Source organism: Saccostrea echinata, unplaced genomic scaffold, assembly GCF_033153115.1.
Source record: "Saccostrea echinata isolate AGI-Se365-2 ecotype Australia unplaced genomic scaffold, CSIRO_AGI_Sech_v1 ptg000040l, whole genome shotgun sequence".
NCBI lineage: Eukaryota > Metazoa > Mollusca > Bivalvia > Ostreida > Ostreidae > Saccostrea > Saccostrea echinata.
This window is the reverse complement of record NW_026889789.1, coordinates 3,844,651-3,988,829: the sequence shown is the minus strand read 5'-3', so window position 1 is coordinate 3,988,829 and position 144,179 is coordinate 3,844,651. Positions and strand designations below refer to the sequence as shown.

General features: G+C 32.2%; 9 protein-coding genes and 2 long non-coding RNA genes across 13 annotated transcripts; 4 read left to right on the top strand and 7 right to left on the bottom strand.

Moving 5' to 3' along the window:
- Positions 1 to 28,427: 28,427 nt before the first annotated feature.
- LOC133200638 (uncharacterized) lies at positions 28,428 to 37,459 on the bottom strand. Its single transcript, XR_009722977.1, has 3 exons — positions 37,248 to 37,459; positions 36,415 to 36,529; positions 28,428 to 28,807 (listed from the first exon to the last, which is right to left on the bottom strand). It is a non-coding gene; the product is annotated as an uncharacterized LOC133200638 (long non-coding RNA).
- Positions 37,460 to 38,852: 1,393 nt separating this feature from the next.
- Positions 38,853 to 42,735, top strand: LOC133200637 (uncharacterized). 2 transcript variants are annotated; one of them, XM_061336419.1, is made up of 6 exons: positions 38,853 to 38,915; positions 40,402 to 40,443; positions 41,263 to 41,356; positions 41,512 to 41,572; positions 41,965 to 42,044; positions 42,535 to 42,735. In XM_061336419.1, the coding sequence occupies exons 2-6, from the start codon at positions 40,431 to 40,433 to the stop codon at positions 42,632 to 42,634; spliced, it is 348 nt and encodes a 115-aa protein (XP_061192403.1). In that variant the 5' UTR covers positions 38,853 to 38,915; positions 40,402 to 40,430; the 3' UTR covers positions 42,635 to 42,735. The 2 variants fall into 2 exon arrangements, with proteins under 2 accessions (XP_061192403.1, XP_061192402.1); XM_061336418.1 differs by having other exon boundaries at positions 41,479 to 41,572; positions 42,535 to 42,728.
- A 14,838-nt stretch (positions 42,736 to 57,573) lies between these two features.
- Positions 57,574 to 61,017, bottom strand: LOC133200478 (uncharacterized). Its single transcript, XM_061336270.1, has 7 exons — positions 61,009 to 61,017; positions 60,654 to 60,692; positions 60,456 to 60,488; positions 60,297 to 60,326; positions 59,269 to 59,385; positions 58,379 to 58,558; positions 57,574 to 57,718 (listed from the first exon to the last, which is right to left on the bottom strand). Exons 1-7 carry the CDS (start codon positions 61,015 to 61,017, stop codon positions 57,659 to 57,661), a joined length of 468 nt encoding a protein of 155 aa, XP_061192254.1. The 3' UTR covers positions 57,574 to 57,658.
- A 2,957-nt stretch (positions 61,018 to 63,974) lies between these two features.
- Positions 63,975 to 69,646, bottom strand: LOC133200636 (uncharacterized). Its single transcript, XM_061336417.1, has 6 exons — positions 69,594 to 69,646; positions 68,847 to 68,941; positions 68,282 to 68,582; positions 65,119 to 65,160; positions 64,139 to 64,189; positions 63,975 to 64,052 (listed from the first exon to the last, which is right to left on the bottom strand). Exons 1-4 carry the CDS (start codon positions 69,631 to 69,633, stop codon positions 65,153 to 65,155), a joined length of 444 nt encoding a protein of 147 aa, XP_061192401.1. The 5' UTR covers positions 69,634 to 69,646; the 3' UTR covers positions 63,975 to 64,052; positions 64,139 to 64,189; positions 65,119 to 65,152.
- Positions 69,647 to 73,857: 4,211 nt separating this feature from the next.
- LOC133200635 (uncharacterized) lies at positions 73,858 to 77,738 on the top strand. Of its 2 annotated transcripts, none has more exons than XM_061336416.1 (6): positions 73,858 to 73,920; positions 75,406 to 75,447; positions 76,267 to 76,360; positions 76,515 to 76,575; positions 76,968 to 77,047; positions 77,538 to 77,738. In XM_061336416.1, the coding sequence occupies exons 2-6, from the start codon at positions 75,435 to 75,437 to the stop codon at positions 77,635 to 77,637; spliced, it is 348 nt and encodes a 115-aa protein (XP_061192400.1). In that variant the 5' UTR covers positions 73,858 to 73,920; positions 75,406 to 75,434; the 3' UTR covers positions 77,638 to 77,738. The 2 variants fall into 2 exon arrangements, with proteins under 2 accessions (XP_061192400.1, XP_061192399.1); XM_061336415.1 differs by having other exon boundaries at positions 76,482 to 76,575; positions 77,538 to 77,731.
- A 4,613-nt stretch (positions 77,739 to 82,351) lies between these two features.
- LOC133200633 (uncharacterized) lies at positions 82,352 to 83,947 on the top strand. Its single transcript, XR_009722976.1, has 3 exons — positions 82,352 to 82,410; positions 83,283 to 83,434; positions 83,800 to 83,947. It is a non-coding gene; the product is annotated as an uncharacterized LOC133200633 (long non-coding RNA).
- Positions 83,948 to 90,074: 6,127 nt separating this feature from the next.
- Positions 90,075 to 93,518, bottom strand: LOC133200477 (uncharacterized). The gene is made up of 7 exons (XM_061336269.1): positions 93,510 to 93,518; positions 93,155 to 93,193; positions 92,957 to 92,989; positions 92,798 to 92,827; positions 91,770 to 91,886; positions 90,880 to 91,059; positions 90,075 to 90,219 (listed from the first exon to the last, which is right to left on the bottom strand). Exons 1-7 carry the CDS (start codon positions 93,516 to 93,518, stop codon positions 90,160 to 90,162), a joined length of 468 nt encoding a protein of 155 aa, XP_061192253.1. The 3' UTR covers positions 90,075 to 90,159.
- A 3,146-nt stretch (positions 93,519 to 96,664) lies between these two features.
- On the bottom strand, positions 96,665 to 102,139 carry LOC133200639 (uncharacterized). Its single transcript, XM_061336420.1, has 5 exons — positions 102,087 to 102,139; positions 101,340 to 101,434; positions 100,775 to 101,075; positions 97,613 to 97,654; positions 96,665 to 96,683 (listed from the first exon to the last, which is right to left on the bottom strand). Exons 1-4 carry the CDS (start codon positions 102,124 to 102,126, stop codon positions 97,647 to 97,649), a joined length of 444 nt encoding a protein of 147 aa, XP_061192404.1. The 5' UTR covers positions 102,127 to 102,139; the 3' UTR covers positions 96,665 to 96,683; positions 97,613 to 97,646.
- Positions 102,140 to 110,067: 7,928 nt separating this feature from the next.
- On the top strand, positions 110,068 to 116,493 carry LOC133200476 (uncharacterized). The gene is made up of 9 exons (XM_061336268.1): positions 110,068 to 110,145; positions 110,824 to 110,920; positions 111,084 to 111,108; positions 113,584 to 113,681; positions 113,851 to 113,969; positions 114,090 to 114,155; positions 114,805 to 114,851; positions 115,723 to 115,874; positions 116,240 to 116,493. Exons 1-9 carry the CDS (start codon positions 110,068 to 110,070, stop codon positions 116,458 to 116,460), a joined length of 903 nt encoding a protein of 300 aa, XP_061192252.1. The 3' UTR covers positions 116,461 to 116,493.
- A 6,080-nt stretch (positions 116,494 to 122,573) lies between these two features.
- LOC133200475 (uncharacterized) lies at positions 122,574 to 125,961 on the bottom strand. Its single transcript, XM_061336267.1, has 7 exons — positions 125,953 to 125,961; positions 125,598 to 125,636; positions 125,400 to 125,432; positions 125,241 to 125,270; positions 124,213 to 124,329; positions 123,323 to 123,502; positions 122,574 to 122,662 (listed from the first exon to the last, which is right to left on the bottom strand). The coding sequence occupies exons 1-7, from the start codon at positions 125,959 to 125,961 to the stop codon at positions 122,603 to 122,605; spliced, it is 468 nt and encodes a 155-aa protein (XP_061192251.1). The 3' UTR covers positions 122,574 to 122,602.
- A 2,948-nt stretch (positions 125,962 to 128,909) lies between these two features.
- Positions 128,910 to 134,612, bottom strand: LOC133200632 (uncharacterized). Its single transcript, XM_061336414.1, has 6 exons — positions 134,560 to 134,612; positions 133,813 to 133,907; positions 133,248 to 133,548; positions 130,087 to 130,128; positions 129,108 to 129,158; positions 128,910 to 129,021 (listed from the first exon to the last, which is right to left on the bottom strand). The coding sequence occupies exons 1-4, from the start codon at positions 134,597 to 134,599 to the stop codon at positions 130,121 to 130,123; spliced, it is 444 nt and encodes a 147-aa protein (XP_061192398.1). The 5' UTR covers positions 134,600 to 134,612; the 3' UTR covers positions 128,910 to 129,021; positions 129,108 to 129,158; positions 130,087 to 130,120.
- Positions 134,613 to 144,179: the final 9,567 nt, after the last annotated feature.

Here is a 144,179-nt window from a genome sequence, read left to right as displayed (position 1 = left end):
TTTGTTCAAATCATGGGGACACAAAAGAGGGTCAATAAAGTTTTTGAAAAAAAAACAAAAGATAGGAATCATCTTGAAAAAATCTTCTGCTCAAGAACAGCAAAGCCATGATTAGTCATATTATCATACAAGCATCCTCAGGTAGTGTACATTCAAATTTGTTCATATTTAGCGTGGGTAGGGTCGGGCCATGATGATATATCAGAGTTTGACAAAGGAAAACATAGGATTAATTGATTGTATGTTGTTTTATGTCCCCTTCCCCTCTAACCCACAACCTTCCTTTCACGGAGCGAGAGCTCTACAGAATGAGCTACCATGACGATGGAAAACAGATTTTTTTTTTAAATTCTGTTGTTTAAGAAAAGCAAAGCTTTGATCAGTAATAATGATAGGGAAGCATCCTTAGGTAGTGTAATTAAAGTACCCCCTTCCCCGTTCAATGCAGAAGTGATTTCTGCTTCTTCCTAACCAATGTGTTTAGATGAGCGATGTGGCCCATGAGCCTCTTGTTTAGCTACCTAGAAAAAGAATTAAAATAATCAGTTTCATGCTTTGTATGTTCACTCAAACTGGGTGCTATTTTCAAAAAGGTGCAATTGCAGCAATGTGTCGCCCCCTCCCGCCTCATACATACGCATAACCATGATATTTTATTGGGGGTGGATTTGGAGGAAATCGCACTCTATAACTATTACAAAGAGTAGGAACCCCCTCCCCTTGCAAAATAAATCTGATGTGGGATTTTTGTATCAGAAATCCCACTCTAGAGTCATTTTTTTCTGTGGTGGAAATCCTGCTCTAGAGCCAATTTTCAGGAGGAAATCCTGCTATAGAGAGAGTTTCCGGGTGAAAAAAAAAAATTGGGAAAAAATCCTACTCTAGTTTCCGGACGATAGATTTTAGAGGGGAAAGCCTATTCATAAGACAGTTCCGGGTGAGATATTTTAGAGGGGAAAGCATAGTCTACAAAACCATACTCGTCATCTGTTTTACATGATTTTTAAGATTTTCAAAAGTCAAAACTCCATGTTTACAGAAAACAATGGTACTGACTCATAGAATTTTGAGTTAAGTATTTCCCACGGTACCGACCAGACACAACCTAACACCAGAGCTAACCCAAAGCGCACCCCGGGTTCGCTTTCTGGGTTCGCTCGGGGTCCGCTATGGGTCCGCTTTCAGAAATTTTGGTTGCGCTCTGGGTTCGTTTCGGGTTCGCTCTGCGTTTGCTCGGGGTGAGCTCTGGGTCCGCTAGAGCGAACCCGTCGTTCGCTTTCTGGGTTCGCTTTATGCACTCATGCGCGAAGCGGACCCCGCTTTAATCTTGCCGCCAGTAAGCTCCGCCCCTTGATTATTCCAAATACAGCAGTGAAATCGATCATTGTTGTTTTTGTGGCGATTGATACATGTGCATGTGCAGTGGTATGTTGACAACATACAAGAACGATCACGTTTTAAACAAAATAGTTAAAAATATTTAGGAGTGGATATTTAAAAAAAAAAAAAACAAAAAACAAAAAACTTATTAATAGATATTTAAGATTAAAAATATTTACTGCTGCAATTAATCGACTTTGGAAATCTGAAAAAAAAAATTATAGAAAAAAAATATTTTTGAAACGTAAATAAGATTTAATAGGTATTTTAGATTACAAATAATTATTAATGTAATTCTCCGATTTAGAATTTTTTTTTATCTTTTTGGTACGTAAAAATGTAATTTATGATCGAATGCAGCATGTTCTATCATATGATATAGGTTGACTGTGAGTTTTGATTCTATTGGATTTTATAATATGCAGTATGGGGGTAAAAAAAATTTAAAAGTGGCCTTAATGATGAATGAATACTTATATTCATCTTTCCATTTATGAATTCAAAAATCAGCATCTTTTTTTTTAAATTCATTCATCTGCAGATATTAAAATAATAATAAGTGTCAGGGATAAAAAGTAACCCCGACAATCATGTCGTGTACATTTGTCGACTAATTATTTAAGTAAGTATTGGGAATTAATATATATATATATATTTTTTGTAAAAATGTACATTTCTGATGTGTTGATATAAAAATGTCATGACCACAATAAGCAGTTAACGGGAACAATCATCAGAGAGAAAAAAAATCGTTAAACATCTTAAATATGCTTTATCATTTAAAGTTACTCTATTTAAAAGAATACAATACTGTACGACTTATTATATTGCTTATTTACTACCGATAATTAGTTCGTTCAATAATGTACATGTAAATCGCGCGTTGTTGTTTTTTTTTTTTTTCTTCTCTTTTTATTTCAGTTAATAATAATAAAAAAAAAAAACAACAACAAGGTAAATCAAGCTTTACATTATTTTTTTGTAAAAGATAAATCAAAATAATACCATAGTAGTTTACGATTGGACATACTGTACATGTACATTTATGCTGTTCTTTCTTTCTTTCTTTCTTTCTTTATTTATTTTTTTTTACTTTTTTTCAATTAAGAAGATTAATAATTTTGATGTTGATCTGGATTTAAACAAAAATGTAAATTAGAATTATAAAAATAAAATAATTGAATGAAAGCACGTACATATACTTAATCTTGTACAGTATCTTGAGATAATGAAATGGTTTAATATGTCAAAATACTTTTTTTTTTTCTTTTTTTTTTTTTTAGTAACAATTGTGATAACCATTATTTTCTTTTATACATCAAAGAACTCTTAGTCTGATAAATTTAGGCAATATAAATAAATGGATTTTAAAAATAAAAAATAAAGAAAATAAATGTGTAAATATAACATGCTACCTAGATATTAATTTATAAATATTTCTTTAATCGTGTTAATAATAATTTCAAACTGAACATATACACGCTTTGCATGTAGAATGTTTTATTTACATCGAATGACATACTGGCATGCTGATCGGTCGACGTGCTGATTGGTGAACACGTCTTATCGCTAATCCTGATTGACAGATCAGTTACGCAACACCGAACGCGCGTTCGCTTGCTGGGTTCGCTACTGAATTTGGGGTTCGCTTTCGGTGTCCGCTCTGGGTCCGCTGCGGGTTCGCTCGGGGTGCGCTCCGGGTTCGCTCGGGGTCCGCTATAGCGAACCCAAAGCGAACCCAGGCAGCGAACCCGGGGTGCGCTTTGGGTTCGCTTTCTGTTAGGTTGTGTCTGGTCGGTACTGTATTTCTCTTTCATATGTAGATCCTGAATGCTACTATTTAGTTTACACATCACCACGACAAACAAGCAGAACAGAAGTTATCGCTACTCCATCCACTGAGAAGAGAACAATGACAACATACAACATAGAACTTATCAAACCCTTCGACCAAGAAGGTGCATCAAACTACCAAGAATCGAAATCAGTGTCGAGTTCTACTAAAGGTTGTAAGTTGAAATATTGACGTGACCGTAGACAATACCTTACATAGATTTTAGCCTTTTACATATTTTAAATACCATATATAACGTATAATAAATTGCAAATAATTTGGTGTAGACTTACATGAACATCTACGGCTGCTCTACAGCATACATGTATGTAGAAACGCAGGTAAAGGAATGGAAATAACGATTCAATCCGGTACACACTGCTATCCGTTTCTGTGTGTCGTTGTGCGTCGTACTTTAACATTTGAACATTTTCAACTTCTTCTGTAGAACCGCTAATCCATTTCCAACCATTCTGTCATATAGATCCATGGTTGAAGGGGTAGAAACTGGTGAATTTGATGGTCTTTGCCCCCCCGGGTCTTGAGAGTTGGGCTAAAACCACCAAAATTAATGCAATGTTTGAAAATCTTCTTTACTCCTGGACATCAAACAGTCAAACTGTTGGCATGACTTTATTAAGCATTGAACCCTCTACCAAAATTGTGGTCCCGGGGTCAGGGGTTCTGGTGGTAGGGTGGGGCTACATGTATATAGATCATATATTGAAAGAGAATTATTTTTTTAAAAAACTTTCCTTTCTCCTGGGTATTAAATAAACAAGGTACATAGTTCATGAGGAAGAGCGCCTCTTCCAAAACTGTGAATTTTATGGCTCCTGGATCAGAGGTTCTGGTGTAAAGGCGGGGCTCTATTGATTATATAGTGAAAATACATTAATTCTTTGAAAAACTTCTCTGCTCCTGGCTATTATGTAAAGGTCTTAGTCATGGTTATCAAAAGCAATGGTTTCTCTTCTTTTTCTGCTCCTGGTTATAAAGCAAAAATATATAGTTATGCTGAGCAAGAGTGCTTTTTCCAGAATTATGAGTTTTGTGGGCCCTCGATCAGATATTGCTGTGTTAGGGTGGGGGTCTATTGATTATATAGTGACAATGCATTTCTTTTATTAGATAACTCTGTCTGCTCTATAATGTTGAGAAGTTGAACAAAGTGCAAGGTTATGTTGAACAAGGGAGCATCTTACATTTTTTTTTAAAACTTGTGGTTCAAGGATTAAGGGTTCTGGTGTTTCTCGACGGGGGTGGAGGGTGCTCTTTTGATAATATGTGGAAAATGTGTTAATTCTTTGAAAATTTTCAACTAAGTGCATAGCTATGATGATAAGGGTACCCCGTCCAAATTTGTGAATTTCATGACCCTAGTTCATGGGTCCTTGTAATAGGGTAGGTCTGTGTTGAATCTGTGGTGAAAATACATTACATATGTTCTTTGAAAATCTCCTCTGCAACTGGGCATATCGGAGGCAAACAGAGTACACGTTTTAATAAGTAAGGATATTTTTACTAGACTTGAACATCTGGGCCATTTGGTCAAGTGTTCTGGTCATGGCCAGGTCTCTTTTAATTTCTATTCTACCGGGAGAAGTTACTCCACTTTGCCATTCACGTTTGATAATTATTCACTGTAAATAATGTAATTGGAAGGTAAATAGAATAGGAGAATGATGCTAGTATTGTTTTTTTCATTTTACAAAATGCACTTTCATAGTTTTAATGATGAGGTAGACTTGTAAATAAGAGATAAATAAAAAAGAGAGAAAAAAATAACTCATCTTATTAAATGTTCGTCAAAGATTAAGAAAGATCAATGTGAGAGGTTATAATATTGGGATTAAAATATTATACAATTATGGATTCTTTCGGTGGTGAATGTGGTTTGTTATTCACCAGAAAGATATCAATATTGATATTTTTCTGGTGAATAACAAACCATATTCACCACCGAAAGAGTCCATAATTGTTTTATTATATAGTCCGTATTTGAATTAAGACATTGAAGGCCGCATGATGATACCACTTTTATTTACGAACTTCTGTCGTGGAAAAATAAAAAAAAAATGTCCAGATTACAAGTTATAGCTTCCGTGTTTTCCTTTTGCTGTTTGTAAGACATCGCAATGTTTAGAAAATAATCCTGCGATAGGCTTGGCTAATGTTTTTCCTGCTCAGATACACAGCTGGCTCCGGCCGTTGCAGCCATGTTTACAATGTTGTTTGAGGTGTTGATTGTGACGTCACAATGCCTCTGCACGCGCACCGACCCTCCGGTGAATACGGCTTCAAAACCAGTGAATATGTAGTGTTATGAACTGTTTGCGTTTGTATAGATTATATAGGAACTATAAATAGACTATATAATAATACAAAATCTTTAAGAGTTTTTTTATAGTCTGTATGGTATTGTGATAAATATGGGACAGATTGGAACTTAATTTATAAGTTGTAATACAATACTATACTAATGATTTCCTTAATCCTGATCATCATATTTCTTTCGCTTTTTGGAAACAAAGCTTCATCTATCAGTTTATTTTATACTTTGTGGATCCTCTAAGTTGTTGTATTATACTCAGGCGCCATTAACGACATTGGGCCTCCTCTTCTTTCTGAGATGCGCATCTCAGTAAAACCGTTTTTGTTTTCGCGACATGAGATAAACACTTGATTCTTTATATCATACCAACGTTATATCTCGGTATCGATTTTGAAGGAAAATCTCGTAGATTTATCGATGTGATGGATTTGCAATTCCTTCGATCTACTAAACAGAGATTAATACATTATCAAAATCTATGAATTTAAATCCATTTTAGTAATAACTTTTGAACAAAAAGTCAAATTCTGAGTCAACCAAAACTCCACAGTCTGACAATTGTCTGAACCGGGATTAATCTGCTTAACAAACAATTATTGCAATGTTTAAAAATTGTGTTCGTATACAATAAGCTGTTTGGAGCTTGATGGCAACAGGGAATTCTAAACAAGCAGTGGAGGGGCCATTACGATCCATATTTCAATCAGAAGTAAGTTGTACATGTATATTGTTCTTATAATCTGCTCATTTCTCATATTGAAATAATCATATAGAAGGATCTGTAAATTAAAGTAATATATCTACATACACTGGGTAGTTTCTCCTTTATTTGTTGGGAAAACCATTGTCGTTTATCTGTCAGTAAAAACCGCTAAGCTTATCCCCTTTACAGCTTTCGTAAGCAGATGCTCTTCAGTCAGTGAAACATACAATGATATATATATATATATATATATATATATATATATATATATATATATATATATATATATATATATATATATATATATATATATATATATATATATATATATATATATATATATATATATATATATAAAATACACTATTTAATCTTTTTAGTCCTATTTTAGATATTCATTTATGCAGATATAAATAAAAACAATGATAGTTACGAAGCATCGTTTTTGAAAGTGGAGGGGGGGGGGGCAGAGATTAAAAAAGAAAAAAAGTACTTTCCTGAAAAAAGAAATTGATCAGCAAAAAAGTTGTCAATTGACATTTCAAAAGTTGTCAATTAACATTTCAAACATGTCCCCCTCGTTGCGACGTATTTGAATTAATTGTCTTTCATTGTTTGTTACCATGGGAGTTAACGTTGCAGCCATTGAAGAAAGTACATGATTAAAAACAGAAGCATTGTATGAACATATAATATACATGCTTAATTATTTATTCATAATCTTTTTTTTCATGAGAATAGATAGAAGGTGCTGTTTGTTAGAGAGAGAGAGAGAGAGAGAGAGAGAGAGAGAGAGAGAGAGAGAAAGTTTTAAACTCTTGAAAAAAAATTTAAAAAGGACAAAATTTCTAGTACAGAACCTGAACTATCAAAGTCAAGGTAGAAGACAAATTTGGAAATCTGAGTATGTTTGTAATGTCAGAATATTCCATGTAATCAGGTTTCTAACAAGTGCTATAGAAGATTTATGAACAAGCGGGTGCAATGTTTTTAGGTAGCATTGCACTAATTCTTATTGTTTCTAGAAAAAAAAGAAAAAAAAAAACATTCTACAGTACTATCATGACTATAATACGGTAGTGTGGTCTGATCGTTTTTTTTTTTAATTTTGATTATAAATTCGGTGAAATAGCATATGACGAGAAATTAAAATTAACGAAGCTTTTCAATGACTTGTGAAATATACATGGGATAAAAATCGGGCAGACGTCAACAAGTGTTGCAATGAACGAATGAAAGCGGTTTTTTTATGGTAAGGATGTTGAGTTTTTGTCATCTCAATGTGTTGTAAACAACAATCTTAAGTTATTAGTGTTATTAATTTCTTTACCAATGAGAATCTAGGTCACTATTAAAGAGACACTTATTAAGTAGTGCTGAGAATGTCACGCCTTACCGAAAGGCCAAGCAGAAAAGAAAATTGTTATAGTGCAAACTTATCAACTCATTATAAAATACATTAATTAACAGAGATCAGTGATTGGATGACAAACATTATGATACAGAATTTTTTCCTTTTTTTTTTATTATACTTCAAAGGGTGACCACTCCAAAGTAGCGGCACGTGTGGAGGAGTAAGAGCATCGGTGATGTCCTAATATGAGTGAAAAATTATTCAAGGGATATAAAGGAAACAAACAACCAGCCAACCGTCCTTTGGCAAGTATAACTGGCAATACTTCAAACCGAAATCTTTGTAATAATAATTATAATAATTATTTAAAAAAACCTTACGGAAATTGGATTTAAAATTATCGCATTTTTATAAATTTAAAATGTGTTGAAACTTAATTTGAGCTGCTCTCAGATATAAGGCATAAAAGTTTAAATCAATACTACAACCATATGCTTAGATTTGTAATCTTCAGGCATTTACCATCGCTTTTGAAAATATGGGGTCCAGAAGAGAAGAGTTACTGACAATTTACCTGAAATATCTTTGAGAACCATTTTTTTAAGTCCGAACTCGTAAATATTCATTCTAGTTGTTTGGATTGATAGGTGGGGGTGGGGTGGGAGGCTTAAATTGCAAGCGCTTTAGACAAAAACTGATTGAATAAACATGGGAGGGAATATATTTTATCAATTCCATTTTAAAGACAGACTTAAAAATGACACCGGAAAATGTAGACTTGTTTTGAACATATTTTATTGACTAAATCAAAAGGATTGGAAACAAGTTCTTACAACTTACTAGTTCCTCTCCTTAAATATATAACTACATGTCATGCAATTGAAATAGTACAGAAATATAAATTTAAAAAGTGATACAAGTGAAATATCTGTTCAATAACATAGCAAATTTAAAATCTACAGGTTTCATCAATAAATTTATGCACAGCAGCAAAAATATTTGTATTGGTTTGTAAAGGCAAATTTACATCACCCCATAATAACAAATTTGTGTCAATAGTGACCAATTCGTCAAGTAAAAATAGGCGGTTAAAAAGATTATTCCTAGCGTTTGGGTAATTTCTACAGGCAAAAAAGAAATGATAAACATCTTCATACTTTCCACATGAACATAAAGGACTATTAATAATATTTCGTTTGTGTAGATCATAGTTAAGTATACAATTATGTCTAAGTTTAGTATGGATTATATTTGTATAACGATTGCCAAATGAAAAATAGATTGGGGGATTTTTTACTTCTGTAGTTAAGTTTTTACGAAATGCATTGAGTGAGATGGCTTCTCTTGTTTCTATCTTTAATAAATTCCACTGTTTCACAGCATCGGGTATAAAAGACCTTTTGTATAATTCTAATCTGCATCTTGGAACAGTGAATTGTTCTTTATTACGGGTATTATATTTTGATATTTTTTCACGCTTGTGTGGAACAATATCATTCAAGTATTCAGGTACACAACCATTATGAATTTTGTACATAGTCGTCATTTTTGCGACATAGCGCCTAAATTTCAACGTTTCCCAGCCAGTTTCAGAGTAAAGTATTTCTCTTGACACAAAAATTGGAAGTCCTGTAACAATCCTAGCTGCAGATAGTTGAACTCTTTCAAGCTTTTCGGCATCAAGATTAGAGCAGCCATCCCAAACAATAGAAGCGTATTCGAGCGAGGGTCTGATAAATGTGACATATAATTTTGAAAGGTGTGTCCTACCAATTTTAAACTTAAGTTTTTTTTAAAAGCCCAAGTTTTTTATAAGCATTGTTTACAGTGCTATCAATGTATTCTGACCAGCTAAGGTTTTGTGACAACAATAGACCTAAGTGACGATGAACTGGGACACACTCCAGTCTGTCGCCTTTAAAAAATAATTTAGGCATAACAGAAATATTTTTCTTGTTGAAAAAAATAACTTTTGTTTTGGAAGGGTTGAATTTTAGAAGCCACTGATTTGACCAAAGTTCCAGAATATGTAAATCGTGATTTAAATTATATTCAATATCAAGTGTATTGTATGAAGATTTTTGAAGCGAATTATCATCAGCAAAAAGTCTACACATTGATAACATATTTACAGCAACATCATTTACATATATCAAAAATAGAAGTGGACCTAAAACAGAACCTTGGGGTACACCTGCAAAAATATCTAGTTTTGATGATAACAGATCCTTATACATTACTTTTTGTGACCTTTTATACAAATAACTAGAAAACCACTGAAGAAGATCACCTGATATACCGTAAGTTTGTAATTTGAAAAGAAGCCCCTTGTGCCATACTCTGTCAAAAGCTTTTGAAAGATCGCAGAAAACCATACAACATGATTTACCTTCATCAATATTTTGAACAATACTATGATATGTTTCTAGTAATTGATACACAGTGGAATGACCTGGTAAAAATCCTGCCTGATATCGATAAAACAAATTATTACAATGAAAATAATTGTACATATGTTTGAAAATAATTCTCTCCATAATTTTGCTAACACAAGATAGTAACGATACAGGTCTATAATTAGAAACTAAAGAGGGATCATCTTTTTTAAACAGGGGAATAACATGAGCGATTTTCCAAAAAGCTGGAAACGTTTTTTCTGATAAAGACCTGTTAAACAACAATGTAAGTGGTTTAGCAACTGTATAAAGAGTAGATTTTAACATTTTGTGACTAATACAGTCAGGACCTATGGCTTTGTTCACGGGAAGAATTGATATAATATCTATTACTTCTTGTTCCTCAATGACAATATTACACAGTGTGTCACTACACAAATTGTACATGTTTGGCAATGTTTCATCTGAATCGTCAATTGTCGAAATGGAAGAGAAATACGAATTTATCGCTTCAATCTTATCGATATCTGAATAAGCAAAATGTTTTATACCGTTATCATTATTTATTTCTACTGGTGGGATTTCGTTGGACAATTTCACGTTGAATGCGTCTTTCATCAACTTCCAATATAGTTTGTTATTATTTTTGCTTGAATCCTCTAAGAATGTATCTATATTGTCGTAGTAATTTGTTATCGCATAGTTTTTCATATTATTTACTGAATTTCGAACCGTTCTGTATGCGACAAAATCAGAATCTTTTTTAGTTTTGTGTGCTTTCTTACGAAGTCGGTTTCTAGTTCTCATTGTTTTCCTTAGAAGTGAGTCAAACCATGGTTTGTCGCGAGGACGTATGGTTACCGTTTGTTCAGGTATACATTCACGAACATACGAAAGATATTCAGAAGTAAAGTTTTCTGATGCTATATCTACTGTATGAGCCTCGTTTATGTTCTTATTCCAATCACAGTTTTCAATTAAAGAATTTAGTTTTTCAAAGTCAGCTCTTTTATAAGCCCACACTTTTCTTTTGTAAGATCGATTATAATTTATGTTTGAAGAAAGCGATATATATGTAGCTCTGTGGTCACTTATGGAAGAGTCCATTACTAATGTACCCGATTCACGAACTTGAATGTCAACAGAAGTGAGAACTGGGTCAAGGAGCGTGCTCGACGTGTGCGTAATTCTTGTCGGTTCGATAATATTATTAACAAGGTTGTGTGTTGAAATAATTTCATGGATGATATGTGTTTGTGGAGTATTAAGGAGATCAACATTAATATCACCGACTAAAACTATTTTATCCGATTTTTCACTCATTTTGTCAATACACCATGAAAATTTGGTCCAAAAACCACTATCAGAATTCGGAGGACGATATACACAGCATAAAAAGATTTTAGAGGTATGGTTATCAATTTCGATACATATACATTCAATGTTAGAGGGTTCAAAATCATGGCGTCTAATAACACGTATTTGGTTAGAGAAATAAATCATGACACCTCCCCCGAAACAGTTCCTATCTTTTCTTATTATATTACAAAATCCATCCAAATATAAGTCTTCATTATTTACGGTATTGTCAAGATGGGTTTCTGTAAAACATAAAAGATCGAAGTCGTGAACGAAAGAGTTTAAATGACCTAGTTTGTGTCGAATACTTCGGATATTAAGGTGACTTAAAAATGACACCGGAAAATGTAGACTTAAAAAGTACTGACAACGAACGTTTTGCTTATAAATTGCAATTTCTCATAGATGACTTATGTAAAAGGTTGTTACATGTCTGATGAAATAACACTAGATCTACTTTTCATTCGAGGGTTGTCCAAAAAGTTCTTGGACAAATGCTTAATTTTCTCAATAAAGTTCGCAATTGCAAACGTGTACGATAATATCGTAATATAGACCAAGATTTAGCAAATATATAAAAAATTAAAACAATGCACACTTTTTTTTATGAATATTATAGATGTAAACACTTTGAATACGCAAACCGCGCACCCCAGTTTGACGTAACGCTTATTTTATGATAACGTCAAAAATATGGATTTTGAATTTTTATCACATGTTCATGGACACACGCTAATTTTCTTTATTATGCCACACTGCCAAGTGTGTGCAATAATATTTATGTATAGACCATAATTGATTCCATTTTTAAAATTCAAAACAATACCCGATAATTTACGAGCGTCATCAATATAAACACTTCGTATACAGAGGCTGCACAGCCCAGTCCGATGGCGCTAGATTTATAACAGCGTCATGAATAGGGATATCCTATTTTCATCAAATAACAGTGGTTTTCCACTTCTTATAGTATGTTCGAAATTTTTACACACTGTTATAAAATTGTAAACACCACTTAAAAATCAATGAACTAAATATATTTAAATAATTTCAAGTTGTTTGAATAAATATTTTGTGTCTGATGTCGTTTCAACCATATTAAAACATAATTGTATGATTGGACGCTGTTTCTTTCGCATGGCCAACGTCGCCTTTTCTGTCCATTTTTGAAACATACTTCTTGCGGGTTTCGCTTAAGGACATACACAACGTACCTTACCTGCTGATAATTTTTCCAGATATTCTTAATTTAAGATTATAATGCCATCAAATGTTCGTAGACAAAAATTCAGCATGCATTACCAGGGGTTTTTAAAAGATATCAATTGATGAAAATTCTCGTATAATTCAAAGAAAAATCTACAAAAATTACTAAGCATATATTCTAGATGTTTTGTTGATCCAAACTTGTTCTAGAGGAAGTGTACAGCACCATATTAGATATTAGAATGTAGCACACAGTTCGTTTAAGTATTGGAACTCTTCAACTCCAGGGAAAAAGGCAATGCAGTTCAAACTATGTTGCACATGTCCTTGATATTCTCACTGTCTATTTAGTAAGCGATACTAGAGATATCAGAAAATGACGATAGCCGCTTTATTTGCGACACATGTAATCTTTATTAAGCTTTGGCTCGTTTTATAAAGAAAATAATCATTTTAATCAAAACGCTTTATTTAAAGTTTATGGCATTTTAACCCTGGTCCGTGCGCACTATCGGCAACCTTTAATGAACGCGATTTTTTACAAAAATATTAAGTTCAAACAATAAAAACCAAACTATTTTATTTTCATAACTAATATTTTGGTATACAATAAGTATATCTTGAACCATTCATTTTGACAAAAACGCCATTGTCCACGAACTTTTTGGACAACCATCGTATAGTGCAATTAAAGAGCATTTTAATTTTTAAATAAATTGACGAGAAATAATTTTTCAGCGCACAATCATGCTTTTACACCATAAAATGTTATCAAGAATGGTATATATCAGATAATAACAAAGGCTTTATTTTCCTTGTGAATGCTAAATGTTTTTTCTGTCCCCCATTTTTTTTTTTTTTTTTTTTTTGAAAGTCACATCTTCAATTAGTCAGAAGTTATGAGCAATCCCAATATTTTTTTTTTTTTTTTAAAGTAGGTAAAAGTTCAATGTCAGAAGGTTACATTTCATGTTGCATTGAAAAATGTTTTGTCTTAGATACAGTGCTACAGTCATTAAAGTTGACAATCCAATCTATTCTATTGCGAATCTTGATCCACATTCCTATCCCGTGAGGTCAGTTTATAATCCTTCAGTATCTTTTCATGCTACTTACAGTTTTTCAACATTAATTTAGAATTTGAGATGATAAAATGAAAAAAAGAAACCACGTATATATAAAATAAAAATTAAGTGTGTTTTGAACTTTATTAATGTTTTGATAGAGAGAGAAAAAAATGATAATTTAAGATCAAACTTCCATTAATTCTGTCAACTCCGTGTCAAAGGGATTGACAAATCATAGGAAAGCATTGCTCTAATGTAATGGTGAAGTAGGAAAGTATTCATATATTTTAAGCATAAAATTATTGAACGAGACTTTATTGTTTACCTTTCAAATTCGCAATTGGAATACCAGCTGGAAGCGTACGTATGGTACTGTTTTATAATAAAGTTTTCTGCTTTAATAAATGATAGGTTTCTAATGGTATAGTAAGGCAAAATAAACGACATTAAAATTTTAGTTCATTATATAAGAATCCAGATTATGATTGTCAAAACCTTTATTTTGGGCAGGTCACCATAACAGAACACCTTTAAAACTTAGCGTGTTCCTAGGGACTCATATGTCAACTGTCAACTAAGTGTAATTTCACTTATCTGCCGCAGGATCAGCCTGTATGTATGCGGATGTGTCAGATAAAATGTGCACATGAGGAAATGAGGCATTTGTTTTTTGTTTGTTTGTTTTTTAATTCTTTTTTTAAGTTCGTAAATAATTTGTTTATGATAACATGTATAAACAATATTGGTAACATAATTTAAAAACTTTTTCAGACTAAGTCTTAATTTCTGTTATATTTGTCACTTTTATTTTCATTTTCTCATCAGATAATTATTAATTTATAATTTGAAAAAGAGCTTACAATAGATGATCCCAAGCATAGGAGTGTGCAAGATATGAACGGATGTCGTTAGATTTTCCGGATACTAATATTACATTGGCGCAATTGAAAAGTTGGCAGAACTAGTATAATTTGTTTTGAATATGCTATAGTTGAGAATGAAATAACGATATTTTTCTTTACTTTGCATTATATTTATTCATAATTGTGTTTTCCATTATCTCATAATTCAGCATATTCTGCAGAATTCATCGGCAACATCAGGTAGCACTGTAATATAGCATGCATTCTTATTATCAATGCACTGAAAACCCATGCCTTTTCTATTTATCTTGCAATGTATGCATTGGGAAGGGGAGGGGGTGTTGAAGACAGTCTGAAACATCTTAAAATGCTCAGTTTTGTTTGCGGCCGATTTGATGCTTTGCATCAGTTTTTTTTTTTCAAGATTTAAATAAATCTGGGATTTGTCAGCTATTTATTTGTTACTGGAATCATAGTTCATGCATTTGCCTGCACAGGGAAAAAAACACAGATAGTATAGGATGCGATAGAATCTGAAAACCAAACAGAAATATGTCTCCCAACTCTCAAATAAATAATGAATTCTGAATTTTTAGAAATAATAACTCATTTATTTAATACGTTTTTCCAACAATACTTTGATAGAAATTTCAATCTTTCTTTACTGCACATGTCAGCTTAAGACTACACAATCCATTATGGAATACTTTAATAGTATTTAATTATCAATTAATGTGGTTAATGTATATTGTACAGGTTCAAGGCAAAGTTTCATGAGTTCATAATTATGTATAAATACTAATTACTAAACCATGCCCCTCAAATTTTAAAAGATATAAGTTAAATCAATCGTCCAGAGAATTTTTTGCATAGGTCAAGGTCAAGTTTACTGAAATCTTGTACTTTTCATAGGACCTAATGTTTTATGACAAAAAGTGTACTTGCTAAATGGCATAGACGTTCCTCTGAGATGTCAAAACTGCTGGATACCGGCACTATAAACTATTTTGAAAAGTAGGATATGGGTCAACTTCAAGGATCACATGTAATCATGGTATTCAGTAAAAGCCAAAGTAACAAGCAATATATGTGCAAAATATCAAATCTATATCTTTTATAGTTCACAAGATATAGCATGTGACAGACGGAAGGACGAACGGGCAGACGGATTGACGAACAAACAAACAGTCGCCGGGTAAAGTGATCTCTAAGTGACGCTCTGCAGAATTTCTGGTCATCTTGTTCATTAGGTACATTGTAGGTTCAGGAAACACTTTAATTCTAAAAGACTATTTCCCATTTTTTTCTTCGTGAATGAGACTTTCTCTATTTTTTTTTTTCTTCAGAAAGTTGAGTTTGTTCCTAAAGGACCGTAGTAATTTCAAGCATTCCATTTACTGTTGTTTTGCATCCGGTAGACGGATTGTTAGGACCAAATCGAGTATATTTGAGAAAGCTTCTTGGTTAAACGGTATTTCAAAATAATCATCCATTATGTTATTTTCTGCTATATTTTCTAGATAAAGTCGTGTGAGTCTTTGTAGCATTACGGGTCGAGTCTGATAGTTTTACAAACTTTAAATAAATATCGTTGAGAAGTAATTTTATGTCTCCCTTCTTCGTTTTCTGTGGAGTTTAAGACGTCTCTATTCATGAGCGGATGAAAAAAAAACTTTGAAGCGATAACAATAACACAATGTGTTATCGTCCTCTTGGTGTCGACGGTAGCTAGACGGAGAAGCCCCTATAAATTAAGAACAATTCGATAACGTTCAAACAAGGCGATTTAGAGAATGATGCCTGTTGGACATTGTCTTTAGATACAATGTGTTTAAAATAGACATCGATCAGTCAAAGCTATTAGGACCCGAAACTCTAAACCGGACTTTGCGACATTTTTACCCTTTTGATACATAATTCATAATATAATAATACAGTAAAGAGTGTTTCGGCGGTTTTATAATGTGTACACGTTCTAAGGCCCGCCTAATCAGGGGCCACTCTTAACAGTGTAATCTTGTAGTAAACGAGATCTAAGAATCATATCGCCATAATCATATAATCGTATCTAATAACCATATCGAACCTAATTGGTTCCGATGTAAACGTTTCTTTAAGTATTAATCTTGTGTCTGTTTTCAATCTTATCTTGTATTTGCATTCTCTTTTCGATTTTAAAAATCCCAAACAAAAGACACGAAGTCCAAGTACACCACCAAGATAGTATGTTTGGATTATCAGTATTGTTTCATTTTTGAAATTTGAAAAATAATAATCGTTAAATCAAACGATTTTTCAATGGCTGCAATTAAAATCCAACAAAACGCCTCTATCTGATATCATTAAATAATTGGATATTGTTCACATCCTCCTTAGTTATGAAAAGCAAAATTCAGAGATGTAGACTCAGAGTTGGTAGTGATTTATGGACTCTCAGGTCACGAATATTTATGTTTTGCACGTAAAGAAATCGAAAAATTTCAGTCTTATACAATTATTTATGAATAATAATAGTTTATTCCCCAGCACTCAACCTCTCTCTAAACATTTATATTTCTTACCCATATGGTAAAAGAGGATCTCGAGAGATCAAGAAATTGCGAATTAATACAATTGTTTGTGGTTATTGTAATCCCGCGCCTATCAGACTATAACTGCGATCGACTTGGACTTCAAAAAATGTAAATAAAGATTTCATGGTTTCCTAAAAGAGTTTAATATATAGATTTTAGAATCAAATAATAAATGCAATAATTGTTGAGTTTTTTAAACAATACAATGATTGAGCAGCCTTTAAGGCTCGGTGAATAATGTACTCTTCAGAAATGTAAATTTTTGTATTGATCTCAAAACAGTAATAATTGTATAATGTCATACATTTTTTTTTACATTAAGAGCATGGTGACACAGGCATTTTGTATAGATTTTTGGTAAATGTCGTCAAAAGCTCCGAGAACCCGTACCTACGGAAGCGTATTAGTGCCACTTGGACACTTTTTTTTTTATTTTTTTCATTTTCCACACCTTAATCTGCAAATTTTACACTTTAATCTGTAAATTTTACACATTAATCTGTAAAAATTACACTTTAATATGTAAATTTTGCACATTAATCTGTAAAAATTACACTTTAATATGTAAATTTTGCACATTAATCTGTAAAATTTACACAATAATCTGTAAAATGTACACATTAATCTGTAAAATTTACACTTTTATGTGTAAAATTTACACTTTAATCTGTACATTTTACACATTAATCTGTAAATTTTACACATTAATCTGTAAATTTTACACTTTAATCTTTGAAATTTATTCATTAATGTGTAAATTTTACACTTTAATCTGTAAATTTTGCACCTTAATCTGTAAATTTTAAACATTAATCTGTACATTTTACATATTTAAGTGTAAATTTTACACTTTAATCGGTAAAATTTACACTTTAATCTGTAAATTTTACACATTAAATTTTACTCTTTAATCAGTAAATTTTACACATTAAAGTGTAAAATTTACACTTTAATCTCTATTATTTATACTTTCATCTGTTTAATTCACATAATCAATTTGGCAACACCATACATCTTAAGTAACACGCTTTAAAGCCAACAGACCATGAATCCTGCATGATAAAATTTAATTTTGATTTCTTATTAACGATAAATGTGGAAAATAATCACTTATCAGATATTATATGTATGGATATAATACAAATGATAAGCAATTTAGTATGACTGATATAAGGGAGACTTTCATAGAATATTTGAAAGAATTATGAATTCAGTGGAATTAAAGAGCAAATCAAACACACATACATATATCTTCTCATAGATCAATGACCATGCTATTGATATCATTATAAGCAAAATAAATTCATTAGATGCGCTCAGAAGTTCAATTTTTGATAGCATTAATTGAATTACATTCTACATGTATTACGGGCAACAATTGATTTACTTATTGAATTGAAAATTTTTAGATAACCAATTAATATTTTGATTATTAAAGTATATTCATGTATAAAAAATTAAATTATTTGAGTTTATATTAATTTTGGAACAGCACAAAAGTTAATATCCTTTGATTCAATGACGTTTCTTTATTGTTATTTTCTAAAATTACGTAGTTTTAACTGTTATATTTTACATCATGATCATAGACCAATAAACTTGCAATATCAATCTGAACTTCAAATGAGAAGACAAAAGTAGTTGAGATATATATTTGCTAGGGAAAATTACGAGGCCCAAGAGAAATTGCCCATCCTTACTTATCATATATACATTTATAAACTTTTATGCAAACACTTGTGAACATCTCAGTTTCATAATATTTTTCTAATGTCATAGGTATAACACCATGAAACGACCGTTCGATTATTACAGATTACAGTACAATTTTTCATATTATAGTGTAAAATTTACAGACTAATGTGAAAAATTTACACTTAAATGTGTAAATCTTACACATTAATCTGTGAAATTTACAGATTAAAGTGTACATTTTACATTTTACACATTTCATTGAAAATTTTACACATTTAATTGTAAATTTTACAGATTAAAGTGTAAATTTTACACATTAAAGTGAAAATTTTACAGATTAAAGTGTAGAAATTAAAATGTGAAAAGTGTCCAAATGGCACTAATACGCTTCCGTACGCACCATCATTTAATAGAAAAAAAATAAAATATTAATTTTCTAAAATAGTCATTGTTCTCTTATATTGTTGGTGTTTGTTAAATGTATATACCAATTTTCATTTATTGCAAAAAAAAAAAAAAAAAAAAAAAAAAAAAGCAAAACACACACACACACACACACACACACACAAAACTAAACAAAACAAAACGCAGATTAGAAAAGAAAGTAATCAGTAAGACTAAATAATTTCATTTCCGAACAGCCCTCATATACATGCAAAATTGACAAAATTTGATTACTGTGACTGTAAATTTACATGAAATTATAATTTAGCTGCATGCATGATACCCCTGATATGAGTTATTTGAAAGACCTTTTGAGATGTATATTTTAGATATCTATTCACACAGGCTGACTCAAAATTGCAAAGAAAATTGTGGTCAATATGCATCTTAATGAAAAACGGTACAATAAACTCCATTTTTAATTTTTTTTTTTTTAAATTATTATTATTTGTTTTTACATTTAAATTGTAACTGTTAGATTAATCACTTTAATTTTTATTATATTTAATCAGGTACAATTTTTACGATACATATAATTCAATTTTTGTAACAAAATAGCCTGATTTATGGAAAGCCGTAGGGTACCCCCACATTATTATTATTTTTTCCTATATAATTATACCAAAAATAATTATCTCATACAAAAATAAAAATCTTGCTTTTTTACAACATTATTATTTTTCTGCAACAATAATAATTTGGGTACCTCCACATTATTATTATTCCTATATATTTATAATTGTACCACAAATTAATAAAAAAAAAAAATAAAATATTATGGAAAGCCGTAGGGTACCCCCACATTATTATTATTTTTTCCTATATAATTATACCAAAAATAATTATCTCATCCCAAAATAAAAATCTTTTTTTTTTTTTTTTTTTTTTTTACATTATTATTTTCCTACAACAATTATAATCTTGTCCGTCCATGTGTACTCATTATTTTTATTTTGCCCCTACATTATAATAATTATTCTCACTTTACAATTATAATCTTTTCAGTTAGTACGGGGACATTATTTTTATACACCTCCAAATTATAATCTTGTCAGTCGATTCGTACACATAATTTTTATTTTGCACCAAGATTATAATTATTCTTGCTTCAACAATTTATAAGACTTCACCTCCTGTAACAATAATGTACTGACTGAAAATAAATAAAAATGTACACGCTTAAAAATTACAATGTACCAAGTCGACGTTATAATCTTTGCAACAATAATAATGATGTGCGCCCTTGTTCGCAATTATTTTTATTTTTCAACAGGAAAGATAACTTCTTTTCTAGTGACAGGAACGAAAACTCTGTCCTCCTGTTGAAACAATAATTATGTTGAGACGCGATTATAATTGTGACTGCACACATTATTTGAAGCGTGAAGGAAATATTATCTTGAGCGTGGAGAAATATTATTTGAAGCGTGGAGAAATATTATTTGAAGCGTGACGGAAAACAAGCGTCGATGCGAGGGAGATCGTCACGTGAAAAGGCCATGTGCGCTGTTCGATCATGTAAACAAAGTGGAAGACAGAAAGTTCAACGTTAGCTAGGCTATAAGCGGTAAGTAAAGACTAATCATTAATGTACATGTAAATGACTGGCATCATTCAGATAATGTCTCTTGAATCAGCTGTCAGTTTATTGTAATTAAGCTAGAGCTACCGAACAAACAGGTAGTTCGAATTGCCTCAGACAGCTGTCAGAAATAGACCATGTGCATAAATGTGAGATTAAGCACATACTAGTACTTTATTAAAACCACCTGCCTGATTAAGAGCATATAGGGACGATCATTTGATTGGGGGGACTGATAGATTAAGGAAATAAATATTTTAACCTTGATTTTTAAGTGAATTAACTTCATCCACTGGCATTGCTAGAAATAAAGGAAAACAATGACCCTGTCAGACCATGACTGTCACTGTGATATCCCCCCCCCCTCCACACACACACACCCTTCTTGCATGTGGTTAAGTGGTTTTCTGATTTTGGACAAGAAAAGAAAGTAAATAATCATTCTTAGATCAACTGGAAATAAATATTCTGTCCTGTGAATGCTAAAAATAAATAATCTGACTTGACAAAATTTGCCACCTCTACCCCCACCCCTTTATAAAAAGGTAGTGACCTTAACATGGTGAAAAATGTTTTTCCTAACCAAAATTATTTCTCATCTACCATGTCTACTCCTTTGTACATGCCATAATCATACTCGTACATGTACCCATTGATATTTTTAGGTCACCTGAGTCACTCAGGTGACCTATTGCTATCAAACTGTTGGCATGATTGTAATAAGCATTGAGCCCTCTACCAAAATTGTGAAATTCATGGCCCCAGGGTCAGGGGTTCTGGTGCTAGGGCGGGGCTATATAGATCATATAGTGAAAGTGCATTATTTCTTTGAAAATCTTCTTCTCTACTCCTGGGTATTATTGAAACAAATTGAATACATAATTATGTTGAGCAAGGGTGACTCTACCAAAATTGTGAAATTCATGGCCCCAGGGTCAGGGGTTCTGGTGTTAGGGCGGGGCTATATAGATCATATAGTGAAAGTGCATTATTTCTTTGAAAATCTTCTTCTCTACTCCTGGGTATTATTGAAACAAATTGAATACATAGTTATGATAAGCAAGGGTGACTCTACCAAAATTGTGAAATTCATAGCCCAAGGGTCAGGGGTTCTGGTGTTAGGGCGGGGCTATATAGATCATATAGTGAAAGTGCATTATTTCTTTGAAAATCTTCTTCTCTACCCCTGGGTATTATTGAAACAAATTGAATACATAGTTATGATAAGCAAGGGTGACTCTACCAAAATTGTGAAATTCATAGCCCAAGGGTCAGGGGTTCTGGTGTTAGGGCGGGGCTATATAGATCATATAGTGAAAGTGCATTATTTCTTTGAAAATCTTCTTCTCTACTCCTGGGTATTATTGAAACAAATTGAATACATAGTTATGATAAGCAAGAGTAACTCTACCAAAATTGTTAAAATTCATGGCCCCTGGGTCAGGGGTTCTGGTGTTAGGGCGGGGCTATATAGATCATATAGTGAAAGTGCAATATTTCTTTGAAAATCTTCTTCTCTTCTCCTGGGTATTATGTAAACAAATACATGGTTATGATAAGCAAGGATGTCTTTTCCAAATTTGTGAATTTCATGACCCCTGGATCAGAGGTTCTGATGTTAGGGCGGGGCTCTATTTATGATATAGTGAAAATGCATTAATGCTTTAAAAATCTTCTCTGCACCTGGGCATATCAGAGGCAAAGAGTAAAAGTTTTAACAAGGAAGGGTATTTTTATCAGATTTTTGAACATCAAGACCATTTGGTCAAGTGTTCAAGTCCAGGCCAGGGCTCTATTAATTTGTATTCTACTGAGAGGAGTTATTCCCCTATGCCATTTACTTGTGATAATTAATCACTGTAAATAATGTACTTGAAAGGTTAATAGAATAAGAGAATTATGCAAGAATTTTTATTGTATAATACAAAAAGAAAGTACTTTCATAGTTTTAATGATCAGGTAGACTTAAGACTTGTCTTATTAAGGTTTTCCATCCCTAATAGGAACTAATTCTCTATCCTTAAATATCAATCACGTATATAATACTCTGATATTAATTCAAAGAACTTTACAGTAGAAAAGGATTCACCAAGTGAAAGTTTCAAAAATGTTATTAACTAAGCAGTATTTAATTATTAGAAATTGCATTAAAGTCTATGGAGACAAGCGATTTTTTTAAGATAAAAATTCAAATAATAAGAATATCAATAAATACTGTGGTGGAAAGATGCATTAAATCATTAGAAATAGAATGACAATTGAAAACAATTTTTTTACTGTATCTTTTTTTTAAATTGATTTTTATTACTTAAAAAAAGAGGGAGATAACTCTTCAACAAAGGTCAAATCATAAATTAGGACACGTTCCATTCTCACATGCTAATAGTAATAAATGGAGATTATGTCTAAATATACTGAGTATTCCACCCATACACATCTGTTATGTATTCAAATTCATTGAATCTGAGGCTATTAGGGATGGAATACCAGTACCTTAAATGTTCATCAAAGACCAAGAGTCTTACTCAGGCCAATGTAAGAGATTTCCACAAGGAATTAAAAGAGTACAGAAGCACTGATAGTTTGTTAATATACTGTCTGGTGAGAGTGATAAATGGGGAACAGATTAGAACCTAATTTATGAACTGTTAATGAATACTAGACTAATTATTTTGTTGATCCTGATCACCCTATTTTTCTTGCTTTTGGGCAACAAAGCTTCACCTTTCAGTTCATTTTATACTCTATGGATCCTCTAAATTGTTGTATTATACTCAGGTGACTGTTAAGGCCCTTGGGCCTCTTGTTTAGATTTTGCATACAGTTTGTTTTTCTGCCACAGATTCAAAGAGAATTCAGATAGGAAATGGAACTATTGAACAATAAATTCTACCTGGAAGCAGGAATTGCGGAATACAGTGCAAGGGATCCCCGATACTCTATTTGAAAAGGTATTGGTAAGGTGACTAAGTCCTTGATAAATATCATTAAAAAATACATGTATAGCCTTTGTTAACAATAGACAACTTTAGCATATTTCAAAATAGTATTTCTCTTTGTGGGGTCAATCTGGGATCAGCTGGCATGAGGGACTGTTCTCCCTTTAAGCCAATAAAAAAATTATAATGTGTTTGTTTCTGGTAACATGCCAAAAATATTAGGGAAGGTATAGGTAGGCGATAACTTTTTTTTATTACTTTACTTTTTATTAGCTCACCTGAGCCAAAGGCTGAAGTGAGTTTTTCTGATCACATTTTGTCTGGTGTCCATATCTCTTTAAACTTTTCACATTTTTGACTTCTTCTCAAGAACTGCTTGACCTTTTTCGACCAAACTTAACAACAATCCTGAGGTAAAGGGGGTTAAAGTTTGTTCAAATAAAAGCCACACTTCCTTCCAACTGGAGATAATTACAAATTAATTTAGTGAAAAATTAATATCATCTTTTAAAAATCTTCTTCTCAAAAATCTGTGGGCCAGGAAAGATGAAACTTTTGTGGAAAAATCCTCAGGTAGTGTAGATTCAAGTTTGTTTAAATCATGACCCCCAGGGGTAGGGTGGGGCTATAATGGATTATCAAAGTTTTACATAGGAATACATAGAGAAAATTTAAAAAATCTTCTCAAAAACAGCAAAGCCATGATTAGTCATATTTATATGGAAGCATTCTCTTAAAGTATAGATTCAAGTTTGTTTAAATCAGGACTCATGGGGGTAGGGAGGGGCCCAATAGATGATAAAACTTATGACAAAATAATCTTTAAAAATCTTCTTAAGCCATGATGAGTCAAATAAATATGGAAGCATACTCATTTACTGTAGATTCAAGTATGTTCAAATCATGCCCCCATAGGTTGTGACCACTCATATATTTAAAACTTTTCAATACTGAACTGATTTCCAATTTTTCCTAGCCAAAGTGCTCGGGTGAGTGATGTGGGACATGGGCCTCTTGTTTAAAGAATAATTTGCACATTTTATTTTAGGAGCTACAAAGAATCTTGATTTATAGAAGTATACAGGTTAAAAAAAAAACAGTGTTGTAAAGAAAGAAAAGGATTTTACATTCAAAGAATTATGGATGGCACAGAGGTAAAAAGGACATTCAGTGTTCAAAATAATTAGAAATTGATTTATTTATCACAGTGGCAGATTTAGCCAGGGAGGGGGGGGGGGGGCATTAAGAAAATCTAAAGAGTAATTGCACATTTTTACATTAATCAGATCTGAATTTTTGAAAATTATGTTCATCCTAGAATTGATATATTCTGCAGTACAATTTAAAAAAAAACATGCTGCAGAATATATAAATTTTAGGATGTGGATAATATAGTAGGTGCTATATTTATATTTACATTCTTAATATATTGAAAACAGACATCTACTTTATAATTATTATTAAATACTGTACATCTAAGCTCACTGAGCCCAAGGTTAAAGTGAACATTTCTGATTAAAGAGTGTCTGGCATCTGTCTATCATTCATAAATGTTGAGTCATCTGTAAACTTTTCACATTTTCAACTTTTTTTTCCAGAATTCAACCAAATTTGTCACTAGACAATATTTGGTGGAAAGGATTTAATTTTTTTCAAATGAAGAGCCAAGGGGAGGTCATAAAGAGAAAATTAATGTTTGACGGTGTCATTTGAAAATCTTCTTAAGAACCACTAGGCAGAAAAATTAAAACTTATGTGAAAACTTCCTGGCATAGCGTAGTTTCATTTTCAGTCAAATAAGACCCCTTTGAGCACTCTACCATCGGCTCATACATTCACCTCTGTCATCTGCTCGCATATATCACAGTGATAAACATGAATAATAGTGTGTTTGTTTAAATTCATTTTAATTAAATGCCTGCACTAATTTTGTTCATAAAGGTAGCTACTTTCCAAGTAGATCTAGAACTATTAATTTAATTTAAAATAATTCTTGGAATGTTATGTTTTTTACATTATAATGTCAAAATCTTGATGCGAGCGCATTGCAGAGGTGTCTGAGAGAGGAACGAATGACAACTCTGCATAGGAGATTGCCCTTTGAGAGGATGGAGCCACAGTATGGGATTAAAAATTTGCATGGGAATATACTACAAACTAGAAATTTGACCATAGGACATGAAATTGCCCCTACTAGGGCTTATCATGCATCATGAAAATTTGCATTTTTGCATTTGTGTATGAAGTTTGATGATAATATCTTGAAAAAAAAGGTCATTGGAAAGGTCCAGGTAAAAAAGGTTGAACAAAGTTGATAAATTCTTAACAAATTTTGCATCAGTGCATAAGCTTACATAAAAGCATATGGAATTGTTTTGTTGAAACTGTATTACATGCATATAGTTATTTAAGAAAAAAGTGATCTCAAGGTCCAAGGAAAAGTCCTGGTCAAAATTTTATGTTGCAGTTCAATAACACTCTTCAAAATGTATCGGCATATGAAGTTTGAATAAAAAATCACAATTTTTTCTTTAAAATTGAGCTTAGCAATTAACACAAAATTGAGAGAAATTGAGAGAAGTCAAGATCAACAAAATTTATGCAACTGAATAGCTCTTATCGATATGTATAAGCATATGAAGATTGATCCAAATCTCTTGAATAGAGCTACTTACTAATCTAAGAAAAATGAGGTCAAGGTCAGGGGAAAGGTCAAATCAAAAATATGTTGATGAAGTTGAATGGGTCCCATCAATATGTATCAGCATATAAGATTGGATAAAAATATCTTAAATAGCTCTTGAAACTGAGCTAAACACTCTAATTTAAGAAAATTGAGGTCAGGTTCAAAGGAAAGGTCAAGGTCAAAAAATGTTGAGTAGCTCTCATCAATATGTATCAGCATATAAAAGTTCAAAGTGTGATGGAAGGACACAAGAACATGTTATGGGGTTCAAGTAAATTTTTAATTACAATCCTTTAGGCTAAGGTGAGGCCACAATATTAGGTAATTTTTCATTGGAATAAAGGACTTTTTTTTTTTAAAAATTCTTCAGCCAGGAACAAGGTGACTAAGGTGAGCATTATTAGGTGTCTAAGGTGAGCATTATGGCCCATGGGCCTCTTGTTAAGTGTCCTTTTCATTGATCAACAATCAGGTGATGTAATAGTATTGTTATATTTCAGAAATGCCTATGGATGACGTCAACCAATTTTGAAAAATGTTTTGTTTGAAAGAAAAGGATCTGAAGAAGGAGACAGATCTATTTAAATTCGGATGGATTTATAGACTGCCAGACTTATTGCTATCACTTAATTCTGTACTACTAGATCTTTTACACTGAGCCTATAAATTTTAGACTAGATGATTTATCTAATTTGAGAATCCATGACATCAATCTTTAAGCATTTCAAGATTACCAATACAGAATATGTACAGATGCAATAGCAGATGAAATCCCACATGTACATGCACAAACAGGACACTGATATGTTACTGAAATTTAGAGATATTTCATTTCTCTCTTGTGTGGATTGAAATTGATCTAAGAAAAAAAAAGGTTTATGTCAGACTGAAACAATATAATAAACAATTTTCTTTAGTTTTGTTATGTGCTTATATTTTTAGGAAATATGTACCAATGTATCAGACAGTATATAGGGAACTTGTACTGAGTCGCTAGTGAGCTAGCTTTTCTAGTGATGCGGTAAAATCTCCCTCTATATTAGACAAGTTAAGCAATGTCGAGCCTGTTTAACCCTTGAATGGGTGACTGCTTCACATTACATTTACATGTAATTTTTATTTTTTAAATACTAAATTTGAGTGTGAATTTCTTCTCATGGTCAAGCATGAGGTACTGCATAATTGTCATTTTTACATTAAAATGTGTGCATGTATTTATGGATTATCAGACACATATACACTATACAAAAAAATGCATAATTTTCCTAATTTTTACCTTTTTTCAGTTTTGACCCCATATTATGGCCATCATTTGGTTCCTGTACAGTGCGAACAAATCTGTATAATACATCAGTGTTGTTTATGCCCCCCTAATCAAAGATGATTCAGGGGTTTATAGTTTTTGCCCTGTCTATCTGTATGTATGTCCCCAAAACTTAACTTTTCCCATAACTTTTGTTTTGTTGGAGCTATGCATTTCATTTTTCACATGTGTATTCTTTGTGACAAAACCTTTCTTTGGGTACCAACATATTTGACCTTTTAGTTTGACCCATTTTTGTAAAATTTTACCAAACTTTTACCTTGGCAATAATTTCTGAACAGTTGGGGCTAGGGCTTCATATTTCTTATGACAAGACCTTCCCATGACCACCATTAATTTTACCTTGAACTTGTTGTTCAACTTTTGAAAAACTTTAATCTTCACCATAACTTTTCAAAGGTAAGTGCTAGGGCTTTCGTATTTTACTGGCACATTTCTTGAGACAAGACCTGTCTTTGGACAATAACATTTGTGATCTCTTGACCTTGACCTTGGAGTTTGACATGAATTTGAAAAACTTCGACCTTCACCATAAGCTGTCATATACATACATAAAAATGTCATTATCGCATGTACATACATGTATGGCAGAGCTCAAAGAAGTCAATCCAGCTTTTCCAACATGCATTCCTTTATATGTTTGACATTCAGATCCAAGAAAATACCATAAAAAATCATCACAAATCATCCATTTTCATACAATTTTAATACATTCTATCTTTGGTACTTTGGTAAATATAAATACAAATTTCATAAATGCAATCAATATAAATGCAGAAATTCAAGTTTGTTCACTCATGCAGATCCCACTTTATCAGCAGTAACCTGAGACACAGATGTGACACTTTAAATGGAGTATTTCATATACATGTACAAATTTATCAAAAATGCATCACTTCAAATTAGTGTCAAATGATGTCAAAAGGACAAATTTCATGTACAAAATGTTCAGGAACAACACATATTCTTCCATCAAAAATTCTCTGAAATTTGCCAAGACTTCTTTCTTCAAAGTTATTCACATTGAATTTTTGTCCAGATCTGCACAATCTTCTATCACAAATTCCCTGAAATATAAAGTTTGAAACACAGTTAGAGTTTTTATAATTACCATGCATAATCAAGGGAAACCTGAGATGGAGAATTTTTTTCCTGCCAATTTTTTTCATGATAACTAGTATGAAAGGAAGCATCCTATTAGTGAAACCAATGGTCTTCATGCCAAAATGAATTGATTTATTGTTTACTTAAATTTTATTACTTTTTAGTTTTCTCCTCATTGAAAATAAATTTCTCCTTCATTTGTGCCAGGTTTAGTTAAAACTGGTCCAGTAGTTCTGTTGAGAAAGTCTGATACATGTATTAAGGTATTCAGTGTATACTGAATGGATTTTGAACTGTTTTGAATCATTTTAAACTAGTTAAAAATGTATTGCTAGATAATGATGAAAGGGAAATGAACCAAATTCACATGACTGATAACATGAAAGAAGCTGGTCATTTTGCACTTTAACATTTTTTGAAGAGTTATCTGCCCTTGATGAAAAACCCAAAAATTTAATTTTATCAAAGTATCTGTGGCAAATGATTCATTTTATTTCATATTTTAATAAAGAGAGAGTTTATGCATATTTTCACCAAGAGCTCTACATGAAATTCAAATTACTTCTGACAATATCTTAATAAAACCTGCACTCCCCATAGACTTCATTGTAAAATTCAAGGTGCAATTTATTTGACAATTCCTTTGGTGGAGTATTTTTATTTAATAATACCAGGGGTTTTGAAAAGACACCAATTGATGCAAAATTCTTGTATAATATTCAAAGAAAAATATACGAAAATTACTAAACATAATTATTCTAGATGTTTATCCAAACTTGTTTAAGAAGAAGTGTACAACAGAATATATAGACATTAAAATGTAGCACACAGTTCCTTTAAGTATTGAAACTCTACAACTCCAAGGAAAACGACAATAAAGTTCAAACTACGTTGCGTATGTCCTTAAGGGATCAGAAAAGCTCTCTTGAACCATTGGATCAGATGAACTTCCAGGTCAAAACAGAAAAAGAGACCCAAGTTCAAGAAAATCAAGCCAGGCTGATGGATTTGAGAAATAATGCATCTATGATCTACATTTCATTTCATTTGTCACAAGTCCTTTTTTTTGTGGTCAACAGAGTTTGGCTTTAAATTTTTTGTTCTATCTATTATTCATGTACACAATATGATGAATAATATAAGGCAAACTGCCAAAAGACATTCTGTTATATGAGTGATGAATACAAAACCAATAACACTATTAATAATTATGCCCTGAACATTTTACATTAAATAGTACATAATTATATTAATGCTATGCTATGCATACAGTAAGCATAAATCTACAGGAGACCCACAAGGAATTTACAAAAATATTAAATGCCTAAGAAAATAAGCAAAAAAAAGGTCTTTGACCCCCTAGGAAAAACAGACCCTTGTAAAATGGTTAGGAGTGTCATGCATCTGAAGTGACTTGTCCTGGCTACATCCCCCCCCCCATCCTTGCAATGCCAAGGGGCCCTGATTCAATACATTGCATGGGACCCCTGGTCAATTTCATTCATTAATATCATGGGCTGACTGTAGCATTATCTTTAGGGAATTTTCAAATCCATTGTTTTTCTCATCTCTCAACCAATCACATTAAGCCATATTCTATGATAAACAACTTGTAACAGGTGATTCTTCCTGTTTACATTATCATATCTAAATATTTCTGAAAGCTTCAATTTGATTGGTGCTTCTCAATGAGAAGCAAGACTTAAAATATCACATGAAATTAGCCAGGACCCAGGACCCCTGGCATTGCAAGGATGTCCCCCATGATACTTTTAAAACATGTCTATCCAAGTGTTTTAATGAGTACAATTGTTTTGTTGTGTACATTTTATTCATATGTGTATTTAACTATTTATATATGACTATGGCCCAAAAAAACAAAAAACAAAAAAAAAAAAAAAAAAAAAAAAAAAAAAAACAGCGGCATACTGAATATTTGACTGATGCTTACAAAATAAGAGCCCTAAGGGCCATATATCTCACCCGAGCACTGTGACTAGGAGAAAAAAAAAGCAGAAATCAGTTCAGTATTGAAAAGTTTAAATACATATTAGTGGTCCCAACCTACCCCTAAAGTGGTGGGGCATGATTTGAAGAAACTGGAATTTACACTTACTGAGGAAACTTCCATATTTATTTGACTAATTGTGGCTTTCAAAGATTTTTTTAAAGATTATTTTCCTATAAGTTTTAACTTTCATTGTGGCCCCAACCTTCCCCGAGGGATCTTGATTTAAACAAACTTGAATCTACACTATCTGAAGAAACTTCCATATAAATATGACTAATCATGGCTTTGCTGTTCTTGAGAAGATTTTTTAAAATTTTCCCTATATATTTAGGGTCTTCCGTCTTCAGCGGAAGACCCTTCTATTATTCTTCGGTTTCTTTTTTACCTTTATTAGGGTCTTCCGTCTTCAGCGGAAGACCCTTCTATTATTCTTCGGTTTCTTTTTCACTTTTATTATTATTATTTTTATTCTTTTTTCTTCTTACAAATTTTGTGCAGACGATTTCTCGGAGATGGCTTTTTCAATTTCATTCAAATTTTCATGGTAGATGCGTTGACATCTGAAGTTAATTCCGGCAATTCCGTTAAGGGATATTAACTTCCGATCGGAAGTTATCGCCCTTTTATCAAAATTTAGAGGACCTCCTTGTCTGCGATGGAACTCAAAAACGACTTAAGCTAGAGCGCTGAAATTTTCAATGATGATAGAGGACATGTTGCCATTTTGCACCTGGGTTTGGATATTTTCCGGAAGTGCCTAGTATGGAAGCTCGGTAGGGGTCAAAATTTAGGACACGAAACATGAGTGAATTTTTGAGACATTTTGTATCATATCTTTTAAAGTATAATTATTTTGTTAAAACATACTGAACAATATTTGTGCAGAATGACAAGATCTTTAATATGATATCAAGAAAAAAGAGCTGACTTGTCATATTAGGGGCCGAGAGGGGCCAAAAGTATTAAATCAATAACTCTTTAACGATCAATATTTTGGTATACATTACTGAAGCAAAAATGTTTATCTTAACAATTTACAACTATTTATTATAATATTTATGTCATATGTTACATAATTAGGGGCCATAAGGGGCCAGAATGCCAAATCTTTGACGCTTTATATCTTAAAACTATGAAATATTTTGATAAGCAATATTGAACAAAAGATGTTCAAAATAATGTTCTAAACAATATGCAACCTTTCATTTTTTGCTAAACGTCCCCATTAAGGAGTTGAAGGATCGGCCCCTAAATACTTCTTTTGCAAATATCTCAGAAACGAAAAAGAATTTCTGACTAATTGTTGAACAAAGTGTTCAAAATCATGAGAGCTTTAAAATGATGTGAAGAAAAAGGGGCTGGACCCTCAAAAAAGGGGCTGAGAGGGGCCGAAAGTCTTTGATCAATAACTCTTTAACGATCAATATTTTGTAATGCATTACTGAAGCAAAAATGTTTATCTCAACACTTTACAACTATATATTATGATATTTACATCAAATGTTACATAATTAGGGGCCATAAGGGGCCAGAATGCCAAATCTTTGACGCTTTATATCTTAAAACTATGAAATATTTTGATAAGCAATATTGAACAAAAGATGTTCAAAATAATGTTCTAAACAATATGCAACCTTTCATTTTTTGCTAAACGTCCCCATTAAGGAGTTGAAGGACCGGCCCCTAAATTCTTCTTTTGCAAATATCTCAGAAACGAAAAAGAATTTCTGACTAGTTGTTGAACAAAAAGTGTTCAAAATTATGAGAGCTTTAAAGTTATATGAAGAAAAAGGGGCTGGACCCTCAAAATAGGGGCTGAGAGGGACCGAAAGTCTTTGAACAATAACTCTTTAACGATCAATATTTTGTAATGCATTACTGAAGCAAAAATGTTTATCTCAACAATTTACAACTATATATTATGATATTCACATCATATGATACATAATTAGGTGGCAAAAGGGGCCAGAATGCTAAATCTTTGACGCTTTATATCTCAAAAGGGGAAATATTTTGATAAGCAATATTGAACAAAAGATGTTCAAAATAATGTTCTAAACAATATACACCCTTTCAATTTTTGCTAAAAGTCACCATTAAGGAGTTGAAGGACCGGCCCCTAAATATATCCTTTGCATATATTTTGGAAACGAAAGAGAATTTTTGAATAGTTGTTGAACAAAAATTGTTCAAAATCATGAGAGCTTTAAGGTGATATCAATGAAAAGGGTCTGACCCCTTAAATAAAGGGCCGAGAGGGGCCAAAAGTATACAATCAATAACTCTTTAATGATCAATATTTTGTAATATATTACTGAAGCGAAATAGTTCATCTTCACACACTTTTTCTAAATAACATGATGTTGATATCATATGTTACGCAATGAGGGGTCTTTATTTATTAGGGGGCAAGATTACATAATCTTTGGCGCAATATATCTCGAAAAGGAAGAATATTTTGATAAACAGTATTGAACAAAAGACGTTCAAAATAATATTCTGAACAATATGCATTCTTTCAATTTTTGCTAGACGTCTCCATTTAGGACTTGAAGGGCCGGCCCTTAATATTTCTTTTGCATATATCCCGATACAAAAAAAAATTTCTGAATAGTTGTTGAACAAAAAGTGTTCAAAATCATGAGAGCTCTAAGATGATATCAAGAAAAAGGGGCTGACCTCTCACATTAGGGGCCAAGAAGGGCCTAAGGTCTTAAATCTATATTCCTTTAATGATCAATATTTTGTTAAACATTACGGTATAAAAGCAAAATTGTTCGTCTTAACAATTTATTTATATCATTATATTTGATCGAAAATCTCGGTCAAATTCTTATCTCATCAAAAATCGGACGGAAGACCCACTCGTTGCTCGCAACGAGATCTCATCTAGTTATTATTCTTTTTTCTTCTTACAAAATTTGTGCAGACGATTTCTCGGAGATGGCTCGTTCGATTTTATTCAAATTTTCATGGTAGATGCGTTGACATCTGAAGTTAATTCCGGCAATATCGTTTTTTGAAAATCACTTCCGGTCGGAAGTTATCGCCCTTTTGTTAAAATTCAGAGGACCTCCTTGTCTGCGATGGAACTCAAAAACGGCTTGAGCTAGAGAGCTGAAATTTTCAGAGATGATAGAGGACATGTTGCCATATTGCACCTGGGTTTAGATATTTTCCGGAAGTGCCTAGTATGGAAGCTCGGTAGGGGTCAAAATTTAGGACACGAATCATGAGTGAATTTTTGAGACATTTTGTATCATATCTTTTAAAGTATAATTATTTTGTTAAAACATACTGAACAATATTTGTGCAGAATAAAAAGATCTGTAACATGATATCAAGAAAAAAGGGCTGAGTCATCACAACAAGGGCCGATAGGGGCCGAAAGTCTTTAATCGATAACTCTTAAACAAGCAATATTTTTGTATACATTACTGAAGCAAAATTATTTATCTTAACAAACTACAACTATATATTATGATTTTTACGTCATATGTTACATAAATAAGGGCCACAAGGGGCCAGAATGCTTAATTTTTGACGCTTTATATCTCGAAAAGGGGAAACATTTTGAAAAGCAATATTGAACAAAAGTTGTTTAGAATGATGATCTGAACAATGTACATCCTTTGAATTTTTCCTAAACAGCCCCTATAAGGACTTAAAGGGACGGCCCCTAAATATTTCAAGTCTACATATCTCGAAAAGGAAACGAAACTTCTGAATAGTTGTTGAACAGAAAGTCTTCAAAATTACAAGACCTTTCATGTGATATCAAGAAAAAGGGGCTGACCCCTGAAATTAGGGGCTCAGAGGGGCCAAAAGCCTTTCATCTATAACTCCTTAACGTTAAATATTTTGATATTAATTATTGAAGCAAAAATATTCATCTTCACAATCTGCAACTATATATCTTAAAACTTTCTTCAATTATTACGTAATTAGGGGCCAGAAGGGACCAGAATGCTTAATCTTTGACGCTTTATATCTCGAAAAGGGGAAACATTTTGAAAAGCAATATTGAACAAAAGTTGTTTAGAATGATGATCTGAACAATGTGCATCCTTTGAATTTTTCCTAAATAACCCCTATAAGGACTTAAAGGGACGGCCCTTAAATCTTTCAAGTCTACATATCTCGAAAACGAAACGAAACTTCTGAATACTTGTTGAACAAAAAGTCTTCAAAATCACAAGACCTTTCATGTGATATCAAGAAAAAGGGGCTGACCCCTCAAATTAGGGGCTCAGAGGGGCCAAAAGTGTTTCACCTATAACTCCTTAACGTTAAATATTTTTATGTTAATTATTGAAGCAAAAATTTTCATCTTCACAATCTGCAACTATATATCTTAAAACTTTCATCAAATATTACGTAATTAGGGGCCATAAGGGGCCAGAATGCTTAATCTTTGACCCTTTGTATCTCGAAAAGCGGAAACATTTTGAAAACCAATATTGAAAAAAAGTTGTTAAGAATGATGATCTGAACAATGTGCATCCTTTGAATTTTTCCTGAACAGCCCCTATAAGGACTTAAAGGGACGGCCCCTAAATATTTCAAGTCTGCATATCTCGAAAACTGAATAGTTGATGAACGAAAAGTCTTCAGAATTACAAGACCTTTCATGTGATATCAAGACCCCTCGAATTGGGGGCTCAAAGGGGCTAAAAGTCTTTCATCTATAACCCTTTTACAGTAATGTTCATCTTCACGATCTGCTACTATAAATATTTTAAAATCTTCATCAAATATTGCGTTTTTTGGTGCCATAATGATCAAAATTTTGTTAAACATAACTGAAGCAAATTGTACGTTTTCACTATTTATATATTTATGAACGAAAATCTCAGTCAAATTCGTATCTCATCTTATCAAAAATTGGACGGAAGACCCATTCGTTGCTCGCAACGAGATCGCATCTAGTCCTATGTAAAACTTTGATAATCCATTATAGCCCCACCCTACCCCTGATTTAAATAAACTTGAATCTACACTACCTGAGGATTTTTCCACAAAAGTTTCATCTTTCCTGGCCCACTGGTTTTTGAGAAAAAGATTTTTAAAAGATGATATTAATTTTTCACTAAATTAATTTGTAATTATCTCCCTTTGGAAGGCAGTGTGACTTTTATTTGAACAAACTTGAACCCCTTTTACCCATGGATACTTTGTTGTTAAGTTTGGTTGAAATACATGTAGGTCAAGTGGTTCTTGAGAAGAAGTAAAAAATGTGAAAAGTTTACAGACAGATGGACACTAGACAAAATGTGATTAGAAAAGCTCACTTCAGCCTTTGGCTCAGGTGAGCTAATAAAAAGCAAAGTAAAAAAAAAAAGTTATCGCCTACCTACCTTCCCTAATATTTTTGGCATGTTACCAAAAACAAACACATTATAATTTTATAATAGGCTTAAAGGGAGAACAGTCCCTCATTCCAGCTGAACCCAGATCCTCCCCACAAAGAGAAATACTTTTTGGAAAATGCTAAAGTTGTCTATTGTTAACAAAGGCTATATTTTTTAATGATATTTATCAAGGACTTAATCACCTTACCAATAACTTTTGAAATAGAGCAGCGGGTATCCCTTGCACTGTATTCCCCAATTCTTGCTTCCAGGCAAAATTTATTGTTCAATAGTTCCATTTCCTATCTGAATTCTCTTTGAATCTGTGGCAGAAAGACAAACTGTATGCAAAATCTAAAAAATATCAACGGGTACATGTACGAGTATGATTATGGCATGTACAAAGGAGTAGACATGGTAGATGAGAAATAATTTTGGTTAGGAAAAACATTTTTCACCATGTTAAGGTCACCACCTTTTCATAAAGGGGTGGGGGTAGAGGTGGCAAATTTTGTCAAGTCAGATTATTTATTTATTTTTAGCATTCACAGGACAGAATATTTATTTCCAGTTGATCTAAGAATGATTATTTACTTTCTTTTCTTGTCCAAAATCAGAAAACCACTTAACCACATGCAAGAAGGGTGTGGGAGGGGGAGGGGGATGAGGTCACAGTGATAGTCATGGTCTGACAGGGTCATTGTTTTCCTTTATTTCTAGCAATGCCAGTGGATGAAGTTAATTTACATAAAAATCAAGGTTAAAATATTTATTTCCTTAATCTGTCAGCCCCCCCCCCCCAATCAAATGATCGTCCCTAAATGATTTTAATCAGACAGGTGGTTTTAATAAAGTACTAGTATGTGCTTAATCTCACATTTATGCACATGGTCTATTTCTGACAGCTGTCTGAGGCAATTCGAACTACCTGTTTGTTCGGTAGCTCTAGCTTAATTACAATAAACTGACAGCTGATTCAAGAGACATTATCTGAATGATGCCAGTCATTTACATGTACATTAATGATTAGTCTTTACTTACCGCTTATAGCCTAGCTAACGTTGGACTTTCTGTCTTCCACTTTGTTTACATGATCGAACAGCGCACATGGCCTTTTCACGTGACGATCTCCCTCGCATCGACGCTTGTTTTCCGTCACGCTTCAAATAATATTTCTCCACGCTTCAAATAATATTTCTCCACGCTCAAGATAATATTTCCTTCACGCTTCAAATAATGTGTGCAGTCACAATTATAATCGCGTCTCAACATAATTATTGTTTCAACAGGAGGACAGGAGTTTTCGTTCCTGTCACTAGAAAAGAAGTTATCTTTCCTGTTGAAAAATAAAAATAATTGCGAACAAGGGCGCACATCATTATTATTGTTGCAAAGATTATAACGTCGACTTGGTACATTATAATTTTTAAGCGTATACATTTTTATTTATTTTCAGTCAGTACATTATTGTTACAGGAGGTGAAGTCTTATAAATTGTTGAGGCAAGAATAATTATAATCTTGGTGCAAAATAAAAATTATGTGTACGAATCGACTGACAAGATTATAATTTGGAGGTGTATAAAAATAATGTCTCCGTACTAACTGAAAAGATTATAATTGTAAAGTGAGAATAATTATTATAATGTAGGGGCAAAATAAAAATAATGAGTACACATGGACGGACAAGATTATAATTGTTGTAGGAAAATAATAATGTTAAAAAAAAAAAAAAAAAAAAAAAAAAAGAAGCAAGATTTTTTATTTTGGGATGAGATAATTATTTTTGGTATAATTATATAGGAAAAAATAATAATAATGTGGGGGTACCCTACGGCTTTCCATAAAATATATATATATTTTTTTTACAACATATTATTATATTTCCCCGCAAAAATTACAATTATCACGTTTCCATACTATACTACCATAATATGTGTACGAATTATCTTTATTTAGCCCAATAATAATAATAATTTTATCCTCTGATGTCTTACAACTATAATCTTGCCAACAGCAATAATTATAATCTTGTCGGTCGATGTGTACATTATTTTTATTTAGCACCAAGATTATAGATTCATATTACAGCTGTATTATGTTTACTTCAACGATTTATAAGAATGCATACTTGTAACAACTACTGTTTGAAAATTATTTAAAAAAAAAAAAAAAAAAAAAAAAAAAAAAAAAAAAAAAAGCCATTTTCATGGAAATAAAAATGTATGCACGTTAAAAAAAAACCACACCATATTTGCAACAATAATAATGTGCGCCTTAATATGTTCGTAGAAACTTTATTTTTTATTTCTCATCAGGAAAGATAACTTCTTTTCTAGTGACAGGAAGGAAAACTCCCCCTTGTTGAAACAATAAGTATGTTGAAACGCTGGGAGACACGATTATTATTGTGACAGACTACACATTATTTGAAGCGTGAAGGAAATATTATCTTGAGCGTGGAGAAATATTATTTCTAGCGTGACGGATACAAGCGTTAATGTGAGAGAGATTTGCACACATTATTTGAAGCGTGAAGGAAATATTATCTTGAGCGTGAAGAAATATTATTTCTAGCGTGACGGATACAAAGCGTCTATTTGAGAGAGATCCTTACATTTACATGTGGGTTCAGTTGATTTTACTGTTGAAGTGACAGTCTCATGATCTCAGACTTCGACAACAAAAGTTACAAGCAAGGACAAACACGGTAAGAAGTAAATACCACACCAGCAATGTTTTAAGCTTAAATGTTAAAGTACAGAACTTTCAAACTTAAATGTTAAGGTATACTGGTATAGAACTTTCAAACCTAGCTTTCTTCTGCAACGGCCCCTAGTTCGAATTTTCTCGTCAGGGAATGAAACCCTAGCCTAGTTTAGCATGTTAGGTAGTTAGTTATTTAGTACAAGTTCATTATTTAAAGACTAGGTTTTGTATGTATTCGGAATATAACAAAATGAGCTCTGTGTAACTCTTAAGCTGACTATGCAAGAGGGAATATGATTTGATAAATTTTTTATCACACATTATGCAACCTTTTTGTCAAAATCCTGGTGAGTTCCAAATAAGTTGCATGTGTATATTTATTCTTTTTCGCGAATTTTTTCCTTCGCATTTGAAATTCAGACATGTGCGCGTGAATTTCATTCATGCGGGTGATTTAATTCTCTTACGGTTGCTCCTCACAAAGGTGTCATTGCCCACAAGGTATGACTTTTTACACTTGTCTTTTAAGACTGATATTGCTTGTCTGAAAGTATAGAAGTCATGTAGGATCCTAACTTCACAAGTTTTACTGGCCTGTATTGTTGCTTTGGGGCCCACATTAATGTAACTAAAAGGTTGAAAACAATTAGAAAGAAAAGATAAACAAACTCCTTATGCATACTGCTTTACTTCAAATCAAATTCCATTTTTAATTAATTTCCACAATTTCGATTAGAAAAAGTTTTGGATCCTCTTTTATCATAATCCAAAAAGCTATGCCCTATTGTTTTTCTGTGGTGTTAGATACCTCTTGTTTGAAATTTCCACTTGGTTTTTGTAATCTAAGATATTTGTAATGATGACACGATTCAGTATGTTTTGAAGTTCCAATAAGATTTTTACTTGCTATGTGGGCAATAACATCCTGAAGAGTTTGAAGCCTTCAGCAGGGGTTGAAATTGGTAGCCAAAGTCTGGGGCTAATTGTTTTAAGACTTCAAGGGCTAGCTAATTTAAATGTAAATATAGTCTGCCAGACTAGCAGACCAGAAAATATTCTTGTGACTTTATTTCTGTTTTCTATGTATGTAAACTGGTTTCTTTTGACTGAAAACTAGTTTAATTTGTTTCTGTTACCAAAGCATTTGAAACTTTTACTTTTGTTGTGTTTTAATTTATTTTGCATTAAAAAATTGTTGGGCTAGTTAGTTTGAGGTTTGGGCTAGTTAGTTTGAGGTTTGGGCTAGAAATTTTTAATGATCAGTAACCCTTGTGCTAGTGAATTTTCTAGGAAAATATCAACCCTTACCTTCAGACAAAACACTTAAATTTTGAAAGTGGGCTAATAATTATTTGCAACCCTGAATGACCCTGAGAGTAAAGCATATGGTATAAGGAGTTTCTTATCATTAACATTGTAAACGTATATTTAGTTGTATACTGTTGAAGTGAACTGGGTGTTATATGTATTGCATTCCTTATTTGTAGTTTTACAAAGATTATAAGCTGAAGTGAAGATGATTGGGCAAGGTAAGTGATATTTAAAATCAAAGTACTCAGAAGTATAGAGAGCAGAGCTCATTTACAGAATAGTGAACATTGAATTTATCACATGGATCGTTCTGGGGTCTTACACCATGTACAAAAATAAACATTGATGCAGCAAGGACAAACGTTTATGCTCAGATGAGTCCTCAGTGGGAAGTTCTGCATCAAAGTGTACCACAGGTCACGTGCTCCCTGCATTAGTGTTATCCTGGTTATGCTACCTTTATTTTTAGTATGTGCTACAGACACTGAGGGGGATCGGATGAAAACCTTTTGCATACATGCAACCATATTAATAAATCGTAGTACATCATGGCACATGGGAGAAACCAAAGTACATTACCATTAATTTTGTTTGTTAAGAAAATTTATCAGTTTACTTTACTTTGTTTAATTTTAGTGTTGTATTGTCTCAAAAGCGTCTGAGCATAAACATACTTTTTTTTAACTTGTAAATTTGATTTGGCAGTGAGAAAGCAGCATATCCAGTTGAACACCCTGACAAAAAGGCAATTATTGCTCTAAGAGTAGAGCAATGAGCCTGGCTCAAAATTACTTTTCTGCTATTGCTTTATCAGAATAAGCTGTTCCTTTTCAGCATTGTCTTTAGTCTGATCAGCAGTGTATATCTTATGAATAATGGACATTTGCAATGTTTTGTTTTGATATACAGTTAAACTTCATTATTCTGGGGGAAAATCGGGAAAATCCTCTAGATCATGTTCTTGTATAAGCTGAACTGTAGATTATATAATAAAATGATCAGTACTTTATGCTAAAAGGTTTCTTTTTCTCTTTTAGATATACTTGAAAAGATAAAAGAATTGTTTTATAAGGGTTTTAACTACCGTTTAATCCATTATTTGATCCAGAGAAACCATAACTGTGACATAAGGTATTATAATACAAAATTTAAAAAAATACTTTTGGAAGTCTAGTTATGTATCATGACTTTTAATCAAATACATAAATTGTCATTCAATGATGATGCTTCTATGTGATTAAAATATTTTGCAGTTATAATTGCCTAACAAGGAAAGTTCTACCTAGACTTGGTTTGAAAAGGAGGCTTGCAGACATTGCTTTTGATGAAATATTTGATATTGCACAGGTAATAATTTTATTTCTTAGAAAATTCATAAATATAAAGGTGCACGTGCAGGTTAAATATTTCTGTTCTTTTAACTGTCATTAAGTACCCGGTAATTCTTCAATGAAAGTTTAGAACACAATGATTAACTTATTTGTTGGATGTATATGTATGAAAGATGTGTGGAATTTGACATATTTTAGTGGAATTCATATCCCTGATGTCTTTTCAGCTCTAAATCATCACTGTTGCCAAAATTTAAAATTACATACATTACACATGTACATGTATTTAAGGAGAAAAAGTGTACTATTAAATTCAGAAAATTATGCTAAAACTTGCATATATTAATTAGAATACATATAAAGTTGTATAGAGCAAACCTTATACATGCAATTTACAATATTCTGTAGAGAGAAATACTGAATGGATGTTCAGGTGCTGAAAGTCTAAGAAGAATTATAAAAATGAAACACCAGCTGAATATTACCAGGTAAGTATATAATCAAAGTCAGTCCATTCCTCCATCCATGATTAAATACATCCAAACATGCAAATATTTTGATGTTATACTTTCATGTAAATTAGTTGAATCTGATTCATTGAGAAACATTTGATAAAAAACACTATATTCCAATGACTGATTAAACCATGCCCAGCTAATGCAACAGAATGTAGCAACAGTTAGCATTAAAAATGATGAGTCATATTCCCAAAAATTGCTGACTGCATGGAATCTATAAGCATGTATAATTATATTTCATGAACCATTCAGTAAAATACCCAGGTATAACAAATATTTTGGTCTCTCAGTTGAGAGTTGTATTGAAAAATTTCACCCTTCAAAAACCATTGTTAAGACTGGCTGAGCATTGGTTGGTAGTGGTTCTCTTGGGCTCAAAAGTCATAATGTTTGCCCTCAAAAATAGACAATAATTGTAAAATTTTAATACATTAAACGAAATAAATGTTTAATGATACAGGTCCATAGCAAGAGATATAGTTCGTCTTTTGGATGAAGATGGGATAAAGAGAAGGAAGCAGAGAAGACTGAGAAGAAGGCAATACTTTAGCAAGGTATAGACCGAAGACTGAAAGAAAAATTATGAAACATTGATCATCTCAGTATTTATTAATGTATTAATTTCATAAATGTGACAAAATTCAACACTTCAAAGCTTGAAAAATAATTATGCAAGAAAAAAAGTGAAATATACCTTGTACATGTACTGTACAGCAGGTTAAAATCGCAATTTTTTAAATTTGTAGTAAATTGGGGTTGTTTGAATTTGCAGAAAGGAAATATTATTAATTCAGCACTGCAAGTATTTTCCTTGCTTATTATGTCATGTCGTTTCTGAACCCGATTAAATATAACGAAATGTCAGATTAATACCAATTTGAAGTCAAAGCGTTGTCACGCATCCTGATGATTTTAATTTTTTCCCTTGTTTTTTTTTTCCTTTCCCTTCTATTAGTAGTTATGTTGAACTGTTAGTATAACTAAATAAATGTGTAACCTTCGTTTTTACTACGTAAGTGCCTCAATTAAAGGTAATAAGAATAAGTAATAAGTACATGTAAAGGTTAACTCTGTGTGTTTCGTGGATAATTACCTTGCACGTCTTTTGGGTGGCACTATTAAATATAAGTTATAGAATTATATTTATTAATTAATCATTAATTAAATTAAGCTTCAAAATCACGAACAACTACATGTAAGTGATTAAACTGATCCATAAACCTTCATTATTAGCAAGACGGTCTACATCCGTTTCTCCGCTATATTAATTACTGCTTTTATGTTTGCAATGAAACACAGAGAGAATTAAAGAATCTAACCACAGATAATGGTAATATTTCAATTTATCATTTTTTTTAAGAATTATTCACTATATGAAATTGAGGGGTTCTTATTTCTGCAAATATTATTTCTGCGAGCTAATTTCCTGCTGTACAGAATATGAAAGTCAGGGACAATTATTTATACCATATTTGTACAATGTGTATTTATAGGGTCCAAATTTTGTTTGGCATTTGGGTAAGTGTAATATTGCCTTCTTCTGGCTCATGAATGAAGAGTCAAAATCAATCCTGTTATTTATTTATTTATGTAACTTTTACAATTTGATAAGATGAAAAGTAGGTTGTGTAATTTATTTTTAGCTCACCCCGATGATGTCGAGATGAGCTTATGCTATACTGTTGGTGTGGGTGTTAGCGTCACATCCCTGTAAAAGTGTTAGGAGCAAGTCCATTTGGAAACTATAAGCCCTACCTGGACCAAACTTGCAGGAATGATGCATCTAGGGATGGACACTACCACACTTGCTTCAGATGCTGGATTTTACTTACATTTTTCAGATGATTGACCAGGTTAATGTTTTTGAAGCAGCTTCATTCCTATACATGTCCATGTTACTATAAGCCCTACTTGGATCAAACTTGCATGGATGATGCTGGGATGTACACTACCCTTTCTGCTTCAAATGCTGGATTTGCCCTATATTTTCCAGATGAGTGAATTTTAGCCATACTTTAACTAAATTAGCATGGATGATGCTTCTAAGGATGGAGATGGACACTCCAAGGCTTGGTTGAGATTGGGGCATCAGTGTTTCACAAACATATCATTTATTTTATAGTAGATATCTGTCCTAAATGTCAGTCATTTCAAGAAAAGATATTTGAAATAGGTTTGAAATGCTTTAAAATTAAACAAATATATCAAATGTCTAAACTTCTTATGAGACACCTGCAAGCTGAAATTAAACTGTAATTCCAAACATGAAACTGCATTTATAGATGGATATGACAAACTAAAGCCATATGGTATAAGCATTCATGGTTGCATTGATGGGTATGATTTGTTGTTTTGTTTGATTAATTTAAACATTCCACACTAATGATCAATGTATTCAAATACAATATGTTAAGTTATTTTTTTTTTTTTTAAACTTTTAATATTCTTTTGGACTGTATAATTGTGGACATATTGTTTTTGAAGCATTTTCTTTTCAATTAAAAAGATTTTTTGGCGTGGTTTGATTTTATGTTAGTTCTACATGGATTTCTCATAAAAATATAATAATTTCTGAAATCAAATATTTTACTTAGATACAAAAGGAAACCATCAAAATTTTAAATATTTTTTTAAAAGCTCAAATGTGGTTTTCTAATTGAATTCTGTCCATCTGTCTGCTTGTCTGTCAGTATGCATTTAGCATTTCATCTTTCTCAGAACCCTGGACCAATTTTAACCAGACTTGCCACAAAGCATCCTTGGGTGAGGTTTTTTTTTCTTCCAAATGAACCATGCTCTTGTACAAGGATCAGTTGAAAATATAGTGAATTAAAAAAAAAAACTTCCTCTCAAGAACCACTGGACCAGATGTAAAAGTTTCCTGACATAGTGTATATTCATTTTTTTTTTCAATTATTATACCCCCACTCCAAAGGAGAGGGGTATACTGTCTTACCCTTGTGTGTCTGTCCGTCTGTCTGTCTGTCCGTAACAAATTTTGGTCGCAGTTTTCTCAGCAACTACTCATTGCGGATGCTTGAAAATTTAGCACACTCTTTGTTTAGGCATGCCATGTGGTGGGATTCATTTTTATACGAATCTGATGTCAACTTCTTGTTTATCCGTGCATCTGTCCGTGCCATACATAAGAAATTTTGGTCGCAGTTTTCTCAGCAACTACTCATCGCAGATGCTTGAAATTTTAACTCGCTCATTGTTTAGGCATGCTTTATGTTGCGAATCATTTTTGTACAAATCGATGTCAATTTCCTGATTATTACTGTGTCTGTCCATAACTGAACTTGTGTATTCACAACAGAGCGGGGGTATTATTAGTGAGCACTGGCTCACAGACTTCTTGTTATCTCTAGTTGTCTCTAGGGTTATGGTGGGACAACAATAGGAGATCATTCAAAGTTTTACATAGGAAAATATATTACCGTAGGTAAATATATATAAAAAAAATCTTTCGAAGGAAAGCAGCAGAGCCAATCAGTGGCGGATCCAGGTATTATGGAAAAGGAGGGGGGTGCTGACCAGTTTGGGGTTGGGGTAGAGGCCCACAGCCACACCCCAAAAAAATATGATTTCTTAAATCTTATGGATATTTTGACACAAAAGAGGGGCCCAGGCCCCCTCTAAATCTGCCACCGCCGATGATTAGTCATGTTCAAATAGAAGCATTTCATATCTGACATTTTTATGCCCCACCATGAATATGGCCAAAACATATAATTATCATTTGCCGTGTCTGTCTTCTGTACTTTGCTCTTTCCAACTTCTGTCTTTCCATCCTTCCATCATGTTCTTCCATCACACTTTTTAATAGGTTAAGGGTTTTAAAAATCTGGTATATTTACTTTCATGAGAAAGACTTGAATTTATTTGTTTAATCTGCTGTATTGCAGATGTTGTTTTAAATTATTTATGGGATCAACAACATTCACATAAATGGAAAACTTTCAACTACAAAATCTAATTTCTTATTTTGCATATATATAAGAGAAAAATATAGTGTCTTTCTAAGATTGTACCACTTCTGTATTTTCAATTTATTTTGAAAGATTTTCCAGACAGTTGATATGACTGGAAGCAGATGTGACTAATAAAAGACCGGAGGTTGTAGCAGAATACTTCCTGAATGCAGTTCATACTATGAAAGGTATAGTGACAGAATCACCGGGTACTATGTTTAATGACAAGTTACAATTGCAAGTGTGCTTCAAGAAATGTCAATTGATTTCTGAAATTAAGCCACCAAAATTTCAAAATACTTGTTATGAATTAGAAGGGAAGGCATATATTGATAACATCATAGTTTGTCTTTTAAGGTTGTCCTCAAAAGATAAGAGCTGATCCTGGCACAGAAAATGGGATCATCGCAATATTCCAAACATTTCTTAAGACAGATCCAAGTGCAGTGTCTTTTGGAACTTCGACTGCAAATCAGGTTAGCATTGTACATGTTTTAAATAGCTCCACACCCCCAAAACACACACAGATAACATTTTCTGGAAAGAAAATCATATGTCCAAGTTTTAATAACGTTTTTTACAAACATTAATTGTAGAGAATTGAAAGATTTTCGGGCATTTTAAGGCTAATGAAAGCAGATTTCTGGATGGATCATTTCAAAGTAAGTTATTGCCACATCTGAAATATTACAAAAATGTTTCTCTTAATTTATTTTGGAAAACAAGTATTTTACTGACAAAAGTTACATTTTACAGTGTGTTAAAGCTGAACACGACTCGTAAATAGGCATACGCCATTTTCGATATTACTATCTTAGATATCAGCACCAGGGTATACTCTTCGGATTCGTTACACGTGACTGCTTTATTGTCATGGGTATTGGTGTGGAATGGCGACCCATGTTTGTGCTGGTTATCATGCGTTCCCTTTGTTTACATTTTATTGCAGTTACGTATATTTGTGTTTGTTTGTATACTGCGCTGACCTGTGTAACTGTTGTAAATCTCTTTGGTATCTTACTCTCCTGCATTATTTAGAAGAAGCACACAGTTATTTTGTCGCTACCAAGTGCTGTATAGCATACGTCCGTCTACACCGATGACGATTGATTACATTGAACAGTGACCAAGTGAGCGGCTCTATATATAGGGGCCCTCAGATACAGCCCGAGTCCAATCGAATATGTCGGACGCATTCTTTTTACGAAGCATGTTCAGCTTTAACTATGCATGTACTTCGTTTATGGTAATATGCATGGCCATAGTAAATATAAAAAAATACGAAAATATATCTTGGGAATTTATTATTAGGGACTGGTGTATGAAGAACTGCTGGAAATAGGAAATCCTCTACATAAGTATGTATAGATGAAAAAGGAGTTCAGATGAACCTCCTTGAAAAGAAATATTAGATGTACATGTCTATTTATTTTGTCTTGGATAAGAATGATACCCTGTCATTGATAATAAAGTGTCGTCTATATCTCTGTAAATGGTAACAAAATATAGACTGTAACATGGAGGATAAAAATATTATGTCATTTGTACTTACAAAAGAAATTATGGTAGTCTTTTTTATGCTTTGAAAAGAAAGTGCTATATTAAAGCATTCACTTATTATTTCTTGAAAGATGTAGTCTCCTAACTGCAATAGTGTGTTTAAACATGGTAAACAAATAGAGTAACTTGTAATTGTGGTAGCACATTATGAAAATTTGTTTGCACACACTGTTGGACTTACGAGACTTCATTTTTTAAAAAAATAATGATTCAATTAATTCTTATATTTACATTTTATAACTCCCAGTCTTGCCTGCAAACATGACTCATATTTCAAAACTATTATTCTTTGGGTATTAAGTAACAATTAATGGAAGAGCCATTGCAACAGCTACATTCAATGGGAACATGAAATTTTGATTTTCGCTTATTACATTGTGGGAATGTTAGAAGAACAACACTATAGTTTCTAAAATAACACTCTGACTTAGTGCACCTACATGTACGTTAGCATGTACATGTACCTTGGTATATAGCCTTATAACTGAAATTGATCAAGTGTGGGAGGGAGTCTTTTTGAATATTCATGTGACAGCATGACTCAGATGAGAGGATTTGTCCAGGGCCACTTGCATACCTTATTATTTCAAACAAATGAATTGCAAATAAAGTTGTTGCTACTAACAGTCTAAATACCGGTATATTTACATATAACAACTGCATTTTTTAGATCCTGTATACAATTTGTTTATCTTCCACTGATAAAGAGAGATCTAAAAGGTATAATGGACCAATGGAATACTCATTCCATACGAAGACAGAAGCTGGGAGATACCCTGCATGGAATTCCAGAAGTATTGTTTCAAAATCCTGAAGTTGTTGGTATGAGTAAATTATTAGCTAAACCAGTAAAATTATCTGTGGCATCAGTGTTTCACAAACACTTCTAATTTATTATGTAAGTGTAGAATTAATTTAGCACATTCCAGGAAATGCTTATTTTACATGTAAATATATACATGAAAACATTTAGCTATATACATGATTTAGCAGATGCTACTCTCTGCTAAATGTTATAGAAAAGGAAGCACATACATGACAGGTATTCATTGTATATTCATTGGTTTCTCGTCTTTATGTACCAAAAGCACACAAAAATGATTGAAAATGTATCATATGCATGTGTTATAAAATATTTCACAACTCTTTTAGCTCCAACAATCTTAATTATTTTACTCATTTTTCAGGTGCTTCAAACTACTTACAGTCCCTGAAACGTTCTACTTTCCCACTTGAACGGTGAGCGAACGCTGAACGAACGGTGAACGAACGCTGAACGAACGCAGAGCGAACGGTGAGTGAACGATGTGTGAACGCTGAACGCAACTTGGTGAACGATGTGTGAACGGTGAACGGTGAGCGAACGCAGAACGCGAACGGAGCGCAAACGCGAGCGCAAAGTGAACGGTGAACGAACGCTGAACGCAAGATGAACGATTTATTCGGAATGCCTCTGATCTTTTCCTTGCATTTAAACTATTCTATTGTATTCGAATGCCTGGTGCTAAAAAATAAATGAATAATAAATAAATAAACAAATCAATGAAAATTGTCCTAAGAAAGACGATACATGCACATTAAGTAAAATTATTAATTTAAGTTTCTTACAATATTTTCTGCACATATGTACGATGTTTAAATTCAACTTTTTAATAACACGATTTTTATCGCTGTAAATCATTGTAATTGTTACCGAACGCTATAGTATAACAGATGAAATTAATCTATAGTTGTAGAATAAATATGTTTATTCTTATTTGATATATAAAACCATTACAAATAATTAGGATTTTAGAAGAGAAAACTACGGACATATAGAATGAATTACAACGGTTGTAACAACCATAAAATGCGATTCCGTGTAAAATAATGAGAAAATTTTTTCTTTACAAAGGTATGTGGACGTATTGCATAAATACACTCGTAGTTTAAAATTTTAATGCAATAATATATTCATGTGTCAGTTTTATTTTTTTATAATGATTTATTGAGCAGACTTCTACATGTATCTGTAGACATTTTCCGGCCGTGATTATACTCGGACAAGATGATACAAATAATCAATCATATTATTTGTTATATATTAAATTTTCACAACTTGATATTTAAGTAATCTGCTGTTATAGTTTTTATTTAACAGACAAATGAGAGAGAAAGAGAGAGAGATTCGGTTTTAGCCCCCCCCCCTTTCCTCAAATGTTTGTACCTATATCAAACAAAAATTCTAATTTTTTTTTCTCGAAATATATCAGGCAGTGAAAGTAACCATTTTAATCAACAAATCCATTTGTTTTACAGTCGTAATCGGTTTTTATTTTCCTGCTTCAAGTTCACACGAAGTCCACGTGCTTGACCTGTCAATCAAAATCATTCGACACTGTGCAGGTGTGAAAGTCTCGTCACACCGAAGGCAAAGTGTTAGTATTTCCAAGAAGCTTTAGCATTTTTCTTATCATTTCTAGATCTGATTCCAACATTTCTAAAAACAATAAATAGATAAATGAATAAAATACATTGGGAATAAATACTTGGAATAATTAAGCCGCTTGAATTTGAAACATACTCCCTGCCAATTTAAAATATCACCGCCGGCACATGTATATTTTGAACTACTATTGTTTAATGACTTTGTTTAGATGCATGTTTGTTTTTAGACTGAAATTTTTGTGCTACAAAACACATTAACTTCCTTATAAATGTTAATTAAAATGTACTGGATATACTTACTAAGTAACCGATTTAGGGGAAGGGGGGGGGGGGGTGGCTCTTAATAATATCGAATGACAAACATATAAGTTACGGTGAAAAATATCATTACTGGAGAATCACCTTGGTTATATAAATGATAATCATATTATGAAGGTAGTTCTCTCTCTCTAATTAAAGACTTTATATATGTAAAGTAGAAAAAAAATCTTTAATGTATTACATTTTAAACAAATATTTTTTTTTAAACCACACTATCAATTTAATTCCCTCTAAAGATATTTAATTAATTGTATATCCGCGTTACTGTTTATCATTCTCAGAACAAGTTCTAACATGCATTTCTGTATTACTTGAAAAAAAAATGTGATAGAATTAAATATATTCGTATTTTTGCTGCAGTTGGTAAATTAATTGACTTCGATTATTATCTATCCATTAACGATTTGTCGTCTTTAACATAACAACAAAATGTTGCAGTGCTTGAAGTATCAGTATTTTTCCCGTATTTAAACTTAATTTTTCAGCATCGTTCTACATAGGTACATACATGTACTTATAACAACATTTATTTTCCAGATAAATTTTATAAATAACCTAACAGCTAAGTTAGAATAATAAAAATAAATATTGTAGATAATTTTTCCCGCATGAAATAATGATTCTTTAAACACGGTGTGTTATTTATTAAATTCAAAACCTGTAAATCCTTACTTAAAAAAAGATAAGTCCTTTCACTTCGGAGTTCCGAATGACACTGAAGACAGAATGATAAGTGAACGCTGAACGCAAGGTGAACGCAAAGTGAACGGAACGAAGAGCGAACGGTGAACGCTTTGTGAACGGTGAACGCGAGCGCACGGTGAACGCTGAACGCAAAACTGTGAACGGAGAGCGAACGGTGAACGCACGGTGAACGAACGGTGAACGCACGCTGAACGAACGGTGAACGAACGGTGAGCGAAGGGGAAAATGGGAAAGTAGAACGTTTCAGGGACTGTACATCCTGTTCAGAGAAATGTTGTGACTGAGTTACAGAGACTTGTCAGAAATAATTTCAAGGAGATTGACGAGGATTTTGCTTCCGTAGCCTCATCTATATTGAGCCATTATAATTTGCCTTTCCCAGTCAACATAACTGATATGACTTGTGCTCGCCATCTGTACATTTTTCTAAGCGAGTTTATGTCTCTTTTATTGACTTGATATATGAAATATCATTATATGTATGAATGTATGTATGAAGGTAGGTCATGTAACAATGTAATGTCACAACTGCAGTAAAAATTCCAGTTATGTAATAGTTTCTACTGTCAGATAGTTACATGTACTAGCTTATAGCAGGAAGAAATACTTTGTTCCAAATCCAGACAGAGCTCCCACTGGAGCGAAAGTATTTTTCGCCACTTTTCGCGATGAAAGGAATTGCATTCTTACATCTTGTCTTGACAAGTGTATATGCTAAACACTGCACTAATAGCACTATTTCAATTTGTTTATATCACAGGCATTGTTTAATATTGTAAAATTTAACGTTGTATCCACCTACAAAACTAATATAGGAATTATCTCTACATTTATACAATTAATTTGATACTGATATAAGCCAACCCTTGAAAGTAGATGCCCTCTTGTTCATAACGTTTTTTTAGCCCTGGGAGGGGGGATACAGACTTAGTAAAGATTTATGACATTTTTTTTAAATTGAAAAAAAAAAATAATATAATTGAAAATTTTAATCATATCAACAATTTATTGTGAAAAGAGGTAATTAAAATCAGGTTTAAAACTTGGCTTAATTCAACAATTTGGACACTTGGTGTATGCATGTAAATTCACATAATTGAAAATAATTCAGTGTATTTGACAAAAGTATTGTATTGTTTCCAAGCCAGTATCTCTTTCATTCTTTGTCAGTTTATGGTATAATGAACACACTATTTTGACTTTTAAGTCTTTAATCAGGTAAAATTAGCAGCCATGCTCTGCAATTTTCGTCATGTTTTCCTACTTTCGGTTTTAAAAAACAATCTATATAGATCCAGATTTTATTGATAAAAATCTTTTATTAACTAACTTCATCTCCCAAAAACACTTTGTCTTTCCTTGTTTAATCCATCTTGTATTATTTCAAGTAATTTTGTATCCCCTTGGCCCTTACTGCTCCAGGCTAAATTAACCTAGTCAGCTGTGTGCGTTCAAGCGAGACGTGATTTCCTACCTGTACATTGTTTTGTAAGTTTCATGGAGTTTTCACACCCTGAATTCACACATCTGCTTGCATTAAATAAACAAAGGGGATAATCTGTATACATTGAATAAACAAAGGAGATAGCCAGGAGTACACACACTTTTGTATGGTTTATCTAAAAAAAATCCATTTTCGCTACTTTTGAATTTCTTTTCGCCACTTTTGGAAAAAATTCGCAATTGGCGCAAATGGCGAATCACAGCTCGAGCACTGAATCCAGAAATACTACAGATATATGCCCCCTTATCTTTTTTTTTTAACTTTAGAATATCAATTTCATTCATTGATATTTTCTCTTTATGTTAGCAATATTTTTTTGATACCTGATGTATTATGTTGTACTTATTGTACTTCAAGGAAGCTCTGTTTTCATTTCCATCAAGGATAAAAGAAGTGAATGTGCATAATTAACTGAATTTCTCAGCAATATTTTTTAGAGGGGAGAGTTGAAATAAGCTTTTCACACCTTATCTATAGGCCCACTATAAAACACACTGAAATGTATTGATTAAAGCTTTTAGTATAATGAGGAAATTTAGAATGAACCACTCTTACTTCATATATATTTGAACAATATTGTATTTATTTGACTCTTTATGCCCCCAACATCAAAAATTTCATATTTCACAGGTGTATTCCTTGTGAGAAAATCTTTCTTTGGGTACCACCAAATTTGACCTCATGACCTTGACCTTGTAGTGTAAGCCACTTTTACAAAAAATTGCCAAACTTTAACCTTGGCCATAACTTTTGAACAGTTGGTGCTAGGGCTTTCATACTTAATATGTGTTTTGTTATTTAAGTTTATAGTCTTCATCGTGATTCTTTAATAGCCCTGTGTATATACTTGTACATTATATATGTTTAATTAAATATATGAAGTAAAGATGTAATGATATTTGTTTGTTTGAATCCTCATTGAAAGACTTGTATATTTGTGTTGCTTGAAAAAAAGAGGGCATGCCATTTTAAGCAGTCAGTTGGTCTGATCAGTATCAGGCCCGTAGGAAGCAATTTCACTTTGAAGGGGCACAACCATACATTTTCAGTTGGGGGGCACTATCAACTACCAAAATTCCTTGACAAGCAAAAAAAAAAAAAAGGTCATCGGACATTATTATTGAGGGGGCACATGCATATAGTAGCTACATGTATATTTTCTATAGTACAGTGTATTCTATATATTGACAAAATTATTGGGGGGGGGGGGACCGGCCCGGTTCTTGCAGCCAAGAGTATCTTGAGAATCTTTTGATTGATCGTCATCAAACTCATACACTGATCCCCCTCTTTGGATAAGTTAAGAGGTTGGAAGATCGAGGGTCAAACTATTAAAGTTATATGTTACTGTTATATGTACTGGCAAAACTTCAAGTAACAGTGAAGGAAAGATTAAAGATAACTAGCTTTTATAAATTTATTGTACAATTACCTTACACACATATGAATTTAGCATCACTTCTATGTGTAATTCATGTACACGTTTTTTTCAGACACATTTGTTAGATCAGGCAATGAATCCTACTTTGTTTGTATGTTCCTATAAACATCTACCGGGTAATCGGTGTATACACATTGTAAGATGAGGTCAAGGTGACTTTCCATTAACCACTGTGACCTAAGCATAGTCATTTTGTCCTAATATATGAAGCTATTTCGTATTTCAGACTACACAAATGTCAGTTCTTGGGAGAAAGTTAATACAAGCCTTCAGAGACCAGAGACTTTGTGACGTAAAGTTAAAGCTTCAAGATAATTCCATCATTGAAGCCCATAAAATTGTATTAATTCTTGGATCAAAATGGTTTGAGGCCCGGCTTTGTGGAAAGTGGAATCATCCCAGTGATGAATCAAACATAATTCAGTGTGATGTTCATTCTATTCAACATACAAAGGAAATGTTAGAGTTCTTGTACACTTCTGAAATACACATTACTTTAGATAATGTAGAAGAGATTTACCAGATTGCTGACTATTATAGTGTTACTGAACTTACGGAAAAATGTTGCATATTCTTAGAACAAAACATATCAAAAAATACTGTTCTTAAAATTTTAACTATTTCTCATGAAAACAGCATAACGGATATCAAAAACAAAGGCCTTGATTTTTTAGACAAACACATTGAAGAAGTATTATTAAGTATAACTACTGAAGAATTCCAAGAAATTCCTCTGGAATTACTCTTGAATATTGTTAAAAGAGACAGTCTATGCATACATGAGGAACTTCTATTCAATCACATCAATCTTTGGACTAAAAAAGTTAAAGAAGAAGACATTCCCCACACCTGGCATGACATAAGTCCCTTTCTAAGGTTCGGAATGATGTCAATGGACTTTTTTTTGGAAAATATTGTTAATAAAGGCATAATTGACAATGAATTATCTTTGAAGATCTTGGTGTACTTATCAACAGTTGAACAACAACCAGTACCAGAACAGCACTCCAAGATAAGATGTCTAATAACAGACCAGGACATAATTATCAATCGCTTTTTACGTCACAGTCTATATCCTACATGGGTTGTTGATAATTCCCTAAATGGGGACAGGATATCATTCACTATAAACTTAGATACTTTCTATTTAAGAGGAATATTTGTTTACGGTACAGAGACTGTATGTGAAGCAGGTCTTTTGGTTTCCATGTATCTTTATACTGGAAATGGCCAGCTTTTAGGAAGAAGCCAAACTAAGCAGAAAACTCAGAACTACAAAGAAATTCCAGTAATATTTCCAAAACCATTGCTTCTTGTTAAAGACACCGTTTATACAGTAGTTGTGCGGATAAGTGGAGGGCCCACTTATAATGGTGTAGGTGGCTTGTCGACTATAAATGTTCAAATGGGGGAGACACGCACTCTAAAAATTACTTTCCAAGATGCTTTTGGAGAAACAAATGTACAAACGGGGCAAATTAAGGGGCTCATTTTGAGAAAACGTTAAAATAATGAGTTTACAAGCTAAATCTTGAGGTTATGAGTGGCAATAGAAACATTATTAATTGTTCAATTCATACCTTTCTCTTTATATATTTCATTATTATTCACCATACAAAAATTATAATAAAAGGTAACTTTTATTTCAAATCTTTTTATTTAGTGCACATGTATAATATCTGTACAATTATATAGCCTTACTTTGTAATAAGTACATGCGTTTAAAAAATCAACTACCCGGTAAAATGTTCTTCCCTCAACACACCTGTAATATTGCCTTGTATAACATCAATACATCACTAGACATATATCCACCAAAGGAATTTGGAGGTAATCTACTCCTGGACATTTCTCATACAATGACAAATTAAAGAAAGAGGACCAAGGGCCTTGAATCACTCTTCTGATAAATTGTACAACATACCTATCACTTGTATTTGAAGCCTCATAGTATTCTATTTATCTAGATAAAACCTTGAAATTCTAAAAGTAGGTCATTGTTACCTTCATTTTGGTTGACACACTCTGAGAACACAAGATGCATCAACTGACAAAGCTTGATGATTCAAAGCATTATATTAATTGAAATATTTAAATATTACCTTGAAATTCCAAAAGAAGATCACTGTGACCTTCTTTTTAATTGAATCATTTTGAGGACCCAAGATGAAGCAACTGACAAAGTTTGCTGATTTTAAGCCAATTGGTATCTGAAAATATTCAAAAACGTAGGTCACTGTGGCCTACTTTTGAGTCAACTTGATATGTAACCTAAGATGCATCAATTGACAAGACTTGATGACCCTTTGCCTTATAGGAAGCAAAATATTAAAAGTTTTGACAAAACATAATCTACAACATATCCTCATTCTTGTATGCAAGTTTTGTGATAATCTGCCCCCTGCTTCTTGAGAAGATTTTTTTTTAGCAACCTGTACTTTTTATATCATTTTCCCAATTATCTTCCCTTGCTTAAGGGTCACAACCCTGTTTTTAGTATAAATGAGAGCCAATTGACCAGAGATACTCTGACAATTTGACAAAAATTGGTCAAGGGGTTCTTGAGTTATGGCCCATATTCCTAAAAGTTGATGGACACTGCACAAATTGCCATAGCATTAGCTCTTTGAAGCCTTCTGCTCAGAAGAGCTAATAATATCATGATCCAATAAACTTGAGATACCACATCTAAGGGCAAATGATGAAAAGTCGAAGAGAATGGTCACTTTAAAGTGCTTAATTGTCTTAAACAATTCATTGAAAAGAATTTGCTTCCATGTGAAATTGATTTCCGTTTTGAATATTTTTCTTATTTATACCCATGTAAAACTTTGATCAAGCATAGTGGCCACACCCTACCCCAGGGTCATGTTTTAAATCAACTTGAATCCACATTACCTGTGGATGCTGCAATATAAATGACTAATCTTTTGTTGTTCTTGAGAAGATTATTGATGATTTTTCCTATATATACCATGCAAGACTTTGACCACCCATGGAGGCCCCATCCTATCCCAGGGGGTCATGATTCAAACAATTTAGAATTTACACTATCCCAGTATGCTTCCATTTAAGTTTCGGCTTTTCTGGCCAAGTGGTTCTTGAGAATTTTTAATGACCCTACCCTATTTTTGTCTTCTCTTGATTATCTCCCCTTGTAAGGGGGCTTGGCTCTTCATTTTAACAATTTAAACTTCATTTTACCCAAGAATGCTTTGTATCAACTCTGCTTAAAATCAGCCTAGTAGTTCTTGGGAAGTTGAAAATGTGAAATGTTTACAGACAGATGGATGGACAGCTAAATGGTCGGACGGACAATTGGTGATCAGAAAAGCTCAATTGAGCTTTCAGCTGAGATGAACTAAAAACAAAACCATCAAGTCTTTATTTCTCAATCAGCAAAATAAAGACACATATTACAAAGCAACTCATTTGTATACCCAACAAAAAAGCTTACTGTGATGGAATGAAAATAAAATGATATACACTATATGCCTGACCATTTCATGGTTGGGGGCATAAAAATACTGAATAGTCTTCTGATAGAAATTGTTTACGATTGACAGGCATTCTGATTTCAGTAAACTTTGGTTAAGAGTTTAATCAAAAGATGAACACAAATAAACCGGACAGTTATGTAGAACCCGCCAGTCTAGTTTTTCTTTAAAAGCACAGTTCCATAAAATGTCATGGTTTCATCCACCAGATAATTCTGAAATGTATACATATAAAAGAATTAAAATTGTTCATTAACATCAGTAGCTGTCGAACTGTAGATTTATGATTTTACACAACCTTTGACCATGGTCTTTGACCATTACGCTGCAGATCTCAGTGCAATTTATGTCACAAGATTTTCTGCGCATGGTATGGGCGAATTCTCCACTTTCCAGCATTGGTCAACCTTTCATTCCGTAATTCCAGGCACATTCTTTAACCAACCTGTATATTTTATTCATTTTGTAACCCTTGTTACAGTCGTCTCTACCAACGAATAAACTCAATTGTTTTGAATTTTCTGCCATCCTACAAGAAATTCAAAACAATTGAGTATATTTGTCATCCCCCCACCATGCGCAGAAAATCTTGCGATGTAAATTTGACCATATTTGCATCACAGGATCTGTAGTGTTATGGTCAAAGACTAAAATATAAAACCTTAATGCAACAGTTCTGAAGCTATGACATCAGTTATCAGCAAAAAAGCTGATGAAAAATATTTTAGAACCTTTTTGTCTGAGAAAGAAATTAAGTAAAATATATGAAGTAAGTTTTGTTTCACTGCAAGCATCAAGACTCAAGTTTTTCTTTTATGGAAGTACAGAGTAAAGAAACAAAACATGTTTAAAAGATATATGTATAATTTTCTTACCCCCTCTTTCAATACCAACAATGATGGCAATTTATCAATTGGCATTTCAAAACACTCTGTGAGCTCAAAACAATGAATGCATTCTCTTTCTGTACAGGTTGTTGGTGAAATGCATTCCAAATGGAATACAGAAGGGAGAATTTCTGGGTCAATAATCTGACAAATAAATGTGTACACACTCTGAAAAAAAAAAGAACCATCAATATACAAAGGTGCAAGACTTCTTTCTGGAAAAAAAAAATTCAATTATTATCTTTTATGTGAGATCCATTTTTCTGTTGCTCCACTGTGATGTTAAATAATTGTCCAATTACTGTTGTTTTGTGTGAATAAGACAGCTTAATATGTGCATTAAAAGTACATTAAATTCAGAGGAAAATATATTTCTATTCATTTAATATGCTATGAGATGTATACATTCAAAACACCATTCACTCCAAAATTGCAGATGGTGACCTACATGTACATACCAGAGCTGCTTGAACATTTTTTTTAATGCCATATTATATCCAAAATTTGTAGACATTTTTAAAAAATAAATTCGAATTCTTTCAATTTGAAATTTAGAATTGCCAAAAATTTATTACTCTACTATCAAATGCTCACTTATAGTGAGAAAATCATTCTCAAATTTGCTGGCTACTAGAGTATCCCACTGATGACTTTTCATCATATAACGTATCATTTCAATTTATTTCTTACATGTAACAACTCATGATGGCCAAGTTAGCATCTATCTTAAAAATTGTTACTTTAAATCCAAATCATGTAATAAGAAGAAAATTGATTCAATAGTAATAACTCTTGTTAAATACATATACAAGGATTACTGTCTTCATTATGTTTATGATATGATAATGTGCACTTTTCATGCATCATATGTATCATACCTGTACTGTGTCTGTATGATGAAAGGCCCTAGAAAATGACATTCCCCCATGATTTTCATACACCACAGTCACCATCTTTCCATTGTCTGGGAATGTCAAGGCTATTCCGTCTGCCATCTTGAAGTTGAAAAGCAATTTAAAATTATGATTAATAGGCCTTTCAGTTCCTAAAATGACCTCCAAATACTTTTGAAAACAAGAGCCCATAAGCCATAAAATTCATCCAAGAGACAGTTGCCTTGTTGATCTTTAGAAGATTTTGCATTTTTCCCCTTTCCACTCCCATAAAAATTTTAATCCTATATTTGGCCCAAATCTAGCCCCAAGAGAATGTGATTTACTAAGTTTGATTCAACATGTTGGATGCTTTAATTCCAAAATGACTAACATGGTCTTAATGTTCAGGAGGAGATTTTTTTTTACAGATTTCTTTTTTTCTTCTATATCTTCACCTGTGAACCTTTGATCTTCTATTCTGGCATCTCCTTACTTACCCTTGAAGGCCTAATATGAATTTGGTTGAAATTAGCCTATTGGTTTTGGAGATCGAATATAGGTTTAGAGACATACCAGGTACAAAACTTACCCTTCTAGACAGAATTAACAATTCCAAGCATTAACATAATACTTTATGTAAGTCCAATTAATATTTTTCCAATGGCCCTTGATCATTCAAGGGCAAATAAAGTAGTTTACATTGTACTATGTGTGCAAGTACATGTACTGGGAAATAGGGTTTACTAAGAATTACTGAGAAGTAAGTTATGAGCAGTGAACTTCTTCAAGTGAACACTTCAAGACAATATACCGTACAGCGGGGTGCTAATTTTGGCTTATTTTAGTGGTTTGGTAGTAGCCCGCTAAAATTTTAATCACTAAAATATTCAGTATTCTTCTTAGTGTTCTTTTGCAATGTGTTCAAACCCTGTGTCCGCTAAAATTAATTACACCAAAATGATTGGCATACATCTGAACAAGCAAAACGCCAAGAAATCCCGCTATACGATAACTGTATCATAATGTCAAACCTCCTTTCTCTTTATCTTCTTTTCCAAGACCTACAATAAAGAAACATTTGCTGATGTATCCATACTTGTATAAAAAAGTGTTCTTGGGAAAAACTGCTAAAATCCAATTTGAAAAATAAATAGCACTTTTTAAAGATATTTAATATGGTATACACTTACATCACAAAATGCTGCTACTTCACTGTCCATTAGCTGAAAATAATCAAAGAATCTGATATACATGTACATGTATACATGTACATATATGTTGAGAAACTGCCACTTTTATGATTTCTCATTTGATTGATTACTTTTTGATATTAAGAACAAGATAGCAGTAAACATATATAATACATGTATTCAATATTGACAACTTACTGGCAAATCCTCTAATACCAGTACATCCTCCTTCGAAAGCTGAAAGAAAGAACAGTAAATACTTTTATGCCCTGTTCACACCGAGAATTTACTAGTAATCTGAATGTAAGTTACAGCAAATTAAATTTGAATCCCATTTACACGGAGATTACAAATTAATTTAATTTGAATTAAATTACTGTGCATCAAATTACTCCGCATTAGCTCTTTAGATAATTAGAATTAAAATTCTGACACGTGCGTAATGGCAAAATCAAGTCGCATGCCACATGTCAGTGGTCAGATATGGGTACTTATGCTATTTTTTTTTTAGTGAAAAACAAAGTGAAATTATGCTTATCACTGAAATGATTACAGACACCATGCCATTATGTCTAATGGATCTGCTCTGCACAATGTGAAGTGATTTGCAAATGACATCATGATAGCATTATACAACATGTGCGAATCGGGGGGGGGGGGGGGGGGTCGGGTCCCTAAAAGGACCTTGGACGCCTCACTAGCAAAGCGCAGACCTCTGTTAAGTAAAGTGGGTATGAAAAGTCATACATATAAAGATTAAGAAATGAATGAGAACACGCATTATTTCACTTCTCATTAATTTACTGCGAATTAAAACTCTCTGTGTGAACAGATCATTACATTAACTATCTCATTCCAAATCATTGTTAAGAAAAACTAGACTAGTGAAGTTTTAAGGAAAAAAGTAGATTGCTTGATGTTAAATTGTTGCTTATTTCAATATCATAATCATTTCTATACACATATGTATAAATGTATTGTTTAAAGATAACAAATATGTGTACTTAGTATACATTATCTTTTACATACAGCATCAGACTTAGGATCTGTATTAATGTCTGAAGAAAGAGAGGGTACCTCAATGTCTGGTAGCTCATCAGAAATCTAAAATATATATAAATATATATGTATATACAATGAAAAAAGTCAAGATTCTCAAGACCTGAAAATTCATTTTATCTGTAAGTGCTTCCTGCCTTTTAACCTTTAATGGCTCTTCAGATCGACAGTTACAAAATGAATCTCAAATTGCTTAGTAACATTCCACAGGCATCGGAAATGGGGGGGGGGGGGGGGGGCTTAGCCCCCACCACTTTTTTCAAAAGACGGACATAATATAGGCATTGAAAATTGGGGCTTACCTTTTTCTGTTGGTTTAGCTCCCCATTTCAGTTACCGGGGTAGCCCCCTCCCTTTCAATTTGCTTCTGATGCCTATAGATGTGTTCATAAGCACAACATCAATTATGAAGAAAAAAAAATACTTCTACCAACAAGATTGATAACTCTTGTGTCTAACAATGCTGCCTATCATTAATAAGGAATACACATAACACATGAAGTTTATGACAAACAGACCCAAAATTATGCACAGACTGAGTAGCCAATTTTAGTCCTTTATTGAATTACAATTTAAAGGCAATGGATTGGTAAAATGTTTGCACAGTTAAACTGTTATTTTTCCTGGACTCATAAATAGCCATAAGCTAGTTTTCATCTTTCAAATATCAGCAATAGAATATATATTATTAAACCAGAATGCACACCTGGAACTCATGATCGATGTTGACTAATTCTAAAGTTTTCTTTGTTTTTACATTTAAGTGCATTTGTGTTTGTTTGTAATAAATCATACATGCAATTGATGTTACTTTCCCCCTGACATGCTATAGCTGCATGAACTTGACAATCTTATGGAGACTGAGCATCAATAGCAATATAATTTAGATACTAGTTTATATATATGTCTATACAAGTAAGATCTGTACAGCAAAATCTTCAGACTGTGAAGAAGTCTGCGGTTTATAATAGTGCTCAAGAAAAAGATTAAAATGAGAGAAAAAGGGAGGAAAATTTTTTCTTCTTCAATGAGTCATATTTAGCTTTAAGTTTATGACCATGAACAATATCCCCCATTGAAAAGTATTTAAAATACAATTGAAAATATTCACATGGATTCATTAGGAAAGTAGCAATCTACTTGTACTAAAACATACTAACATACCTCATTTTCAACAATGATTGGAGACAACTTTCTTTTTCTTTGTGGTTGTTCCTCTGCATTACTGCCTAGTGGTGACCCTTTCCCATCTAATTCCTTTGATGTTGATGGCTCCAAATCCTGCACATAACCATTATACAGCTTGCTAGAATAATACTAACATAATACAAGTCATATGTGATTACGTGTAATTATAAACAAGGGCAGACAACTTACATAACATTCTGTGGATGCTTTCATGTCTCGTTTTTTCTTTTCCTTTTGGGTCTGCAAATGAAATATCTTGTGACTAAGGTGACCAAAAATCATAATGAATCCTGTTACCTTGTGTAATAATAAAATTATGACTAAGTTAATAGCAAAATGTTTGTTATTTGATAGATTATCCAAATTTACTGAAAGTTTATTTAAATTAATAACTATAATTACCAAAAAAAAAAAAAAAAAAAAAAAAAAGAAAGAAAATGGAGGAACTGTTGGCAACAGGCTAGCAAAATGACACCTAGTTATTTAATAGAGTTTTCAATAGCAAAAAATTGATTTTGCCATTATACCCATATGGTAGTGGGGGGGGGGGGGGTTAAAAAGCTATTGCGAGTCTCCTTAAATTTTTTTCAGTGGTATTGTTTTGGATAGGGTATATGGGTATGCCCAACTATTACAAATGTACCAATGTACATTCCAATCACTATTAGGAAAGTTTAAGCTGTAGAATGAAAAAAAAACCAAAACAACTAGAAAGTCATGAAAAATAAACACTTACTGATCTTGATAATTCCATTTTCGGGAGTTTACAATCATCATCAGAAACCTACATTTAAAATAAATGCACAATTTTTAAGTAAGTTCATCACAAAAGTTTCTAAAAATGTTGACTGCTTTATATGGAATTTGTACCCAGTATGATCTTTCTGATCAATTTGTCAGTTTACTGCATGTGGCCATCCCTAATAAAAATCTTCAAATATTACATGTAAGTTCAAATTTAAGAGAAACAATCTCTAGCTTTCATATAATCACTTATATTAAACAGAGCACACTATTAATTGGCACAGTGGTAAATTATATTTTGATGCCTAAAAATACATCCAAATGCATGCAGTTTCTTTCAAATTCTGGTCAATTTTAGAAATTTTGTTGACTTTCCCCAGTGAAGTTTCAGACTAATTTCTTCAATTGTGAAGCCACAAGAAACTTTTACAATTTTTGTTTAAAAAACTTTCATAAACAACAATGGCAATTTACTTGTACTAAACATACCTCATTTTCAATAATGATTGGAGACAATTTTTTTTTTCTATGTGGTTGTTCCTCTACATTACTGCCTAGTGGTGACCCTTTCCCATCTAATTCCTTTGATGTTGATGGCTCCAAATCCTGCACATAACCATTATACAGCTTGCTTGAAAAATAATTAATACAAGTCATGCAAAATTCATTTTAAACAGGGTCAGATCACTTACATAACATTCTGTGGATGCTTTCATTCCATGTTTTCTCTCTTTCTTTGGGGTCTGCAAAGGAAAAATATACATGTATCTGTGTTCTAAATTCCTTGAACTACATGTATTTTAAAATTACTTACTGCATAATCTTTAATTTCAAAATTGCACTTAGGTTCTTAAGGCATATCAGTGATGAAAGCAACATCATGCTGCCATAACAAAATGATTGAAACAGCCTTGCTGTTCATCAGAAATTTTTAGCATTTTACTTCCATATGCATGCATTTTGTGAAAATTGATACCCTATTTAAGCCAAATCCTATCCTTATGATCAATGTTTTTTGTTTTTGTTTTTTAATTGGAAACTTAAATCCAATGGAAGAGAAGGTTGCATTGCAATGTGAATAAGTGTGGCACTGAAACTATTGAAAACATATTTTTTTTTCATAATTTCTTTGCTTTCACATGTACCGGTAAATGGGTTTTTAACCCCCAATGTGACCCCATCCTACCTCCAGGTACCATTCAGTTCTTTAAATCTGCACTACAAAAGTCTCCATACATGCATATTAATGTCACATCATATTCCTGCTGCACTTGAGGAGGAGATTTCCAAACATTTTTTTTTTCTATTTATTCAAATTCATATAAAATTTGGATCCCATATTTTATTTCAACACAACCAATCCTGGGGAAAAGGGGGTGGGGATCTGAACAAATATTTTGATGACATCCATCATATTTCTGTTTATTTTATACTCTCCCCTTCCAAGAGGGTGTGGTTCTTTAGATAAATAAATTTTCTCTTCATCAAAGTATGCTTTGTGCCAAGTTTGGTTGATATTGATCCAATGCTATTGGAGAAGTCAAAATATTAAATGTTTACTATGACAAAAACAATGAAGATTGACAATGGACATATTCCTATCATAAAAAGCTCACTTTAACCTTAAATTTGGCCCACGTGTTAAAAAAATTGATTATTATGATGTAACTACCTCAAGATCCAGCTCTTCAAAGTCTTCAAATTCATCAGATATCTTAATTAAAAAAAAAAATGATTTTTAAAAAGCTCATAATTGTACAAAGATGTAAAAAAAATATTTGCTATCAGTTCACCTAATCCATTATCTAGACTACCTCCAGTTATTAAATGAGGTGAACTGATCTAAATGCACATGTAAGTCTAAGTAGGATTGTTGTTTGATTTCATAATTAAGGATAAATAATACTAACAAAATTTAAATATCTTTGTTTAAATATGAGCCTCTCTAACTAAAGAAGTGATATTTGTTTAGTTGAACAACTTTATTTTTGACCAAGCTACCAAATTTGGTGAAAAGTGGGAAAATGTAACTTTATGGCTAAAAAATTATTTTTGAAAATTTAAGAAATATATGAATTTTTGTTACTGAAAAGTTTCTAGGAACATTTTCTAGTGTCTATTTTTACATTTTATATAATTAAAATTTTCTAATTAGATTTTGACTGAAAGAAATAATGAAAAAATAGCAATGTAACTCTTCTGTATGGGAGATAAGAAAATTTGATGTGGTATTGTACTTTTAATTCATTCATATATTAGACAGATTCCTTACTGTTTACCTTATTCTTTGCATTTAAAGATTCGACAAGTCTATTAATTTAATCATGAACATACATCAAAAAATATCATATATACATGTATAAGCTTTAAGATACAAAGTATGTGTTTAAAAATATCATTTTTTTTTTCTTTACAGAATATATTTTGTGACAATTTTACATTATTTTTGTGTCAGATCACAGAAATTGCACTTGCATGAATTTATGATCTAACACAACCAACAGTGAGAAATTAAAAAAAAAAACAAATAAAGAGAAAGTTACTATATGCTACATGGAAAGTAAGAAATGCTGTAAAAATTATCTGAGTTTATCTATGGTTATTTATTTAAATCTTAACAAGACTATTTCTTTCTTAATCAATTAAAAAAAAAAATGAAAAATTTACTTCATGCAAGCATATTCAATTCCCTTTATGCCCTAAAGAAGGAAAAAGTTATCTTCCCTCACACAATCTAAAACATCATTGAAAACACAGAATTTGTTGTCCCTTACATAAAATCTTTATTTTTAAGCTAAATTAAAATCATGATAAATCATTTTGTGAAAATAAATAACACTACCACAAAGTAATGCTAACTTTATGACATTCCTTGAAGTCATATCTGCATGTCATTCTGCCCACCATATTATAATTCTTTTGAAAATTACTTTAACTTAAAGATGCTTTTTTAATACAATAGGAAAAGATTAAAGTCATTATTCTCATCCTATAAGCACTTTACTCTAACATTACTATTTTCAACATTCTTCATTTCTTTGGAACTGTCAATTTACTTTATAAAAGATAAAAGGAAGTACATGTACATGGCACAATTAACTTTGAAAGCATTATATTCTTATTTATACATGTAGGTACAAATATATTAATTTTACAAGGGGAACATGGACTTAGATATGAGCAGACTGACAGAAAAACAAAATCATGAAAAGAAAAGATCAATTAATCAAATCATTACATGCTAGAATTCAAAGATTAAACAAAAAATAAATATAATTGTAAATCACTAAAACCTCTGATAATTTCTGCCCTTTGTATTTTTCTGTAATTTCTCTCCTATCTAAAACATCAAAAAGTGAAGAAAAATACAAAAGAAAACTTGTCAATCATTTACAATAACTTCCTTATCTGTGCAGCAGACATCATCTACATGTATATCAAATCTGTTGGAACTTCCACTTTCCAATTCACTTCAAGCTAACCATGGTATTTAAGATATCAATGTTTGAAATATTGAAGTTCAATAGTATTAATTGCATAACAAAATGTTTATCTTAAATAATGTTGTCCTCCATGCAATAATTTGGCTGCCATTATTTGAATTTCAAACAGGCAGACACAAAAGTACTTCATGATATTTTTTTTTTAAAAACATGCAGTACTGAAATTGGGCCATCCTTAAAAAATTGTTTGTTTGGAATTGCTGCCTATGGGTTTCCAACCCAGGAGGGAGGGAGTGAGCGCAATGGAAATATTGAGTACTCAGAATGTACATAAAAATAGTAAATAAGATCTTTGCATTTCAATAAATTGTCTATTAACTATGTACATGTATCTGCAAGCAACTTTGTTTATATTATAAACAACTTACACTGTAACAAAATAATGTGATCGGTATATCTCTCTGTGCATATTAGTCTACCATGTTGACGACACAATAACAAGTTACTCTTTCCCATAAAAATTAGGCCCCGCCTCCTTATATATAACTTTCCTTTTGCTGCATTATGAATATTCATGATTTTATTTGGAACATATCGGTACTTTTCACATTGTTTACAGAAATTGATAGGTGTTCCAAATAGGTGTGTATCAGTTCATCAAACTGACGCACCTTAAGTCCTTTTAGCAGGGAATCTGTCTTTTTAGGGTGATTTTCAAGAAATCAGCAAAAAATATCGATTTACTCTTAATTAGTGAAAAATCAGTACGGGTATAATAATGATTTCTATAAATGTGCTATTAGATGTATGTCCTTCTACAATAAAGATAATGAATTGAAATTAATTTTTTTCTACACTGTAGATGTAAATATTAGTGATAATTGCTGCCCATAACCCAGTATATAATTAATTATACAGTTAAAAGAATGTTCAGGCAAACACAAAACAATACCTTTTGACATGATTATAATTAAGTTTGACCTTTAAATATAGAAAAAATCCTTGTAATTACATCAAAGTGTTTCAAAGGTGTTTTGTATTTTTTTTTTTTTTTAAGGATTAAGTGTGTGTAAATACAATGAAAGTTAGGTAAGGCTATCTTTAAATTAATATTTGTCTTTCCTTCCCTGACTTAGGGTAAAAACATTCATTCAGTAGGTAAGTAGGGATTTTTTTCCCAGAAAATTTCAACATCAATGCAGAATTTCTAAAATATATTTTAAAAAAACTTGTTGACAGGATGAGAAAATTCTAGAATGAAAATTTTAAAATTGATCATTTTCTTGAGGTAAAACAAAATTGACATGAGCCATTTTGAGCCAGTCAGTCGGGAGAGGGCAAATTTTTAAAGATGGCTTGAGGTAAATTCTCAAACAGCTCTTAAAGTATTACCTTTCCCTCTGGCCTTTGCATATATCTTTAGTGGTACATATTTCTTATTTGTTTTTAGTTTCTCCAAGTGACCAAGTGTGAATTGTTGGGGGTTCTCTATTGCTTCAATACCACATTTTCCCATTATGTAGGGAAGGAAAATAATCTTCCCTCTGAACATGTCACTAATTTTGGACATCCAATTTTCCGCATTATCGCTGTAGCTGGTTAGGATTTTCAGACAGCCACTAAGTCCATCATCCGTTGGGAAGGCTCTCTTCAAGGCCCTATTTTTACCATCCATTATATGAACAATCAGTTCCTGCAATGTTAATCAAACACATGTATATACATGTACCATACATGCATGTTAGTGAATTTCTGAATATAAGAAAAAATTAAAATATTTTTAATGTCTTTCAGCTTATACAATTCTTCATTAACAACTCTTGTAGACATGTATATGTATGCAAAAACATGTACATTGTATGTGAGGAATGACCATTTACTTTGTGTCAATTTATGTTTCACACTGTTATTATGACAACAAGTAACTGTAACATAAACTCAATCCATAGTCTCTCACTTTTGAAATGCTCCTATCTGTTTTTGGTTTTGGTTTATGCTTCAGGCTTTGAGGGCCATACTTCTTTTTTAGGAACTCCAGACTTTCTTTGCAACCTTAAAAGATTTACTTTAAAATGACTTCACACTAACAATAGAAACATAACACACATTATCAAAAACTTGTATTGAGACACAAATTCATACTTATCATTTTACTTTATCCTAGCAAAATCATTGTCTCAAAGATGTACTATTTGGGGAAATCCTTGGCCCTATGATCATGTTTGTTTTAAGCTCAAGACAAAAATTTATCTACTAAATTACAGGGTGTTAACAATTTCCATGACCGCTTGCTCAAAAGGACAAGTTTGAATCATAACCATTCATCACCATGATGACTTTCCTTGTCCCGACTACCAAAGCTCACTTGTCGACAAGCAAGCACAGATATTTCAGATTTCTTTTAAATTGATGATATTCATTAATCAGATTCTAAGTCTCCTACCAAATCTGGAAGCACTTTGCTTCATTTTCACACAACATGTCATATAAAGAGAAGCACATGAAAAATAAATTTCATAATGACTATTGTAAGTAAGTAAGTAAATCATTTATTATAGTGACATGCATGTGTACATATGATAGATATAAATATTTTGAGGTCTGCCTTGGAAAATTTGTTACTGTATTAAGGTTTTTCCTACAGGAAATCATCAATGCTTTTTATAAGTTGTAGATTATACTATACAGTCATTAGTAAATTTACCTTTGGATAACTTTTGTTCAACACCTTTTATGTCTGCCATATCTGGGAGCACCTCACAATCTGAAAATTTAGAGAAATACATTATTCTATTGTATTTTCATGCCAAATGAATGTAGTATACATGTAATTATAGCAAAATTTCCATGTCATCAGTGTCAGAAAGCACCTCACTGTGACTACCTGTGAAGTTTCATATATACAGTTTAACCTTGTTATCTTGAACTTGATGGGACTGAACTTTGAGATATCCAAGGATTTGAGATATCAGGGATAACATACTTAAAGAATAAGTGGTTGCAACTTCCAAATCACTTTGACATATCCATGGCATCTGAAATATCACCACATGATCAGTGTTCAAGATATCAAAGTTCAACTAAATATTCATTAAATACAGGTAAACTTCCATATGTCGACATCGCGGATACATCGACAACCTGGGATATGTTGATGTCCGTCCATGCTCCCGGCAGTATTTACTAAATACTTCATTTGCAAACACTCTGATATGTCTACCTCGGTAATGTCGACAACCCGGTTTATCTCGACGTATATTCACAGTCCCAAGAGCAACATTTACCTGGTATATGTCGACATCGGCAATTTTCTGCTCTATTAAACCTAACTGTTTGTCAAATGGTCACTCGTCAGGCACGGATGACTCTGTGTATCTCGACATCATAAGAAATTCACACCTTTCACACCCATGTTTTGACTACACACTGATGAATTCATTCTATAGTCAGACTGTGTTTGTAGAAGAATCCCAAGCCCTTCGGTCTTCTTCGAGACTTTAATTGCTCAATTAAATGTTCAGCTTGGGCAATATCATCGATAAATCTATACGATTTTCGTTAAATGTACCGACGTTAATTAATATCAACATAAAGCACAACTTTTATAATTTGAAAAAGCTTACTGCATTACAATGAATAATAAACGCATTAAATTTAATTCTAACTAAGGAATTAAATGATGTTTTAAAAGATATTTTGTTTTAAAAATTCATTCAACAGGAACTTGAATAATCAAATTAATGACATGATTAACTGAATCAGCCTTAATTCATGCACGAGTAACATCACATTTTGTTTTTATGAGCTTTCTTTTTCAAATGAGAAAAAAAAAATGCATCTAATTTTTTTTCTGTTTCTCGGATGTCGACTTTATACGGTTCGAAGTTTATAGAGCACATTTCATATCCTGTTCTGACCAAAAAAACAAGTTACATGTACACGGAATGGTGGAATTTTGGAAAACTTTGTAAATTTAGAAAGATTTCGATATAGAGAAAGAACTTATTTTATAAACATTATTTTTATTATAATTCCTTAGATTTGGTAATAAAAATAGAGGAATTCCTGAAATAAAATGAACTACCGTATAATGAAGTCATGTACGTAATAAACCTGTCTGGTTTGCTATGCAGTGAAATCTTGGGCGTCTTGGACATGAAGTCTCAACTCTGATACCTCAACATTTTCCGATAGTTCTGCTGATGTCGAGATAGCAAAGTTTACCTGTAATTGATTAATTATAATTTAAGGCAAAAGGAATTTGCTTCAAATCTAGAACTTCCGCAATCAATAAATTTACCAATGGATGGTTCTTTTTCAACATCTCCAGTGTCCTTGCTACCTATAAAATAGATAAATGCATAAATAACTAGTAATATTCTAATAGTAATGAAAATGGTTACAAATGTTCCTAAAAACAGATACATGTACGTAGTAATGGGGGGAGGGGGGAGAGTTGCCAACTCCCCCAATTCTGTTGTGTTAAACCAGATTTTTTTTACCCATAACCCAATTATTTTTTATGGCATGGCGAGTCATGTTTTTCACCTGATTTTTGCTGAAGAACCCTAAATTTCCAGATCTGGTTTGTAAAATAGTTCATTCTAGTTTGATTTCAGCAAATAATTCACTGCAGATTCAGGACTGCATGTCTTCATTTTCGGTTCTTATTTAGTATTTACCATGTTTTCCAATAAAAAAAAATCCGAAACTATAATACATCAGAATGTTAAACTTCTTTTGAACATATTTCTGTTCTTCTCTGCTTCAACTTTTTGTTTTATATTCAGTTCATGACATCTCTCTCTCTCTCTCTCTCTCTCTCTCTCTCTCTCTATATATATATATATATAATGTAGTTATAACTTCACATACCTATTCTCATCCCACAATTCCCACAAAATTTGGGATTGCTGTGGTCAAACTTGTGACCACACTCTACACAAAACATATCTGTAAAAAAAAAAAATACATATTTTATGATGCGATTTCTAATACTCCTGGCGTGTGCAGAAGACAATTTATGTTTTATTCTAAGACTCAATCCCTGACGAGAAAATTCGAAAGTTAGGTTTGAAAGTTCTATATCTTAACATTAAGGTTTGGAAGTTCTGTACTTTAACATTTAAGCTTAAAACATTACTGGCGTGGTGTTTACTTCTTACCGTGTCTGTCCTACCTTGTAACTTTTGTTGTCGAAGACGTCTTCAGACTGTCACTTCGACTGAACGGTGAACACACATGTAAAGATCTCTCTCACATAGGCGCTTTGTATCCGTCACGCTAGAAATAATATTTCTCCACGCTCAAGATAATATTTCCTTCACGCTTCAAATAATGTGTGCAAATCTCTCTCACATTAACGCTTGTATCCGTCACGCTAGAAATAATATTTCTCCACGCTCAAGATAATATAATTCACGCTTCAAATAATGTGTACAGTCTGTCACAATAATAATGTTTCAACAAGGGACAGAGTTTTCGTTCCTGTCACTAGAAAAGAAGTTATCTTTCCCGATGAAAAATAAAGTTGTTTTCTACGAACAAGGCGCACATTATTATTGTTGCAAAATTAATGTGTTTTTTTTTTTTTTTTTTTTTTTGTTTCTGTTTTTTTTTTTTTTTTTTTTTTGCATACATATTTATTTCTATGAAAGTGTTTTTTTTTTAATTTTCAATCAGTAGTTGTTACTAGTATGCATTCTTATAAATCGTTGAAGTAAACGTAATATGATATAATCTTGGTGTAAATAAAAACAATGTACACACATCGACCGATTATAATTATTGCTGTTGGCAAGATTATAGTTGTAAAACATCAGAGGATAAAATTATTATTTATTGTTGGGCTAAATAAAGATAATTTGTACACACAGTATGGTAGTATAGTATGGAAACGTGATAATTGTAATATTTGCGGGGAAATATAATAATGTTGTAAAAAAAAAAAAAAAGAAAAAGAAAAAAAAAGCAAAGATTTTTTTTTTATTTTATTTTTTTATTTATTTATTTGTTTTTATTATTATTATTATTATTTTATTAATTTGTGGTACAATTATAAAAGTATAGGAATAATATGGAAAGCCGTAGGGTACCCCCACATTATTATTATTTTTTCCTATATAATTATACCAAAAATAATTCTCTCATACAAAAATAAAAATCTTGCTTTTTTACAACATTATTATTTTTCTGCAACAATAATAATTTGGGTACCTCCACATTATTATTATTCCTATATATTTATAATTGTACCACAAATTAATAAAAAAAAAATAAAATATATATATTTTTTTTTACAACATATTATTATATTTCTCCGCAAAAATTACAATTATCACGTTTCCATACTATACTACCATAATATGTGTACGAATTATCTTTATTTAGCCCAATAATAATAATAATTTTATCCTCTGATGTCTTACAACTATAATCTTGCCAACAGCAATAATTATAATCCTGTCGGTCGATGTGTACATTATTTTTATTTAGCACCAAGATTATAGATTCATATTACAGCTGTATTATGTTTACTTCAACGATTTATAAGAATGCATACTTGTAACAACTACTGTTTGAAAATTATTAAAAAAGAAAAAAAAAAGAAAAAAAAAGCCATTTTCATGGAAATAAAAATGTATGCACGTTAAAAAAAAAACCACACCATATTTGCAACAATAATAATGTGCGCCTTAATATGTTCGTAGAAACTTTATTTTTTATTTCTCATCAGGAAAGATAACTTCTTTTCTAGTGACAGGAACGAAAACTCCCCCTTGTTGAAACAATAAGTATGTTGAAACGCTGGGAGACACGATTATTATTGTGACAGACTACACATTATTTGAAGCGTGAAGGAAATATTATCTTGAGCGTGAAGAAATATTATTTCTAGCGTGACGGATACAAAGCGTCTATTTGAGAGAGATCCTTACATTTACATGTGGGTTCAGTTGATTTTACTGTTGAAGTGACAGTCTCATGATCTCAGACTTCGACAACAAAAGTTACAAGCAAGGACAAACACGGTAAGAAGTAAATACCACACCAGCAATGTTTTAAGCTTAAATGTTAAAGTACAGAACTTTCAAACTTAAATGTTAAGGTATACTGGTATAGAACTTTCAAACCTAGCTTTCTTCTGCAACGGCCCCTAGTTCGAATTTTCTCGTCAGGGAATGAAACCCTAGCCTAGTTTAGCATGTTAGGTAGTTAGTTATTTAGTACAAGTTCATTATTCAAAGACTAGGTTTTGTATGTATTCGGAATATAACAAAATGAGCTCTGTGTAACTCTTAAGCTGACTATGCAAGAGGGAATATGATTTGATAAATTTTTTATCACACATTATGCAACATTTTTGTCAAAATCCTGGTGAGTTCCAAATAAGTTGCATGTGTATATTTATTCTTTTTCGCGAATTTTTCCTTCGCATTTGAAATTCAGACATGTGCGCGTGAATTTCTTTCATGCGGGTGATTTAATTCTCTTACGGTTGCTCCTCACAAAGGTGTCATTGCCCACAAGGTATGACTTTTTACACTTGTCTTTTAAGACTGATATTGCTTGTCTGAAAGTATAGAAGTCATGTAGGATCCTAACTTCACAAGTTTTACTAGCCTGTATTGTTGCTTTGGGGCCCACATTAATGTAACTAAAAGGTTGAAAACAATTAGAAAGAAAAGAGAAACAAACTCCTTATGCATACTGCTTTACTTCAAATCAAATTCCATTTTTAATTAATTTCCACAATTTCGATTAGAAAAAGTTTTGGATCCTCTTTTATCATAATCCAAAAAGCTATGCCCTATTGTTTTTCTGTGGTGTTAGATACCTCTTGTTTGAAATTTCCACTTGGTTTTTGTAATCTAAGATATTTGTAATGATGACACGATTCAGTATGTTTTGAAGTTCCAATAAGATTTTTACTTGCTATGTGGGCAATAACATCCTGAAGAGTTTGAAGCCTTCAGCAGGGGTTGAAATTGGTAGCCAAAGTCTGGGGCTAATTGTTTTAAGACTTCAAGGGCTAGCTAATTTAAATGTAAATATAGTCTGCCAGACTAGCAGACCAGAAAATATTCTTGTGACTTTATTTCTGTTTTCTATGTATGTAAACTGGTTTCTTTTGACTGAAAACTAGTTTAATTTGTTTCTGTTACCAAAGCATTTGAAACTTTTACTTTTGTTGTGTTTTAATTTATTTTGCATTAAAAAATTGTTGGGCTAGTTAGTTTGAGGTTTGGGCTAGTTAGTTTGAGGTTTGGGCTAGAAATTTTTAATGATCAGTAACCCTTGTGCTAGTGAATTTTCTAGGAAAATATCAACCCTTACCTTCAGACAAAACACTTAAATTTTGAAAGTGGGCTAATAATTATTTGCAACCCTGAATGACCCTGAGAGTAAAGCATATGGTATAAGGAGTTTCTTATCATTAACATTGTAAACGTATATTTAGTTGTATACTGTTGAAGTGAACTGGGTGTTATATGTATTGCATTCCTTATTTGTAGTTTTACAAAGATTATAAGCTGAAGTGAAGATGATTGGGCAAGGTAAGTGATATTTAAAATCAAAGTACTCAGAAGTATAGAGAGCAGAGCTCATTTACAGAATAGTGAACATTGAATTTATCACATGGATCGTTCTGGGGTCTTACACCATGTACAAAAATAAACATTGATGCAGCAAGGACAAACGTTTATGCTCAGATGAGTCCTCAGTGGGAAGTTCTGCATCAAAGTGTACCACAGGTCACGTGCTCCCTGCATTAGTGTTATCCTGGTTATGCTACCTTTATTTTTAGTATGTGCTACAGACACTGAGGGGGACCGGATGAAAACCTTTTGCATACATGCAACCATATTAATAAATCGTAGTACATCATGGCACATGGGAGAAACCAAAGTACATTACCATTAATTTTGTTTGTTAAGAAAATTTATCAGTTTACTTTACTTTGTTTAATTTTAGTGTTGTATTGTCTCAAAAGCGTCTGAGCATAAACATACTTTTTTTTAACTTGTAAATTTGATTTGGCAGTGAGAAAGCAGCATATCCAGTTGAACACCCTGACAAAAAGGCAATTATTGCTCTAAGAGTAGAGCAATGAGCCTGGCTCAAAATTACTTTTCTGCTATTGCTTTATCAGAATAAGCTGTTCCTTTTCAGCATTGTCTTTAGTCTGATCAGCAGTGTATATCTTATGAATAATGGACATTTGCAATGTTTTGTTTTGATATACAGTTAAACTTCATTATTCTGGGGGAAAATCGGGAAAATCTTCTAGATCATGTTCTTGTATAAGCTGAACTGTAGATTATATAATAAAATGATCAGTACTTTATGCTAAAAGGTTTCTTTTTCTCTTTTAGATATACTTGAAAAGATAAAAGAATTGTTTTATAAGGGTTTTAACTACCGTTTAATCCATTATTTGATCCAGAGAAACCATAACTGTGACATAAGGTATTATAATACAAAATTTAAAAAATACTTTTGGAAGTCTAGTTATGTATCATGACTTTTAATCAAATACATAAATTGTCATTCAATGATGATGCTTCTATGTGATTAAAATATTTTGCAGTTATAATTGCCTAACAAGGAAAGTTCTACCTAGACTTGGTTTGAAAAGGAGGCTTGCAGACATTGCTTTTGATGAAATATTTGATATTGCACAGGTAATAATTTTATTTCTTAGAAAATTCATAAATATAAAGGTGCACGTGCAGGTTAAATATTTCTGTTCTTTTAACTGTCATTAAGTACCCGGTAATTCTTCAATGAAAGTTTAGAACACAATGATTAACTTATTTGTTGGATGTATATGTATGAAAGATGTGTGGAATTTGACATATTTTAGTGGAATTCATATCCCTGATGTCTTTTCAGCTCTAAATCATCACTGTTGCCAAAATTTAAAATTACATACATTACACATGTACATGTATTTAAGGAGAAAAAGTGTACTATTAAATTCAGAAAATTATGCTAAAACTTGCATATATTAATTAGAATACATATAAAGTTGTATAGAGCAAACCTTATACATGCAATTTACAATATTCTGTAGAGAGAAATACTGAATGGATGTTCAGGTGCTGAAAGTCTAAGAAGAATTATAAAAATGAAACACCAGCTGAATATTACCAGGTAAGTATATAATCAAAGTCAGTCCATTCCTCCATCCATGATTAAATACATCCAAACATGCAAATATTTTGATGTTATACTTTCATGTAAATTAGTTGAATCTGATTCATTGAGAAACATTTGATAAAAAACACTATATTCCAATGACTGATTAAACCATGCCCAGCTAATGCAACAGAATGTAGCAACAGTTAGCATTAAAAATGATGAGTCATATTCCCAAAAATTGCTGACTGCATGGAATCTATAAGCATGTATAATTATATTTCATGAACCATTCAGTAAAATACCCAGGTATAACAAATATTTTGGTCTCTCAGTTGAGAGTTGTATTGAAAAATTTCACCCTTCAAAAACCATTGTTAAGACTGGCTGAGCATTGGTTGGTAGTGGTTCTCTTGGGCTCAAAAGTCATAATGTTTGCCCTCAAAAATAGACAATAATTGTAAAATTTTAATACATTAAACGAAATAAATGTTTAATGATACAGGTCCATAGCAAGAGATATAGTTCGTCTTTTGGATGAAGATGGGATAAAGAGAAGGAAGCAGAGAAGACTGAGAAGAAGGCAATACTTTAGCAAGGTATAGACCGAAGACTGAAAGAAAAATTATGAAACATTGATCATCTCAGTATTTATTAATGTATTAATTTCATAAATGTGACAAAATTCAACACTTCAAAGCTTGAAAAATAATTATGCAAGAAAAAAAGTGAAATATACCTTGTACATGTACTGTACAGCAGGTTAAAATCGCAATTTTTTAAATTTGTAGTAAATTGGGGTTGTTTGAATTTGCAGAAAGGAAATATTATTAATTCAGCACTGCAAGTATTTTCCTTGCTTATTATGTCATGTCGTTTCTGAACCCGATTAAATATAACGAAATGTCAGATTAATACCAATTTGAAGTCAAAGCGTTGTCACGCATCCTGATGATTTTAATTTTTTCCCTTGTTTTTTTTTTCCTTTCCCTTCTATTAGTAGTTATGTTGAACTGTTAGTATAACTAAATAAATGTGTAACCTTCGTTTTTACTACGTAAGTGCCTCAATTAAAGGTAATAAGAATAAGTAATAAGCACATGTAAAGGTTAACTCTGTGTGTTTCGTGGATAATTACCTTGCACGTCTTTTGGGTGGCACTATTAAATATAAGTTATAGAATTATATTTATTAATTAATCATTAATTAAATTAAGCTTCAAAATCACGAACAACTACATGTAAGTGATTAAACTGATCCATAAACCTTCATTATTAGCAAGACGGTCTACATCCGTTTCTCCGCTATATTAATTACTGCTTTTATGTTTGCAATGAAACACAGAGAGAATTAAAGAATCTAACCACAGATAATGGTAATATTTCAATTTATCATTTTTTTTAAGAATTATTCACTATATGAAATTGAGGGGTTCTTATTTCTGCAAATATTATTTCTGCGAGCTAATTTCCTGCTGTACAGAATATGAAAGTCAGGGACAATTATTTATACCATATTTGTACAATGTGTATTTATAGGGTCCAAATTTTGTTTGGCATTTGGGTAAGTGTAATATTGCCTTCTTCTGGCTCATGAATGAAGAGTCAAAATCAATCCTGTTATTTATTTATTTATGTAACTTTTACAATTTGATAAGATGAAAAGTAGGTTGTGTAATTTATTTTTAGCTCACCCCGATGATGTCGAGATGAGCTTATGCTATACTGTTGGTGTGGGTGTTAGCGTCACATCCCTGTAAAAGTGTTAGGAGCAAGTCCATTTGGAAACTATAAGCCCTACCTGGACCAAACTTGCAGGAATGATGCATCTAGGGATGGACACTACCACACTTGCTTCAGATGCTGGATTTTACTTACATTTTTCAGATGATTGACCAGGTTAATGTTTTTGAAGCAGCTTCATTCCTATACATGTCCATGTTACTATAAGCCCTACTTGGATCAAACTTGCATGGATGATGCTGGGATGTACACTACCCTTTCTGCTTCAAATGCTGGATTTGCCCTATATTTTCCAGATGAGTGAATTTTAGCCATACTTTAACTAAATTAGCATGGATGATGCTTCTAAGGATGGAGATGGACACTCCAAGGCTTGGTTGAGATTGGGGCATCAGTGTTTCACAAACATATCATTTATTTTATAGTAGATATCTGTCCTAAATGTCAGTCATTTCAAGAAAAGATATTTGAAATAGGTTTGAAATGCTTTAAAATTAAACAAATATATCAAATGTCTAAACTTCTTATGAGACACCTGCAAGCTGAAATTAAACTGTAATTCCAAACATGAAACTGCATTTATAGATGGATATGACAAACTAAAGCCATATGGTATAAGCATTCATGGTTGCATTGATGGGTATGATTTGTTGTTTTGTTTGATTAATTTAAACATTCCACACTAATGATCAATGTATTCAAATACAATATGTTAAGTTATTTTTTTTTTTTTTAAACTTTTAATATTCTTTTGGACTGTATAATTGTGGACATATTGTTTTTGAAGCATTTTCTTTTCAATTAAAAAGATTTTTTGGCGTGGTTTGATTTTATGTTAGTTCTACATGGATTTCTCATAAAAATATAATAATTTCTGAAATCAAATATTTTACTTAGATACAAAAGGAAACCATCAAAATTTTAAATATTTTTTTAAAAGCTCAAATGTGGTTTTCTAATTGAATTCTGTCCATCTGTCTGCTTGTCTGTCAGTATGCATTTAGCATTTCATCTTTCTCAGAACCCTGGACCAATTTTAACCAGACTTGCCACAAAGCATCCTTGGGTGAGGTTTTTTTTTCTTCCAAATGAACCATGCTCTTGTACAAGGATCAGTTGAAAATATAGTGAATTAAAAAAAAAAAACTTCCTCTCAAGAACCACTGGACCAGATGTAAAAGTTTCCTGACATAGTGTATATTCATTTTTTTTTTCAATTATTATACCCCCACTCCAAAGGAGAGGGGTATACTGTTTTACCCTTGTGTGTCTGTCCGTCTGTCTGTCTGTCCGTAACAAATTTTGGTCGCAGTTTTCTCAGCAACTACTCATTGCGGATGCTTGAAAATTTAGCACACTCTTTGTTTAGGCATGCCATGTGGTGGGATTCATTTTTATACGAATCTGATGTCAACTTCTTGTTTATCCGTGCATCTGTCCGTGCCATACATAAGAAATTTTGGTCGCAGTTTTCTCAGCAACTACTCATCGCAGATGCTTGAAATTTTAACTCGCTCATTGTTTAGGCATGCTTTATGTTGCGAATCATTTTTGTACAAATCGATGTCAATTTCCTGATTATTACTGTGTCTGTCCATAACTGAACTTGTGTATTCACAACAGAGCGGGGGTATTATTAGTGAGCACTGGCTCACAGACTTCTTGTTATCTCTAGTTGTCTCTAGGGTTATGGTGGGACAACAATAGGAGATCATTCAAAGTTTTACATAGGAAAATATATTACCGTAGGTAAATATATATAAAAAAAATCTTTCGAAGGAAAGCAGCAGAGCCAATCAGTGGCGGATCCAGGTATTATGGAAAAGGAGGGGGGTGCTGACCAGTTTGGGGTTGGGGTAGAGGCCCACAGCCACACCCCAAAAAAATATGATTTCTTAAATCTTATGGATATTTTGACACAAAAGAGGGGCCCAGGCCCCCTCTAAATCTGCCACCGCCGATGATTAGTCATGTTCAAATAGAAGCATTTCATATCTGACATTTTTATGCCCCACCATGAATATGGCCAAAACATATAATTATCATTTGCCGTGTCTGTCTTCTGTACTTTGCTCTTTCCAACTTCTGTCTTTCCATCCTTCCATCATGTTCTTCCATCACACTTTTTAATAGGTTAAGGGTTTTAAAAATCTGGTATATTTACTTTCATGAGAAAGACTTGAATTTATTTGTTTAATCTGCTGTATTGCAGATGTTGTTTTAAATTATTTATGGGATCAACAACATTCACATAAATGGAAAACTTTCAACTACAAAATCTAATTTCTTATTTTGCATATATATAAGAGAAAAATATAGTGTCTTTCTAAGATTGTACCACTTCTGTATTTTCAATTTATTTTGAAAGATTTTCCAGACAGTTGATATGACTGGAAGCAGATGTGACTAATAAAAGACCGGAGGTTGTAGCAGAATACTTCCTGAATGCAGTTCATACTATGAAAGGTATAGTGACAGAATCACCGGGTACTATGTTTAATGACAAGTTACAATTGCAAGTGTGCTTCAAGAAATGTCAATTGATTTCTGAAATTAAGCCACCAAAATTTCAAAATACTTGTTATGAATTAGAAGGGAAGGCATATATTGATAACATCATAGTTTGTCTTTTAAGGTTGTCCTCAAAAGATAAGAGCTGATCCTGGCACAGAAAATGGGATCATCGCAATATTCCAAACATTTCTTAAGACAGATCCAAGTGCAGTGTCTTTTGGAACTTCGACTGCAAATCAGGTTAGCATTGTACATGTTTTAAATAGCTCCACACCCCCAAAACACACACAGATAACATTTTCTGGAAAGAAAATCATATGTCCAAGTTTTAATAACGTTTTTTACAAACATTAATTGTAGAGAATTGAAAGATTTTCGGGCATTTTAAGGCTAATGAAAGCAGATTTCTGGATGGATCATTTCAAAGTAAGTTATTGCCACATCTGAAATATTACAAAAATGTTTCTCTTAATTTATTTTGGAAAACAAGTATTTTACTGACAAAAGTTACATTTTACAGTGTGTTAAAGCTGAACACGACTCGTAAATAGGCATACGCCATTTTCGATATTACTATCTTAGATATCAGCACCAGGGTATACTCTTCGGATTCGTTACACGTGACTGCTTTATTGTCATGGGTATTGGTGTGGAATGGCGACCCATGTTTGTGCTGGTTATCATGCGTTCCCTTTGTTTACATTTTATTGCAGTTACGTATATTTGTGTTTGTTTGTATACTGCGCTGACCTGTGTAACTGTTGTAAATCTCTTTGGTATCTTACTCTCCTGCATTATTTAGAAGAAGCACACAGTTATTTTGTCGCTACCAAGTGCTGTATAGCATACGTCCGTCTACACCGATGACGATTGATTACATTGAACAGTGACCAAGTGAGCGGCTCTATATATAGGGGCCCTCAGATACAGCCCGAGTCCAATCGAATATGTCGGACGCATTCTTTTTACGAAGCATGTTCAGCTTTAACTATGCATGTACTTCGTTTATGGTAATATGCATGGCCATAGTAAATATAAAAAAATACGAAAATATATCTTGGGAATTTATTATTAGGGACTGGTGTATGAAGAACTGCTGAAAATAGGAAATCCTCTACATAAGTATGTATAGATGAAAAAGGAGTTCAGATGAACCTCCTTGAAAAGAAATATTAGATGTACATGTCTATTTATTTTGTCTTGGATAAGAATGATACCCTGTCATTGATAATAAAGTGTCGTCTATATCTCTGTAAATGGTAACAAAATATAGACTGTAACATGGAGGATAAAAATATTATGTCATTTGTACTTACAAAAGAAATTATGGTAGTCTTTTTTATGCTTTGAAAAGAAAGTGCTATATTAAAGCATTCACTTATTATTTCTTGAAAGATGTAGTCTCCTAACTGCAATAGTGTGTTTAAACATGGTAAACAAATAGAGTAACTTGTAATTGTGGTAGCACATTATGAAAATTTGTTTGCACACACTGTTGGACTTACGAGACTTCATTTTTTAAAAAAATAATGATTCAATTAATTCTTATATTTACATTTTATAACTCCCAGTCTTGCCTGCAAACATGACTCATATTTCAAAACTATTATTCTTTGGGTATTAAGTAACAATTAATGGAAGAGCCATTGCAACAGCTACATTCAATGGGAACATGAAATTTTGATTTTCGCTTATTACATTGTGGGAATGTTAGAAGAACAACACTATAGTTTCTAAAATAACACTCTGACTTAGTGCACCTACATGTACGTTAGCATGTACATGTACCTTGGTATATAGCCTTATAACTGAAATTGATCAAGTGTGGGAGGGAGTCTTTTTGAATATTCATGTGACAGCATGACTCAGATGAGAGGATTTGTCCAGGGCCACTTGCATACCTTATTATTTCAAACAAATGAATTGCAAATAAAGTTGTTGCTACTAACAGTCTAAATACCGGTATATTTACATATAACAACTGCATTTTTTAGATCCTGTATACAATTTGTTTATCTTCCACTGATAAAGAGAGATCTAAAAGGTATAATGGACCAATGGAATACTCATTCCATACGAAGACAGAAGCTGGGAGATACCCTGCATGGAATTCCAGAAGTATTGTTTCAAAATCCTGAAGTTGTTGGTATGAGTAAATTATTAGCTAAACCAGTAAAATTATCTGTGGCATCAGTGTTTCACAAACACTTCTAATTTATTATGTAAGTGTAGAATTAATTTAGCACATTCCAGGAAATGCTTATTTTACATGTAAATATATACATGAAAACATTTAGCTATATACATGATTTAGCAGATGCTACTCTCTGCTAAATGTTATAGAAAAGGAAGCACATACATGACAGGTATTCATTGTATATTCATTGGTTTCTCGTCTTTATGTACCAAAAGCACACAAAAATGATTGAAAATGTATCATATGCATGTGTTATAAAATATTTCACAACTCTTTTAGCTCCAACAATCTTAATTATTTTACTCATTTTTCAGGTGCTTCAAACTACTTACATCCTGTTCAGAGAAATGTTGTGACTGAGTTACAGAGACTTGTCAGAAATAATTTCAAGGAGATTGACGAGGATTTTGCTTCCGTAGCCTCATCTATATTGAGCCATTATAATTTGCCTTTCCCAGTCAACATAACTGATATGACTTGTGCTCGCCATCTGTACATTTTTCTAAGCGAGTTTATGTCTCTTTTATTGACTTGATATATGAAATATCATTATATGTATGAATGTATGTATGAAGGTAGGTCATGTAACAATGTAATGTCACAACTGCAGTAAAAATTCCAGTTATGTAATAGTTTCTACTGTCAGATAGTTACATGTACTAGCTTATAGCAGGAAGAAATACTTTGTTCCAAATCCAGACAGAGCTCCCACTGGAGCGAAAGTATTTTTCGCCACTTTTCGCGATGAAAGGAATTGCATTCTTACATCTTGTCTTGACAAGTGTATATGCTAAACACTGCACTAATAGCACTATTTCAATTTGTTTATATCACAGGCATTGTTTAATATTGTAAAATTTAACGTTGTATCCACCTACAAAACTAATATAGGAATTATCTCTACATTTATACAATTAATTTGATACTGATATAAGCCAACCCTTGAAAGTAGATGCCCTCTTGTTCATAACGTTTTTTTAGCCCTGGGAGGGGGGATACAGACTTAGTAAAGATTTATGACATTTTTTTTAAATTGAAAAAAAAAAAATAATATAATTGAAAATTTTAATCATATCAACAATTTATTGTGAAAAGAGGTAATTAAAATCAGGTTTAAAACTTGGCTTAATTCAACAATTTGGACACTTGGTGTATGCATGTAAATTCACATAATTGAAAATAATTCAGTGTATTTGACAAAAGTATTGTATTGTTTCCAAGCCAGTATCTCTTTCATTCTTTGTCAGTTTATGGTATAATGAACACACTATTTTGACTTTTAAGTCTTTAATCAGGTAAAATTAGCAGCCATGCTCTGCAATTTTCGTCATGTTTTCCTACTTTCGGTTTTAAAAAACAATCTATATAGATCCAGATTTTATTGATAAAAATCTTTTATTAACTAACTTCATCTCCCAAAAACACTTTGTCTTTCCTTGTTTAATCCATCTTGTATTATTTCAAGTAATTTTGTATCCCCTTGGCCCTTACTGCTCCAGGCTAAATTAACCTAGTCAGCTGTGTGCGTTCAAGCGAGACGTGATTTCCTACCTGTACATTGTTTTGTAAGTTTCATGGAGTTTTCACACCCTGAATTCACACATCTGCTTGCATTAAATAAACAAAGGGGATAATCTGTATACATTGAATAAACAAAGGAGATAGCCAGGAGTACACACACTTTTGTATGGTTTATCTAAAAAAAATCCATTTTCGCTACTTTTGAATTTCTTTTCGCCACTTTTGGAAAAAATTCGCAATTGGCGCAAATGGCGAATCACAGCTCGAGCACTGAATCCAGAAATACTACAGATATATGCCCCCTTATCTTTTTTTTTTAACTTTAGAATATCAATTTCATTCATTGATATTTTCTCTTTATGTTAGCAATATTTTTTTGATACCTGATGTATTATGTTATACTTATTGTACTTCAAGGATGCTCTGTTTTCATTTCCATCAAGGATAAAAGAAGTGAATGTGCATAATTAACTGAATTTCTCAGCAATATTTTTTAGAGGGGAGAGTTGAAATAAGCTTTTCACACCTTATCTATAGGCCCACTATAAAACACACTGAAATGTATTGATTAAAGCTTTTAGTATAATGAGGAAATTTAGAATGAACCACTCTTACTTCATATATATTTGAACAATATTGTATTTATTTGACTCTTTATGCCCCCAACATCAAAAATTTCATATTTCACAGGTGTATTCCTTGTGAGAAAATCTTTCTTTGGGTACCACCAAATTTGACCTCATGACCTTGACCTTGTAGTGTAAGCCACTTTTACAAAAAATTGCCAAACTTTAACCTTGGCCATAACTTTTGAACAGTTGGTGCTAGGGCTTTCATACTTAATATGTGTTTTGTTATTTAAGTTTATAGTCTTCATCGTGATTCTTTAATAGCCCTGTGTATATACTTGTACATTATATATGTTTAATTAAATATATGAAGTAAAGATGTAATGATATTTGTTTGTTTGAATCCTCATTGAAAGACTTGTATATTTGTGTTGCTTGAAAAAAAGAGGGCATGCCATTTTAAGCAGTCAGTTGGTCTGATCAGTATCAGGCCCGTAGGAAGCAATTTCACTTTGAAGGGGCACAACCATACATTTTCAGTTGGGGGGCACTATCAACTACCAAAATTCCTTGACAAGCAAAAAAAAAAAAAAGGTCATCGGACATTATTATTGAGGGGGCACATGCATATAGTAGCTACATGTATATTTTCTATAGTACAGTGTATTCTATATATTGACAAAATTATTGGGGGGGGGGGGACCGGCCCGGTTCTTGCAGCCAAGAGTATCTTGAGAATCTTTTGATTGATCGTCATCAAACTCATACACTGATCCCCCTCTTTGGATAAGTTAAGAGGTTGGAAGATCGAGGGTCAAACTATTAAAGTTATATGTTACTGTTATATGTACTGGCAAAACTTCAAGTAACAGTGAAGGAAAGATTAAAGATAACTAGCTTTTATAAATTTATTGTACAATTACCTTACACACATATGAATTTAGCATCACTTCTATGTGTAATTCATGTACACGTTTTTTTCAGACACATTTGTTAGATCAGGCAATGAATCCTACTTTGTTTGTATGTTCCTATAAACATCTACCGGGTAATCGGTGTATACACATTGTAAGATGAGGTCAAGGTGACTTTCCATTAACCACTGTGACCTAAGCATAGTCATTTTGTCCTAATATATGAAGCTATTTCGTATTTCAGACTACACAAATGTCAGTTCTTGGGAGAAAGTTAATACAAGCCTTCAGAGACCAGAGACTTTGTGACGTAAAGTTAAAGCTTCAAGATAATTCCATCATTGAAGCCCATAAAATTGTATTAATTCTTGGATCAAAATGGTTTGAGGCCCGGCTTTGTGGAAAGTGGAATCATCCCAGTGATGAATCAAACATAATTCAGTGTGATGTTCATTCTATTCAACATACAAAGGAAATGTTAGAGTTCTTGTACACTTCTGAAATACACATTACTTTAGATAATGTAGAAGAGATTTACCAGATTGCTGACTATTATAGTGTTACTGAACTTACGGAAAAATGTTGCATATTCTTAGAACAAAACATATCAAAAAATACTGTTCTTAAAATTTTAACTATTTCTCATGAAAACAGCATAACGGATATCAAAAACAAAGGCCTTGATTTTTTAGACAAACACATTGAAGAAGTATTATTAAGTATAACTACTGAAGAATTCCAAGAAATTCCTCTGGAATTACTCTTGAATATTGTTAAAAGAGACAGTCTATGCATACATGAGGAACTTCTATTCAATCACATCAATCTTTGGACTAAAAAAGTTAAAGAAGAAGACATTCCCCACACCTGGCATGACATAAGTCCCTTTCTAAGGTTCGGAATGATGTCAATGGACTTTTTTTTGGAAAATATTGTTAATAAAGGCATAATTGACAATGAATTATCTTTGAAGATCTTGGTGTACTTATCAACAGTTGAACAACAACCAGTACCAGAACAGCACTCCAAGATAAGATGTCTAATAACAGACCAGGACATAATTATCAATCGCTTTTTACGTCACAGTCTATATCCTACATGGGTTGTTGATAATTCCCTAAATGGGGACAGGATATCATTCACTATAAACTTAGATACTTTCTATTTAAGAGGAATATTTGTTTACGGTACAGAGACTGTATGTGAAGCAGGTCTTTTGGTTTCCATGTATCTTTATACTGGAAATGGCCAGCTTTTAGGAAGAAGCCAAACTAAGCAGAAAACTCAGAACTACAAAGAAATTCCAGTAATATTTCCAAAACCATTGCTTCTTGTTAAAGACACCGTTTATACAGTAGTTGTGCGGATAAGTGGAGGGCCCACTTATAATGGTGTAGGTGGCTTGTCGACTATAAATGTTCAAATGGGGGAGACACGCACTCTAAAAATTACTTTCCAAGATGCTTTTGGAGAAACAAATGTACAAACGGGGCAAATTAAGGGGCTCATTTTGAGAAAACGTTAAAATAATGAGTTTACAAGCTAAATCTTGAGGTTATGAGTGGCAATAGAAACATTATTAATTGTTCAATTCATACCTTTCTCTTTATATATTTCATTATTATTCACCATACAAAAATTATAATAAAAGGTAACTTTTATTTCAAATCTTTTTATTTAGTGCACATGTATAATATCTGTACAATTATATAGCCTTACTTTGTAATAAGTACATGCGTTTAAAAAATCAACTACCCGGTAAAATGTTCTTCCCTCAACACACCTGTAATATTGCCTTGTATAACATCAATACATCACTAGACATATATCCACCAAAGGAATTTGGAGGTAATCTACTCCTGGACATTTCTCATACAATGACAAATTAAAGAAAGAGGACCAAGGGCCTTGAATCACTCTTCTGATAAATTGTACAACATACCTATCACTTGTATTTGAAGCCTCATAGTATTCTATTTATCTAGATAAAACCTTGAAATTCTAAAAGTAGGTCATTGTTACCTTCATTTTGGTTGACACACTCTGAGAACACAAGATGCATCAACTGACAAAGCTTGATGATTCAAAGCATTATATTAATTGAAATATTTAAATATTACCTTGAAATTCCAAAAGAAGATCACTGTGACCTTCTTTTTAATTGAATCATTTTGAGGACCCAAGATGAAGCAACTGACAAAGTTTGCTGATTTTAAGCCAATTGGTATCTGAAAATATTCAAAAACGTAGGTCACTGTGGCCTACTTTTGAGTCAACTTGATATGTAACCTAAGATGCATCAATTGACAAGACTTGATGACCCTTTGCCTTATAGGAAGCAAAATATTAAAAGTTTTGACAAAACATAATCAACAACATATCCTCATTCTTGTATGCAAGTTTTGTGATAATCTGCCCCCTGCTTCTTGAGAAGATTTTTTTTTAGCAACCTGTACTTTTTATATCATTTTCCCAATTATCTTCCCTTGCTTAAGGGTCACAACCCTGTTTTTAGTATAAATGAGAGCCAATTGACCAGAGATACTCTGACAATTTGACAAAAATTGGTCAAGGGGTTCTTGAGTTATGGCCCATATTCCTAAAAGTTGATGGACACTGCACAAATTGCCATAGCATTAGCTCTTTGAAGCCTTCTGCTCAGAAGAGCTAATAATATCATGATCCAATAAACTTGAGATACCACATCTAAGGGCAAATGATGAAAAGTCGAAGAGAATGGTCACTTTAAAGTGCTTAATTGTCTTAAACAATTCATTGAAAAGAATTTGCTTCCATGTGAAATTGATTTCCGTTTTGAATATTTTTCTTATTTATACCCATGTAAAACTTTGATCAAGCATAGTGGCCACACCCTACCCCAGGGTCATGTTTTAAATCAACTTGAATCCACATTACCTGTGGATGCTGCAATATAAATGACTAATCTTTTGTTGTTCTTGAGAAGATTATTGATGATTTTTCCTATATATACCATGCAAGACTTTGACCACCCATGGAGGCCCCATCCTATCCCAGGGGGTCATGATTCAAACAATTTAGAATTTACACTATCCCAGTATGCTTCCATTTAAGTTTCGGCTTTTCTGGCCAAGTGGTTCTTGAGAATTTTTAATGACCCTACCCTATTTTTGTCTTCTCTTGATTATCTCCCCTTGTAAGGGGGCTTGGCTCTTCATTTTAACAATTTAAACTTCATTTTACCCAAGAATGCTTTGTATCAACTCTGCTTAAAATCAGCCTAGTAGTTCTTGGGAAGTTGAAAATGTGAAATGTTTACAGACAGATGGATGGACAGCTAAATGGTCGGACGGACAATTGGTGATCAGAAAAGCTCAATTGAGCTTTCAGCTGAGATGAACTAAAAACAAAACCATCAAGTCTTTATTTCTCAATCAGCAAAATAAAGACACATATTACAAAGCAACTCATTTGTATACCCAACAAAAAAGCTTACTGTGATGGAATGAAAATAAAATGATATACACTATATGCCTGACCATTTCATGGTTGGGGGCATAAAAATACTGAATAGTCTTCTGATAGAAATTGTTTACGATTGACAGGCATTCTGATTTCAGTAAACTTTGGTTAAGAGTTTAATCAAAAGATGAACACAAATAAACCGGACAGTTATGTAGAACCCGCCAGTCTAGTTTTTCTTTAAAAGCACAGTTCCATAAAATGTCATGGTTTCATCCACCAGATAATTCTGAAATGTATACATATAAAAGAATTAAAATTGTTCATTAACATCAGTAGCTGTCGAACTGTAGATTTATGATTTTACACAACCTTTGACCATGGTCTTTGACCATTACGCTGCAGATCTCAGTGCAATTTATGTCACAAGATTTTCTGCGCATGGTATGGGCGAATTCTCCACTTTCCAGCATTGGTCAACCTTTCATTCCGTAATTCCAGGCACATTCTTTAACCAACCTGTATATTTTATTCATTTTGTAACCCTTGTTACAGTCGTCTCTACCAACGAATAAACTCAATTGTTTTGAATTTTCTGCCATCCTACAAGAAATTCAAAACAATTGAGTATATTTGTCATCCCCCCACCATGCGCAGAAAATCTTGCGATGTAAATTTGACCATATTTGCATCACAGGATCTGTAGTGTTATGGTCAAAGACTAAAATATAAAACCTTAATGCAACAGTTCTGAAGCTATGACATCAGTTATCAGCAAAAAAGCTGATGAAAAATATTTTAGAACCTTTTTGTCTGAGAAAGAAATTAAGTAAAATATATGAAGTAAGTTTTGTTTCACTGCAAGCATCAAGACTCAAGTTTTTCTTTTATGGAAGTACAGAGTAAAGAAACAAAACATGTTTAAAAGATATATGTATAATTTTCTTACCCCCTCTTTCAATACCAACAATGATGGCAATTTATCAATTGGCATTTCAAAACACTCTGTGAGCTCAAAACAATGAATGCATTCTCTTTCTGTACAGGTTGTTGGTGAAATGCATTCCAAATGGAATACAGAAGGGAGAATTTCTGGGTCAATAATCTGACAAATAAATGTGTACACACTCTGAAAAAAAAAAGAACCATCAATATACAAAGGTGCAAGACTTCTTTCTGGAAAAAAAAAATTCAATTATTATCTTTTATGTGAGATCCATTTTTCTGTTGCTCCACTGTGATGTTAAATAATTGTCCAATTACTGTTGTTTTGTGTGAATAAGACAGCTTAATATGTGCATTAAAAGTACATTAAATTCAGAGGAAAATATATTTCTATTCATTTAATATGCTATGAGATGTATACATTCAAAACACCATTCACTCCAAAATTGCAGATGGTGACCTACATGTACATACCAGAGCTGCTTGAACATTTTTTTTAATGCCATATTATATCCAAAATTTGTAGACATTTTTAAAAAATAAATTCGAATTCTTTCAATTTGAAATTTAGAATTGCCAAAAATTTATTACTCTACTATCAAATGCTCACTTATAGTGAGAAAATCATTCTCAAATTTGCTGGCTACTAGAGTATCCCACTGATGACTTTTCATCATATAACGTATCATTTCAATTTATTTCTTACATGTAACAACTCATGATGGCCAAGTTAGCATCTATCTTAAAAATTGTTACTTTAAATCCAAATCATGTAATAAGAAGAAAATTGATTCAATAGTAATAACTCTTGTTAAATACATATACAAGGATTACTGTCTTCATTATGTTTATGATATGATAATGTGCACTTTTCATGCATCATATGTATCATACCTGTACTGTGTCTGTATGATGAAAGGCCCTAGAAAATGACATTCCCCCATGATTTTCATACACCACAGTCACCATCTTTCCATTGTCTGGGAATGTCAAGGCTATTCCGTCTGCCATCTTGAAGTTGAAAAGCAATTTAAAATTATGATTAATAGGCCTTTCAGTTCCTAAAATGACCTCCAAATACTTTTGAAAACAAGAGCCCATAAGCCATAAAATTCATCCAAGAGACAGTTGCCTTGTTGATCTTTAGAAGATTTTGCATTTTTCCCCTTTCCACTCCCATAAAAATTTTAATCCTATATTTGGCCCAAATCTAGCCCCAAGAGAATGTGATTTACTAAGTTTGATTCAACATGTTGGATGCTTTAATTCCAAAATGACTAACATGGTCTTAATGTTCAGGAGGAGATTTTTTTTTACAGATTTCTTTTTTTCTTCTATATCTTCACCTGTGAACCTTTGATCTTCTATTCTGGCATCTCCTTACTTACCCTTGAAGGCCTAATATGAATTTGGTTGAAATTAGCCTATTGGTTTTGGAGATCGAATATAGGTTTAGAGACATACCAGGTACAAAACTTACCCTTCTAGACAGAATTAACAATTCCAAGCATTAACATAATACTTTATGTAAGTCCAATTAATATTTTTCCAATGGCCCTTGATCATTCAAGGGCAAATAAAGTAGTTTACATTGTACTATGTGTGCAAGTACATGTACTGGGAAATAGGGTTTACTAAGAATTACTGAGAAGTAAGTTATGAGCAGTGAACTTCTTCAAGTGAACACTTCAAGACAATATACCGTACAGCGGGGTGCTAATTTTGGCTTATTTTAGTGGTTTGGTAGTAGCCCGCTAAAATTTTAATCACTAAAATATTCAGTATTCTTCTTAGTGTTCTTTTGCAATGTGTTCAAACCCTGTGTCCGCTAAAATTAATTACACCAAAATGATTGGCATACATCTGAACAAGCAAAACGCCAAGAAATCCCGCTATACGATAACTGTATCATAATGTCAAACCTCCTTTCTCTTTATCTTCTTTTCCAAGACCTACAATAAAGAAACATTTGCTGATGTATCCATACTTGTATAAAAAAGTGTTCTTGGGAAAAACTGCTAAAATCCAATTTGAAAAATAAATAGCACTTTTTAAAGATATTTAATATGGTATACACTTACATCACAAAATGCTGCTACTTCACTGTCCATTAGCTGAAAATAATCAAAGAATCTGATATACATGTACATGTATACATGTACATATATGTTGAGAAACTGCCACTTTTATGATTTCTCATTTGATTGATTACTTTTTGATATGAAGAACAAGATAGCAGTAAACATATATAATACATGTATTCAATATTGACAACTTACTGGCAAATCCTCTAATACCAGTACATCCTCCTTCGAAAGCTGAAAGAAAGAACAGTAAATACTTTTATGCCCTGTTCACACCGAGAATTTACTAGTAATCTGAATGTAAGTTACAGCAAATTAAATTTGAATCCCATTTACACGGAGATTACAAATTAATTTAATTTGAATTAAATTACTGTGCATCAAATTACTCCGCATTAGCTCTTTAGATAATTAGAATTAAAATTCTGACACGTGCGTAATGGCAAAATCAAGTCGCATGCCACATGTCAGTGGTCAGATATGGGTACTTATGCTATTTTTTTTTTAGTGAAAAACAAAGTGAAATTATGCTTATCACTGAAATGATTACAGACACCATGCCATTATGTCTAATGGATCTGCTCTGCACAATGTGAAGTGATTTGCAAATGACATCATGATAGCATTATACAACATGTGCGAATCGGGGGGGGGGGGGGGTCGGGTCCCTAAAAGGACCTTGGACGCCTCAGTAGCAAAGCGCAGACCTCTGTTAAGTAAAGTGGGTATGAAAAGTCATACATATAAAGATTAAGAAATGAATGAGAACACGCATTATTTCACTTCTCATTAATTTACTGCGAATTAAAACTCTCTGTGTGAACAGATCATTACATTAACTATCTCATTCCAAATCATTGTTAAGAAAAACTAGACTAGTGAAGTTTTAAGGAAAAAAGTAGATTGCTTGATGTTAAATTGTTGCTTATTTCAATATCATAATCATTTCTATACACATATGTATAAATGTATTGTTTAAAGATAACAAATATGTGTACTTAGTATACATTATCTTTTACATACAGCATCAGACTTAGGATCTGTATTAATGTCTGAAGAAAGAGAGGGTACCTCAATGTCTGGTAGCTCATCAGAAATCTAAAATATATATAAATATATATGTATATACAATGAAAAAAGTCAAGATTCTCAAGACCTGAAAATTCATTTTATCTGTAAGTGCTTCCTGCCTTTTAACCTTTAATGGCTCTTCAGATCGACAGTTACAAAATGAATCTCAAATTGCTTAGTAACATTCCACAGGCATCGGAAATGGGGGGGGGGGGGGCTTAGCCCCCACCACTTTTTTCAAAAGACGGACATAATATAGGCATTGAAAATTGGGGCTTACCTTTTTCTGTTGGTTTAGCTCCCCATTTCAGTTACCGGGGTAGCCCCCTCCCTTTCAATTTGCTTCTGATGCCTATAGATGTGTTCATAAGCACAACATCAATTATGAAGAAAAAAAAATACTTCTACCAACAAGATTGATAACTCTTGTGTCTAACAATGCTGCCTATCATTAATAAGGAATACACATAACACATGAAGTTTATGACAAACAGACCCAAAATTATGCACAGACTGAGTAGCCAATTTTAGTCCTTTATTGAATTACAATTTAAAGGCAATGGATTGGTAAAATGTTTGCACAGTTAAACTGTTATTTTTCCTGGACTCATAAATAGCCATAAGCTAGTTTTCATCTTTCAAATATCAGCAATAGAATATATATTATTAAACCAGAATGCACACCTGGAACTCATGATCGATGTTGACTAATTCTAAAGTTTTCTTTGTTTTTACATTTAAGTGCATTTGTGTTTGTTTGTAATAAATCATACATGCAATTGATGTTACTTTCCCCCTGACATGCTATAGCTGCATGAACTTGACAATCTTATGGAGACTGAGCATCAATAGCAATATAATTTAGATACTAGTTTATATATATGTCTATACAAGTAAGATCTGTACAGCAAAATCTTCAGACTGTGAAGAAGTCTGCGGTTTATAATAGTGCTCAAGAAAAAGATTAAAATGAGAGAAAAAGGGAGGAAATTTTTTTCTTCTTCAATGAGTCATATTTAGCTTTAAGTTTATGACCATGAACAATATCCCCCATTGAAAAGTATTTAAAATACAATTGAAAATATTCACATGGATTCATTAGGAAAGTAGCAATCTACTTGTACTAAAACATACTAACATACCTCATTTTCAACAATGATTGGAGACAACTTTCTTTTTCTTTGTGGTTGTTCCTCTGCATTACTGCCTAGTGGTGACCCTTTCCCATCTAATTCCTTTGATGTTGATGGCTCCAAATCCTGCACATAACCATTATACAGCTTGCTAGAATAATACTAACATAATACAAGTCATATGTGATTACGTGTAATTATAAACAAGGGCAGACAACTTACATAACATTCTGTGGATGCTTTCATGTCTCGTTTTTTCTTTTCCTTTTGGGTCTGCAAATGAAATATCTTGTGACTAAGGTGACCAAAAATCATAATGAATCCTGTTACCTTGTGTAATAATAAAATTATGACTAAGTTAATAGCAAAATGTTTGTTATTTGATAGATTATCCAAATTTACTGAAAGTTTATTTAAATTAATAACTATAATTACCAAAAAAAAAAAAAAAAAAAAAAAAAAGAAAGAAAATGGAGGAACTGTTGGCAACAGGCTAGCAAAATGACACCTAGTTATTTAATAGAGTTTTCAATAGCAAAAAATTGATTTTGCCATTACACCCATATGGTAGTGGGGGGGGGGGGGGTTAAAAAGCTATTGCGAGTCTCCTTAAATTTTTTTCAGTGGTATTGTTTTGGATAGGGTATATGGGTATGCCCAACTATTACAAATGTACCAATGTACATTCCAATCACTATTAGGAAAGTTTAAGCTGTAGAATGAAAAAAAAACCAAAACAACTAGAAAGTCATGAAAAATAAACACTTACTGATCTTGATAATTCCATTTTCGGGAGTTTACAATCATCATCAGAAACCTACATTTAAAATAAATGCACAATTTTTAAGTAAGTTCATCACAAAAGTTTCTAAAAATGTTGACTGCTTTATATGGAATTTGTACCCAGTATGATCTTTCTGATCAATTTGTCAGTTTACTGCATGTGGCCATCCCTAATAAAAATCTTCAAATATTACATGTAAGTTCAAATTTAAGAGAAACAATCTCTAGCTTTCATATAATCACTTATATTAAACAGAGCACACTATTAATTGGCACAGTGGTAAATTATATTTTGATGCCTAAAAATACATCCAAATGCATGCAGTTTCTTTCAAATTCTGGTCAATTTTAGAAATTTTGTTGACTTTCCCCAGTGAAGTTTCAGACTAATTTCTTCAATTGTGAAGCCACAAGAAACTTTTACAATTTTTGTTTAAAAAACTTTCATAAACAACAATGGCAATTTACTTGTACTAAACATACCTCATTTTCAATAATGATTGGAGACAATTTTATTTTTCTATGTGGTTGTTCCTCTACATTACTGCCTAGTGGTGACCCTTTCCCATCTAATTCCTTTGATGTTGATGGCTCCAAATCCTGCACATAACCATTATACAGCTTGCTTGAAAAATAATTAATACAAGTCATGCAAAATTCATTTTAAACAGGGTCAGATCACTTACATAACATTCTGTGGATGCTTTCATTCCATTTTTTCTCTCTTTCTTTGGGGTCTGCAAAGGAAAAATATACATGTATCTGTGTTCTAAATTCCTTGAACTACATGTATTTTAAAATTACTTACTGCATAATCTTTAATTTCAAAATTGCACTTAGGTTCTTAAGGCATATCAGTGATGAAAGCAACATCATGCTGCCATAACAAAATGATTGAAACAGCCTTGCTGTTCATCAGAAATTTTTAGCATTTTACTTCCATATGCATGCATTTTGTGAAAATTGATACCCTATTTAAGCCAAATCCTATCCTTATGATCAATGTTTTTTGTTTTTGTTTTTTAATTGGAAACTTAAATCCAATGGAAGAGAAGGTTGCATTGCAATGTGAATAAGTGTGGCACTGAAACTATTGAAAACATATTTTTTTTTCATAATTTCTTTGCTTTCACATGTACCGGTAAATGGGTTTTTAACCCCCAATGTGACCCCATCCTACCTCCAGGTACCATTCAGTTCTTTAAATCTGCACTACAAAAGTCTCCATACATGCATATTAATGTCACATCATATTCCTGCTGCACTTGAGGAGGAGATTTCCAAACATTTTTTTTTTCTATTTATTCAAATTCATATAAAATTTGGATCCCATATTTTATTTCAACACAACCAATCCTGGGGAAAAGGGGGTGGGGATCTGAACAAATATTTTGATGACATCCATCATATTTCTGTTTATTTTATACTCTCCCCTTCCAAGAGGGTGTGGTTCTTTAGATAAATAAATTTTCTCTTCATCAAAGTATGCTTTGTGCCAAGTTTGGTTGATATTGATCCAATGCTATTGGAGAAGTCAAAATATTAAATGTTTACTATGACAAAAACAATGAAGATTGACAATGGACATATTCCTATCATAAAAAGCTCACTTTAACCTTAAATTTGGCCCACGTGTTAAAAAAATTGATTATTATGATGTAACTACCTCAAGATCCAGCTCTTCAAAGTCTTCAAATTCATCAGATATCTTAATTAAAAAAAAAAATGATTTTTAAAAAGCTCATAATTGTACAAAGATGTAAAAAAAATATTTGCTATCAGTTCACCTAATCCATTATCTAGACTACCTCCAGTTATTAAATGAGGTGAACTGATCTAAATGCACATGTAAGTCTAAGTAGGATTGTTGTTTGATTTCATAATTAAGGATAAATAATACTAACAAAATTTAAATATCTTTGTTTAAATATGAGCCTCTCTAACTAAAGAAGTGATATTTGTTTAGTTGAACAACTTTATTTTTGACCAAGCTACCAAATTTGGTGAAAAGTGGGAAAATGTAACTTTATGGCTAAAAAATTATTTTTGAAAATTTAAGAAATATATGAATTTTTGTTACTGAAAAGTTTCTAGGAACATTTTCTAGTGTCTATTTTTACATTTTATATAATTAAAATTTTCTAATTAGATTTTGACTGAAAGAAATAATGAAAAAATAGCAATGTAACTCTTCTGTATGGGAGATAAGAAAATTTGATGTGGTATTGTACTTTTAATTCATTCATATATTAGACAGATTCCTTACTGTTTACCTTATTCTTTGCATTTAAAGATTCGACAAGTCTATTAATTTAATCATGAACATACATCAAAAAATATCATATATACATGTATAAGCTTTAAGATACAAAGTATGTGTTTAAAAATATCATTTTTTTTTTCTTTACAGAATATATTTTGTGACAATTTTACATTATTTTTGTGTCAGATCACAGAAATTGCACTTGCATGAATTTATGATCTAACACAACCAACAGTGAGAAATTAAAAAAAAAACAAATAAAGAGAAAGTTACTATATGCTACATGGAAAGTAAGAAATGCTGTAAAAATTATCTGAGTTTATCTATGGTTATTTATTTAAATCTTAACAAGACTATTTCTTTCTTAATCAATTAAAAAAAAAAATGAAAAATTTACTTCATGCAAGCATATTCAATTCCCTTTATGCCCTAAAGAAGGAAAAAGTTATCTTCCCTCACACAATCTAAAACATCATTGAAAACACAGAATTTGTTGTCCCTTACATAAAATCTTTATTTTTAAGCTAAATTAAAATCATGATAAATCATTTTGTGAAAATAAATAACACTACCACAAAGTAATGCTAACTTTATGACATTCCTTGAAGTCATATCTGCATGTCATTCTGCCCACCATATTATAATTCTTTTGAAAATTACTTTAACTTAAAGATGCTTTTTTAATACAATAGGAAAAGATTAAAGTCATTATTCTCATCCTATAAGCACTTTACTCTAACATTACTATTTTCAACATTCTTCATTTCTTTGGAACTGTCAATTTACTTTATAAAAGATAAAAGGAAGTACATGTACATGGCACAATTAACTTTGAAAGCATTATATTCTTATTTATACATGTAGGTACAAATATATTAATTTTACAAGGGGAACATGGACTTAGATATGAGCAGACTGACAGAAAAACAAAATCATGAAAAGAAAAGATCAATTAATCAAATCATTACATGCTAGAATTCAAAGATTAAACAAAAAATAAATATAATTGTAAATCACTAAAACCTCTGATAATTTCTGCCCTTTGTATTTTTCTGTAATTTCTCTCCTATCTAAAACATCAAAAAGTGAAGAAAAATACAAAAGAAAACTTGTCAATCATTTACAATAACTTCCTTATCTGTGCAGCAGACATCATCTACATGTATATCAAATCTGTTGGAACTTCCACTTTCCAATTCACTTCAAGCTAACCATGGTATTTAAGATATCAATGTTTGAAATATTGAAGTTCAATAGTATTAATTGCATAACAAAATGTTTATCTTAAATAATGTTGTCCTCCATGCAATAATTTGGCTGCCATTATTTGAATTTCAAACAGGCAGACACAAAAGTACTTCATGATATTTTTTTTTTAAAAACATGCAGTACTGAAATTGGGCCATCCTTAAAAAATTGTTTGTTTGGAATTGCTGCCTATGGGTTTCCAACCCAGGAGGGAGGGAGTGAGCGCAATGGAAATATTGAGTACTCAGAATGTACATAAAAATAGTAAATAAGATCTTTGCATTTCAATAAATTGTCTATTAACTATGTACATGTATCTGCAAGCAACTTTGTTTATATTATAAACAACTTACACTGTAACAAAATAATGTGATCGGTATATCTCTCTGTGCATATTAGTCTACCATGTTGACGACACAATAACAAGTTACTCTTTCCCATAAAAATTAGGCCCCGCCTCCTTATATATAACTTTCCTTTTGCTGCATTATGAATATTCATGATTTTATTTGGAACATATCGGTACTTTTCACATTGTTTACAGAAATTGATAGGTGTTCCAAATAGGTGTGTATCAGTTCATCAAACTGACGCACCTTAAGTCCTTTTAGCAGGGAATCTGTCTTTTTAGGGTGATTTTCAAGAAATCAGCAAAAAATATCGATTTACTCTTAATTAGTGAAAAATCAGTACGGGTATAATAATGATTTCTATAAATGTGCTATTAGATGTATGTCCTTCTACAATAAAGATAATGAATTGAAATTAATTTTTTTCTACACTGTAGATGTAAATATTAGTGATAATTGCTGCCCATAACCCAGTATATAATTAATTATACAGTTAAAAGAATGTTCAGGCAAACACAAAACAATACCTTTTGACATGATTATAATTAAGTTTGACCTTTAAATATAGAAAAAATCCTTGTAATTACATCAAAGTGTTTCAAAGGTGTTTTGTATTTTTTTTTTTTTTTAAGGATTAAGTGTGTGTAAATACAATGAAAGTTAGGTAAGGCTATCTTTAAATTAATATTTGTCTTTCCTTCCCTGACTTAGGGTAAAAACATTCATTCAGTAGGTAAGTAGGGATTTTTTTCCCAGAAAATTTCAACATCAATGCAGAATTTCTAAAATATATTTTAAAAAAACTTGTTGACAGGATGAGAAAATTCTAGAATGAAAATTTTAAAATTGATCATTTTCTTGAGGTAAAACAAAATTGACATGAGCCATTTTGAGCCAGTCAGTCGGGAGAGGGCAAATTTTTAAAGATGGCTTGAGGTAAATTCTCAAACAGCTCTTAAAGTATTACCTTTCCCTCTGGCCTTTGCATATATCTTTAGTGGTACATATTTCTTATTTGTTTTTAGTTTCTCCAAGTGACCAAGTGTGAATTGTTGGGGGTTCTCTATTGCTTCAATACCACATTTTCCCATTATGTAGGGAAGGAAAATAATCTTCCCTCTGAACATGTCACTAATTTTGGACATCCAATTTTCCGCATTATCGCTGTAGCTGGTTAGGATTTTCAGACAGCCACTAAGTCCATCATCCGTTGGGAAGGCTCTCTTCAAGGCCCTATTTTTACCATCCATTATATGAACAATCAGTTCCTGCAATGTTAATCAAACACATGTATATACATGTACCATACATGCATGTTAGTGAATTTCTGAATATAAGAAAAAATTAAAATATTTTTAATGTCTTTCAGCTTATACAATTCTTCATTAACAACTCTTGTAGACATGTATATGTATGCAAAAACATGTACATTGTATGTGAGGAATGACCATTTACTTTGTGTCAATTTATGTTTCACACTGTTATTATGACAACAAGTAACTGTAACATAAACTCAATCCATAGTCTCTCACTTTTGAAATGCTCCTATCTGTTTTTGGTTTTGGTTTATGCTTCAGGCTTTGAGGGCCATACTTCTTTTTTAGGAACTCCAGACTTTCTTTGCAACCTTAAAAGATTTACTTTAAAATGACTTCACACTAACAATAGAAACATAACACACATTATCAAAAACTTGTATTGAGACACAAATTCATACTTATCATTTTACTTTATCCTAGCAAAATCATTGTCTCAAAGATGTACTATTTGGGGAAATCCTTGGCCCTATGATCATGTTTGTTTTAAGCTCAAGACAAAAATTTATCTACTAAATTACAGGGTGTTAACAATTTCCATGACCGCTTGCTCAAAAGGACAAGTTTGAATCATAACCATTCATCACCATGATGACTTTCCTTGTCCCGACTACCAAAGCTCACTTGTCGACAAGCAAGCACAGATATTTCAGATTTCTTTTAAATTGATGATATTCATTAATCAGATTCTAAGTCTCCTACCAAATCTGGAAGCACTTTGCTTCATTTTCACACAACATGTCATATAAAGAGAAGCACATGAAAAATAAATTTCATAATGACTATTGTAAGTAAGTAAGTAAATCATTTATTATAGTGACATGCATGTGTACATATGATAGATATAAATATTTTGAGGTCTGCCTTGGAAAATTTGTTACTGTATTAAGGTTTTTCCTACAGGAAATCATCAATGCTTTTTATAAGTTGTAGATTATACTATACAGTCATTAGTAAATTTACCTTTGGATAACTTTTGTTCAACACCTTTTATGTCTGCCATATCTGGGAGCACCTCACAATCTGAAAATTTAGAGAAATACATTATTCTATTGTATTTTCATGCCAAATGAATGTAGTATACATGTAATTATAGCAAAATTTCCATGTCATCAGTGTCAGAAAGCACCTCACTGTGACTACCTGTGAAGTTTCATATATACAGTTTAACCTTGTTATCTTGAACTTGATGGGACTGAACTTTGAGATATCCAAGGATTTGAGATATCAGGGATAACATACTTAAAGAATAAGTGGTTGCAACTTCCAAATCACTTTGACATATCCATGGCATCTGAAATATCACCACATGATCAGTGTTCAAGATATCAAAGTTCAACTAAATATTCATTAAATACAGGTAAACTTCCATATGTCGACATCGCGGATACATCGACAACCTGGGATATGTTGATGTCCGTCCATGCTCCCGGCAGTATTTACTAAATACTTCATTTGCAAACACTCTGATATGTCTACCTCGGTAATGTCGACAACCCGGTTTATCTCGACGTATATTCACAGTCCCAAGAGCAACATTTACCTGGTATATGTCGACATCGGCAATTTTCTGCTCTATTAAACCTAACTGTTTGTCAAATGGTCACTCGTCAGGCACGGATGACTCTGTGTATCTCGACATCATAAGAAATTCACACCTTTCACACCCATGTTTTGACTACACACTGATGAATTCATTCTATAGTCAGACTGTGTTTGTAGAAGAATCCCAAGCCCTTCGGTCTTCTTCGAGACTTTAATTGCTCAATTAAATGTTCAGCTTGGGCAATATCATCGATAAATCTATACGATTTTCGTTAAATGTACCGACGTTAATTAATATCAACATAAAGCACAACTTTTATAATTTGAAAAAGCTTACTGCATTACAATGAATAATAAACGCATTAAATTTAATTCTAACTAAGGAATTAAATGATGTTTTAAAAGATATTTTGTTTTAAAAATTCATTCAACAGGAACTTGAATAATCAAATTAATGACATGATTAACTGAATCAGCCTTAATTCATGCACGAGTAACATCACATTTTGTTTTTATGAGCTTTCTTTTTCAAATGAGAAAAAAAAAATGCATCTAATTTTTTTTCTGTTTCTCGGATGTCGACTTTATACGGTTCGAAGTTTATAGAGCACATTTCATATCCTGTTCTGACCAAAAAAACAAGTTACATGTACACGGAATGGTGGAATTTTGGAAAACTTTGTAAATTTAGAAAGATTTCGATATAGAGAAAGAACTTATTTTATAAACATTATTTTTATTATAATTCCTTAGATTTGGTAATAAAAATAGAGGAATTCCTGAAATAAAATGAACTACCGTATAATGAAGTCATGTACGTAATAAACCTGTCTGGTTTGCTATGCAGTGAAATCTTGGGCGTCTTGGACATGAAGTCTCAACTCTGATACCTCAACATTTTCCGATAGTTCTGCTGATGTCGAGATAGCAAAGTTTACCTGTAATTGATTAATTATAATTTAAGGCAAAAGGAATTTGCTTCAAATCTAGAACTTCCGCAATCAATAAATTTACCAATGGATGGTTCTTTTTCAACATCTCCAGTGTCCTTGCTACCTATAAAATAGATAAATGCATAAATAACTAGTAATATTCTAATAGTAATGAAAATGGTTACAAATGTTCCTAAAAACAGATACATGTACGTAGTAATGGGGGGAGGGGGGAGAGTTGCCAACTCCCCCAATTCTGTTGTGTTAAACCAGATTTTTTTTACCCATAACCCAATTATTTTTTATGGCATGGCGAGTCATGTTTTTCACCTGATTTTTGCTGAAGAACCCTAAATTTCCAGATCTGGTTTGTAAAATAGTTCATTCTAGTTTGATTTCAGCAAATAATTCACTGCAGATTCAGGACTGCATGTCTTCATTTTCGGTTCTTATTTAGTATTTACCATGTTTTCCAATAAAAAAAAAATCCGAAACTATAATACATCAGAATGTTAAACTTCTTTTGAACATATTTCTGTTCTTCTCTGCTTCAACTTTTTGTTTTATATTCAGTTCATGACATCTCTCTCTCTCTCTCTCTCTCTCTCTCTCTCTCTCTCTCTCTCTCTATATATATATATATATATATATAATGTAGTTATAACTTCACATACCTATTCTCATCCCACAATTCCCACAAAATTTGGGATTGTTGTGGTCAAACTTGTGACCACACTCTACACAAAACATATCTGTAAAAAAAAAAAATACATATTTTATGATGCGATTTCTAATACTCCTGGCGTGTGCAGAAGACAATTTATGTTTTATTCTAAGACTCAATCCCTGACGAGAAAATTCGAAAGTTAGGTTTGAAAGTTCTATATCTTAACATTAAGGTTTGGAAGTTCTGTACTTTAACATTTAAGCTTAAAACATTACTGGCGTGGTGTTTACTTCTTACCGTGTCTGTCCTACCTTGTAACTTTTGTTGTCGAAGACGTCTTCAGACTGTCACTTCGACTGAACGGTGAACACACATGTAAAGATCTCTCTCACATAGGCGCTTTGTATCCGTCACGCTAGAAATAATATTTCTCCACGCTCAAGATAATATTTCCTTCACGCTTCAAATAATGTGTGCAAATCTCTCTCACATTAACGCTTGTATCCGTCACGCTAGAAATAATATTTCTCCACGCTCAAGATAATATAATTCACGCTTCAAATAATGTGTACAGTCTGTCACAATAATAATGTTTCAACAAGGGACAGAGTTTTCGTTCCTGTCACTAGAAAAGAAGTTATCTTTCCCGATGAAAAATAAAGTTGTTTTCTACGAACAAGGCGCACATTATTATTGTTGCAAAATTAATGTGTTTTTTTTTTTTTTTTTTTTTTTTTGTTTCTGTTTTTTTTTTTTTTTTTTTTTTTGCATACATATTTATTTCTATGAAAGTGTTTTTTTTTTAATTTTCAATCAGTAGTTGTTACTAGTATGCATTCTTATAAATCGTTGAAGTAAACGTAATATGATATAATCTTGGTGTAAATAAAAACAATGTACACACATCGACCGATTATAATTATTGCTGTTGGCAAGATTATAGTTGTAAAACATCAGAGGATAAAATTATTATTTATTGTTGGGCTAAATAAAGATAATTTGTACACACAGTATGGTAGTATAGTATGGAAACGTGATAATTGTAATATTTGCGGGGAAATATAATAATGTTGTAAAAAAAAAAAAAAAGAAAAAGAAAAAAAAAAGCAAAGATTTTTTTTTTATTTTATTTTTTTATTTATTTATTTGTTTTTATTATTATTATTATTATTTTATTAATTTGTGGTACAATTATAAAAGTATAGGAATAATATGGAAAGCCGTAGGGTACCCCCACATTATTATTATTTTTTCCTATATAATTATACCAAAAATAATTCTCTCATACAAAAATAAAAATCTTGCTTTTTTACAACATTATTATTTTTCTGCAACAATAATAATTTGGGTACCTCCACATTATTATTATTCCTATATATTTATAATTGTACCACAAATTAATAAAAAAAAAAATAAAATATATATATTTTTTTTTACAACATATTATTATATTTCTCCGCAAAAATTACAATTATCACGTTTCCATACTATACTACCATAATATGTGTACGAATTATCTTTATTTAGCCCAATAATAATAATAATTTTATCCTCTGATGTCTTACAACTATAATCTTGCCAACAGCAATAATTATAATCCTGTCGGTCGATGTGTACATTATTTTTATTTAGCACCAAGATTATAGATTCATATTACAGCTGTATTATGTTTACTTCAACGATTTATAAGAATGCATACTTGTAACAACTACTGTTTGAAAATTATTAAAAAAGAAAAAAAAAGAAAAAAAAAGCCATTTTCATGGAAATAAAAATGTATGCACGTTAAAAAAAAAACCACACCATATTTGCAACAATAATAATGTGCGCCTTAATATGTTCGTAGAAACTTTATTTTTTATTTCTCATCAGGAAAGATAACTTCTTTTCTAGTGACAGGAACGAAAACTCCCCCTTGTTGAAACAATAAGTATGTTGAAACGCTGGGAGACACGATTATTATTGTGACAGACTACACATTATTTGAAGCGTGAAGGAAATATTATCTTGAGCGTGAAGAAATATTATTTCTAGCGTGACGGATACAAAGCGTCTATTTGAGAGAGATCCTTACATTTACATGTGGGTTCAGTTGATTTTACTGTTGAAGTGACAGTCTCATGATCTCAGACTTCGACAACAAAAGTTACAAGCAAGGACAAACACGGTAAGAAGTAAATACCACACCAGCAATGTTTTAAGCTTAAATGTTAAAGTACAGAACTTTCAAACTTAAATGTTAAGGTATACTGGTATAGAACTTTCAAACCTAGCTTTCTTCTGCAACGGCCCCTAGTTCGAATTTTCTCGTCAGGGAATGAAACCCTAGCCTAGTTTAGCATGTTAGGTAGTTAGTTATTTAGTACAAGTTCATTATTCAAAGACTAGGTTTTGTATGTATTCGGAATATAACAAAATGAGCTCTGTGTAACTCTTAAGCTGACTATGCAAGAGGGAATATGATTTGATAAATTTTTTATCACACATTATGCAACCTTTTTGTCAAAATCCTGGTGAGTTCCAAATAAGTTGCATGTGTATATTTATTCTTTTTCGCGAATTTTTCCTTCGCATTTGAAATTCAGACATGTGCGCGTGAATTTCTTTCATGCGGGTGATTTAATTCTCTTACGGTTGCTCCTCACAAAGGTGTCATTGCCCACAAGGTATGACTTTTTACACTTGTCTTTTAAGACTGATATTGCTTGTCTGAAAGTATAGAAGTCATGTAGGATCCTAACTTCACAAGTTTTACTAGCCTGTATTGTTGCTTTGGGGCCCACATTAATGTAACTAAAAGGTTGAAAACAATTAGAAAGAAAAGAGAAACAAACTCCTTATGCATACTGCTTTACTTCAAATCAAATTCCATTTTTAATTAATTTCCACAATTTCGATTAGAAAAAGTTTTGGATCCTCTTTTATCATAATCCAAAAAGCTATGCCCTATTGTTTTTCTGTGGTGTTAGATACCTCTTGTTTGAAATTTCCACTTGGTTTTTGTAATCTAAGATATTTGTAATGATGACACGATTCAGTATGTTTTGAAGTTCCAATAAGATTTTTACTTGCTATGTGGGCAATAACATCCTGAAGAGTTTGAAGCCTTCAGCAGGGGTTGAAATTGGTAGCCAAAGTCTGGGGCTAATTGTTTTAAGACTTCAAGGGCTAGCTAATTTAAATGTAAATATAGTCTGCCAGACTAGCAGACCAGAAAATATTCTTGTGACTTTATTTCTGTTTTCTATGTATGTAAACTGGTTTCTTTTGACTGAAAACTAGTTTAATTTGTTTCTGTTACCAAAGCATTTGAAACTTTTACTTTTGTTGTGTTTTAATTTATTTTGCATTAAAAAATTGTTGGGCTAGTTAGTTTGAGGTTTGGGCTAGTTAGTTTGAGGTTTGGGCTAGAAATTTTTAATGATCAGTAACCCTTGTGCTAGTGAATTTTCTAGGAAAATATCAACCCTTACCTTCAGACAAAACACTTAAATTTTGAAAGTGGGCTAATAATTATTTGCAACCCTGAATGACCCTGAGAGTAAAGCATATGGTATAAGGAGTTTCTTATCATTAACATTGTAAACGTATATTTAGTTGTATACTGTTGAAGTGAACTGGGTGTTATATGTATTGCATTCCTTATTTGTAGTTTTACAAAGATTATAAGCTGAAGTGAAGATGATTGGGCAAGGTAAGTGATATTTAAAATCAAAGTACTCAGAAGTATAGAGAGCAGAGCTCATTTACAGAATAGTGAACATTGAATTTATCACATGGATCGTTCTGGGGTCTTACACCATGTACAAAAATAAACATTGATGCAGCAAGGACAAACGTTTATGCTCAGATGAGTCCTCAGTGGGAAGTTCTGCATCAAAGTGTACCACAGGTCACGTGCTCCCTGCATTAGTGTTATCCTGGTTATGCTACCTTTATTTTTAGTATGTGCTACAGACACTGAGGGGGACCGGATGAAAACCTTTTGCATACATGCAACCATATTAATAAATCGTAGTACATCATGGCACATGGGAGAAACCAAAGTACATTACCATTAATTTTGTTTGTTAAGAAAATTTATCAGTTTACTTTACTTTGTTTAATTTTAGTGTTGTATTGTCTCAAAAGCGTCTGAGCATAAACATACTTTTTTTTAACTTGTAAATTTGATTTGGCAGTGAGAAAGCAGCATATCCAGTTGAACACCCTGACAAAAAGGCAATTATTGCTCTAAGAGTAGAGCAATGAGCCTGGCTCAAAATTACTTTTCTGCTATTGCTTTATCAGAATAAGCTGTTCCTTTTCAGCATTGTCTTTAGTCTGATCAGCAGTGTATATCTTATGAATAATGGACATTTGCAATGTTTTGTTTTGATATACAGTTAAACTTCATTATTCTGGGGGAAAATCGGGAAAATCTTCTAGATCATGTTCTTGTATAAGCTGAACTGTAGATTATATAATAAAATGATCAGTACTTTATGCTAAAAGGTTTCTTTTTCTCTTTTAGATATACTTGAAAAGATAAAAGAATTGTTTTATAAGGGTTTTAACTACCGTTTAATCCATTATTTGATCCAGAGAAACCATAACTGTGACATAAGGTATTATAATACAAAATTTAAAAAATACTTTTGGAAGTCTAGTTATGTATCATGACTTTTAATCAAATACATAAATTGTCATTCAATGATGATGCTTCTATGTGATTAAAATATTTTGCAGTTATAATTGCCTAACAAGGAAAGTTCTACCTAGACTTGGTTTGAAAAGGAGGCTTGCAGACATTGCTTTTGATGAAATATTTGATATTGCACAGGTAATAATTTTATTTCTTAGAAAATTCATAAATATAAAGGTGCACGTGCAGGTTAAATATTTCTGTTCTTTTAACTGTCATTTAGTACCCGGTAATTCTTCAATGAAAGTTTAGAACACAATGATTAACTTATTTGTTGGATGTATATGTATGAAAGATGTGTGGAATTTGACATATTTTAGTGGAATTCATATCCCTGATGTCTTTTCAGCTCTAAATCATCACTGTTGCAAAAATTTAAAATTACATACATTACACATGTACATGTATTTAAGGAGAAAAAGTGTACTATTAAATTCAGAAAATTATGCTAAAACTTGCATATATTAATTAGAATACATATAAAGTTGTATAGAGCAAACCTTATACATGCAATTTACAATATTCTGTAGAGAGAAATACTGAATGGATGTTCAGGTGCTGAAAGTCTAAGAAGAATTATAAAAATGAAACACCAGCTGAATATTACCAGGTAAGTATATAATCAAAGTCAGTCCATTCCTCCATCCATGATTAAATACATCCAAACATGGAAATATTTTGATGTTATACTTTCATGTAAATTAGTTGAATCTGATTCATTGAGAAACATTTGATAAAAAACACTATATTCCAATGACTGATTAAACCATGCCCAGCTAATGCAACAGAATGTAGCAACAGTTAGCATTAAAAATGATGAGTCATATTCCCAAAAATTGCTGACTGCATGGAATCTATAAGCATGTATAATTATATTTCATGAACCATTCAGTAAAATACCCAGGTATAACAAATATTTTGGTCTCTCAGTTGAGAGTTGTATTGAAAAATTTCACCCTTCAAAAACCATTGTTAAGACTGGCTGAGCCTTGGTTGGTAGTGGTTCTCTTGGGCTCAAAAGTCATAATGTTTGCCCTCAAAAATAGACAATAATTGTAAAATTTTAATACATTAAACGAAATAAATGTTTAATGATACAAGTCCATAGCAAGAGATATGGTTCGTCTTTTGGATGAAGATGGGATAAAGAGAAGGAAGCAGAGAAGACTGAGAAGAAGGCAATACTTTAGCAAGGTATAGACCGAAGACTGAAAGAAAAATTATGAAACATTGATCATCTCAGTATTTATTAATGTATTAATTTCATAAATGTGACAAAATTCAACACTTCAAAGCTTGAAAAATAATTATGCAAGAAAAAAAGTGAAATATACCTTGTACATGTACTGTACAGCAGGTTAAAATCGCAATTTTTTAAATTTGTAGTAAATTGGGGTTGTTTGAATTTGCAGAAAGGAAATGTTATTAATTCAGCACTGCAAGTATTTTCCTTGCTTATTATGTCATGTCGTTTCTGAACCCGATTAAATATAACGAAATGTCAGATTAATACCAATTTGAAGTCAAAGCGTTGTCACGCATCCTGATGATTTTAATTTTTTCCCTTGTTTTTTTTTCCTTTCCCTTCTATTAGTAGTTATGTTGAACTGTTAGTATAACTAAATAAATGTGTAACCTTCGTTTTTACTACGTAAGTGCCTCAATTAAAGGTAATAAGAATAAGTAATAAGCACATGTAAAGGTTAACTCTGTGTGTTTCGTGGATAATTACCTTGCACGTCTTTTGGGTGGCACTATTAAATATAAGTTATAGAATTATATTTATTAATTAATCATTAATTAAATTAAGCTTCAAAATCACGAACAACTACATGTAAGTGATTAAACTGATCCATAAACCTTCATTATTAGCAAGACGGTCTACATCAGTTTCTCCGCTATATTAATTACTGCTTTTATGTTTGCAATGAAACACAGAGAGAATTAAAGAATCTAACCACAGATAATGGTAATATTTCAATTTATCATTTTTTTTAAGAATTATTCACTATATGAAACTGAGGGGTTCTTATTTCTGCAAATATTATTTCTGCGAGCTAATTTCCTGCTGTACAGAATATGAAAGTCAGGGACAATTATTTATACCATATTTGTACAATGTGTATTTATAGGGTCCAAATTTTGTTTGGCATTTGGGTAAGTGTAATATTGCCTTCTTCTGGCTCATGAATGAAGAGTCAAAATCAATCCTGTTATTTATTTATTTATGTAACTTTTACAATTTGATAAGATGAAAAGTAGGTTGTGTAATTTATTTTTAGCTCACCCCGATGATGTCGAGATGAGCTTATGCTATACTGTTGGTGTGGGTGTTAGCGTCACATCCCTGTAAAAGTGTTAGGAGCAAGTCCATTTGGAAACTATAAGCCCTACCTGGACCAAACTTGCAGGAATGATGCATCTAGGGATGGACACTACCACACTTGCTTCAGATGCTGGATTTTACTTACATTTTTCAGATGATTGACCAGGTTAATGTTTTTGAAGCAGCTTCATTCCTATACATGTCCATGTTACTATAAGCCCTACTTGGATCAAACTTGCATGGATGATGCTGGGATGTACACTACCCTTTCTGCTTCAAATGCTGGATTTGCCCTATATTTTCCAGATGAGTGAATTTTAGCCATACTTTAACTAAATTAGCATGGATGATGCTTCTAAGGATGGAGATGGACACTCCAAGGCTTGGTTGAGATTGGGGCATCAGTGTTTCACAAACATATCATTTATTTTATAGTAGATATCTGTCCTAAATGTCAGTCATTTCAAGAAAAGATATTTGAAATAGGTTTGAAATGCTTTAAAATTAAACAAATATATCAAATGTCTAAACTTCTTATGAGACACCTGCAAGCTGAAATTAAACTGTAATTCCAAACATGAAACTGCATTTATAGATGGATATGACAAACTAAAGCCATATGGTATAAGCATTCATGGTTGCATTGATGGGTATGATTTGTTGTTTTGTTTGATTAATTTAAACATTCCACACTAATGATCAATGTATTCAAATACAATATGTTAAGTTATTTTTTTTTTTAAACTTTTAATATTCTTTTGGACTGTATAATTGTGGACATATTGTTTTTGAAGCATTTTCTTTTCAATTAAAAAGATTTTTTGGCGTGGTTTGATTTTATGTTAGTTCTACATGGATTTCTCATAAAAATATAATAATTTCTGAAATCAAATATTTTACTTAGATACAAAAGGAAACCATCAAAATTTTAAATATTTTTTTAAAAGCTCAAATGTGGTTTTCTAATTGAATTCTGTCCATCTGTCTGCTTGTCTGTCAGTATGCATTTAGCATTTCATCTTTCTCAGAACCCTGGACCAATTTTAACCAGACTTGCCACAAAGCATCCTTGGGTGAGGTTTTTTTTTTTCTTCCAAATGAACCATGCTCTTGTACAAGGATCAGTTGAAAATATAGTGAATTAAAAAAAAACTTCCTCTCAAGAACCACTGGACCAGATGTAAAAGTTTCCTGACATAGTGTATATTCATTTTTTTTTTTAATTATTATACCCCCACTCCAAAGGAGAGGGGTATACTGTTTTACCCTTGTGTGTCTGTCCGTCTGTCTGTCTGTCCGTAACAAATTTTGGTCGCAGTTTTCTCAGCAACTACTCATTGCGGATGCTTGAAAATTTAGCACACTCTTTGTTTAGGCATGCCATGTGGTGGGTTTCATTTTTATACGAATCTGATGTCAACTTCTTGTTTATCCGTGCATCTGTCCGTGCCATACATAAGAAATTTTGGTCGCAGTTTTCTCAGCAACTACTCATCGCAGATGCTTGAAATTTTAACTCGCTCATTGTTTAGGCATGCTTTATGTTGCGAATCATTTTTGTACAAATCGATGTCAATTTCCTGATTATTACTGTGTCTGTCCATAACTGAACTTGTGTATTCACAACAGAGCGGGGGTATTATTAGTGAGCACTGGCTCACAGACTTCTTGTTATCTCTAGTTGTCTCTAGGGTTATGGTGGGACAACAATAGGAGATCATTCAAAGTTTTACATAGGAAAATATATTACCGTAGGTAAATATATATAAAAAAAATCTTTCGAAGGAAAGCAGCAGAGCCAATCAGTGGCGGATCCAGGTATCTTGGAAAAGGAGGGGGGTGCTGACCAGTTTGGGGTTGGGGTAGAGGCCCACAGCCACACCCAAAAAAAATATGATTTCTTAAATCTTATGGATATTTTGACACAAAAGAGGGGCCCAGGCCCCCTCTAAATCTGCCACCGCCGATGATTAGTCATGTTCAAATAGAAGCATTTCATATCTGACATTTTTATGCCCCACCATGAATATGGCCAAAACATATAATTATCATTTGCCGTGTCTGTCTTCTGTACTTTGCTCTTTCCAACTTCTGTCTTTCCATCCTTCCATCATGTTCTTCCATCACACTTTTTAATAGGTTAAGGGTTTTAAAAATCTGGTATATTTACTTTCATGAGAAAGACTTGAATTTATTTGTTTAATCTGCTGTATTGCAGATGTTGTTTTAAATTATTTATGGGATCAACAACATTCACATAAATGGAAAACTTTCAACTACAAAATCTAATTTCTTATTTTGCATAGATTTTCCAGACAGTTGATATGGCTGGAAGCAGATGTGACTAATAAAAGACCGGAGGTTGTAGCAGAATACTTCCTGAATGCAGTTCATACTATGAAAGGTATAGTGACAGAATCACCGGGTACTATGTTTAATGACAAGTTACAATTGCAAGTGTGCTTCAAGAAATGTCAATTGATTTCTGAAATTAAGCCACCAAAATTTCAAAATACTTGTTATGAATTAGAAGGGAAGGCATATATTGATAACATCATAGTTTGTCTTTTAAGGTTGTCCTCAAAAGATAAGAGCTGATCCTGGCACAGAAAATGGGATCATCGCAACATTCCAAACATTTCTTAAGACAGATCCAAGTGCAGTGTCTTTTGGAACTTCGACTGCAAATCAGGTTAGCATTGTACATGTTTTAAATAGCTCCACACCCCCAAAACACACACAGATAACATTTTCTGGAAAGAAAATCATATGTCCAAGTTTTAATAACGTTTTTTACAAACATTAATTGTAGAGAATTGAAAGATTTTGGGGCATTTTAAGGCTAATGAAAGCAGATTTCTGGATGGATCATTTCAAAGTAAGTTATTGCCACATCTGAAATATTACAAAAATGTTTCTCTTAATTTATTTTGGAAAACAAGTATTTTACTGACAAAAGTTACATTTTACAGTGTGTTAAAGCTGAACACGACTCGTAAATAGGCATACGCCATTTTCGATATTACTATCTTAGATATCAGCACCATGGTATACTCTTCGGATTCGTTACACGTGACTGCTTTATTGTCATGGGTATTGGTGTGGAATGGCGACCCATGTTTGTGCTGGTTATCATGCGTTCCCTTTGTTTACATTTTATTGCAGTTACGTATATTTGTGTTTGTTTGTATACTGCGCTGACCTGTGTAACTGTTGTAAATCTCTTTGGTATCTTACTCTCCTGCATTATTTAGAAGAAGCACACAGTTATTTTGTCGCTACCAAGTGCTGTATAGCATACGTCCGTCTACACCGATGACGATTGATTACATTGAACAGTGACCAAGTGAGCGGCTCTATATATAGGGGCCCTCAGATACAGCCCGAGTCCAATCGAATATGTCGGACGCATTCTTTTTACGAAGCATGTTCAGCTTTAACTATGCATGTACTTCGTTTATGGTAATATGCATGGCCATAGTAAATATAAAAAAATACGAAAATATATCTTGGGAATTTATTATTAGGGACTGGTGTATGAAGAACTGCTGGAAATAGGAAATCCTCTACATAAGTATGTATAGATGAAAAAGGAGTTCAGATGAACCTCCTTGAAAAGAAATATTAGATGTACATGTCTATTTATTTTGTCTTGGATAAGAATGATACCCTGTCATTGATAATAAAGTGTCGTCTATATCTCTGTAAATGGTAACAAAATATAGACTGTAACATGGAGGATAAAAATATTATGTCATTTGTACTTACAAAAGAAATTATGGTAGCCTTTTTTATGCTTTGAAAAGAAAGTGCTATATTAAAGCATTCACTTATTATTTCTTGAAAGATGTAGTCTCCTAACTGCAATAGTGTGTTTAAACATGGTAAACAAATAGAGTAACTTGTAATTGTGGTAGCACATTATGAAAATTTGTTTGCACACACTGTTGGACTTACGAGACTTCATTTTTTAAAAAATAATGATTCAATTAATTCTTATATTTACATTTTATAACTCCCAGTCTTGCCTGCAAACATGACTCATATTTCAAAACTATTATTCTTTGGGTATTAAGTAACAATTAATGGAAGAGCCATTGCAACAGCTACATTCAATGGGAACATGAAATTTTGATTTTCGCTTATTACATTGTGGGAATGTTAGAAGAACAACACTATAGTTTCTAAAATAACACTCTGACTTAGTGCACCTACATGTACGTTAGCATGTACATGTACCTTGGTATATAGCCTTATAACTGAAATTGATCAAGTGTGGGAGGGAGTCTTTTTGAATATTCATGTGACAGCATGACTCAGATGAGAGGATTTGTCCAGGGCCACTTGCATACCTTATTATTTCAAACAAATGAATTGCAAATAAAGTTGTTGCTACTAACAGTCTAAATACCGGTATATTTACATATAACAACTGCATTTTTTAGATCCTGTATACAATTTGTTTATCTTCCACTGATAAAGAGAGATCTAAAAGGTATAATGGACCAATGGAATACTCATTCCATACGAAGACAGAAGCTGGGAGATACCCTGCATGGAATTCCAGAAGTATTGTTTCAAAATCCTGAAGTTGTTGGTATGAGTAAATTATTAGCTAAACCAGTAAAATTATCTGTGGCATCAGTGTTTCACAAACACTTCTAATTTATTATGTAAGTGTAGAATTAATTTAGCACATTCCAGGAAATGCTTATTTTACATGTAAATATATACATGAAAACATTTAGCTATATACATGATTTAGCATATGCTACTCTCTGCTAAATGTTATAGAAAAGGAAGCACATACATGACAGGTATTCATTGTATATTCATTGGTTTCTCGTCTTTATGTACCAAAAGCACACAAAAATGATTGAAAATGTATCATATGCATGTGTTATAAAATATTTCACAACTCTTTTAGCTCCAACAATCTTAATTATTTTACTCATTTTTCAGGTGCTTCAAACTACTTACATCCTGTTCAGAGAAATGTTGTGACTGAGTTACAGAGACTTGTCAGAAATAATTTCAAGGAGATTGACGAGGATTTTGCTTCCGTAGCCTCATCTATATTGAGCCATTATAATTTGCCTTTCCCAGTCAACATAACTGACATGACTTGTGCTCGCCATCTGTACATTTTTCTAAGCGAGTTTATGTCTCTTTTATTGACTTGATATATGAAATATCATTATATGTATGAATGTATGTATGAAGGTAGGTCATGTAACAATGTAATGTCACAACTGCAGTAAAAATTCCAGTTATGTAATAGTTTCTACTGTCAGATAGTTACATGTACTAGCTTATAGCAGGAAGAAATACTTTGTTCCAAATCCAGACAGAGCTCCCACTGGAGCGAAAGTATTTTTCGCCACTTTTCGCGATGAAAGGAATTGCATTCTTACATCTTGTCTTGACAAGTGTATATGCTAAACACTGCACTAATAGCACTATTTCAATTTGTTTATATCACAGGCATTGTTTAATATTGTAAAATTTAACGTTGTATCCACCTACAAAACTAATATAGGAATTATCTCTACATTTATACAATTAATTTGATACTGATATAAGCCAACCCTTGAAAGTAGATGCCCTCTTGTTCATAACGTTTTTTTAGCCCTGGGAGGGGGGATACAGACTTAGTAAAGATTTATGACATTTTTTTTTAAATTGAAAAAAAAAATGATATAATTGAAAATTTTAATCATATCAATAATTTATTGTGAAAAGAGGTAATTAAAATCAGGTTTAAAACTTGGCTTAATTCAACAATTTGGACACTTGGTGTATGCATGTAAATTCACATAATTGAAAATAATTCAGTGTATTTGACAAAAGTATTGTATTGTTTCCAAGCCAGTATCTCTTTCATTCTTTGTCAGTTTATGGTATAATGAACACACTATTTTGACTTTTAAGTCTTTAATCAGGTAAAATTAGCAGCCATGCTCTGCAATTTTCGTCATGTTTTCCTACTTTCGGTTTTAAAAAACAATCTATATAGATCCAGATTTTATTGATAAAAATCTTTTATTAACTAACTTCATCTCCCAAAAACACTTTGTCTTTCCTTGTTTAATCCATCTTGTATTATTTCAAGTAATTTTGTATCCCCTTGGCCCTTACTGCTCCAGGCTAAATTAACCTAGTCAGCTGTGTGCGTTCAAGCGAGACGTGATTTCCTACCTGTACATTGTTTTGTAAGTTTCATGGAGTTTTCACACCCTGAATTCACACATCTGCTTGCATTAAATAAACAAAGGGGATAATCTGTATACATTGAATAAACAAAGGAGATAGCCAGGAGTACACACACTTTTGTATGGTTTATCTAAAAAAAATCCATTTTCGCTACTTTTGAATTTCTTTTCGCCACTTTTGGAAAAAATTCGCAATTGGCGCAAATGGCGAATCACAGCTCGAGCACTGAATCCAGAAATACTACAGATATATGCCCCCTTATCTTTTTTTTTTTTTAACTTTAGAATATCAATTTCATTCATTGATATTTTCTCTTTATGTTAGCAATATTTTTTTGATACCTGATGTATTATGTTATACTTATTGTACTTCAAGGATGCTCTGTTTTCATTTCCATCAAGGATAAAAGAAGTGAATGTGCATAATTAACTGAATTTCTCAGCAATATTTTTTAGCGGGGAGAGTTGAAATAAGCTTTTCACACCTTATCTATAGGCCCACTATAAAACACACTGAAATGTATTGATTAAAGCTTTTAGTATAATGAGGAAATTTAGAATGAACCACTCTTACTTCATATATATTTGAACAATATTGTATTTATTTGACTCTGTATGACCCCAACGTCAAAAATTTCATATTTCACAGGTGTATTCCTTGTGACAAAATCTTTCTTTGGGTACCACCAAATTTGACCTCATGACCTTGACCTTGTAGTGTGACCCACTTTTACAAAAAATTGCCAAACTTTAACCTTGGCCATAACTTTTGAACAGTTGGTGCTAGGGCTTTCATACTTAATATGTGTTTTGTTATTTAAGTTTATAGTCTTCATCGTGATTCTTTAATAGCCCTGTGTATATACTTGTACATTATATATGTTTAATTAAATATATGAAGTAAAGATGTAATGATATTTGTTTGTTTGAATCCTCATTGAAAGACTTGTATATTTGTGTTGCTTGAAAAAAAGAGGGCATGCCATTTTAAGCAGTCAGTTGGTCTGATCAGTATCAGGCCCGTAGGAAGCAATTTCACTTTGAAGGGGCACAACCATACATTTTCAGTTGGGGGGCACTATCAACTACCAAAATTCCTTGACAAGCAAAAAAAAAAAAAAGGTCATCGGACATTATTATTGAGGGGGCACATGCATATAGTAGCTACATGTATATTTTCTATAGTACAGTGTATTCTATATATTGACAAAATTATTGGGGGGGGGGGGACCGGCCCGGTTCTTGCAGCCAAGAGAATCTTGAGAATCTTTTGATTGATCGTCATCAAACTCATACACTGGTCCCCCTCTTTGGATAAGTTAAGAGGTTGGAAGATCGAGGGTCAAACTATTAAAGTTATATGTTACTGTTATATGTACTGGCAAAACTTCAAGTAACAGTGAAGGAAAGATTAAAGATAACTAGCTTTTATAAATTTATTGTACAATTACCTTACACACATATGAATTTAATATCACTTCTATGTGTAATTCATGTACACGTTTTTTTCAGACACATTTGTTAGATCAGGCAATGAATCCTACTTTGTTTGTATGTTCCTATAAACATCTACCGGGTAATCGGTGTATACACATTGTAAGATGAGGTCAAGGTGACTTTCCATTAACCACTGTGACCTAAGCATAGTCATTTTGTCCTAATATATGAAGCTATTTCGTATTTCAGACTACACAAATGTCAGTTCTTGGGAGAAAGTTAATACAAGCCTTCAGAGACCAGAGACTTTGTGACGTAAAGTTAAAGCTTCAAGATAATTCCATCATTGAAGCCCGTAAAATTGTATTAATTCTTGGATCAAAATGGTTTGAGGCCCGGCTTTGTGGAAAGTGGAATCATCCCAGTGATGAATCAAACATAATTCAGTGTGATGTTCATTCTATTCAACATACAAAGGAAATGTCAGAGTTCTTGTACACTTCTGAAATACACATTACTTTAGATAATGTAGAAGAGATTTACCAGATTGCTGACTATTATAGTGTTACTGAACTTATGGAAAAATGTTGCATATTCTTAGAACAAAACATATCAAAAAATACTGTTCTTAAAATTTTAACTATTTCTCATGAAAACAGCATAACGGATATCAAAAACAAAGGCCTTGAATTTTTAGACAAACACATTGAAGAAGTATTACTAAGTATAACTACTGAAGAATTCCAAGAAATTCCTCTGGAATTACTCTTGAATATTGTTAAAAGAGACAGTCTATGCATACATGAGGAACTTCTATTCAATCACATCAATCTTTGGACTAAAAAAGTTAAAGAAGAAGACATTCCCCACACCTGGCATGACATAAGTCCCTTTCTAAGGTTCGGAATGATGTCAATGGACTTTTTTTTGGAAAATATTGTTAATAAAGGCATAATTGACAATGAATTATCTTTGAAGATCATGGTGTACTTATCAACAGTTGAACAACAACCAGTACCAGAACAGCACTCCAAGATAAGATGTCTAATAACAGACCAGGACATAATTATCAATCGCTTTTTACGTCACAGTCTACATCCTACATGGGTTGTTGATAATTCCCTAAATGGGGACAGGATATCATTCACTATAAACTTAGATACTTTCTATTTAAGAGGAATATTTGTTTACGGTACAGAGACTGTATGTGAAGCAGGTCTTTTGGTTTCCATGTATCTTTATACTGGAAATGGCCAGCTTTTAGGAAGAAGCCAAACTAAGCAGAAAACTCAGAACTACAAAGAAATTCCAGTAATATTTCCAAAACCATTGCTTCTTGTTAAAGACACCGTTTATACAGTAGTTGTGCGGATAAGTGGAGGGCCCACTTATAATGGTGTAGGTGGCTTGTCGACTATAAATGTTCAAATGGGGGAGACAAGCACTCTAAAAATTACTTTCCAAGATGCTTTTGGAGAAACAAATGTACAAACGGGGCAAATTAAGGGGCTCATTTTGAGAAAACGTTAAAATAATGAGTTTACAAGCTAAATCTTGAGGTCAAAGTTATGAGTGGCAATAGAAACATTATTAATTGTTCAATTCATACCTTTCTCTTTATATATTTCATTATTATTCACCATACAAAAATTATAATAAAAGGTAACTTTTATTTCAAATCTTTTTATTTAGTGCACATGTATAATATCTGTACAATTATATAGCCTTACTTTGTAATAAGTACATGCGTTTAAAAAATCAACTACCCGGTAAAATGTTCTTCCCTCAACACACCTGTAATATTGCCTTGTATAACATCAATACATCACTAGACATATATCCACCAAAGGAATTTGGAGGTAATCTACTCCTGGACATTTCTCATACAATGACAAATTAAAGAAAGAGGACCAAGGGCCTTGAATCACTCTTCTGATAAATTGTACAACATACCTATCACTTGTATTTGAAGCCTCATAGTATTCTATTTATCTAGATAAAACCTTGAAATTCTAAAAGTAGGTCATTGTTACCTTCATTTTGGTTGACACACTCTGAGAACACAAGATGCATCAACTGACAAAGCTTGATGATTCAAAGCATTATATTAATTGAAATATTTAAATATTACCTTGAAATTCCAAAAGTAGATCACTGTGACCTTCTTTTTAATTGAATCATTTTGAGGACCCAAGATGAAGCAACTGACAAAGTTTGCTGATTTTAAGCCAATTGGTATCTGAAAATATTCAAAAACGTAGGTCACTGTGGCCTACTTTTGAGTCAACTTGATATGTAACCTAAGATGCATCAATTGACAAGACTTGATGACCCTTTGCCTTATAGGAAGCAAAATATCAAAGTTTTGACAAAACATAATCTACAACATATCCTCATTCTTGTATGCAAGTTTTGTGATAATCTGCCCCCTGCTTCTTGAGAAGATTTTTTTAGCAACCTGTACTTTTTATATCATTTTCCCAATTATCTTCCCTTGCTTAAGGGTCACAACCCTGTTTTTAGTATAAATGAGAGCCAATTGACCAGAGATACTCTGACAATTTGACAAAAATTGGTCAAGGGGTTCTTGAGTTATGGCCCATATTCCTAAAAGTTGATGGACACTGCACAAATTGCCATAGCATTAGCTCTTTGAAGCCTTCTGCTCAGAAGAGCTAATAATATCATGATCCAATAAACTTGAGATACCACATCTAAGGGCAAATGATGAAAAGTCGAAGAGAATGGTCACTTTAAAGTGCTTAATTGTCTTAAACAATTCATTGAAAAGAATTTGCTTCCATGTGAAATTGATTTCCGTTTTGAAGATTTTTCTTATTTATACCCATGTAAAACTGATCAAGCATAGTGGCCACACCCTACCCCAGGGTCATGTTTTAAATCAACTTGAATCCACATTACCTGTGGATGCTGCAATATAAATGACTAATCTTTTGTTGTTCTTGAGAAGATTATTGATGATTTTTCCTATATATACCATGCAAGACTTTGACCACCCATGGAGGCCCCATCCTATCCCAGGGGGTCATGATTCAAACAATTTAGAATTTACACTATCCCAGTATGCTTCCATTTAAGTTTCGGCTTTTCTGGCCAAGTGGTTCTTGAGAATTTTTAATGACCCTACCCTATTTTTGTCTTCTCTTGATTATCTCCCCTTGTAAGGGGGCTTGGCTCTTCATTTTAACAATTTAAACTTCATTTTACCCAAGAATGCTTTGTACCAACTCTGCTTAAAATCAGCCTAGTAGTTCTTGGGAAGTTGAAAATGTGAAATGTTTACAGACAGATGGATGGACAGCTAAATGGTCGGACGGACAATTGGTGATCAGAAAAGCTCAATTGAGCTTTCAGCTGAGATGAACTAAAAACAAAACCATCAAGTCTTTATTTCTCAATCAGCAAAATAAAGACACATATTACAAAGCAACTCATTTGTATACCCAACAAAAAAGCTTACTGTGATGGAATGAAAACAAAATGATATACACTATATGCCTGACCATTTCATGGTTGGGGGCATAAAAATACTGAATAGTCTTCTGATAGAAATTGTTTACGATTGACAGGCATTCTGATTTCAGTAAACTTTGGTTAAGAGTTTTATCAAAAGATGAACACAAATAAACCGGACAGTTATGTAGAACCCGCCAGTCTAGTTTTTCTTTAAAAGCACAGTTCCATAAAATGTCATGGTTTCATCCACCAGATAATTCTGAAATGTATACATATAAAAGAATTAAAATTGTTCATTAACATCAGTAGCTGTCGAACTGTAGATTTATGATTTTACACAACCTTTGACCATGGTCTTTGACCATTACGCTGCAGATCTCAGTGCAATTTATGTCACAAGATTTTCTGCGCATGGTATGGGAGAATTCTCCACTTTCCAGCATTGGTCAACCTTTCATTCCGTAATTCCAGGCACATTCTTTAACCAACCTGTATATTTTATTCATTTTGTAACCCTTGTTACAGTCGTCTCTACCAACGAATAAACTCAATTGTTTTGAATTTTCTGCCATCCTACAAGAAATTCAAAACAATTGAGTATATTTGTCATCCCCCCACCATGCGCAGAAAATCTTGCGATGTAAATTTGACCATATTTGCATCACAGGATCTGTAGTGTTATGGTCAAAGACTAAAATATAAAACCTTAATGCAACAGTTCTGAAGCTATGACATCAGTTATCAGCAAAAAAGCTGATGAAAAATATTTTAGAACCTTTTTGTCTGAGAAAGAAATTAAGTAAAATATATGAAGTAAGTTTTGTTTCACTGCAAGCATCAAGACTCAAGTTTTTCTTTTATGGAAGTACAGAGTAAAGAAACAAAACATGTTTAAAAGATATATGTATAATTTTCTTACCCCCTCTTTCAATACCAACAATGATGGCAATTTATCAATTGGCATTTCAAAACACTCTGTGAGCTCAAAACAATGAATGCATTCTCTTTCTGTACAGGTTGTTGGTGAAATGCATTCCAAATGGAATACAGAAGGGAGAATTTCTGGGTCAATAATCTGACAAATAAATGTGTACACACTCTGAAAAAAAAAAAGAACCATCAATATACAAAGGTGCAAGACTTCTTTCTGGAAAAAAAAAAATTCAATTATTATCTTTTATGTGAGATCCATTTTTCTGTTGCTCCACTGTGATGTTAAATAATTGTCCAATTACTGTTGTTTTGTGTGAATAAGACAGCTTAATATGTGCATTAAAAGTACATTAAATTCAGAGGAAAATATATTTCTATTCATTTAATATGCTATGAGATGTATACATTCAAAACACCATTCACTCCAAAATTGCAGATGGTGACCTACATGTACATACCAGAGCTGCTTGAACATTTTTTTTAATGCCATATTATATCCAAAATTTGTAGACATTTTTAAAAATTAAATTCGAATTCTTTCAATTTGAAATTTAGAATTGCCAAAAATTTATTACTCTACTATCAAATGCTCACTTATAGTGAGAAAATCATTCTCAAATTTGCTGGCTACTAGAGTATCCCACTGATGACTTTTCATCATATAACGTATCATTTCAATTTATTTCTTACATGTAACAACTCATGATGGCCAAGTTAGCATCTATCTTAAAAATTGTTACTTTAAATCCAAATCATGTAATAAGAAGAAAATTGATTCAATAGTAATAACTCTTGTTAAATACATATACAAGGATTACTGTCTTCATTGTTTATGATATGATAATGTGCACTTTTCATGCATCATATGTATCATACCTGTACTGTGTCTGTATGATGAAAGGCCCTAGAAAATGACATTCCCCCATGATTTTCATACACCACAGTCACCATCTTTCCATTGTCTGGGAATGTCAAGGCTATTCCGTCTGCCATCTTGAAGTTGAAAAGCAATTTAAAATTATGATTAATAGGCCTTTCAGTTCCTAAAATGACCTCCAAATACTTTTGAAAACAAGAGCCCATAAGCCATAAAATTCATCCAAGAGACAGTTGCCTTGTTGATCTTTAGAAGATTTTGCATTTTTCCCCTTTCCACTCCCATAAAAATTTTAATCCTATATTTGGCCCAAATCTAGCCCCAAGAGAATGTGATTTACTAAGTTTGATTCAACATGTTGGATGCTTTAATTCCAAAATGACTAAAATGGTCTTAATGTTCAGGAGGAGATTTTTTTTTACATATTTCTTTTTTTCTTCTATATCTTCACCTGTGAACCTTTGATCTTCTATTCTGGCATCTCCTTACTTACCCTTGAAGGCCTAATATGAATTTGGTTGAAATTAGCCTATTGGTTTTGGAGATCGAATATAGGTTTAGAGACATACCAGGTACAAAACTTACCCTTCTAGACAGAATTAACAATTCCAAGCATTAACATAATACTTTATGTAAGTCCAATTAATATTTTTCCAATGGCCCTTGATCATTCAAGGGCAAATAAAGTAGTTTACATTGTACTATGTGTGCAAGTACATGTACTGGGAAATAGGGTTTACTAAGAATTACTGAGAAGTAAGTTATGAGCAGTGAACTTCTTCAAGTGAACACTTCAAGACAATATACCGTACAGCGGGGTGCTAATTTTGGCTTATTTTAGTGGTTTGGTAGTAGCCCGCTAAAATTTTAATCACTAAAATATTCAGTATTCTTCTTAGTGTTCTTTTGCAATGTGTTCAAACCCTGTGTCCGCTAAAATTAATTACACCAAAATGATTGGCATACATCTGAACAAGCAAAACGCCAAGAAATCCCGCTATACGATAACTGTATCATAATGTCAAACCTCCTTTCTCTTTATCTTCTTTTCCAAGACCTACAATAAAGAAACATTTGCTGATGTATCCATACTTGTATAAAAAAGTGTTCTTGGGAAAAACTGCTAAAATCCAATTTAAAAAATAAATAGCACTTTTTAAAGATATTTAATATGGTATACACTTACATCACAAAATGCTGCTACTTCACTGTCCATTAGCTGAAAATAATCAAAGAATCTGATATACATGTACATGTATACATGTACATATATGTTGAGAAACTGCCACTTTTATGATTTCTCATTTGATTGATTACTTTTTGATATGAAGAACAAGATAGCAGTAAACATATATAATACATGTATTCAATATTGACAACTTACTGGCAAATCCTCTAATACCAGTACATCCTCCTTCGAAAGCTGAAAGAAAGAACAGTAAATACTTTTATGCCCTGTTCACACCGAGAATTTACTAGTAATCTGAATGTAAGTTACAGCAAATTAAATTTGAATCCCATTTACACGGAGATTACAAATTAATTTAATTTGAATTAAATTACTGTGCATCAAATTACTCCGCATTAGCTCTTTAGATAATTAGAATTAAAATTCTGACACGTGCGTAATGGCAAAATCAAGTCGCATGCCACATGTCAGTGGTCAGATATGGGTACTTATGCTATTTTTTTTTTAGTGAAAAACAAAGTGAAATTATGCTTATCACTGAAATGATTACAGACACCATGCCATTATGTCTAATGGATCTGCTCTGCACAATGTGAAGTGATTTGCAAATGACATCATGATAGCATTATACAACATGTGCGAATCGGGGGGGGGGGGGGGGGGGGGGGTCGGGTCCCTAAAAGGACCTTGGACGCCTCACTAGCAAAGCGCAGACCTCTGTTAAGTAAAGTGGGTATGAAAAGTCATACATATAAAGATTAAGAAATGAATGAGAACACGCATTATTTCACTTCTCATTAATTTACTGCGAATTAAAACTCTCTGTGTGAACAGGTCATTACATTAACTATCTCATTCCAAATCATTGTTAAGAAAAACTAGACTAGTGAAGTTTTAAGGAAAAAAGTAGATTGCTTGATGTTAAATTGTTGCTTATTTCAATATCATAATCATTTCTATACACATATGTATAAATGTATTGTTTAAAGATAACAAATATGTGTACTTAGTATACATTATCTTTTACATACAGCATCAGACTTAGGATCTGTATTAATGTCTGAAGAAAGAGAGGGTACCTCAATGTCTGGTAGCTCATCAGAAATCTAAAATATATATAAATATATATGTATATACAATGAAAAAAGTCAAGATTCTCAAGACCTGAAAATTCATTTTATCTGTAAGTGCTTCCTGCCTTTTAACCTTTAATGGCTCTTCAGATCGACAGTTACAAAATGAATCTCAAATTGCTTAGTAACATTCCACAGGCATCGGAAATGGGGGGGGGGGGCTTAGCCCCCACCACTTTTTTCAAAAGACGGACATAATATAGGCATTGAAAATTGGGGCTTACCTTTTTCTGTTGGTTTAGCTCCCCATTTCAGTTACCGGGGTAGCCCCCTCCCTTTCAATTTGCTTCTGATGCCTATAGATGTGTTCATAAGCACAACATCAATTATGAAGAAAAAAAAATACTTCTACCAACAAGATTGATAACTCTTGTGTCTAACAATGCTGCCTATCATTAATAAGGAATACACATAACACATGAAGTTTATGACAAACAGACCCAAAATTATGCACAGACTGAGTAGCCAATTTTAGTCCTTTATTGAATTACAATTTAAAGGCAATGGATTGGTAAAATGTTTGCACAGTTAAACTGTTATTTTTCCTGGACTCATAAAAAGCCATAAGCTAGTTTTCATCTTTCAAATATCAGCAATAGAATATATATTATTAAACCAGAATGCACACCTGGAACTCATGATCGATGTTGACTAATTCTAAAGTTTTCTTTGTTTTTACATTTAAGTGCATTTGTGTTTGTTTGTAATTAATCATACATGCAATTGATGTTACTTTCCCCCTGACATGCTATAGCTGCATGAACTTGACAATTTTATGGAGACTGAGCATCAATAGCAATATAATTTAGATACTAGTTTATATATATGTCTATACAAGTAAGATCTGTACAGCAAAATCTTCAGACTGTGAAGAAGTCTGCGGTTTATAATAGTGCTCAAGAAAAAGATTAAAATGAGAGAAAAAGGGAGGAAAATTTTTTCTTCTTCAATGAGTCATATTTAGCTTTAAGTTTATGACCATGAACAATATCCCCCATTGAAAAGTATTTAAAATACAATTGAAAATATTCACATGGATTCATTAGGAAAGTAGCAATCTACTTGTACTAAAACATACTAACATACCTCATTTTCAACAATGATTGGAGACAACTTTCTTTTTCTTTGTGGTTGTTCCTCTGCATTACTGCCTAGTGGTGACCCTTTCCCATCTAATTCCTTTGATGTTGATGGCTCCAAATCCTGCACATAACCATTATACAGCTTGCTAGAATAATACTAACATAATACAAGTCATATGTGATTACGTGTAATTATAAACAAGGGCAGACAACTTACATAACATTCTGTGGATGCTTTCATGTCTCGTTTTTTCTTTTCCTTTTGGGTCTGCAAATGAAATATCTTGTGACTAAGGTGACCAAAAATCATAATGAATCCTGTTACCTTGTGTAATAATAAAATTATGACTAAGTTAATAGCAAAATGTTTGTTATTTGATAGATTATCCAAATTTACTGAAAGTTTATTTAAATTAATAACTATAATTACCAAAAAAAAAAAAAAAAAAAAAAAAAAAAAAAAAAAAAAAAAAAGAAAGAAAATGGAGGAACTGTTGGCAACAGGCTAGCAAAATGACACCTAGTTATTTAATAGAGTTTTCAATAGCAAAAAATTGATTTTGCCATAATACCCATATGGTAGTGTGTGTGGGGGGGGGGGGGGGGTGTTAAAAAGCTATTGCGAGTCTCCTTAAATTTTTTTCAGTGGTATTGTTTTGGATAGGGTATATGGGTATGCCCAACTATTACAAATGTACCAATGTACATTCCAATCACTATTAGGAAAGTTTAAGCTGTAGAATGAAAAAAAACCAAAACAACTAGAAAGTCATGAAAAATAAACACTTACTGATCTTGATAATTCCATTTTCGGGAGTTTAAAATCATCATCAGAACCCTACATTTAAAATAAATGCACAATTTTTAAGTAAGTTCATCACAAAAGTTTCTAAGAATGTTGACTGCTTTATATGGAATTTGTACCCAGTATGATCTTTCTGATCAATTTGTCAGTTTACTGCATGTGGCCATCCCTAATAAAAATCTTCAAATATTACATGTAAGTTCAAATTTAAGAGAAACAATCTCTAGCTTTCATATAATCACTTATATTAAACAGAGCACACTATTAATTGGTACAGTGGTAAATTATATTTTGATGCCTAAAAATACATCCAAATGCATGCAGTTTCTTTCAAATTCTGGTCAATTTTAGAAATTTTGTTGACTTTCCCCAGTGAAGTTTCAGACTAATTTCTTCAATTGTGAAGCCACAAGAAACTTTCAAAAATTTTGTTTAAAAAACTTTCATAAACAACAATGGCAATTTACTTGTACTAAACATACCTCATTTTCAATAATGATTGGAGACAATTTTATTTTTCTATGTGGTTGTTCCTCTACATTACTGCCTAGTGGTGACCCTTTCCCATCTAATTCCTTTGATGTTGATGGCTCCAAATCCTGCACATAACCATTATACAGCTTGCTTGAAAAATAATTAATACAAGTCATGCAAAATTCATTTTAAACAGGGTCAGATCACTTACATAACATTCTGTGGATGCTTTCATTCCATGTTTTCTCTCTTTCTTTGGGGTCTGCAAAGGAAAAATATACATGTATCTGTGTTCTAAATTCCTTGAACTACATGTATTTTAAAATTACTTACTGCATAATCTTTAATTTCAAAATTGCACTTAGGTTCTTAAGGCATATCAGTGATGAAAGCAACATCATGCTGCCATAACAAAATGATTGAAACAGCCTTGCTGTTCATCAGAAATTTTTAGCATTTTACTTCCATATGCATGCATTTTGTGAAAATTGATACCCTATTTAAGCCAAATCCTATCCCTATGATCAATGTTTTTTGTTTTTGTTTTTTAATTGGAAACTTAAATCCAATGGAAGAGAAGGTTGCATTGCAATGTGAATAAGTGTGGCACTGAAACTATTGAAAACATATTTTTTTTTCATAATTTCTTTGCTTTCACATGTACCGGTAAATGGGTTTTTAACCCCCAATGTGACCCCATCCTACCTCCAGGTACCATTCAGTTCTTTAAATCTGCACTACAAAAGTCTCCATACATGCATATTAATGTCACATCATATTCCTGCTGCACTTGAGGAGGAGATTTCCAAACATTTTTTTTTCTATTTATTCAAATTTATATAAAATTTGGATCCCATATTTTATTTCACCACAACCAATCCTGGGGAAAAGGGGGTGGGGATTTGAACAAATATTTTGATGACATCCATCATATTTCTGTTTATTTTATACTCTCCCCTTCCAAGAGGGTGTGGTTCTTTAGATAAATAAATTTTCTCTTCATCAAAGTATGCTTTGTGCCAAGTTTGGTTGATATTGATCCAATGCTATTGGAGAAGTCAAAATATTAAATGTTTACTATGACAAAAACAATGAAGATTGACAATGGACATATTCCTATCATAAAAAGCTCACTTTAACCTTAAATTTGGCCCACGTGTTAAAAAAATTGATTATTATGATGTAACTACCTCAAGATCCAGCTCTTCAAAGTCTTCAAATTCATCAGATATCTTAATTAAAAAAAAAAATGATTTTTAAAAAGCTCATAATTGTACAAAGATGTAAAAAAAATATTTGCTATCAGTTCACCTAATCCATTATCTAGACTACCTCCAGTTATTAAATGAGGTGAACTGATCTAAATGCACATGTAAGTCTAAGTAGGATTGTTGTTTGATTTCATAATTAAGGATAAATAATACTAACAAAATTTAAATATCTTTGTTTAAATATGAGCCTCTCTAACTAAAGAAGTGATATTTGTTTAGTTGAACAACTTTATTTTTGACCAAGCTACCAAATTTGGTGAAAAGTGGGAAAATGTAACTTTATGGCTAAAAAATTATTTTTGAAAATTTAAGAAATATATGAATTTTTGTTACTGAAAAGTTTCTAGGAACATTTTCTAGTGTCTATTTTTACATTTTATATAATTAAAATTTTCTAATTAGATTTTGACTGAAAGAAATAATGAAAAAATAGCAATGTAACGCTTCTGTATGGGAGATAAGAAAATTTGATGTGGTATTGTACTTTTAATTCATTCATATATTAGACAGATTCCTTGCTGTTTACCTTATTCTTTGCATTTAAAGATTCGACAAGTCTATTAATTTAATCATGAACATACATCAAAAAATATCATATATACATGTATAAGCTTTAAGATACAAAGTATGTGTTTAAAAATATGATTTTTTTTTTTTTCTTTACAGAATATATTTTGTGACAATTTTACATTATTTTTGTGTCAGATCACAGAAATTGCACTTGCATGAATTTATGATCTAACACAACCAACAGTGAGAAATTAAAAAAAAAACAAATAAAGAGAAAGTTACTATATGCTACATGGAAAGTAAGAAATGCTGTAAAAATTATCTGAGTTTATCTATGGTTATTTATTTAAATCTTAACAAGACTATTTCTTTCTTAATCAATTAAAAAAAAAATGAAAAATTTACTTCATGCAAGCATATTCAATTCCCTTTATGCCCTAAAGAAGGAAAAAGTTATCTTCCCTCACACAATCTAAAACATCATTGAAAACACAGAATTTGTTGTCCCTTACATAAAATCTTTATTTTTAAGCTAAATTAAAATCATGATAAATCATTTTGTGAAAATAAATAACACTACCACAAAGTAATGCTAACTTTATGACATTCCTTGAAGTCATATCTGCATGTCATTCTGCCCACCATATTATAATTCTTTTGAAAATTACTTTAACTTAAAGATGCTTTTTTAATACAATAGGAAAAGATTAAAGTTATTATTCTCATCCTATAAGCACTTTACTCTAACATTACTATTTTCAACATTCTTCATTTCTTTGGAACTGTCAATTTACTTTATAAAAGATAAAAGGAAGTACATGTACATGGCACAATTAACTTTGAAAGCATTATATTCTTATTTATACATGTAGGTACAAATATATTAATTTTACAAGGGGAACATGGACTTAGATATGAGCAGACTGACAGAAAAACAAAATCATGAAAAGAAAAGATCAATTAATCAAATCATTACATGCTAGAATTCAAAGATTAAACAAAAAATAAATATAATTGTAAATCACTAAAACCTCTGATAATTTCTGCCCTTTGTATTTTTCTGTAATTTCTCTCCTATCTAAAACATCAAAAAGTGAAGAAAAATACAAAAGAAAACTTGTCAATCATTTACAATAACTTCCTTATCTGTGCAGCAGACATCATCTACATGTATATCAAATCTGTTGGAACTTCCACTTTCCAATTCACTTCAAGCTAACCATGGTATTTAAGATATCAATGTTTGAAATATTGAAGTTCAATAGTATTAATTGCATAACAAAATGTTTATCTTAAATAATGTTGTCCTCCATGCAATAATTTGGCTGCCATTATTTGAATTTCAAACAGGCAGACACAAAAGTACTTCATGATATTTTTTTTTTAAAAACATGCAGTACTGAAATTGGGCCATCCTTAAAAAATTGTTTGTTTGGAATTGCTGCCTATGGGTTTCCAACCCAGGAGGGAGGGAGTGAGCGCAATGGAAATATTGAGTACTCAGAATGTACATAAAAATAGTAAATAAGATCTTTGCATTTCAATAAATTGTCTATTAACTATGTACATGTATCTGCAAGCAACTTTGTTTATATTATAAACAACTTACACTGTAACAAAATAATGTGATCGGTATATCTCTCTGTGCATATTAGTCTACCATGTTGACGACACAATAACAAGTTACTCTTTCCCATAAAAATTAGGCCCCGCCTCCTTATATATAACTTTCCTTTTGCTGCATTATGAATATTCATGATTTTATTTGGAACATATCGGTACTTTTCACATTGTTTACAGAAATTGATAGGTGTTCCAAATAGGTGTGTATCAGTTCATCAAACTGACGCACCTTAAGTCCTTTTAGCAGGGAATCTGTCTTTTTAGGGTGATTTTCAAGAAATCAGCAAAAAATATCGATTTACTCTTAATTAGTGAAAAATCAGTACGGGTATAATAATGATTTCTATAAATGTGCTATTAGATGTATGTCCTTCTACAATAAAGATAATGAATTGAAATTAATTTTTTTCTACACTGTAGATGTAAATATTAGTGATAATTGCTGCCCATAACCCAGTATATAATTAATTATACAGTTAAAAGAATGTTCAGGCAAACACAAAACAATACCTTTTGACATGATTATAATTAAGTTTGACCTTTAAATATAGAAAAAATCCTTGTAATTACATCAAAGTGTTTCAAAGGTGTTTTGTATTTTTTTTTTTTAAGGATTAAGTGTGTGTAAATACAATGAAAGTTAGGTAAGGCTATCTTTAAATTAATATTTGTCTTTCCTTCCCTGACTTAGGGTAAAAACATTCATTCAGTAGGTAAGTAGGGATTTTTTTCCCAGAAAATTTCAACATCAATGCAGAATTTCTAAAATATATTTTAAAAAAACTTGTTGACAGGATGAGAAAATTCTAGAATGAAAATTTTAAAATTGATCATTTTCTTGAGGTAAAACAAAATTGACATGAGCCATTTTGAGCCAGTCAGTCGGGAGAGGGCAAATTTTTAAAGATGGCTTGAGGTAAATTCTCAAACAGCTCTTAAAGTATTACCTTTCCCTCTGGCCTTTGCATATATCTTTAGTGGTACATATTTCTTATTTGTTTTTAGTTTCTCCAAGTGACCAAGTGTGAATTGTTGGGGGTTCTCTATTGCTTCAATACCACATTTTCCCATTATGTAGGGAAGGAAAATAATCTTCCCTCTGAACATGTCACTAATTTTGGACATCCAATTTTCCGCATTATCGCTGTAGCTGGTTAGGATTTTCAGACAGCCACTAAGTCCATCATCCGTTGGGAAGGCTCTCTTCAAGGCCCTATTTTTACCATCCATTATATGAACAATCAGTTCCTGCAATGTTAATCAAACACATGTATATACATGTACCATACATGCATGTTAGTGAATTTCTGAATATAAGAAAAAATTAAAATATTTTTAATGTCTTTCAGCTTATACAATTCTTCATTAACAACTCTTGTAGACATGTATATGTATGCAAAAACATGTACATTGTATGTGAGGAATGACCATTTACTTTGTGTCAATTTATGTTTCACACTGTTATTATGACAACAAGTAACTGTAACATAAACTCAATCCATAGTCTCTCACTTTTGAAATGCTCCTATCTGTTTTTGGTTTTGGTTTATGCTTCAGGCTTTGAGGGCCATACTTCTTTTTTAGGAACTCCAGACTTTCTTTGCAACCTTAAAAGATTTACTTTAAAATGACTTCACACTAACAATAGAAACATAACACACATTATCAAAAACTTGTATTGAGACACAAATTCATACTTATCATTTTACTTTATCCTAGCAAAATCATTGTCTCAAAGATGTACTATTTGGGGAAATCCTTGGCCCTATGATCATGTTTGTTTTAAGCTCAAGACAAAAATTTATCTACTAAATTACAGGGTGTTAACAATTTCCATGACCGCTTGCTCAAAAGGACAAGTTTGAATCATAACCATTCATCACCATGATGACTTTCCTTGTCCCGACTACCAAAGCTCACTTGTCGACAAGCAAGCACAGATATTTCAGATTTCTTTTAAATTGATGATATTCATTAATCAGATTCTAAGTCTCCTACCAAATCTGGAAGCACTTTGCTTCATTTTCACACAACATGTCATATAAAGAGAAGCACATGAAAAATAAATTTCATAATGACTATTGTAAGTAAGTAAGTAAATCATTTATTATAGTGACATGCATGTGTACATATGATAGATATAAATATTTTGAGGTCTGCCTTGGAAAATTTGTTACTGTATTAAGGTTTTTCCTACAGGAAATCATCAATGCTTTTTATAAGTTGTAGATTATACTATACAGTCATTAGTAAATTTACCTTTGGATAACTTTTGTTCAACACCTTTTATGTCTGCCATATCTGGGAGCACCTCACAATCTGAAAATTTAGAGAAATACATTATTCTATTGTATTTTCATGCCAAATGAATGTAGTATACATGTAATTATAGCAAAATTTCCATGTCATCAGTGTCAGAAAGCACCTCACTGTGACTACCTGTGAAGTTTCATATATACAGTTTAACCTTGTTATCTTGAACTTGATGGGACTGAACTTTGAGATATCCAAGGATTTGAGATATCAGGGATAACATACTTAAAGAATAAGTGGTTGCAACTTCCAAATCACTTTGACATATCCATGGCATCTGAAATATCACCACATGATCAGTGTTCAAGATATCAAAGTTCAACTAAATATTCATTAAATACAGGTAAACTTCCATATGTCGACATCGCGGATACATCGACAACCTGGGATATGTTGATGTCCGTCCATGCTCCCGGCAGTATTTACTAAATACTTCATTTGCAAACACTCTGATATGTCTACCTCGGTAATGTCGACAACCCGGTTTATCTCGACGTATATTCACAGTCCCAAGAGCAACATTTACCTGGTATATGTCGACATCGGCAATTTTCTGCTCTATTAAACCTAACTGTTTGTCAAATGGTCACTCGTCAGGCACGGATGACTCTGTGTATCTCGACATCATAAGAAATTCACACCTTTCACACCCATGTTTTGACTACACACTGATGAATTCATTCTATAGTCAGACTGTGTTTGTAGAAGAATCCCAAGCCCTTCGGTCTTCTTCGAGACTTTAATTGCTCAATTAAATGTTCAGCTTGGGCAATATCATCGATAAATCTATACGATTTTCGTTAAATGTACCGACGTTAATTAATATCAACATAAAGCACAACTTTTATAATTTGAAAAAGCTTACTGCATTACAATGAATAATAAACGCATTAAATTTAATTCTAACTAAGGAATTAAATGATGTTTTAAAAGATATTTTGTTTTAAAAATTCATTCAACAGGAACTTGAATAATCAAATTAATGACATGATTAACTGAATCAGCCTTAATTCATGCACAAGTAACATCACATTTTGTTTTTATGAGCTTTCTTTTTCAAATAAGAAAAAAAAAATGCATCTAATTTTTTTTCTGTTTCTCGGATGTCGACTTTATACGGTTCGAAGTTTATAGAGCACATTTCATATCCTGTTCTGACCAAAAAACAAGTTACATGTACACGGAATGGTGGAATTTTGGAAAACTTTGTAAATTTAGAAAGATTTCGATATAGAGAAAGAACTTATTTTATAAACATTATTTTTATTATAATTCCTTAGATTTGGTAATAAAAATAGAGGAATTCCTGAAATAAAATGAACTACCGTATAATGAAGTCATGTACGTAATAAACCTGTCTGGTTTGCTATGCAGTGAAATCTTGGGCGTCTTGGACATGAAGTCTCAACTCTGATACCTCAACATTTTCCGATAGTTCTGCTGATGTCGAGATAGCAAAGTTTACCTGTAATTGATTAATTATAATTTAAGGCAAAAGGAATTTGCTTCAAATCTAGAACTTCCGCAATCAATAAATTTACCAATGGATGGTTCTTTTTCAACATCTCCAGTGTCCTTGCTACCTATAAAATAGATAAATGCATAAATAACTAGTAATATTCTAATAGTAATGAAAATGGTTACAAATGTTCCTAAAAACAGATACATGTACGTAGTAATGGGGGGAGGGGGGAGAGTTGCCAACTCCCCCAATTCTGTTGTGTTAAACCAGATTTTTTTTACCCATAACCCAATTATTTTTTATGGCATGGCGAGTCATGTTTTTCACCTGATTTTTGCTGAAGAACCCTAAATTTCCAGATCTGGTTTGTAAAATAGTTCATTCTAGTTTGATTTCAGCAAATAATTCACTGCAGATTCAGGACTGCATGTCTTCATTTTCGGTTCTTATTTAGTATTTACCATGTTTTCCAATAAAAAAAAATCCGAAACTATAATACATCAGAATGTTAAACTTCTTTTGAACATATTTCTGTTCTTCTCTGCTTCAACTTTTTGTTTTATATTCAGTTCATGACATCTCTCTCTCTCTCTCTCTCTCTCTCTCTCTCTCTCTCTCTCTCTCTCTCTATATATATATATATATATATATATAATGTAGTTATAACTTCACATACCTATTCTCATCCCACAATTCCCACAAAATTTGAGATTGTTGTGGTCAAACTTGTGACCACACTCTACACAAAACATATCTGTAAAAAAAAAAATACATATTTTATGATGCGATTTCTAATACTCCTGGCGTGTGCAGAAGACAATTTATGTTTTATTCTAAGACTCAATCCCTGACGAGAAAATTCGAAAGTTAGGTTTGAAAGTTCTATATCTTAACATTAATGTTTGAAAGTTCTGTACTTTAACATTTAAGCTTAAAACATTACTGGCGTGGTGTTTACTTCTTACCGTGTCTGTCCTACCTTGTAACTTTTGTTGTCGAAGACGTCTTCAGACTGTCACTTCGACTGAACGGTGAACACACATGTAAAGATCTCTCTCACATAGGCGCTTTGTATCCGTCACGCTAGAAATAATATTTCTCCACGCTCAAGATAATATTTCCTTCACGCTTCAAATAATGTGTGCAAATCTCTCTCACATTAACGCTTGTATCCGTCACGCTAGAAATAATATTTCTCCACGCTCAAGATAATATAATTCACGCTTCAAATAATGTGTACAGTCTGTCACAATAATAATGTTTCAACAAGGGACAGAGTTTTCGTTCCTGTCACTAGAAAAGAAGTTATCTTTCCCGATGAAAAATAAAGTTGTTTTCTACGAACAAGGCGCACATTATTATTGTTGCAAAATTAATGTGTGTGTTTTTTTTGTTTGTTTTTTTTTTTTTTTTTTGTTTCTGTTTTTTTTTTTTTTTTTTTTTTTTTTGCATACATATTTATTTCTATGAAAGTGTTTTTTTTTTAATTTTCAATCAGTAGTTGTTACTAGTATGCATTCTTATAAATCGTTGAAGTAAACGTAATATGATATAATCTTGGTGTAAATAAAAACAATGTACACACATCGACCGATTATAATTATTGCTGTTGGCAAGATTATAGTTGTAAAACATCAGAGGATAAAATTATTATTTATTGTTGGGCTAAATAAAGATAATTTGTACACACAGTATGGTAGTATAGTATGGAAACGTGATAATTGTAATATTTGCGGGGAAATATAATAATGTTGTAAAAAAAAAAAAAAGAAAAAGAAAAAAAAAAGCAAAGATTTTTTTTTTATTTTATTTTTTTATTTATTTATTTATTTTTTTTATTATTATTATTATTTTATTAATTTGTGGTACAATTATAAAAGTATAGGAATAATAATGATGTGGAGGTACCCAAATTATTATTGTTGCAGAAAAATAATAATGTTGTAAAAAAGCAAGATTTTTATTTTTGTATGAGATCATTATTTTTGGTATAGTTATATAGGAAAAAATAATAATAATGTGGGGGTACCCTACGGCTTTCCATAGAATAATAATAATGTGGAGGTACCCAAATTATTATTGTTGCAGAAAAATAATAATGTTGTAAAAAAGCAAGATTTTTATTTTTGTATGAGATCATTATTTTTGGTATAGTTATATAGGAAAAAATAATAATAATGTGGGGGTACCCTACGGCTTTCCATATTGATTAATATTTATCATTTAGAGAAAAAAAAACAAAAAACAAAAAACAAAACAAAACGAAACAAAAAAAAAAAAAACAAAAACAAAAACAAAAACAAAAAAAAAAAACAAAAAAAAAAACAAAACAAAAAAAAGAAAAAAACAAAACAAAACAGCAAATTAATGCGGGTGTGACCTTTTGCACAAAAAATATCATATTTGCAGTATTGAAAATCAGAACAATCAATTCAAAATTTTCGTGTTTCAAGCTTGTTATGACCTAAGCCTTTTTATGACTTAAGTGGTGTCAGGTTGACAATATCATCTTGTTTGAAATGACAAAAGAAAAAGTCGTTATTGTTGTAGATTTTGAGGTATTAGTCAAAATGCTATTTTCAGGCAAAACACTGTAAATGTTATCTTTACTTCTTAAATATATATATTTTTTTTGTCAATGTCGCGCAATTGTGTAAAATATCTGTTAAGCAGATTAATTGAAACTTAAATTTAATTTTCCTAGCATATAACAATAATTATTCCACAGTTTATTTCAAGTCCCTGTAGAACAGCTGCAAAAACAAAAGTTTCTTAAAACAACCTCAAACTAGTTTTAAATGTAACGGGACCGTTACAGGTGTTCCCCAAGAACTCCCCAACTCCTTTTTGGTGCCTTATTCCCTGTTAGGTTCATTATATCAAGTATAAAGGTCTTTTCATTCGTGGCACTTGCATGCATGTGCATGCATATCATGTCATTTTGTCAACATTAATTATATATATTTATATTCTAAGTATCAAAGCATTTTATCAAAAAGAAAAAAATTATGACTACACGAAGTGTTTTTGGTTGTTTCATGCATTAAGCGCTCTCAAGTGCATGCATGTTCATAAAAACCATGCCATCTTGTTTACACTATTAATATATCTTTATATCCTTAGTATAAAAGGATTTCATTAATAAAATATAAAAGTTACAGTGATATCAAGTATATAAGTCATTTAACGCATTTGACGTGCAAGCTTGTGTATGATGACCATGTCGTGTTGTCTAAACTACAAGTATTAATCTATCTTTATATCCCAAGTATCAAAAAATTTCATAAAAAATATAAAATTCACGGCTATATCCAGTATATTGGCTATTTAACGCATTGCTCGCGTGCGTACATGTCGTCTTGTCCACACTATTAATATATCTTCATATTTTAATATCAAAACATTTCATAAAAAAATATAAAAGTTACAGCTATAAAATATATTGGTCATTTTATGTATTGCACGTGCGCGCCCGTGCATGCATGCGCCTGTTGACCATGTCTTGTTTACACTTATAATATGTCTATATATTCTGAGTTCTTTCATTTTACACATTGCTCACGCGATCACCGCTCACATGAATGCATGTGAGCGCAAAACGACCTTCGTTCTGCACATCTACATAATATGCCTATTAACCCCTTTAAAGGTATCATCTCAATTGGATGTGTAGTTAACAAGATCACTCACGGATAAAAAAGTGGCCAGGAAGAAAAAAAAAGAATAACAAGATGCTTTTTTTGTTGCTAGGACAAGTGGCCTTTCGACATTTCTCCAGAACGATATGCTACATTACCTTATGAAATACTTTATCCAAATACTTGAATGTATTGTTTTCGTTTGCGTTCATGTACCACAGTCTTGCAACATAGATCTTGACTATTAAAGGTTTTCTATAGAAATTCTGGTTAAAAGCTTTAAAAATTTGCAAAACCTACCATGCATGTCTTTAAGAGAGAAATGGCATTTACAACTGAAAGAAAAAAAAAACAGAGAAACAAAGAAAAAAAATGTTAAGATATTCATCCCCAGCAGGATTCGATCCCTAGACAGTGTGACAAAATTTGGATCGATCATATATTTGCAAAATATGCATGCATCAAAATATTGAATACATATTTAGAATTTTTAGAAGACACTCTATAAACCCTATAAATCCTAGAGAAAAATATTGAAAAACAAAAAAAAAAAAGTTTAAAAACTGGACTTTTTGAGTTCACTTGCATTTTCGACCGAAAGTACAAACGACGAAAAATAAAGGTCAGTCAACACATGTACATTTGATGCTTTATCATGTCTGTGAGTTTCACTTTCATATCTTTAGTCTTCTCAAGAAAATTATTGGATAAATGTCAATTTATAGAATACAAATTTTCCCCTAAATCGCGATCACAAAAAGTGAGGGACAACCCTGGAGATATTTACATAATGCATCTTTCCTGATTTTTTTCTTTCAAATTGAACTACGCACAGCTGAGATATGGCCTGTACTATAAAAAAGAATAATAACTAGAGCAAATCTCGTTGCAAAGCAACGAGTAGGTCTTCCGACGGATGACGGACGTCGAAAGTAATATATTAAGAGTCTTTATCCTAATATTGACAAAATTTAGGCAAATTTCTATAAAGTGGACCCCACCCCCCTTTTTTTTTCAAACACTTCGGCTTTCAGTTCGGGGAATTTTCCGACCGTTAGGACGTCACTTCGGGTAGACGCTGAGAGTCTGAAAGTCATGAAAAAACCTTTAAACTCAATTACAAACCATTTTATATCATTTCTTATGATTTTAAATGAAAAGATTTATTTTTCCACTCCATATGGTTTTAACTGGAAGTACTTTCAATGGATGGTTTTTGTTGTCGATTATATATTTGAACTTATGTTATACATGTCTTTATTCAAAACTGTCAATTTAAAAAAAAATATCCGTGAATTAAATATCGCTTCCGTTGTCGAAATGACAGATAAAAAAAAACAAAAGACGTAATACATAACACAAGGAGATGTTCTATCACCTCTGAAAAAAAATCTAGATTCTATCTTGAGTCGTTTTTAAGGGGGAAAAAACGTGGACAAAAGGACAATTTGAAAATGAAAACCGGTCAAAAAAAAGTGATTTTTCCAAAAATAATAATAAAAAAAAATAATTAAAAAAAAAAAAAAAAACGGTCTGGAGTTATTATAATGATGTGTGAAAAAATCTTTGAAATTGGTTGATTAGCTTCTGAGAAATCGCGAGTACTATGAAAAGGGAATAATAATAGTAGTAATTGGAAACAGAAGAAAAACAGTAAGATCTTCCGAAGGAAGTCGGAAGACCTTAATAATAATAGAAAACAGTCGGAAAACAGTAGTCTTCCGAAGGAAGTCGGACGACATTAATAATAATAAGAAACATCGTTTGGGAAACATAATAACGTAAATAATGCTTGCAACGGCCGGATCAGCTGTATATCTGAGTTGGGAAAATATTAGGCTAGCCTATCGCCGGATTTTTATCCAAACATTCAAACAGAAAATGATGTCTTACACAACAGGAAAGGAAATCAGAAAAGTTAAAACATGTAATCCTGATTTTTTTTTTCTGTGACAGAATTAGTTAATGATAATTGTCGTCATGCAGCCTTCATTGACTTAGTTATTTGAATCCGGACTCTATATAATAAAAGGATAATAAATTCTTTTGTCACGGTGCCTGTGTTACCACAACAAAACGGCAACACGCTCAATTAACACAAAACTTTGTATGGTATGACCACATTTTTTGATAGAGTGAGTCATTTCCAAATTTTGTAAACGAATAATGAAAGACCGTATTAATATGTGTATTTTCCCACATGCATTCATTTTGTACCCAATTTATGTCAAAAGTTAAGTTCATTTTCCTAATGTTTTCCATGGTCTTAAAACATTAGTAAACTAGATGCTGTCATGAGACAGTAATACCCGCACTAAGGTGTTTGCCTCTAAATGCACACTCCTTCATATTGGGCTTACCAAGGAAAAAGTCAAAATAATTCTATAATTTACACAGTACATGTACATGTATTCGTCAATTCGAGCATAAAATGCTCAGGTGACCATGTGACCTATGAGCCTCTTATTGGTATTTCCTTTACTTAATTCATTACCAGTCTGAAATAACAGAATTTAATTAATGATGTAAATTAGGTTTTGATAAAAGGGGGATATAATTTTTTGGTCCATAATTGGAACTTTTTAAATTTATTTTCTCAACAACAAATAACATTATTTTAGTAATAGCGTTTTTGATGAATTTATCAAAATATGCAAACTTTTTATGTAGTATTTGATTAGGCAAAAACATCCTTGAAAAGCCATACCCAATCAATTTTGCCCCCCCCCCCCCAACCCGGACACACACAAATTGCCTGTTTTTTGAAATAGGCCTAGATGGCAAAGTTACGTTAAAACATCGTTTGTTATGATAATTTAAAATTTGTTCTTGTACTGTACATTATGTGAACACCTTTTTGAAAACTTCTACATCACATTGGGCTTGCGTCACCCTACTACTACTAGTTTTACCATTATTATTGCACATGGTGCAGCGTGGTGTAAACATCATGACATGCATAACAGTAGGAATTAATTCATTTTGTGTTTTAATTGGATATTTCATGAAGTTGACAGGACCTATGACAGTCGGTAAGTACAAGTTTAAGTATTGATTGCGGTAAAATAACCGAAATGCAAATGGTTAGGTAAAAGTTTAAAAAGGATCAAATATCATCAGATTCTGAAGAGTTATCTCCCGTTGTCGACATTACATTCAGTTACAGGCACAGTTCCAGGAATTTTTTCCGGAAAAAAATAAACAAAAGAAACAAACAAACAAAATAAACACAATGATGGTGGGGTTCATGTTTTTAAAGGGGGGAGGGCGTCCAAAGTCATTTTTATTTGCTTCTGTAAATCAGTATATAGTCCTATTTAAATAACTCTGCAAATTCCAGGGGGGGGGGGGGGGTCCAATCTCCCTAGCCGCTCCCTGTCCCTGAAATGACAAATGATCATGTGATTTCAAAATAGTAAAAAACTTTTCCATTTGACTATACATTATTTTGTTTCTTGTGTTATTATGTTATGTACATCTAATGGTTTAAGGTTATGAACCCCTGGAGGTCATCCCCACTCTCTTAATGAACTGGAAATGTTCACAATATGACTACATCAAATTAAATAAAAGTGCATCAATGATATGATTGCTTGACAATTCATTCATTAATTTGGGTCAACCCATGTAGAATTAGGAATGAAAATCATTCAAAGAGATGGACCATTAAACTATTTGTATATATTCACATTTTTTTTTATGTCAAAACAAAGTATTAGTTACATGAAAAAACAGGGGAAGGGGCGAGGGGAAGGAGTTATCTCTTTACGTCTTAATTGTTGAAAACTCCTATAATGAATGTTAACCTCAAATCCGACTTGTACATCTTCATTATTTTTAAGTGGTGGTGTCTCCATATGAGTGAAAAATTCCAGAGGGACATTTAACAACAAACAAACATTAATGACTTAAAAAACACAACATGTTTATTAGTCAACGGAATACTTCTGGTCATATCTCTAGTTCTCCCTTGAATCAGAAATGAATGATATAAATATTTTAAGAATGATTAAGAGTTGAAAAGGTTGTGCATTTTAAAATTGACTAAGCTCTTTGGTTGAATTATCTATACCAGTTAAGCTTATTTTGCTACTCAAAGCACCTTGATTAACTATTTTTAATCATACTGTTTTCTGAAATGTGAAGTTTTTTTTCAACATGGATACAAGTCATACCTTTTCAGCTTCTGAAAACAATGCATAAAAAAAAAAAAACTGCTTTTCAAATACTGTAACTCTTTCCAAGTACTTGTGATCATAAGTTTTTAGCTCACTTGAGTTTTTCTGGTTTTCTGATCACATTTTCTCTGTCATCCTCTGTCCGCCTGTAAACTTTTCACACTTTTGTCTTCTTCACTAGAGCCGCTGGGCCAATTTCAACCAAGCCTGCCACAAAGCATCTTCGGGTAAAGGGGATTCAAGTTTGTTCAACTGAAGGGTCACACCCTCTTTCAAGGAGGGGATAAT

Bases quoted from the DNA above. Each gene is read 5' to 3' on its own strand.
- LOC133200637 (XM_061336418.1), top strand. The intron at 41,357-41,478 runs GTATTATAATAC...AATATTTTGCAG, and splicing joins AACCATAACTGTGACATAAG to TTATAATTGCCTAACAAGGA. The intron at 41,573-41,964 runs GTAATAATTTTA...AATATTCTGTAG, and splicing joins AAATATTTGATATTGCACAG to AGAGAAATACTGAATGGATG.
- LOC133200478 (XM_061336270.1), bottom strand. The intron at 60,327-60,455 runs GTAAGTGTATAC...TCTTTATTGTAG, and splicing joins AAGTAGCAGCATTTTGTGAT to GTCTTGGAAAAGAAGATAAA. The intron at 57,719-58,378 runs GTAAGAAAATTA...TATACATTTCAG, and splicing joins TGTTGGTATTGAAAGAGGGG to AATTATCTGGTGGATGAAAC.
- LOC133200636 (XM_061336417.1), bottom strand. From the start codon at position 69,633: ATGGCAGACATAAAAGGTGTTGAACAAAAGTTATCCAAAG. The intron at 68,942-69,593 runs GTAAATTTACTA...AAATCTTTTAAG, and splicing joins TGAACAAAAGTTATCCAAAG to GTTGCAAAGAAAGTCTGGAG. The intron at 68,583-68,846 runs GTGAGAGACTAT...TTAACATTGCAG, and splicing joins CAGATAGGAGCATTTCAAAA to GAACTGATTGTTCATATAAT.
- LOC133200635 (XM_061336415.1), top strand. The intron at 76,361-76,481 runs GTATTATAATAC...AATATTTTGCAG, and splicing joins AACCATAACTGTGACATAAG to TTATAATTGCCTAACAAGGA. The intron at 77,048-77,537 runs GTAAGTATATAA...TTAATGATACAG, and splicing joins CACCAGCTGAATATTACCAG to GTCCATAGCAAGAGATATAG.
- LOC133200477 (XM_061336269.1), bottom strand. The intron at 92,990-93,154 runs GTAAGTTGTCAA...GATTATTTTCAG, and splicing joins TGGTATTAGAGGATTTGCCA to CTAATGGACAGTGAAGTAGC. The intron at 91,887-92,797 runs GTTTGACATTAT...TTCAACTTCAAG, and splicing joins AGAAGATAAAGAGAAAGGAG to ATGGCAGACGGAATAGCCTT.
- LOC133200639 (XM_061336420.1), bottom strand. From the start codon at position 102,126: ATGGCAGACATAAAAGGTGTTGAACAAAAGTTATCCAAAG. The intron at 101,435-102,086 runs GTAAATTTACTA...AAATCTTTTAAG, and splicing joins TGAACAAAAGTTATCCAAAG to GTTGCAAAGAAAGTCTGGAG. The intron at 101,076-101,339 runs GTGAGAGACTAT...TTAACATTGCAG, and splicing joins CAGATAGGAGCATTTCAAAA to GAACTGATTGTTCATATAAT.
- LOC133200476 (XM_061336268.1), top strand. From the start codon at position 110,068: ATGGTTCGTCTTTTGGATGAAGATGGGATAAAGAGAAGGAAGCAGAGA. The intron at 110,146-110,823 runs GTATAGACCGAA...CTTCATTATTAG, and splicing joins GAAGGCAATACTTTAGCAAG to CAAGACGGTCTACATCAGTT. The intron at 114,852-115,722 runs GTATGTATAGAT...TGCATTTTTTAG, and splicing joins ATAGGAAATCCTCTACATAA to ATCCTGTATACAATTTGTTT.
- LOC133200475 (XM_061336267.1), bottom strand. The intron at 125,433-125,597 runs GTAAGTTGTCAA...GATTATTTTCAG, and splicing joins TGGTATTAGAGGATTTGCCA to CTAATGGACAGTGAAGTAGC. The intron at 122,663-123,322 runs GTAAGAAAATTA...TATACATTTCAG, and splicing joins TGTTGGTATTGAAAGAGGGG to AATTATCTGGTGGATGAAAC.
- LOC133200632 (XM_061336414.1), bottom strand. From the start codon at position 134,599: ATGGCAGACATAAAAGGTGTTGAACAAAAGTTATCCAAAG. The intron at 133,908-134,559 runs GTAAATTTACTA...AAATCTTTTAAG, and splicing joins TGAACAAAAGTTATCCAAAG to GTTGCAAAGAAAGTCTGGAG. The intron at 133,549-133,812 runs GTGAGAGACTAT...TTAACATTGCAG, and splicing joins CAGATAGGAGCATTTCAAAA to GAACTGATTGTTCATATAAT.